At 46.1% G+C, this 138,729-nt stretch overlaps 7 protein-coding genes, 1 non-coding gene and 2 pseudogenes across 33 annotated transcripts; 3 read left to right on the top strand and 7 right to left on the bottom strand.

The window, feature by feature from the left end:
• Positions 1-4,462: 4,462 nt before the first annotated feature.
• Positions 4,463-6,680, top strand: LOC101968551 (YTH domain-containing family protein 3 pseudogene; annotated as a pseudogene).
• A 1,112-nt stretch (positions 6,681-7,792) lies between these two features.
• Positions 7,793-7,893, bottom strand: LOC120884569 (U6 spliceosomal RNA; annotated as a pseudogene).
• A 48,090-nt stretch (positions 7,894-55,983) lies between these two features.
• Chrd (chordin) lies at positions 55,984-65,449 on the bottom strand. Of its 3 annotated transcripts, none has more exons than XM_078043800.1 (23): positions 64,966-65,447; positions 64,635-64,738; positions 64,012-64,141; positions 63,774-63,902; positions 63,585-63,684; positions 63,350-63,437; positions 62,844-62,985; positions 62,597-62,737; positions 62,433-62,515; positions 62,051-62,198; positions 61,796-61,902; positions 61,549-61,668; positions 60,569-60,725; positions 60,010-60,230; positions 59,352-59,465; positions 58,771-59,049; positions 58,590-58,683; positions 58,426-58,482; positions 58,057-58,160; positions 57,510-57,612; positions 57,031-57,185; positions 56,810-56,909; positions 55,984-56,443 (listed from the first exon to the last, which is right to left on the bottom strand). In XM_078043800.1, the coding sequence occupies exons 1-23, from the start codon at positions 65,111-65,113 to the stop codon at positions 56,388-56,390; spliced, it is 2,880 nt and encodes a 959-aa protein (XP_077899926.1). In that variant the 5' UTR covers positions 65,114-65,447; the 3' UTR covers positions 55,984-56,387. The 3 variants fall into 3 exon arrangements, 2 of the variants coding, with proteins under 2 accessions (XP_077899926.1, XP_077899927.1); XM_078043801.1 differs by having other exon boundaries at positions 55,984-56,440; XR_013436688.1 differs by lacking the exons at positions 55,984-56,443; positions 56,810-56,909; positions 58,057-58,160 and having other exon boundaries at positions 57,047-57,185; positions 64,966-65,449.
• On the top strand, positions 63,653-73,008 carry Thpo (thrombopoietin). 7 transcript variants are annotated; one of them, XM_078043806.1, is made up of 7 exons: positions 65,599-67,241; positions 68,570-68,734; positions 68,970-69,097; positions 69,375-69,461; positions 71,358-71,525; positions 71,758-71,838; positions 71,955-72,401. In XM_078043806.1, the coding sequence occupies exons 2-7, from the start codon at positions 68,722-68,724 to the stop codon at positions 72,264-72,266; spliced, it is 789 nt and encodes a 262-aa protein (XP_077899932.1). In that variant the 5' UTR covers positions 65,599-67,241; positions 68,570-68,721; the 3' UTR covers positions 72,267-72,401. The 7 variants fall into 7 exon arrangements, with proteins under 7 accessions (XP_040126118.1, XP_077899931.1, XP_077899932.1 ...); XM_040270184.2 differs by lacking the exon at positions 65,599-67,241 and adding an exon at positions 63,653-63,913 and having other exon boundaries at positions 71,758-73,008; XM_078043805.1 differs by lacking the exon at positions 65,599-67,241 and adding an exon at positions 64,448-64,898 and having other exon boundaries at positions 71,758-73,008.
• Positions 73,009-76,906: 3,898 nt separating this feature from the next.
• Positions 76,907-87,362, bottom strand: Polr2h (RNA polymerase II, I and III subunit H). 2 transcript variants are annotated; one of them, XM_021730338.3, is made up of 8 exons: positions 87,223-87,362; positions 86,487-86,541; positions 85,705-85,844; positions 83,234-83,341; positions 79,933-80,016; positions 79,748-79,841; positions 78,147-78,230; positions 76,907-77,276 (listed from the first exon to the last, which is right to left on the bottom strand). In XM_021730338.3, the coding sequence occupies exons 5-8, from the start codon at positions 79,979-79,981 to the stop codon at positions 77,159-77,161; spliced, it is 345 nt and encodes a 114-aa protein (XP_021586013.1). In that variant the 5' UTR covers positions 79,982-80,016; positions 83,234-83,341; positions 85,705-85,844; positions 86,487-86,541; positions 87,223-87,362; the 3' UTR covers positions 76,907-77,158. The 2 variants fall into 2 exon arrangements, with proteins under 2 accessions (XP_021586013.1, XP_005331091.2); XM_005331034.5 differs by lacking the exons at positions 83,234-83,341; positions 85,705-85,844; positions 86,487-86,541; positions 87,223-87,362 and adding an exon at positions 80,949-81,617.
• Positions 82,858-96,760, top strand: Clcn2 (chloride voltage-gated channel 2). Of its 5 annotated transcripts, XM_005331036.5 has the most exons (24): positions 82,861-83,140; positions 85,405-85,561; positions 85,720-85,851; positions 86,419-86,547; positions 86,634-86,767; positions 86,871-86,948; positions 87,026-87,104; positions 87,236-87,361; positions 87,449-87,533; positions 87,626-87,727; positions 88,489-88,573; positions 88,734-88,889; positions 89,206-89,275; positions 89,522-89,632; positions 89,928-90,141; positions 90,669-90,802; positions 91,042-91,214; positions 91,337-91,451; positions 91,658-91,731; positions 91,964-92,023; positions 92,140-92,178; positions 92,337-92,441; positions 96,210-96,296; positions 96,435-96,760. In XM_005331036.5, exons 1-24 carry the CDS (start codon positions 83,069-83,071, stop codon positions 96,627-96,629), a joined length of 2,712 nt encoding a protein of 903 aa, XP_005331093.1. In that variant the 5' UTR covers positions 82,861-83,068; the 3' UTR covers positions 96,630-96,760. The 5 variants fall into 5 exon arrangements, with proteins under 5 accessions (XP_077899929.1, XP_040126112.1, XP_077899928.1 ...); XM_040270178.2 differs by lacking the exon at positions 85,720-85,851 and having other exon boundaries at positions 82,860-83,140; XM_078043802.1 differs by lacking the exon at positions 87,626-87,727 and having other exon boundaries at positions 82,860-83,140.
• A 143-nt stretch (positions 96,761-96,903) lies between these two features.
• Fam131a (family with sequence similarity 131 member A) lies at positions 96,904-105,371 on the bottom strand. 4 transcript variants are annotated; one of them, XM_078043804.1, is made up of 7 exons: positions 105,179-105,366; positions 103,932-103,992; positions 102,815-102,957; positions 100,537-100,630; positions 100,117-100,299; positions 99,842-99,958; positions 96,904-98,615 (listed from the first exon to the last, which is right to left on the bottom strand). In XM_078043804.1, exons 4-7 carry the CDS (start codon positions 100,604-100,606, stop codon positions 98,140-98,142), a joined length of 846 nt encoding a protein of 281 aa, XP_077899930.1. In that variant the 5' UTR covers positions 100,607-100,630; positions 102,815-102,957; positions 103,932-103,992; positions 105,179-105,366; the 3' UTR covers positions 96,904-98,139. The 4 variants fall into 4 exon arrangements, with proteins under 4 accessions (XP_077899930.1, XP_021586011.1, XP_005331094.1 ...); XM_021730336.3 differs by lacking the exon at positions 103,932-103,992 and having other exon boundaries at positions 105,179-105,371; XM_005331037.5 differs by lacking the exons at positions 103,932-103,992; positions 105,179-105,366 and adding an exon at positions 103,584-103,837.
• A 568-nt stretch (positions 105,372-105,939) lies between these two features.
• Positions 105,940-124,546, bottom strand: Eif4g1 (eukaryotic translation initiation factor 4 gamma 1). Of its 10 annotated transcripts, none has more exons than XM_021730339.3 (34): positions 124,389-124,546; positions 123,539-123,595; positions 123,221-123,314; positions 122,841-122,927; positions 122,342-122,362; positions 121,583-121,759; positions 121,291-121,390; positions 119,933-120,045; positions 119,020-119,112; positions 118,751-118,820; positions 117,645-118,469; positions 117,285-117,373; positions 117,002-117,188; positions 116,780-116,913; positions 116,502-116,660; positions 116,152-116,340; positions 115,775-115,972; positions 115,285-115,431; positions 114,844-115,080; positions 114,578-114,682; positions 114,315-114,474; positions 114,005-114,105; positions 113,074-113,176; positions 112,748-112,850; positions 112,280-112,512; positions 112,017-112,135; positions 111,736-111,908; positions 111,195-111,320; positions 110,957-111,038; positions 109,715-109,813; positions 109,485-109,619; positions 109,273-109,354; positions 108,992-109,132; positions 105,940-106,573 (listed from the first exon to the last, which is right to left on the bottom strand). In XM_021730339.3, exons 3-34 carry the CDS (start codon positions 123,278-123,280, stop codon positions 106,389-106,391), a joined length of 4,833 nt encoding a protein of 1,610 aa, XP_021586014.2. In that variant the 5' UTR covers positions 123,281-123,314; positions 123,539-123,595; positions 124,389-124,546; the 3' UTR covers positions 105,940-106,388. The 10 variants fall into 10 exon arrangements, with proteins under 10 accessions (XP_021586014.2, XP_021586016.2, XP_005331097.2 ...); XM_021730341.3 differs by having other exon boundaries at positions 116,152-116,337; XM_005331040.5 differs by lacking the exon at positions 122,342-122,362.
• On the bottom strand, positions 114,185-114,259 carry LOC120884663 (small nucleolar RNA SNORD66). Its single transcript, XR_005727084.1, has one exon. It is a non-coding gene; the product is annotated as a small nucleolar RNA SNORD66 (small nucleolar RNA).
• Positions 124,547-128,312: 3,766 nt separating the features above from the next.
• Positions 128,313-137,688, bottom strand: Psmd2 (proteasome 26S subunit ubiquitin receptor, non-ATPase 2). The gene is made up of 21 exons (XM_005331053.4): positions 137,490-137,688; positions 136,988-137,044; positions 136,505-136,669; positions 135,179-135,300; positions 134,684-134,908; positions 134,231-134,389; positions 133,934-134,078; positions 133,696-133,756; positions 133,306-133,452; positions 133,028-133,134; positions 132,732-132,859; positions 132,327-132,414; positions 131,036-131,198; positions 130,835-130,936; positions 130,532-130,677; positions 130,187-130,270; positions 129,735-129,903; positions 129,559-129,653; positions 129,284-129,410; positions 128,749-128,867; positions 128,313-128,602 (listed from the first exon to the last, which is right to left on the bottom strand). Exons 1-21 carry the CDS (start codon positions 137,622-137,624, stop codon positions 128,420-128,422), a joined length of 2,727 nt encoding a protein of 908 aa, XP_005331110.1. The 5' UTR covers positions 137,625-137,688; the 3' UTR covers positions 128,313-128,419.
• Between the last annotated feature and the right edge of the window lie 1,041 nt (positions 137,689-138,729).

Here is a 138,729-nt window from a genome sequence, read left to right as displayed (position 1 = left end):
TCTCTGTAGTCTTTACCTTTCCTCTCCTCTTCCCATTTCTGAGCCTCTGGCCACCTCCAATTACTCCTCCCCATTGATTCCTCATTGTATAATTTCCTAAATTCTTTCCTCTATGTACAGACTCTGAATATCTTTATCCCCCATGCTTCAAGTTTTCATTTATTATTCAAATGACTCCAAAATCTATATATCTAGCCCTAAGCTCTCTGCAAGCTTGAGATTCACAGATGGTGGACTATAAATAAGATAAATCCCCAACAAAGGAAAGAAAAAAAGATTTTTTTAAATCTGCAACTCAAAATCATGAAGGGTTTCCTTGGTGGGACAGAAACCATGGAGAATTTTCTAAGGTCAAAATGCTGAAGCAATGAAAATAGGGCTGGACTTAAGGGGAAAAGCAAAGTCCAAACTGTGGATGAGACAGCCCTAAACCCAGAGTAGGGAGGACCTGAGAGCTAGAGGGACCCAGGCAGCCCAAAGGCAGAACCACCAAGAAGAGCTGCCAGGCTGGGCACACTAGCAGCCGGGAAGGTTGAGGCAGGAGGATCACAAGTTCAAAGCCAACCTTAGCAACTTAACAAAGCCCTAAGCAACTGAGAGAGACCTTGTCTCAAAATAAAAAATAAAAAGGCTGAGGATGTGACTCAGTGGTTAAGCATTCCTGGGTTCCACCTCTAGTGCCCAAAACAAACAAACAACAACAACAAAATGCCATGTGTTTGATCTCTATAAACTAATCCCTGCCCACATAAACACAAAAACCCATATACACAGATAAGCCAGTCAGAGGCACTAGGTGTGGCCCTGCAGGTTGCACAGTGGGTGGGGACTTGGGTCAGAGAGACAAGGCAGTGCTCCATGCATACCGGAAACTGGAGCTCCCATGTCCTTAAGTTTAGCTTCTACCATGTCCTGTCCCAAGCTGCCCTCCCTGCCCTGTCCCTGCTCCTTCCCATCCCACCCTATTTCCAAGCAAGCAGCACAAACAGAAACTAGAAAGTCTAATGTAGCCTCTCAGTTACAACCATGAGCAGTCAACATTCAGCAAGCATTTGAGTAAAGCCAACATCATGAAAGAAATAGAACAACAATAAAAGAACTTACGGAGGACAAGTGTAGTCATAGCAAGACTTATGTAAAATCTAAACCCTCGAAGGAATAAGGGAAGGTCTATAATATCCAAGAAACAATAATAGGCTGTTCTAGAAAAAGAATCAATGAGAGATCTCGCACATAAAAAAAAAAAAAAACCACAATTAGCCAGCTGTGATGGTGCATACCTGTAATCCCAGCAGCTCAGGAGGCTGATACAGGAGGATCAAAGCCAGCCTCCCAAAAATCGAGGTGCTAAACAATTCAGTGAGACCCTGTCTCTAAATAAAATACAAAATAAGGCTGAAGATGTGACTCAGTGGTTGAGTGCCTGGTACTTCCCACCAAAAAAACAAAACAAAACCATACAGAAAAAAAAAAAAAAAAGCAGACAAGCTGATAACAAAATAATTACATTTTATAAGAATTACTGAGCTGAGTGAGAAAGGAGTGAAATTATATGTTCAAAAGTACCCAAAGGGGGGAAAAAAAAAACCTGCCAACCAAGAAGACTATACCAGGCAAAATTGCCCTTGAAAAATGAGAGATACTTTCTCAAACAAACAGAAACAGAAAGAGTCCATTACCACAAGACCTGCCTTAGAAGAAATTCTAAGGGAGTTCTTTAAAAATGAAAGAATGCTAAACAGCAACACAATAGAATAAGAAAGTATGAAACTCTTTAGTAAAGAGAAATACATAGACACATAATATTGCTACCATAATGATTTTGGACAAATCACTTTTAAATCTTGCATAAAAATCAAAACACAAAAGCATTAAAAATAATTAGAACAAAAAAATTATGTGAAAAGCTATACAGTATGAATAGATGCAAATTGTGACAATAATAATATAAAGTGCAGTGGAGGAAGCTAATGAACTTTTCTGTGCAGTTGAAGTTGAAGTTTTTATCAACTTAAAATGGACTATTATAACTATTAGATATTTTGTGTGAGCCGAAAGAAACTACAAGAAAAAAAAATAACTAAAAATTTCACAAAAGAAAGTGAATAGTATCAAAGCATATCAATGTAAAAAATCAGCAAAACACAAAGAAAGACTGCAAAAGAGGAAAAGTTAGAAAAACTAGAACCAAAAAACAGAAAAATGGCAATACCAAAATCCATTCCTATTAATAATTTAAACATAAGTATATTAAACTTAAATATATGATATTATATATATAATACACCAATAACTTTAAATATAAATAAATTAAACTTCTCAATCCAAAGACAGACTGGCTGAATGGATTAAAAAATAACTATATTCCATATTCCAGGAACTTGACTTGAATTTAAGGTTACACATAGACTGAAAGTAAACAGATAAAAAAAATATATTCCAGGCAAAAAAACAAAAGGCAGCAAGTGATTACAGTTGTTTTAGACAAAACTGTCACAAAATATTTTAGATTTTTTATTACAATAAAAGGATCATTACACCAGGAACATATAACAATTATAAATACAGATGCACCCAACATGAAAACACCTAAATACATAAAGCAAACACTGATCGAACTAGTGAGAAAAATAGACAACAATATGATGACATTAGAAAACTTCAATACCCCACATCCCAAAATGGATAGAACATTTAGCTATAGATCAATAATGAAAAAGAGACTTAAATAAAAACCACAGGCCAAATGGATCAAACAGGATATAGAACATTCTACACAAAAACAGCAGAGTGAACATTTTTCTCAGATCTTTCTCCAAAATAGGTCATATGTTAGGTCTTAACAAATTTAGGAAGACTGAAATTGTACCAAGTCTCATTTCTGACCACAGTAGAATGGAACTAGAAATCAATAGCAGAAGGAAAACTGGAAAATTCACAAATATGTGGAAATTAAACAACACACTCTTGAACCACCATTGGCTCCAAGAAGAAATCAAAAAAGAAACTAGAAAATAGCTTTAGACAAAAAATAAAAATACAATATACCAAAACTTATGGAAAGCAACACAAGCATTCCTAAAAGGGAAGTTTATACTGAGAATTGCCTACATCTTAAAAATCTCAAATACTTCACCTGACTTTGTACCTCACATAATTAGATACAGAACAATAAACTAAGCCCAAAGTTAGAAGGAGGAGGTAACAAAGATGAAAGTAGAAATAAACAAAATAGAAAATGGAAAAATCAATAAAACTGAGAGTTGACTTTTTGAAAAGATAAAAAAAAAATTAGCAAACCTATAGCTAGACAAACTCAGGAGAAAGATAAGACTCAAACAAATAAAATCAGAAATAAAGAAGAAACATTACAACTGACACCACAGAAGTAAGAGGGATCTTAACAGACTACTATAAACAATTTACATCAACAAACTGATAACTTAGAGGAATGAATAGATTTCTAGAAACTTATTTCCTACCAAGACTTAATCATGAATAAATAACTAGTTTGAACAACCTGTAACTAGTAGGCAGATTGAGTTAGAAATCAAAAACCTTCCACTAGGTTTGGTGGCACAGGCTTATAATCCTAGCTACTTGGGAGGCTGATGCAAGAGGATCACACGTTAAAGATGAGACTAGGCAATTTAGCAAGACCCTGTCTCAAAACAAAATTTTTTAAAATGCCTAAGGATGTAACTCAGAGTGTCTCTGTGTTCAATCCTCAGTACCACAAAAAAAGAAAAAAAAATTTAAAGATAAGGGAAAGAAAAAAATATTCAACAAAGAAAAACCCAGGATCAGATGGCTTCAATGGTGAATTTATTTTTCTTTTTGAGACAAACTGGCTGGCCATAAACTCCTGGGTTCAAGCAATTCTTCTGCCTCAGCCCCCCAAGTGCTAGGGCTACAGGTGTATATCAATAACCATGCCCAGAAAGTGGACTTTTAAGAATCTGGGTTTTATAAGCAATATTTTTATTTAGTGTTAGGGATTGAACCCAGGATCCTTGTACGAGCTAGACCAATGCTATACCACTGAGCTACATCCCTAGCCCTAATTCTAACAAATATTAAAGAATTAATGGCACTTTTCCACAAGCTCTTCCCCCAAAACTGAAGAAGAAACCCTTTCTAACTCATTCTCTGATGTTGGTATTACCCTGATACTGAAGCCAAAGACACTACAAGAAAAAGAAAATTACATTACAATATCCCTTCTGAACATTCATGCATAAATTCTTAACAAAATTACTAAATGAAAATTAATAGTATACTAAAAATATCACACATCATGACCAAGTGGGATGCAAGGATGGTTCAACATGTGAAAATTAAAATTAACATGATACACCATTATCAGAAAAAAGGCGGGGAAAAACAACATACCATCTCAATTGATGCCAAAAAAAATTTGACGAACTTCAATGCTTTTTCATGATAAAAACTCTCAACAGGGATGGGGATGTATGTTATGTTTATAATAGAACACTTTGCCTAGCATGCTTGAGGCCCTAGATTTGATCCTGTCTCCTTCCAAAAAAAAAAAAAAAAAAAAATCCCGGGCTGGGGATATAGCTCAATTGGTAAAGTACTTGACTTGCATTCACAGGACCAGGGTTTGATCCCCAGCACACACTCAAAAAGTTACTTAGCAAATTAGGAAGAGATTTCAACTACCTCAACATAATAAAAATCATATATGAAAAATCCACAGTAAACATCATATTCGATGTTGAAGGATTGAAAGGGTTTTTTTTTCCCCTAAGATCAGTAATAAGGAAAGGATACCTACTTTTACCATTTCTATTCAATATAGTACTAAAATTTCTAGCCAAGAAAATGAAATAAAAAGCATCCAAAAAGGAAAGGAAGAAATAAAGTCATACCTGTTTGCAGACAATACTATCTTACAGAGAGACAAATAATAACTATATGATATGGTAGATACCTTTATTAGCTTGATTTAATGATTCCATAATGTGTATGTGTGTCAAAATATCATATTGTACTCCATATATACATAAAATTATTATTTTTCAGTTAAAAATTTTGGAGTAGAAATCCTAACGATTCCATTTAAAAATGGCTAGAACTACATATAAATTCAATACAGTTTCAGGATTAAAAAAAATCAACATAAAAAAGAGTAAAACACATAGAAATAAACTTAGCTAAGGAATAAAAGACTTGTATACTGAAAACTATAAAACATTGATTAAAGAAATTAAATGATAAAAACAAACAGAAAGATATCCCACATTCATGGATTGAAAGAGGTCATATTGTTAAAAATGTCCAGTTCATCTCAGGGTAATTACAAGTTCAATGCAATTCCTAAAAATACCCCAGTGGCATTTTTTACACAGTTAGAATAACTTCTGAAGTTCATGTGAAACCACAAAAGACCATGAATAACGAAATAAATCAAGAAAGAAGAACAAATCTAGAGGAATCACACCCTGGCTTCAAAATACATTGCAAAGCTACAATGATCAAATTAGTATGGTGCTGGCATAAAGATATATAAAACAGTGAAATAAAACAGTTCCCATAAATTAATCCAACCATACACACTCAACTAATCTTGGTCAAGAGTGCCAAGATTACACAGTGAAGAAGGATAATCTCCTCAACAGATGATTTGGGGAAAACTGAATATCCACATACAAAATAATTAAATTGGGCCCTTATACCATATTCAAAAATCAACTCCAAGTATAATAAAGACTTAAATTCAAGACCTGAGACTGGAACTCTTGGGGGAAAAAGGGGCAAAGGCAGTGTGGGAATTGGGGATTCTACTGTGCCACTGCTTCCTATAAAACACAACATGAATATTGAACCTTGGGATGAAAAGGGGTCAGTGGTAAAGGCTCCACCAACCCCAAATCCAACAGCCTCAGCCATTAATTCAATTGCTAACATTGGTGCAATGCCAGCTGCCTCAGTCACCACAACCACAGCAACAACAAGGACCTCAGCCACAGGCCCAGCCACACCAAATGCAGCGCCAGCCACAGAAGCTGCACAGTCTCTGGGAAGCTCCTTGGAACAGGGGAGCAGGCTCCAGCAAGAACAATGGAATGGGCCATGAAAACTTTGGTTTAGGGGTTGTACCTGACAGCGCTTCACCTTCTAGCATAGAAGCACATCCAGTGCTGGAAAAGCTAAAGGTCTTAAACAACTACAATCCCAAAGACTTTGACTGGACTCTGAAGGATGGACATGTGTTTATCATTGAAAGCTACTCTGGGGATGACATACATCATTCCATCAAGTACTCTATCTGGCCTAGTCCTGAGCATAGTAATAAGCATTTAGATGCAGGTCACCGTTCCCTGAATGGGAAAGGCCCACTCCATCTACTCTTTAGTGTGAATGGTCAGGGATATTTTTGTGCAGTGGCTGAAATGAAGTCCCTTGTGGACTATAATGCATATGCTAGTGTGTGGTCTCAGAATAAACGGAAGGGCAAATTTGAAGTTAACTGGATCTTTGTCAAAGATGTTCCCGATAGTCAATGAAGACCCATTCACTTCAAGAACAATGACAACGAATTAGTAACCAATTCAAGGGACACTTAAGAGGTACCCCTAAGGGTACCCCTAAGCTTAATTGCTACTTTTAAGCATACCCGCTCAATCTTTGATGACTTTTTGCACATTATGAATTAAGATGAGGAGGAAGCCAGGAGCGGTGGCACACACTTGTAATCCCAGCAGCTTGGGAGGCTGAGGCAGGAGGATCATGAGTTCAAAGCCAGCCTCAGCCACAGTGAGGCACTAAGCAACTCAGTGAGACCCTGTCTCTAAATAAAATACAAAATAGGGCTGGGGATGTGGCTCAGTGGTCAAGTGCCCCTGAGTTCAATCCCCAGTACCAAAAAAAGAAAAAAAGAAGGAACCCTGTGCTTCTCCTTTGTTGGAAAAGCAACAAATCTTCTTTTTCCTTTTTTCCTTTTTCTAAAAAAAAAAAAAAAAAAAAAAGGAGGAAGTCATGTGTAGGGAGAGAAACAAGCAAACAATAACTATGAATGTAGAGATGTCCTATTAAAATTACAACACTAATGACATAGACTCTGAAAATGCCTAATAAGTCAAAGCAGACTTTATTAAAGATTTTTTTCCTGCTTAAGGTGACATCTTTAAACACTTTAACACAAAATTGACTCTTCTTGTAATGGTTTTCATTAGCAAACTTATGCTTTCACCAAACACGCTGGAGAACTGTCACTTCATCAAAAACTAACTGTCCTGCAGCTTCTACCAGTGTCTCCAGTCTTTTGTAATTATGCATCCTCGCTAAGGTGCAGAAGACTAAATGAATGAAAGCCTTCATTAACTCTTTGAATTTGTTAAATGCTAACAGTTAACCATCAGAAGTAGTTCAAGACATAAGAGTCGCAGTGCTTCGACTTTTTCTTTGTTGTAGTTTTTAAATTGTCTATTTTTAGCTATTCAACAGATTAAAAGCAAAATTACCATGTCATATTAAGTCCTGGAGTTCAAGCCTAAATGTTTATGTGAAAAAAATATTGTAGTAAACTGTTTAATTTTAGAGTGTTACAGTTATACACAGCATATGGGTTCATTTTGACAAAATCATACATGCATGGAATTGTATTTCAATCACCATGCCCCGCCTTTTTCTCTTCTCTCCTCCCTCTCCCTATTCTCCTTCCTCTACTGATCTTTCTTTCCCTTATTTAGTTATTTTTGATTGGTAATTTCTACATATACATAAAGGTCAAATTCCCTGTAGTATGTATGTATGTATATATATGCATAAAAATAATGAATGCTTCACAAATTTGCATGTCATTCTTACACAGGGATCTGCTAATCTTCTCTGTATCTTTTCAATTTTGTATATGTGCTGGTGAAGCACACACTGTAGTAAATTTTTAATATGGCAAAGCAACTTTACACTCTGTTTTAGCCAAATGAAATATAATCTGAAATAATGCTAAGTGAAGTTAGGCAATCCCAAAAAACCAAATGCCGAATATTCTCTCTGATATAAGGAGGCTGATTCATAGTGGAATAGGGAGCAGGAGCATGGGAGGAATAGATGAACTCTAGATAGGGCAGAGAGGTTGGAGGGGAAGGGAGGGGGCAGAGGTTATTAATGATGTTGGAATGTGATGATCATTATTATCCAAAGTACAGGTATGGGAGAGAGAAGGGTAATTGCATGGAAATGGAAGGAGACCCTCATTGTTATACAAAATTACATACAAGAGGAAGTGAGGAGAAAGGGAAAAAAAACAAAGGGGAGAAATGAATTACAGTAGATGGGGTAGAGAGAGAAGATGGGAGGGGAGGGGAGGGGAGGGGGGATAGTAGAGGATAGGAAAGGCAGCAGAATACAACAGACACTAGGATGGCAATATGTAAAACAGTGGATGTGTAACCGATGTGATTCTGCAATCTGTATACGGGATAAAAATGGGAGTTCATAACCCACTTGAATCAAAATGTGTGAAATATGATATGTCAAGAACTATGTAATGTTTTGAACAACCAACAATAAAAATTTTTAAAAAAATTCTGTTTGTCCTTTGGGTGCAAAATTTTCCTCTTCTTGAGCCTGCTACTTCTACCTCGTAGTCTCCCAGTATGCATTCAATTAGCAGTCAGCTGCAACTTTAGCTCCAACTGACTCCTGCAGGTATCCAGGACTATGGATACATTTCTAAAGGTGAATTTAAATTCACCTACATTAGAGATCTCCATGATATTCTGGTTCTGGATTTTTTAATAATAAATTTCTGTTCTATGCTAATTTGATTTTAAAGCCACATAGAGATTAAGATGTGTTTCTTGAGCATTTTATTAAACTCTTTTCCCTTCTTGGATGGTCTGGGGTTTTGACAAGCATTTTTACTGCTTTTCTATGTTAGTCACTGGCAATTTACTTTTTTTTTTTTCCTAATTTTTGTTTCATGGGTTTACTGAAAGTTGAGAGTTGATCTTTTCATTTATTTGTATGCTTAACCAGATTTGTTTTAGTGTGTAATGTACTGAATAAAGTGTGCCATAATTCGTTTAAAAAAAAAAAAACAAAGTACAGGTATGAAGACACGAATTGATATGAATATACTATATATACAACCAGAGATATGCAAAATTGTGCTTTATATGTGTAATAAGAATTGTAATACATTCTGCTGTCATATATAAATTTAAAAACTTTTTTTTAAAAAAAGAAATATAATCTGAAATTATATTAGAACATTTCCCTTATCTTCAAACTCTTTAGTGTAACAGAGTATTATATGCAGTTTGGTGGATTTCACTAGTTAATACACACTCTTTCCCCTCCTCCCCCCAATTGTATGTATACTGAGAAATTTGCCTTTGAGAAATTATTCTATTTGCTATCACTTAATGAATCTCAAAATTTTGAGTAAATCTACCTCAGTCTAATCAGTTTTCTTAAGACCTTTATAACTACATTTAAAATCCTTAATTCCTATTTCTGGGTGTTTGGGAGCTGATGGCTATCATAAAGTAAAAATTTATTATTCTAGGTATTCACTAGCTAAATAAACACAGTTCTTGTTTAACTAGCACATACTGTTCTTCAAATCTCTTCTGCTTTTGCAGTTTCCTGGCATCCTTAAAATACTTTGAGAATGTGGCCATGATCCATGAATTAAGTCAGTATCTAAGTGAAAGTGATGATATTTTACTGACCAAAGTGGAAATACAGCATATATCTGGGTATTCTTATTTGTTTTTATTTATTGTTTTATTTTTATTTTTATGTGGTGCCTGGGATCAAACCCAATGCCTCACGCATGCTAGGCAAGCACTCTACCACTGAGCTACAACCCAGCCCCAATCTGGGTATTCCTTTTTTTTAAACATTTATTTTTTAGTTGTAGGTGGACACAATTCCTTTATTTTATTTTTATGTGCTGCTGAGGATCAAAACCAGTACCTTATGCATGCTAGACAGGCCACAACTCCAGCCCCAAAGCTATCTTTGTAACATCTTTTTTCTTCATTAATCACATTTCAACATTAATTTTGCATCTTGAAACAAATTTATTTTGTATAATTGAATGTGTCGAGCATCTTCATTAACTGATTTGATGGCCTAATGTTATGAAAATAATGTCATGCCCCATAGATTACTGTTCCAAAAGAAGAAAATTATGTAGAATGATACATTAAAGGTGAAAATAGCAATACAGTAGATTTGAATATCTAGATCATTTATATTACTTCATTTCTGTTTCATGGTGTTTAGAAATGTTTTCATTTACTATGAGCTTTGGTTACTTCAATTTGAAAATCTATTTTTCTTTAAGGCTTTTATTTATATAATTTTTATACAATATTTTCCTTTTTCTGCATTTTTATTGGTGCATTAGAGTTGTACATAATCATGGGATTTGTTGTTTCATATTTGTACATGTTTATAATGTAATAATATGATTTGTCCAGTATCATTCTCCATTATTTCCTCTTTTCCTCTGGCTACAGTGTTTTCTGAAAATATGCAATTACTGTATTTTTTTTCACTTGAATACAATATTTGTAAGTAACTGTAGCTACTTAATAATTCTTGGGTAATTCCAGGATAGTTATATCAATGTTTACTGAAAGAACATCAAAATATTAATGCTATAATATAAAATAAAGACAAGCCAAGTTTTACCTGTTTTACCTTTTTGAGACTAAGGTATGAAATCTTGTAACTAGTCTCTTAAATAATAACAATAAAAATTGGCATTTAGTTATAGTCAACATAGTGGTGTTCTATATCTCTTAAGATTATATGGGTAGGGCATGCCAAAGGTGATTGTTATCACTCTGGAGATTATTAGAGAAAATCATATAAGAACAACATTTTAAGAAGGATTTGAGTGCTCTCCCTGACGTTTTCTTTTTCTTGGTGCCTTATTAGCAACTCTGGATATTTTTATAAAACTAGTTACATCATAAATGGATTCAAACTTATTTAATTTGCATTATGTTTCTATGTGAGAAATGTCATGGAAACACCCTGCATGCAGGCTGGTTGCAATAGATTCAGGCATGTCAAGAGTAGTCTGTAGTCTATGTATGGTGAGGACTACATCCCAGAGTCTTTAGTCTGGATTCCTATTCTTAAATGAAAGGGGTACAATCCTTTGGAGGGGAAAAAAAACTTTCAATTGGAAATTTTGTGGTGTTCTCATTTAAATTTTCCCAAAGCACCAACTTTCTCTTCCATGTTGATCTGTCAGGTCAGTGTATTGCAAGGTATTTTTTTCTCTAAATAAAATTATTATAGGTTGTCTCAAGAGCACAACCAACTGAAGGTTTCTTCATTACCAGAACCAGAAAGGAGAGAACATGGGCTCTATAAGAGGAAATACATACTCAACTTTTGAATAATCATAAAGTAAAGACATTATTTGCCCAGTAAATTTCTCACTTTAATATTTTTCCAAGTTCTAGTTTAAATGGTTCTTATTAAAGTTATATGTGAGGATTTTATTACAAAACGTATTATCATTTGTACACTTAAGAGTAAGAGGTAAGCCAGGAGCAGTGGTGTGGCACAAATCTGTAATCCCAGCAATTTAGGAGGCTGAGACAGGAGGATTGCAAGTTCGAGACCAGCCTTAGCAACTTTGTGAGACCCTAAGCACTGTTCTCAAAATAAAAAATAAAAAGCGATGGAGAGGTGACCCAGTGGAAAACACCCCTGGGTTAAATCTCTAGTACCCCTCCTCCCTCAAAAAAAGAAAAAAGAAACCCAACCTTTTCTTAACTTTTAAATTTTAATTTCTCATTTTAACTTAATTGATGTTTCTAATCAAAAAAGCTATTATTTTTGAATACCACACATGGGGGTTAAGCCAATGTTAAAACAGTTTGCAATTAAAAAAAGAATCAGCTTAATTCATTTAATCATTTAAAATGCATTCTGCATCCTTTAAAATTAAGTTTGAGAATTTAAGAGAATTGTGTTTTCATTACGTTTTGCATATCTTTTGTTATGCCATGTCAATTCCCTTTTTTATGATTAAATGAAGGTTATAATAAAATGATTATTTAGTTTATTTACATTCACTTGTAGCAATTACATGAGAATTTGAATGTTTGGGGATATGAGTTTGTTCATTCCTGTGAATGATGGTACAGTTGAGTGATATTTTCTATTGTGTTACCCAAACTCAACATTTGGACCTCTTTAATCTTTGAGGGTTTCAATAAAAATTGTTTACTTAAAAAAAAATCTAGGAGATATCATCTCATACCTGTCAGGATGGCCATTACCAAATTGAAAGACAAGTGTTGATAAGTATGTAGAAAAATTGAAACCCTGCACACCTGCACACTGTTAGTGGAGAGGAAAATGGTACAGCCACTATGGAACAATATGGAGGTTTCTAAAAAAAAAAAAAAATAGAATTACCATAGGATCAGACAATTCCACTTCAGAGTATTTATCCAAAAGAATTAAAATCAGGATTTCAAAGAGATACTAGCACTCCTATATTTCCTGTAGCAAAAGTCACAATAGCCAAGATGTAGAAACAAGTGAAACATCCATCTACCAGTGAATAAAGAAAAATGTGATCACACACACACACACACACACACACACACACACACACACTCACACACACAGTGAAATACTATTCAGCCTTAAAAAAGAAAGAAAGAAAGAAAATTCTGCCAGGTGCAGTGACATGCCTGTAATCCCTGTGACTTGGGAAGTTGAGGCAGGAGGATCACAAGTTTAAAACCAGCCTCAGCAACTTAGCAAGACCCTGTCTCAAAATAAAAAATACAAAAAAAAAATTTGTTTAAAAAATGGGCTGGGGGGGCTGGGGATGTGGCTCAAGCGGTAGCGCGCTCGCCTGGCATGCGTGTGGCCCGGGTTTGATCCTCAGCACCACATACAAACAAAGATGTTGTGTCCACCGAGCACTAAAAAATAAATATTAAAAATTTTCTCTCTCTCTCTCTCTCTCTCTCTCTCTCTCTCTCTCTCTCTCTCTCTCTCTCTCTCTCTCTCTCTCCTCTCTCACTCTCTCTTAAAAAAAAAAATGGGCTAGGGCCCCTGGGGATGGCTGAAGTGGTAACGCGCCTGCCTGGCATGCGCGAGGCGCTAGGTTCGATCTCAGCACCACATAAAAAATAAAATAAAGATGTTGTGTGCACCAAAAACTAAAAAATGAATATTTAAAATTTCTTTCTCTCTCTCTCTCTCTCTCTCTCTCTCTCTCTCTCTCTCTCTCTCCCCCCCCGCCCCAATAAATAAATAAATAAATAAATAAATAAATAAATAAATAAATAAATAAAATTTAAAAATGGGCTGGTGATAGGACTCAGTGGTTGAGCAGACCTGGGTCAATGCCCAGCACCAAAACTAAAAAATACATAAAAAGAAGTAAATTCTGCAACATGTGACAACATGGATGAAACTTGAGGATATTAACTAAGTGAAATAATCAGTCACAAAAAGTCAAATATTTCACAGTCCACTCACAGTCCAAGGAATCAAAAATAGTCAGATCCATGGAATCAAAGAGTGGCATGGAGGTTGCCAAGGACTAGGAGGAATTACTAATCAGTGGAAAGAAAGCCAGATGAGTAAATTCTAGCGATCTGCTATATAACACTGTATCTATAGTCAACATGGAGTATTATACACTTAAAATTTTGTTGGGGGTAAATCTCATATTAAGTGTTCTAATGACAATCTGTTTTTATTTATTTGTTGGTTTATTTATTTATTTATTTATTTATTTTGCCATGTTGAGATGGAGCCCAGGGCCTCGCGCACGGCAGGCAAGCACTCTACCATACCACTGAGCTACATCCCCAACTCCACATGAAAGTTCTTAATGTTTTTTTGTCAACTTAGCAATCTGATGGGAGAATATATATATTTTTTTAAGAATAGATGAGTATTCCTCAAACCTCCCCAAAAATATGAGTCCTTAGAATTAGAAGGATACCCTAGCTAGGCTTGATGGTTCATGCCTGTATCCCAGAAACTCAGGAGGCTCAGGCAAAAAGAGCCAAATTTTGAGGCCAGCCTCAGCAAATGAGCAAGACCCTGTCTCAAAACAAAAAATAAAAAGGGCTGGGAACATGGCTCAGTGGTTAAGTGCCCTGTGTTCAATCCCAGCTCCTTCCCCGAAAAAAGGATATGCTGAGTGATAAATAGGATGAATATAATAAATGCTCATTTGGACACGTTGTATTGAAATTTCAAAACATAATGGAGAATTTTAGGTGTTTAGGGGACAAGTGTTGCTCGAAGGATGGATTTGTTGTTTGTGCTTGCTTTTGCAGTGAGAAGGGAAGAGAGAGGAAGCTCTATGGGTACTGGGAGAAACTGTCAAGGAAGTGGGGGGTCTTGAGCTGTCATTCACAGCTACTTCAGGATCCTTGAGACTTTCCTGCAAACAGAATTCTGGAGACCTACTAGAGAGCTAGGATGGAAGGATTTGTTGTTGTTGTGATGTTTTACTCTAACACAATAACTAGCAATTCAGAGTTTACAACTCAGTTCTTCCTTAATCTATTTTTTGCTTCAATATCAAAATACCTGAGACTCGGTAATTTATAATGAACAGAAATTTATTTGGCTCGAGGTTCTGAAGGCTTAGCAGTCAGAGATCAAGGCACTGATCTGGCGAGAGCCTTCTTTCTATGTCATAATGTGGTGGAAGGCATCACGTGGTGACAGCATGGAGTGATGGGCAGGGGGCATCAGGAACCCTGTCCTTCCATAATGATCCCACTCCCAAAGTAATGGCATTAATCCATTTTTGAGAGCAGATCCCTCGTGACCTGATGATCTCTTCAAGGTCCACCTCTCAACACTGTTGTATTAGGGACTGAGTTTTGAACACATGACCTTGGGAAATGCATAAGCCAACACAGTCATTCACATAGTAGTATGAACTATCTGAAACTGCTTTATTTTTATTTATATTCATTTATTTTCAGAACTGATTTTTCAACCCAGAGTCTTTCTGGGGAAGTGCACTACCATTGAGCTAAACCCCCTAAACCTCATTTTTCCCCATATTTTCCTTATTGGTACATTATAATAGTACATAATGGTGGGATTCATTGTTACATGCTCCTACATGAATACTCAATAACAATATAATTTGACCAGTATCATTCCCCAGTATTTTCCCTTTCCCATACTCCTCCTTCCCCAGTCCCTCTCCTCTATTCTGCTGATCTCCCTTCAGTTTTCAAAAGATTCCCCACCACCATCACCACCATTATTTTCCTTTTTCCTCTCTAGCTTCCACATATAAGAGAAAACACACAGACATGCTTTCTGGTTTGACTTATTTCTCTTAGCATAATGTTCTCAAGTTCCATTCATTTTACTGAAAATGACAATTTCATTCTTTTTATGACTGGATAAAACATATATATGTATACATATGTGTGTTTGTATATCACTTTTTCTTTATCCATCCATTGATGGCACCATAGTTTGACTATTATGAAGTGTGCTGCTATAAATGTGAGTATGCATGTATCACCGTAATACAGTGACTCTAATTTTTAGGATAAATACCAAGGAGTAGTATAGCTGGGTCATGTGTTGTTTCCATTCCTAGCCTTTTGAGGAACCTCCATACTGATTTCCATAGGGGTTATACTAATTTACAATCCCACCAACAATGTAAAATTGTTCTTTTATCTCCATATCCTCTCCAGCATTTATTTTTGTGAAACTACTATTTTTGTAGCATAAAAAAAAAAATGTTGACCATTTCCTAGAGTTCTACCCAATGGGTAATTTCAGTACATACTCTTAGAGACATGAAATACACATTATTACTATCAATTCATTGTAAAGAGGAACAAGTAGTGGGATAGTGAACCTAAGTCTGTCAATGGGGGCCATACAACTGCAAATGGCAGAAGCCAGTCGGCCTAACTTCATCTCCTGGCTTGATTCTTTGGGAAGCACCACCTCTGTCTGAAACCCAGAAAAACACATCCTCTTTTCCCCAGGAAGACAAGGCCTTTCATGGAGGAAGTTTGATTTCTAGAAAGATTAGGTTCAAGATAATCAGAGGGGACAGGGTGCTGTGGGTGCACACCCATTATTCCAGCAGCTGGGGAGGCTGAGGCAGGAGCATCATGAGATCAAAGCCAGCCTCAGCAATTTAGTGAGGCCCTGAACAACTCAAGTGAGACCCTGTCTCTAAATAAAATATGAAGTAGGGCTGGAGTTGTGGCTCAGTGGTTGAGCACCCCAGAGTTCACTCCCTCGTACCTGCCTCCCCCCCCCAAAAAAAAGATAATCAGAGGGAAGAAATGGCTTTGACTAAGAGAACTTCACCTTGACATTCCGACAGACAACATGCTTAAGGTGTAACAGCTGAGCTGGAGAAAAGTGTGTCAGGATAAGCAGACTACAAAACTGAGATCCTCAGGTGTGTGAGGAAGAGAAAGAGCTACTGTGCGTGTTCCAGCTCTGGGCCCTGTGCTCAGAGCCTTAAGCAACCAGTTGGTACTGTTTTCTGTACACCATCAGTGCACAGAGAGGGGAGCCTCCTCGGCCTGCATGACAATTCCAGCAGGCCTCAAAATTTTCTGCTCAAGCTTAGAATAGTCTGTGATCACTGTTAGTTAAAAATTCAGTTTAACGTCAGAAGTTAGAATGTTAATGCAAAGTATTCATCAAAACTCTAAATTTACTTTTACCTTAAAATCTTTTCTCTTCCCCCAGTTTGAGGTTAATCAGCTAGAAACCTCCAGTGGGGACAATGGAGAGGGGTTGGCATCTTCTCTCTCTTCCTACCCCACCTGCCCCAGCCAGCTACCACGACTGAGACTCTGGCCACTTTGGGGAAGCGAGTTGGGGAAGAGGTAGCAACAGCTATAAGCTGGGTTGGGGCTTTCTAGCTGGGCAGATACTAAATTCTGCCTCTTTTTCATGGAGTTGCTTTCATGCCTCCTCCACAGGTCCCTGACTCAGCTTTCTCCCAGAGTTCTCTGCAACCATGGATGGATCTCAAGTGCAGTGAGATAGTCACCTGAGACTTCGTACAGCCCTGAGCATTCGGCTCCCACCTGTTCCCACTGGAGTTCTTCTGCACAGGAGACTGCTATGGTTTGATATGTCCCCCCAAAACTCATGTGTTGGAAACCTAATCCCCAAATTCATATGTTAATGGTATATGGAGGTAGAAACTTTAGCAGGTGGTTAGGATTAGGTGGAGTCTTGAGGTTAGGCCCCCCACCATGACATTAGTATTTTCATAAGAGGAAGAAAGGACCTGAGCCAGCAACTTGCTTTGCATCTGTGATGTCCTTTACCATGTCATGATAGCAAGAGGGCCCTCACCAGATGCTGAGCAAATATTGGTGCCATGATCTTGGACCTCCCAGTCTCCAGAATATAAGCAAAATAAACTCTGTTCTTTATAAATTACTCAGTTCCGAGTACTTTGCTATAGTAACAGAAACATGGACTAAAAGTCCTTGCAGGCTCTCTCTCTATTGTGGGGCCTACAATTGTCCAAAGGAAACTCTTATGCTTCCCTTATCCTGAAAAATTCTGGGAATGCAGGCTGGTCCCAATAACGTGGCAGAAGTCCTACCACAGCAACTAATAAGCTCTCCTTTTACCTTCCAGTTTTTCCCAAGTGGTACCAGACCCAAGGCACCATCCCCAAGCTGTGGGTCACACATTAGACTCTTGGAGAAATGGGCCCATGGACACTCACCCTCACCAAGTTGGAGGTAAGGGAGCAGGGGCCAGTCCTAACCCCAAGATGAAACTCACAATAACGCTTTCTTCAAGGACATCTTCCTTACAAAATCCTCTCCTCTCCTTTCTACTTTTTCAGAGTCTCAGAATGAGCAATAGGTTTCAAAAGTCTTGGAACAGATTCTTGGCATTTCTTTAGGAAATCATAAGGCAAGTTGGCATCTCGCTTTGGATTTTCATATCCGTGACACATATTGGCACTTGGTGGAAATTTTAGTTTTAAGGTCCTGTTATACTTATTTGCATTGACATTTTCCATCTTCCTGAGCAGAGATTTTTTTTTTTCATTTTAAAGATAGGGAAACTGATCTAAGAGAAATAAGGCCAGTGTCAACCAATCAGAGATGGATCAGGTCTTCAACCAGGTCTGCTTGGCTTCTTCTGGGAGGTGCATGCACACTGGGCCAGACCCCCAAGTGAAGACTCTGGGGACATGTAAGGAAGTATTTCCTTCATTTAGGGACTTCCACAAAAGAATCTGTGCTACTTTAGACCTGATTTAAATCTGTGGCCACATTCTGCCCACATCTTCATAGAACACATTCCTGTGGAGATTGGACCTAGTTTTGGAGAAAGGACTGGGAGAATTGGGGTTGTGAGAGACACTGAAAATTCTACTGACCTGGCAGCAGCCAGAGCTTTTCAGACTTTCAACTTGAAGAGTGAGCCAGGTAGACATACTCACCTGGTCTGTCCTCCAAGCCAGACACGTTAGAACGTGGCTCAGCTCAGCCAAGACCATTGCTACTGGAATACAGGGATTGCTGTGCTAGGACCCCAGCCAGGCCTTTGGCTTGCTGTTTTCTCATGTGTTTGGTCCAACACATGAGGAAAGGTTCAGGCTCAGGGCTGGGCTCCATGGATTCCTATGGCTCCTGGGATTGTGCTCCTTCAAACGACTTTCCAACTTATCCTCAGGCTGACCCAAATGTGTTGAGTCAGAACAAACTCATTTCCATCTCTCCTTCATGCTCTGTCAAGGATTCAATGGCTGGTCTTGTACACCCACCAAATACAAAGGGACTCCTCACACCCCACACCATTTCCCCAGACAACTGAACCACTCACCTGCTGAGCCTTCCCCTCAGGGATGCCAGGAGACCCTGCCCCAAATTCCAGTGAGAGCTATGAGGCCAGAATGTGATTTGGGCCTTTCCTCAGTGAAGAAGAGAAACACACATGCACACTCGAACTCATACACCATCACACATTTCTTGCAACAAAAACACAAACACAGTTTTAAGTATTGTTATGTTTTGGGTTTTGTTTTTACATGCAATTGGCTTGTAATAGGTACATTGTCGTGCGTGCGACTAGGGATTGAGCTAAATTCATACTTAGATCTGAAATATTTTTCCAAGTAAGCAATCTGCAGAGATGCACCTCTGCCCCTACTGCAAAGATCATCTTTCAGCATGTTGTGCAGGATGGCCTGGCTTCCTCCCAACACAGCACCTCAAACCTCTGTACTCCAGATGAGAGGCTCTGCAGGACTCACACAACAAAAGACCACAGGGAGGCTTCTCAGGACAAGGGAGAGGGGTCAAACAGCCCTCATCTATGCACTGGGAACAATTCTAGTTGTCATCCAAATTACAGGGTTTGAACTCCACTGGGTTTGTTTGTTTTGACTCTTATCCTTTCCATCAGAAGGAAGCACTCACCCTGTTATGTATGTAGGCTTGTATATCTATGCTTAGGAGCAGTTCTGGAAGGAAACACAGCAAAATGTTAAGAGTAGTTGTGGCAAGGGCTTGGAATTAAAATATTTCATTTTCTTTATTTCTTTTTTCTTTATTTTTCTTTTTTTGTGGTGCTGGGGATTGAACCCAGGGATATGTGCATGCAAGGCAAGTACTCTACCAACTGAGCTTTCCCCCCCAGCCCGCTCATTTTCTTTTATTGTTACCTGTGCTTTTTATGATAAAGATGCTGTTTCTCTACCTCATCAAAGAATTCAAAGCCATTGGCCTGGACTGCCACAAATTCCTGCTGCCTTCTCCCTTCCCTCTCCTAGCCCACACCATCTTTGTGCCCACATCTGTCCTTGTCTCCCAAATCAGAGACTGAGGCAATCTGTGTTCCTACTGCCTCTTGCTGTGTTCTTACTATAACTAACATGTAAAGCTGAATTTTTTAAAAAGCTCAAAAATGATGATAATCATTATTTCACTTTGCAGTAACTCGATTTCCTCATCTCTAAAATGAGGTCATCATAGAACTTACTTTTAGGATCATTGTAAGGATAAAATGAGTTAACTTTATGTTAAATACTTAACAGTGTACCTGGTCGATAGCAGGCACTCTATGAATGCTTGCTAGTATTAGTATTAGTAGCACTCATTATTAATCCTGGTATTTGTATTAGCACATTTTTCATTTCCTCAAAACCTTGATTCATCAATTATCTCCTCCTCCCACACTTTAGTCTCTTCCCAGATTCCCTCTCTCAGTTTATTAAGTCAACTCTGCACCCCCAGATTTGCTCATAATCTCATGACCTGTCTCTCTACACCGCACAAATCCAGGCATCTGAAAAAGTAGGTTTCAAGACCTCTAGCCCATTGGCTCACAGCTCACTGTTGCTCACGATGCAGAGTAATCGTTTCCCTCTCACCTCTCCAAAGAAACTTCTAGCAAAGACCACAAATGACCTTCTCTTGCCAACTTCAAAGGACACATTTCAGTTTTTATGTTTCTGAACCTTTCTGTTTTATATAACCTAATGACGCCCTTTCTTTCTTTTTTTATTTGTTATTTGTTCTTTAGAGTTATACATGAGAGTGTATTTTGACACACCATACATACATACTTCCCATTCTTGTGGTTTTACTTGGTGTGGAGTCTCACTGGTCGTGCATTCATATATAAACACAGGAAAGTTATGTCTGATCCATTCTACTGTCTTTCCCATTCCCATCCCTCCTCCATTCCCCCCAACTTCCCCCTGTCTAATCCGGTGAACCTCCACACCTCCCTCTCCTCCTGACTCCCTCTCTTTCTTAGAACTTTCTTTCCTTGCCTCTCCTGTTCTTCTCTTACTTCTCTGGACTCTTGTCAGCAGCCTCTTTACCTGGGCTCTTTCCTCTGCTCAATTCCTAAATATTAGTGCTCCTCAAGGGCCTACCTGCAGCTCTAGCCCTGCCCCTTGCCTAAGCTCCAGACCCACATGTCCAGCACAAGCTGTGTGTGTATATCTGGAGACACAGACTAAGATCAGTCTGATTATCCTCCTTGACCCAGGTGGTGACTCCACCATCACTTTCCCCCAAGTAAGAGGCTCAGGAAACAACCTGGACATCTTCCTCTAATCATGCCTTACGTCCAGCTGAGCTAATTTCTCTACCTTTTCTCAAACCCACCTACTTCTTTCCCTGTCAGTGCCAGTCCACGTCAGTGAAGCAGTCAAAGCATTTTCTCAAACTCTCTACCCATCCTCCTCCTTTCCTTCCCCCTTTCGCTTTCTTTTTCTCTTTGAGCTTAGTCAGTCAACAGACACAAGTTGACCCTCTACAGTATGCCAGCCCTAGGAATATCAAGAGGGGGAAAGAAAGATAATGCCCTAAAATCAGGGAGCTCACAATGTTGTCACAGAGGGATAAAACTCCAGCACCGTGCAATATGCTCATACAAGGAATTCAAAAGCCAGTTTCTCTGAACTAACAGTTACATAAGTATGGATTAGTATTATTTTGCTATCATATTTCAAACAAAGAAGTAAAGACACTGTCAAGCAAGCATTCAAATCCCAGCTCTGTGAAATGAATGCTTACATTTATCTCTCTCCTGTATGTTTATACTGTATTTAAAATATATACATATTTATATGCATATATATATCACACATAATGTACACATGCATGTATGTAACTATGTATCTGTTACATGTCTTCAAACTTCATGCAAAATGTACCAAACCTCATGCCATTTTTTTATTTTTATTTTTTAATTTTGTGTTACTCTTATTTTTTAATAACTTTATTTATTTATTTATTTTTATATGGTGCTGAGGATCAAACCCAGGGCCTTGCACATGCGAGGCGAGCGCTCTACCGCTGAGCCATAACCCCAGTCCCACTCCATGCCAGTTTTACAGAGTGATTTTTTTTTTTTTTTGCTCCACATTAGGCTTTTGAAATTTATCCAGATAGCATTTTCACTGCTCTGTAGTATTCTACATAAACACTCTGCAGTATTTATTCATTCACCTGTTGTTGGACACATGGATGATTTCCAGCTTTTCCCCAATATGAGCAATGTTATAATGAATTCTAGAAGTCAGTTGCAGAACATGCAAGACCTGCACATCTGAAGGCTTTTAGACATTGCCAAATTGCCCTTCAACGTGACTGTACTGATTTACACGGCCCCCAAGCAGCCTATGAGAGCTTCTGTTTATTCTTTTTATCTACTCTACATCTAAACACTTGATAGTAGCCCTTTTTAATTGCTGCCAGTCTGAGGGATGTGAGATGGTATCTTAGTTAGAATTTTCACTTCCTGAATTATTAACAGAGTTGCCATTTGGATTTCCTTTTATCTGAATTGACTTACTCTTTATGTATTTTTCTATTGCATTATTTATTGCTTTCCTGTTTTATTTACAGGATCTCTTTACAAATCATAGATACTAACTTTTGTCAGTTCTCTGAGTGGCAAATTTCTTGCCCTAGTCTGAGTCTTCAGTTTTTTTTTTTTTTAACATGTCTTTTTGAATGGAAATTGTCCAATTAAAGCAGGTAAAATGTTACTCATTCCCTTTATGATTTATTTTTGCATCCTTTTTAAGAAATCATTATCTGTCCAAATATCATAAAGATTTGTCTAATTTCTTCTAAAAGTTTCAAAGATTGATTCTTAGGTTATTTATTTTGGGGTATGGAAGTAGGAACCTAATTTTATGTTTTTCTATGTGGATAACCAATTTTCCAAGCATCACTTATTTTTAAAAGTAATTTTTTTCTCCCACTGATTTGAAATCCCAGCTGTTTGTATATCTTTTCCATATGTGCGTGGGTCTCTTCCTGGGCTCTCTGTTCTGCATCACCACCCCACTCTCTAATTACTATTCCTTTATAATACCACTAAGTCTTGTTATTTTGTAGATTAAGTCTTCCTTCCACCCTACTGCCTTGTGTTCTTTTCCAAAATTATCCAGCTCTTCATCTTCCATGTGAATTTTAAGATTAGCTCATCAAGTTCCTCCCCCATCCCCCCTTAAAAAAACTTCCCTGGAATTTTGATTTCAATTTAATTAAATTTATGTATTATATGGGAAAATTGACATATTTAGGATATCAGCTTTTCTGATCCACAAACACATATGCCTCTTCATTTATTTTCAGTTCTTTTCATTCTTTCCACAATGCTTTGTAATTTCATCCATTAAAAATTCAGATCTTCTGTTAGACATGGGACCAGACATGGTGGTGCACGCCTATAATACCAGCTGCTAGGGAGGCTGCAGCAGTAGGATGACGAGTTCAAAGCCAGACTCAACAAAAGCGAGGTGCTAAGCAACTCATGGAGACTCTGCCTCTAAATAAAATACAAAATAGGGCTGGGGATGTGTTCAGTCAAGGGCCCCTGAGTTCAACAACCCCTGGTACCAACATCCCCCCCAAAAAAAGATGAATCACTGAGTAACTCATATTTTGTCATATCATTATGAATGGGATATTTGTTTCTTCTATTTTGTTTTCTAATTGTTCATCATTGATGAGAAGAAAGAGTAGGGATTTTTCTGTTGACCTCGTGTCCAGCTATATTGCTGAATTCATTGAATATATCTAGTATTTCATTTATAAATTCTTTGGAATTGTATAGAAAATGATAGTCTGCAGAAAATAACACTTGAATCTCTTCCTTTCCAATACTTATGCCTCTTTTTCCCTCTTATATTACTGCATAGGTTGGTTTCTCCAAAGTGGAAAAGAAATTAAGAGAACAGGTAGCCTTGTCTTATTCCTGAGTTTAAAAGAAAGCTTCTAGGGGCTGCGGTTGTGGCTCAGCAGTAGAGTGCTCACCTAGCATGTGCAAGGCCCTGGGTTTGATCCTCAGCACCACATAAAAATAAATAAATAAAATTAAGTTATTGTGTCCAACTACAACTACAAATATATTTCTTTTTTTTTAAAAAAAAGAATGCTTCTAAAATTGTGTCATCCGAATATGTTTGTTTGTGATTATTGGTGAATAAACTTTATCATGTTCAAATTTTTCCCTCTATTCAAAATTTGACAAATTTTACCATGAATGAATGGTAAAATTTTGTCAAATGTATTTTCTGCAGCTATTTATTTATTTATGTATTTATTGTACTGGGTAATGAACCCAGTAGTTCTGTACCACTGAAACATAACCCCAGCCCTTTATATTTCTCCTCCTCCTCCTCCTCCTCCTCCTCCTCCTCCTCCTCCTCCTCCTCCTCCTCCTCCTCCTCCTCTTCTTCTTCTTCTTCTTCTTCTTCTTCTTCTTTCTTGTACTAGCAATTGAATCCAGGGACACTTAACCACTGGGCCATATCCCTGGTCCTTTTTTATATTTTATTTAGAAACAGGATCCCACTGAGTTGCTAAGGCTGGCTTTGAACTCACAATCCTCCTGCCTCAGCCTTCCTAGCCTCTGGGATTACAGGCATGCACCTCCACAACCAGCCTGTTTATTTATTTATATATATATATAATTTCTTCATATAATTTTGGACAGAGTCTCCCTAATTTGCTGAGGCTAGCCTCAAAATTATGATTCTTCTGCCTCAGCCTCCCAAATTGCTGGGGATGGAACCCAGGGCCTTGAGCATGCTAGACATGCACCCTACCACTGAGCTAAATCCTCAGATCTCTCCTTTAATTTTGTTAATATGATAAGTTACATTAGTACATTTTCCTAAGTTCAATATTTTTACATTCTGGGATAAACTCTAATCACAGACTACTTAATTCAATTTGCTAGTATTCTGTATCTAACTTCATAAGTGAGTGCAGCAGTTCTCTATTGTTGCATAATTATCCCAAAGTAGTGGATTAGAACAATAATAAATATTTATCATCTCTCCTTTTCTGGGGGTCAGGAATATGAGAGCAACTTAGCTGCCTGGTTCTGTCTTGAGGTGTCTCATGAGGTTGCAGCCAAGTTGTTAGCCACTGTTGTAGTCACTTGAAGACCCGATTATGGCTGGAGGATCCAATTCTGAAATAACACACTCATATGACTGACAAATTGGTGCTAGCTGTTGGCAAAAGGCAGTTTCTCACCCTGTGGACCTCCATAGGGGTGTTGGAATGTGTTCATGACATGACATGGCAGCTGGCTTCCTGCAGAGCAAGAAATCCAAAAGTGTAAGACAGAAGTGGCAATGTCTTTTATCAACTAGCCTCCAAAGGCATACACTCTCACTTCTGCCATATCCTAATGAACACTGAATCCAGCCATGAATCAAGGGTCTGACATTTAGGAGGTAAGGCTCATTGGGATGCCACTACAAAAGTGAGATTGATTTATAGTTTTCTTTTCTTGAATGAACCTAGTATGATTAATATCAGGATCATATAAACCTCAAAAATAAATTTCCCTGCTTCTCAATTCTCTGAAAGAGTTCCTTGAAATTTCAGTAAAAATCTTCCTCTAAAACCTGTTTTTTAATGACAAAATCATAGAATTTGCAGGGAAATGGATGGCATTAGAGCAGATTATGCTAAGTGAAGGTAGCCAATCCCTAAAAAACAAATGCCAAATGTCTTCTTTGATATAAGGAGAGTAACTAAGAACAGAGTAGGGACGAAGAGCATGAGAAGAAGATTAACATTAAACAGGGATGAGAGGTGGGAGGGAAAGGGAGAGAGAAGGGAAATAGCATGGAAATGGAAGGAGACCCTCAGAGTTATACAAAATTACATACAAGAGGAAGTGAGGGGAAAGGGAAAAATAATACAAGAGGGAGAAATGAATTACAGTAGAGGGGGTAGAGAGAGAAGAGGGGAGGGGAGGGGAGGGGAGGGGGGATAGTAGAGGAAGGAAAGGCAGCTGAATACAACAGACACTAGTATGGCAATATGTAAATCAATGGAAGTGTAACTGATGTGATTCTGCAATCTGTATACGGGGTAAAAATGGGAGTTCATAACCCACTTGAATCAAAGTGTGAAAGATGATATATCAAGAACTATGTAATGTTTTGAACAACCAACAATAAAAAAAATTTTTTAAAAATAAAACCTGGTTTTTTTTTTGAAGGAGGTGATGTTTGACTGATTACACAATTATTATTAGTTAATGTAAATTTTCTATGTCTTCTTGGTCAAGTTTGATGATTTATATCTTCTAGAAAAGTATGCATTTCCTATGTTTTTAATTTCATTAATATGAAGTTGTCTATCATTCTTCATTATTTTTAAATTTTTCTACTACATTACGAGTTATTCCTATTTTTTATTTCTAATATTGCTTCTCAGTAACTTTTTCCCTTTTTTTCCTAGATGAGTTTCATTCATCACATGTTTTGTTAAGTGTTTCTTTTCTTTTCTTTTTTTAATGAATCATCTCTTAATTTTCTTTCTTTTGTTTTCTATTTCATTACCTTTCATATTTTACAAATATCTTCCCTCTACTTAGGTTTACTTTAGTCTCTTGTATTGAATAAATAATTAATTTTAACTTTTTCTTGTTTAAAATTAGAATTGCTTTGTTTTATTGTACAGGTTTTAGTATGGTAGTTTTGTTGTTATTTATTTTTAAACATTTGGTGATTTCCATTGATATCTTTTTTTATTTAGGAGCAACTCCAAACAGGTCTGTATGTGTAGAGGATTTAATGTAATATTTATTAAAAACTTCTAATTTGCTTGTTTTGTGTTAGAGGATATCATTTACATGATATTGACTAACATCCTCTTTTACCTGTTCTATGGTTAATATTTATAATTAATCATTCGATGCATACTTTAAAATAAATATATGTTTGGGGCTGGGGCTATAGCTCAGCCTCAGAGTGCTTTGCCTAGCATGTCTGAGGCACTGGGTTCAATACTTAGCACCACATAAAATAAAACAAATAAAATAAAGGCATTCTGTCCATCTACGACTACAAATTTTTTTTTAATTAATAAATGTGTTTGGAATATAGTGAGCATATTAAACTAAGCTTTATAATACTGTGGTAAAATAGATATATAAAATATAAAACAGATATATATCTGTTGTATTTTGTTTTGTTTTAGTACTGGGGATTGAACTCAAAGGTGCTTAACCATTGAGCCACATCCCCAGCCCTATTTTAAATTTTATGTAGAGACAGGGTCTTGCTGAGTTGCTTAGGGCCTTGCTAAATTGCTGAGGCTGACTTTGAACCTGTGATCTTCCTGCCTCAGCCTCCCAAACCTCTGAGATTAAACGAGTGTGCCATGGTGCCCAGCAATATACTGATTATATTTTTACCTACTAAATATGTTGGTGTCAAAAATGTATTAAAATCACCTGGTATAAAATTTCTTTATTTTCCTTTGTAATTCTGCCAGTTTTGTTTGGTAGAAGCAGAGAGGTTCATGATTATCATATCTGCTTAGTGAACTGCTCTTTTTATCACTATTTAAGATCTTTTATTCCTTCACTATTAATATTCTTTGTCCTGATTTTGTATGATATTAACATTGTCATATGAACTTGCTTTTGAATACTATTTGCACCTTACATTTTTGTCCACCAGACCATCCTCAGCCTTTGTGTTTGGTTTTGTTCTAAGCGTGTGTCTTATAAGCAGCATATGAATTGGCTCGTGTCCTATTATCCATTTTGGTCATCTCTGCATTTAACTGGTCAATTTGATCTACTCATATAAATAATATTTACTTATTTTTTACTTATTAGTAACATTTTATTTTGTTTTTGTTTCATAACCTTTTTCCTTCTTTCTTTTTGCAAAATATTTGCTGTTTTCTAGGAGAACTTAAACTTTTTTCTAAATTGTATTATTTTTCCCCTGTTGGTTTGGAAGCTAAATATTGTATTTTGATTCTTCACCTTGTCCTTAATTCTTAACTCTTGAATATAATTGTAGTTTAATCTAAAAAATGTAAAGTTCATCCATTTCTCCTTTTTTTCTTACATAACAAGGTCATTACTCTTCACTTAAACAATCCTTAATCTTTTGTCATCTAACATATTGCTGCCCTACAGAAATAAAACATGATCCACATAGGTGATTTATATTTTCTGGTAGTCACAATTTAAGAAGTAGGAAAAAAAGTGAAGTTAATGTTAATAATATATTTTTAACTCAAAATAGCTAAAATTTTATCATTTTGACACATATTCAATATTTTAAAATACAAATAAGATATTTTACACTCTAACTCATATTAAGTCTCAGAAATCCATTGTGTATCACAATGAAGTATCAAATACATCTCATCTTCAACTAACCACATTTTGATTGCTCAATGACCATCTGTGGCTAGTAGCTATTAAACAGTGATGATCTAGAGTTTTAGTTTCACTTATTATTTAGAAAAAAAATAGTTGTAGATTTCATTACCCCAACTCCCTCCCAAATCTCCACTTTAGAACTGTCTGAAATGATTTAAGCAAGACACTTCAAAAGAATGGGAGACAAAAGGACACCCACAAATTCTGGAAACTGAAAAGCAGATGGAATGAAAAATAAGTGACTCCATATACCAGAAAAAACTCACCCCTAAGCCAACCATCCAGGAAATGCAGGAGCAAACTAATAAAGGGTGCACAGTCCTGAGAAGTCACGGGAACTGAGGGTACCAGAATAGCAATGTGGGTGGGATTAACACAGGATGACTGAGTTGAATCTGAATGAGAAGGACTATCCCCACTTGGAAGACTGAAACCTGGGGAAAAGACCTACATATTGACATTTGTGGATCCCTAGGAAAAGAGGGTAGCCAGAGGAGCTTACAGAGAAATTCACCTAGGACAAAGCCCAGCCTCGTACTTGAGGCAACTCCTCAGGGCTTTGTCCTGAACACCAACAAGCAAGGATGTCTCAATCTGCTCAGGCAGCTGTAACAAAGACCATAAACTACAGAATTTATTCCTCACAGTTCTGAAAGCTGAAAAGTCCAAGATCAAGACAGATTCAACATCTGGTGAGAGTCCACTTTCTGGCTCATAGACAACATCTCGCTGTGTCCTCACATGGTGAAAAAATAAGGGCTCTCTCGGGCCTTTTTTTTTTTTTTTTTGTACCATGGATTGAAATCAATGGCACTCAACCAACGAGTCACATCCCCAGCTCTTTTTGTATGTCATTTAAAGACAGGGTCTCACTGAGTTGCTTAGGGCCTTACTAAGTTGCTGAGGCTGGCTTTGAACTCTAAATCCTCCTGCCTCAGCCTCCTGAGCCTCTGGGATTACAGGCATGTGCCACAGCACCCGGCCTTTGGGCCTCTTCTATAAAAGCACTAATCTCACATATGAGGTGCAACTCCCATGACTCCATAAGGACCCCACCTCCTAATACCATCCCCTTGGGTTTGAGGATTTCAACATATAAATTTTAGGGAGAGGGAAATATTTAGACTATAGCAAAGGATTACCAGACATCTGAGCATTCCATGTGAAAGAGACAAAACGAACAAAACAGAAAAGGAGTTCTGAGGAAATTAAGACAATTGGGAAAATAAAGAAGTAACTATTTTTTAAAATCTATAATTAATATTCTTAGACACATAAGCAGAGATAGGTGGATAATAAAATGTAGGAGAATAAATTTAAAAAAAAAAAAAACTTAGAAGAAAGCCTGGAAATAAAGTCAAGGAATCTCCCTAGAGATGGAAAGAGAGGTTGAAAACAGGAAAGAAAAGATAAGACTTTTAGATGATTGATCCAGAAAGTCTAATACCCAAAGAAAAGGAAATTTAACAAGAGGAAATGGCAGGGGGAAAGTACCAAAGAAATAATTCAAGAAAACTTCTTAGAAGAAAGAACATGACTTTCTAGTTAAAAGGATCTCCGCATTCCCAGGACAATGAATTTCAAAAAACCTCTACAAAGGCATAATATAATTCACAACAACAGGGATAAAAAAAAAAGAGCTCAGGGATGGGTCTGTGGCTCAGCGGCAGAGTGCTTGCCTGGCATGTGTGAGGCACTGGGTTCAATCCTCAGCACCACATGTAAATAAATAAAAAATAAAGGTACATCAACAACTAAAAAAATATTAAAAAAAAAAAAAGAAAAAGAAAGTGAATGCTCAAAAGTTTTCCAGGAGGAAAAAAAAATAAAGAAAGAAATTCCATATTTGGAATCTGGAATCAAAATAGCTGTGGGCCTCTAAATAGTAACACCAGAAGATAAAAGATAACAAAAGGACAGTATCCTCAAATTCTGAGAGAAAATTCCTTCCAACCCAGATACAGCCAAAGCATAACGCAAGTATAATAGTACCTTAGACATTTTCAAAGATGAATGGTTTCCAAAAAATATACCTAGAATACACTTGTGTTAAAAAGAAGACAGATGACTAAAGGCACATCTTTGACATAATGCCTATGTAGAAAATGTTATTTTAATGCGATTTTACACGATAAAACCTTCCAGTTTGGAAGGGCTTGTGTATTTGTTTCCCCAACAAAGCGAGGAAGGACCAAAAAAGGTCTTATGCACCCTGCTCAGGAAACCGCTGGAGAATATACTGCATGAAACAAAGGAATAAGCAAAGAGGAAGACACAGGACACAAAAGGTCAGCAAGGGGATCCCCAGGTGACACAGAATGCCCTCCCAGAAAGACAGCTGTACAGAAGGTCTAGGGAGCAGCAAGCTCCTAGGAGATAGAAAGTCCCCAAGAAAAAGATGAAATTAATAGAATACCTGATAAGTTCAGACATACTTAGAGGAGACAAATTACTCACAGGAAGAGAAATCCAAACAAACAAAATAGTAAACCATTACTATCAGGAGGGAGTAGGGTGGGAGGACAAGAAAGTAAATGTCATCATGGTGAATACTGATAGAAGCACTGAATAGCAAAATAGTCAGGCTATAATTACCTTGAAGGTGAGAAGCATTTAGGAGGGAGGAAAATAATATTATCTACCACAAAAGGAAGTTAATATGTAATACTTAAAACTAAAAAGAGAAACAAGACAGATAGAAATATAAAGGCCCATTATAAAAGCAATAACAAAAAATAGCAGCTAAAAGGAAAAGTGTTGAAAATATTTGCCTTTGGGTATTGGGCACTGGAGTGAGGTAAAATGGCTATATTATCTCTGATGCAACAAATCACTCCACAAACTTATCAGCTTAACATAACAACTTCTTATCTCACAGTCTCTGTGAGTCAGGAATTTGGGAGCAGTTTTAGCTGGAGGTTCTGACTCAGAACCTTCCTGGGTTACTGTCAAGATCCTGGTAATCTACTGAAGTCTTTTTTTTTTTTTTTTAGACATACACGACAGAGTATATTTTGACATATTATACATACATAGAGTTTATCATACTCTAATTAGGATGAATTCTTAACTGAAACTAGAGAATCCACCTTCCAAAGAGGTTTACTACCAAGCCTGGCAATTTGTGCTAGCTAATGGCACCAAGAGGCCTCTCAATTCCTTGCCACATGGATCCCTCTTTAGGGCAGCCTGAGTACCCTCACCACAAGGCCATTGTCTTCTTCTAGAGTGAGTGACCCCAGAGAAAACCTGGCAGAAACTGCAATGCCTTTTATCCCTTAACCTCAGATGCCACATACCATTATCTTCTGCAACATTGTACTGGTTATGCAGATCAGCTCTATTTGTTATGAGAGGGTATCACACAGGGGCATGAGTTCTAGGAGTTGAAGGTCATTGGCAGGGGTGGGTGGGTGGGCACAGCAAGCTGGCTACCACATTAACCTTGTAGAACTATTTGACTTTTTAAGATATGAGTATGTATACCTTTAGTAAAACCAAGGATTTTAGGGCTGGGTGTATAGCTCAATGGCAGAGCATTAGCTTAGCATGTAAGAGGTCCTGGATTTGATTTCCCACCATGACAAAAAATAAGAGAGAATTTTAAAAAGAGTTTTGTCACATATACATAATGGAGTTTTATTCAGCCATAAAGAAAAATGAAATTATATCATTTGCAGAAAAATGAATGAAACTTGAGAACATATGTTAAGTGAAATAAATTAAACTCAGAAAGAAAAGAGTTGTATGTTTTCTCTCCTGTGTAGAAATTGAAGGAAAAGAAAGGTGGGGCGGGGGGGATCTCATGAAAATCAAAGGGGGATCAGTACAGTAAAAGAAGGGGGGAGACAGAAGGGAAGTCCTGGGAAATTATATTGACTATATTGTGTGCTTGTACAAATATATAACAATGAATCCCATCATTATTTGCAACTATAATGCACCAAAAAGAATATGAAGAAAAAAAGAGTTTTTGGTAATAGTTAATGCTTATTTAGATTAACAACATTTTACCAATTTCTATTCTTAACATTGTTTTTTGTATGATTTTTTTGTGTGTTCATTTCTCTTCTTGATATTCTATAATAATCTATAATAATTCTTTCAATGAGAGTCTCTATAGCATATTTTGTATGAGATGCTCTTTTTATCTTATATTTTGACTAAGTTACCTGGGTATAAAAGTGTAGTAGGCACTTTGAAGATACTATTCCATCATCCCTAGCCTCACTCTTTATTGAAGCCAGAAACTACTTTTAAAGTAATCTGTGGGGTTTTTAGTTCTATTATAAAGTGTTTGGCGTTCTGCAATTTCCTCAAGGAAATTTCTCAGCTACCTCCATTCATTTCCTTCCTCAAAAACTCCTACTGGACATACATTGTCCTTACTACAATCTGTCACTCATGTCTCTTAACTGATGTTATGTATTTGAATTTCTGTCTCTGTATATCATATTATAGTTAAGTTATACTTTCTAACAGTTATATTTTCTTCAGTAAGTTATATTTTCTAACTCACTAATTCTTTGTTTCTGGCCTACAATATATTCTATCTACTCTATTGTTATTTTTATTATTATTTTTAGTAACCAAACTTTTGTTTCTAAGAGTTCTACATGATTGTTTTCATATCTATTTGTTCTCCTTTCATTTCTATCTGCTTTCATTCAGTTTTTATTAATTTCCAATGAATATTAAGTCTTCATTTGCCTTTTTGAGCACCTTAAACATGATTTTTATTCTTATGAGACTTTCATAAAATTAATTTAATCTGAAGTGAATTTGTATTCCAAATGTTAATTTTTTTACCTTTTTTTTTTTACCACAATGTATTTTTCATTTATTTTGATTTACAACTTCACAACGAATTGAGGACTTTTTTAAAAAAAAAAAACTTATTTTTACATTTGTTTTTTACTCTGTCCAAATGTCCTGAGCCCAGGCCCAATAGAGAATCAGGTCTGTCACAGCATTTCAGGGCTCCCTAAAGATATCATTGATTCAGGCACGTAGCCAGAAGGTGGCCTGGCTCAGCTTATAGTCAAGAAAGCATCTTCATCTTCCTGCATCTCCAGCCCCAGGCTGTCTGTGGACAGGTGGCTTCCTCCCCCTACCATCCCACCACCACAACCACCTCCTTTCCTAAGCAGAAGCAGCCTTACCCGACCCTGGCTTCAAGGGTTCTGGTTCTTGTCCCCTGTCTTGCCTGGAGCTAATTAGCTGCAGTTACCAAGAGCTATGCTGCTGACAGCTACTGCTGTTCTAGATTCAAAGCCAGCAGGCCTGAGCCCCACTCACCACTTTACATTTCTGGGCTGCTTCTAGTATGCAGGAATGTCCCTTTTGGTCTGGGCCCAGCTATGTTCTTTTGTTTATCATTTTTTGTATTTTGTTTAGTTTGCTGTGTGTTTGGAACAGAGAGGGGAGCCACAGCATGATCTCACTATGCCAGCTGACTGGAAGTCAAGGACTGAATTGGATGGCTGTTCTACCAGTAGGGAAGTCTCAGGCTTCTTTTACTATTTGTAAAAGAGGAGAGATCATTTTATAAAACTTCAGTGGGCTTTAGCACAAGAATACTAGGTGAGGGCAGGTGGCTCCTGATACAACATGCTTTCTCTGGAGATAATGGAGGTAGTGTGTGTGTGTGTGTGTGTGTGTGTGTGTGTGTGTGTGAGTGTGAGAGAGAGAGAGAGAGAGAGAGAGAGAGAGAGAGAGAAACACACACACACACACACACACACACACACACACACACAGAGTAAATTCCTCCTTGAAAGGAGAGGTCACAGGATGCAGCAGAGCTGACCCTGAGGATAACAGCAGGAGTGGCCCAGGGACTGTGCTTGCCCTTGAAGGGGACTGGGAAGGTGCTCCTCCTCTGCAAACAGTTCCCAGGGGAGCACCTCCCCCTGGTGGTTACAAGAGGAAGCTGCAGTGTCCTCTGTCCAGGAAATGACCAACAAGGAGTTAAGGTTTTGCTTGATCCTGCCTCTCTTGCTGTGCCAGAAGAGTCTATACGACTAGGGCCTGTTATTCAAAGGCAGAAGATATTCCTGCCCGGCCCTTCTAAGCTGAAGAACGTTGACTGTAGAGCTCTTTGGTCCAGTGAGTTTTCTGAGCTCCTTGTAAGTAGGACCTTCAGGCAGCCTTTGCCATTTCCACAGGTCCCACATCCACTGGAGTATGCGTGTGTGTCCAAACTCCACTTGAGGTCACAAGAGGACTGTGGGAAGGAAGTCTGGGGTACAGAACTCAGGTTTGGAGCTGATAGATCTGCGACTGAATCCACTCTCTGTCACTTATTACCAGTGTATCTCTGGGCAAGTTGTTTAAAATCTCTGTGCCCCTGGTCTTCATCTTTAAAACAAGGATAATAACTGCACATACCTTAATGGGTTCCTATGAAATTAGAACCAGATAGAGCCAGATACACAGATAAGTCCTCTACATTGCCTGTTTGAATTATTTGGGGCTGTTTAAAAATGTGTGTGTGGGGCTGGGGATGTGGCTCAAGCGGTAGCGCGCTCGCCTGGCATGCGTGCGGCCCGGGTTCGATCCTCAGCACCACATACAAACAACGATGTGTCCGCGGGGAACTAAGGAAAAATAAATAAATGTTAAAATTCTCTCTCTCTCTCTCTCTCTGTCCCCCCCCCCTCTCACTCTCTTTAAAAAAAAAAATGTGTGTGTGTGTGTGTGGTTGGACACAATATCTTTATTTATTTATTTTTATGTGGTACTGAGGATCGAACCCAGGGCCCCCAACGTGCTAGATGAGCGCTCTCCTGCTGAGCCACAACCCCAGCCCTGTTTGGGGCTCTTATGACCCCTTCTTAGCCCCTCTTAGAACCTGCAGGCTTCTACCAGCCACCCCTTGGTGATGGGCAGCAGAGATGGGAGGATTTTTTGAGGAAGAGCCAGGCCCAGATGAAGTGTATATTGCAAGAGCACCACATGGGAGCCAAAGTCCTCAGGCTTTAAAGTCCCTGAGAATCACAAACTCACAAACATACCCTCTGACTGCTGGCGCCTGGGCTTCTCTGTTTAACTCATTCCCACCCATGCCCCTTATTCTAGAGAACACAGACAAATTTCTGGAGTCTATACTAGAGGCACAACCCAAGCAAGGCTTAACTGTACTTTCAGCTGGCCTGTCAGTCATACTAAAGTTATTAGACACCTGCTCTGTGTTTCTCCTTGGGGAGAAAGGACACATCTCTGCTCTCATGGCAATCCCAGAACAGTGGGGAGACTGACTGCAGACCCTCATGGCATGACTCCATGAGTCTGTGCAGACTTCAGAGGAGCATAGATCAGGGTCAGCCAGGGATAGTCAGGCCCCCCTTTCCAGGAGAGGGGCTGCTGGCTGGGCCCCTGAACCTTCATCAGTTCATTCAATATGCTTTTCTTCTTCACCCACCACTTTCTCTCCAGCTTCTGCTCTCTGCACTAGGGACTCCCTGACAAGAAAGGGAAGCCATCCCTGCCGTCCAGGTCTTGGTGGGCACTCACGGTGAGACTGAGGTGCTCTCCTGTTGAACATAAACAACTTCACAGGACATCAATCTCAGACAAGACCCCTCTGTGGCTGCGCTGGGTCTAGACAAAAACACGCTTAAACCCTCTGTGTCCTTTGTGACACCCTCTTACTAAGACGCCCACAGTGCCTCAGGCTGCACGTTCCCCTTCATTGCAACAAGCAATAAACCCAGTGTGCTCTGCTACAGGTGGGTTCCTGATGGTCTCTGGGTGGAGGATATGGATGATGGCCTAGAAGTGGGAGTCTGAATAAAATGAGAAGCAAGTCATGTAGACATGTGAGGGAAGAACATTCCAGGCAGACAGGACAGGGGTGCAAAGGCTCCAGAGAAGGAATTTTGACTGGCATGTTTGAAAAACAATAAGCAGGCCAACCTAGATGCAGCAGAAGAGGCGGAGCTGATATTCCGGACAGAAGGGACACACTGTGAAAACCTCATGGAAAAGAGGCCATTGCTGGAAAGTCTAAGTAGTGCTGTATGGTTGAAATAGAAATCCAATATGAGTTGTCCCGGGAAGCAGAAAGTATATACAGCAAGCACGCAAGAATAAGAACCTCTGCCTTTCCTCGGAGGTTGTGAGCAAACTCACCATGGGTCCTCGTGCTCTGTTGGAGCCACCTCTGAGGGCATTCTTCTTTGCTATGGTAACAGAGGAAGAAGATCAATACATCCTCTTTTGGAGTAAGGTCTCCTGGAAGGAATTCTACTTGCCCATGACAATTCTTTCATTTATCATTAAGGAAGAAGAGAGAACAGATGCCAAGCCCTCTGCCTTTTGGATGATTCTGTCAGCCCACTCTATGGATGTACATGTCTCTAATCCATCTAGGGAAAAGCCCATCCCTGTGGTTTAGGTCTAGGAGGATAACCCAGGATGAGGACAAGCATTTGTGTGGTCCAAGGTGATTCAGAGAGAGTGAATAAATTCATCACCAGCTGCAATTCATGCCCTGGAAAGAATACAGAAAAAGAGTCTGCCTTTTAGTTGCTGGCAACATAAACTGAAAATTCCCTGCAGCAGCTCAAGCTGTAGACTGCAGGTGTGAACAACACACACACACACACACACACACATACACACACACACACACACACAGCCCCCCTCCCCATCATCACTGAGCCTCAGTTCCAATCTCAGTCCTTTCAGGGCTCCTGAGACCAAGCAATTCAAGTTTCCCAGTAAGAAAGGGCTAAAAGCAATACAGGCTATAGCTAAGAATTATTTTCAAATTGGCATTTAATAGAGAACAAAAGCAAACTTTTGACTCTTTCTATCTCTAGATGTCCTGAAATTTCTGGCCCATTAAAATTAATAAAATCAAGTAGTCTTGTCCGTGAGGGTAGTAAGCCTTGATTTGGGGCAGAACCTAAAAATGTCACACACTAGACTTCTATCTTGCACCCTGCTGACAGTAGGAGTCACAGGAATATTTTGCACAGGATGGGGACATGGAGAGGTTTAAATGCTAGAAAGATCACTCTGGTAGCTAACAATGGTGGATTAGAGACAGGCATCCATCCCTGTTCCTTCTGAACTCTTTTTTTTTTTTTTAAGATACAAAATTCTACAAGGTAAAAGGACAGAGGTGGCAGCAATAACAACAATTTGGACGCGGGAAGGCAGCTAGACAAATGGCAACCAGAGTATCAGAACCAAGAAAGCCCGATCCCAAACCGAAGAAGGAGTGAGGAACAAATTCTATTTATACCCCAGAACAGACAAATGGTTCAGGAATGCTGGCACCAGGCACCTTGGAAAGGGGGCAGGAAGAGCCTGGTAAAGACGGAGACAAAAACAAGAAGATTAAAGATTGATTTCCCCACCCTGTCCACTCGCTGTCTCATTCTGCCAGAGACTAGGGATGTTTTTCTTCTTCTAAAAGGGTAAAGTTAAGGGTCTCTGAACTAGCACACCAGGCCAATTAAGGGCACACTCGGAAAATGAGATCAAACGGAGTTTTGAACACAAAGACATGCCCCGTCCCCAGCCTCATCACCTGTCTTTTCTGCAACACTGGCAGTCAGATTAGGCTGGTTTTTGACACCCATCCAGGACACCAGAAGAGCCATCTGAAGGACTGTGACCAGCCCAAGGAGAAAGTCTTACAGATTCTGAAGTCTACACTTCCCATCAAGCAGCCTGGCCTAGATCAACCAGCGACAAAGCTTGAAACAAAGCACTCTCCTCCAATACATGCACATGTGATGTGCATACATGGTATGCACACACACTGAAAAGCTATCACCCCTAAGAAGCAGAAAAGCAGGGAAGATGGCGAGGAAAGTGGGCATAAGGTATTGTTTAGAGCCAAAAGTCTTCTTTAGTTATTTGACTCTTTAATCTAGATGCACATAAAGCCATCATAAAAATAAATGCTGAGCCAGGCGTGATGATGCACACCTGTAATCCCAGTGGCTCAGGAGGCTGAAGTAGGAGGACTGTGAGTTCAAAGCCAGCCTCAGCAACTTAGTGAAGCATTTAGCAATTCAGCAAGACCCTGTCTCTAAATTAAATATTTTAAAAGGCTGTAGATGTGGCTCAGTGGTTAAGCACCCTTGGGTTCAATCCTCAGTACCTGGGGTGGGGTGGGGGAGGGGAATCCAAATTAGAGAAAACTAGAGGAGCAAGGTAGAGGGACAAAGAGAGAGCAGAGAAAGAGTGGGGAAGAAACTATTGCAATGTCCAGGAGAGAAATGAGATGCCCGCTGAGGCAGGGGCAGTGGGATGAAGAGGAAAGTTGGACTAGCTCTGTGATGGTTAACTGTGTGTGTCAAGCTCACTGGGCTAAGGGATGCCCAAATGGCTGATAAAACATTATTTCTAAGATCCACTTTCACCAATGTAAGTGGACGTCATCTAATCCCTTGAGAGCTCAAATAGATCAAAAAGGTGGAAAAAAGGCAAATTCTCTCTCTTGAGCTAGGTTAACTCTGGGCCTCAGACATTGGAAATCCTGGTTCTCAGGCCTTTGGACTTAGATTTAGTTACACTATTGGCTTTCCTGGGTTTCCAGCTTGCACATAGCAGAAGGTAGGACTTCTTGGTCTCCATAATCATGTGAGACAATTCCCATAATAAGCCAACTTCCACAAAACCAAACAATACATATGTATGTGTGCATGTATATATGTATGTGTCTCTGGAGATAGATCATACAAGCTGGCTGAAATGGTGACTAACTGGGGGGACAAAGGCGAGGAGTAGGAAAAGCCCAGGACATGCCCTTGTTTATGGATTAGGTGTCTAGTATGCCTTTCCCTATCAATTCTTCATCCACCTAATTGGTGACTTTTTCTTCCCCAACTATAGGTCTCTTCTTCCATCACACATGCCTTGTCCCCCAGGAGTCCTGGTGCAGAGGCCCAGGTAGCTGCAAACAGGGTGCAGAGCCTTGGGTCCCAAGTGACCATTCTCTCTACATGACAGATGAGGCTTCTTACAAAGGTGAGGGGTAGGAGCTTGTGAGGGGCTGGATCTCAAACACTACCCAAGGCAAGATCACCCCCTTGGTATTCAGGCCCTGGGTCAATATATGTTGTGGAGCCCCTGTCAATATAAACAATGTGATTTTTACAATATATATCAAAAAGTTATGGATCCACATGAACTACACTGATGATTAAAGAGATACTTACATATTTGTTTATTGCCTAGTCAGTGTAACTGAATATGTATGTATTCCATGATGTACAGGCACCATCTCTCCTGTTCAGCCCAGGACCCATCTCTTCATGTTATTATGGTCAATTGGTTATTCTTACCTAACTTCTTAAGTCTCCAATAGCAAGTCACACAATGGCTCTTCGAAACCCGTTTATATTGAAACAATATAGACCTCTTGCCCCTGCAATTCTCTGATACTATTTATTTCATGCTGGTTCTACCATTATTCATGACACTGCATCATCCATAGCACAGTCATGAGTACTGGTTTCCAGGAACTTTCTCTGAGGTTGTGACAGTCCTTTCTTGATAATGATCACAAACGCAACCCAGAGTAAGAAAACAATATGAGTCATTATTTGGTTTCAGATTATGTTAAGTTTATCACTGAGAATGTTACAGCATAAACATAGAAGAGCACATTACTCTAGAACTCTTTAGGACATAGTCACTGAACCACCAGAATGTGATCTCTTTCGCTGTTGACCGTACCCCAGCTTTGTACACAATATCAGCAGAAATATCCAGAGACACATACATAGATACATGCACACATACATATGTATTGTCTGGTTTTGTGGAAGTTGGCTTATTATGGGAATTGTCTCACATGATTATGGGGACCAAATATATTGGCCAGGGGGCCCAGGGACAGTAAGACGAACAGACTCATTTATACTCCAGGCAAGTGAGGACATTCATGGTGAACATCCTTTGGTGTTGTGGAGCTGGTGCTAAGAGGCCTGAGAGGAAATAGCTGGATCATCTTCAGAGGACTGCCTGACACATGGTATGGAGACTACAGAGAGGTTTGGCAGACTGCCCCAGCACCACTGACAGGAAGGGAAGGCCTCAGAGTACACTTGCTTCCACCCGCACTGGTCTTAGAAGCTGTAGTCGTAAGGCAACATGGTGTTGGAGTACCAATGGGTGAGAACCAACATGTGGCCATTCACACAGCCAAGCCTAAGAGTCAGTGGTGAACCATCTATAGCTCAAGCCTTGAACTTTCCCTTTGCTTGACTAACCACAGTAACACAAACTCATGTGATCCCACATAATAAATACCATGTTCAACAGTGGGAGCAATCCACTCCCCAGGCCACCCTCCTAGAGGGGGTGCCCATGCACAGACTCCAGGACCACACCATAGGTCTGACTTCCAGAGCTCTTCCTGGAAGCTGGTTTACCCCACACCTGGAGCAGAGGGTCAGAGAACATGACAAAGCAGCATAGTAGGGACTTGGTTTCATGTCAGTCCTGATCCTGACTCAGAGGTGTGTTTGGAGGGTAGCTCTGGCTGGTATTTATCACTAAAGAAATTTTTGAGAAATGGGCTTCTGGAGACCATGACCCCCACTCACCCAGTCTAGGCTAGTACTGCCAGCCCAACCCATCCCTGACAGCTAATGAAGGTTTAGACCATTCAAAGGAAGACCCTGCAAAGCACTGGGCTCTCTGGGGCCTGGTCCGGGGCAGAGACCTGCTTACAGATATCTAAAGGTGGTACTAGCTCATGGACACAGTTTACCTCCCATCCATCCTCTCTACCCTGAGCTTTAGGGTCCTCTGTGCAGATATGCATGACATTCAAGACCCTCCCCAGCCTGCCCAGTTCTGCCTGTCCAGCCTTATCTTTCCACCCCAAATTTCTTCATCAACCTTATTGAATCCACACTCTCCTCTACTTCCTACCCTAGAGCCCTGGGTCCTTCCCTCCACTTGCAATGTCTAATACTTAGCGAGGCTCCACAAATCAGCTCAGAAGCCACTTCCTCAATGAGGTCTGCCCTTATTTTCCCAGTTAGAAGTGTGCCTCCCTCCCTGGCCTCCACTTGTCCCACATGTCCTCATACTCAGCTTGGTGCCACTAGGATTCTATGCACAGTATATTTTACTAGATAATAAGAACCTAAAATGCAAGGTCTATATTGGGTAGGGCCTTGACTAGTGTGAAGTGAGGGGGTGAGGGGTGAGGGGAAATCCAGGAACAGCAGAAAAGCACAGAGGAGACAGGAAGCAGGGTCCCAGAGTGAAAGACAGGTCCCGGTGTCTTCAGAGTAAGAGAAAAACCAAGGTATTAGTGGGATTTACACTACTGCTGTCCACACAAAAATACATTGTAAGCCCTAGGAAATAGCCCTAGAGTATATCCCCAGGGTGCCTGTCTGCTGATTCACAGCAGTTCTCATTCTCTCTGGATCTCTCTCTCTCTCCCTCTCCCTCTCCCTCTCCCTCTCCCTCTCCCTCTCCCTCTCCCTCTCCCTCTCCTCTCCCTCTCCCTCGTCCTCTCCCTCTCTCCCCTCCCTGTCCCACCTACATGCCCATAGTACCCCCTCCCCAGAGGTCCAGAGGTCTCTAGCAGTCACCATCTCTGCTGTGTGACTCCACTCTCTGACCAAATCCCACCTCCAGGGATTTGGATTCAAACACAGCCAGGAACTGAGTGTCTACCAACTGTCAGGCTGTGGGCCCATATTCTGCACTTGGAAAAGCAGCAAAGACCTGCATCCAAAAGAGGGAATTCTAGCAGATGAGACAAAAAGAAGTGATATTGGTCAGGGCTTATTCAGAAACAAGTGATGGAAACTCAGATTAAAGCAGTTTGAGCCAAAAGAGACCATTTGGACTCACCAACTGCTAAGAGTGGTACTGCCTCACACCCAGCTGTCCTTGGGCCACACAGCTTTTTCCCTCTCTCCACTTCTTGATTCTACTTGGATTTAGTTCTTTCCCCATAATAAGTATAAAGACCTTTAGAAGCGCCAGGCTTCATCTCCTCCAGCTTAATATTAACCCCAAGGAAATGAAAACGGCCCTTAAGTCCATGGATCTGTCACAGAAAAGTCTCTGGCTGAAACTGCCTAGACCACACTCCCACCTTGAGTTAATAAGTGGGTCAAAGAATGCTGAATGTTGGGCTGGGGTTGTAGCTCAGAGGTACAGCACTTACGTAGCATGTGTGAGGCACTGGGTTCGATTCTCAGCAATACATATAAATGAATAAATAAAATAAAGGTCCATCAATAACTAAAAAATACTTTAAAATTTTTTTTAAAATGTTGTATGTTATATGTCTGGTAGTGGTGGGAACAGAAACTGTGTGATTGACAGTCCCCAGTGCCACATGGACAGAGAAAGAAGTCCCCAGGTACTAGAAGAAGCAGGTGGAGCTGGGAAAGCATGACAGGCAGTCCACAGGAACTCTGCCTCAGTTCTGTTGAGAATAGAGACAGCAAGGCCAGCTCCAGACAGTTTCCTCCCTCCTGGCTCCAGACTCCTGTTCAACAAATCCCTCTGTGCTCCAAATAAGTTTTCCTTTTTGGCTAATCTTACTGAGGATGGGTTATTTGTGACCAAAAGAGTAAGACAACCACAATCATGCATACCTATAACAGCACAGTTACAACAAGACCGTAATAGCGGTTATTTCTGGTTGTTAAGATTTAGGTGATTTTAGTTACCTTTGTTATATGCTTTTAAATCTTTCTCCCAGATTATATTTATTTGACTTTTATTACACACATACTAAATATTTGATAGAGCAAAAATTGTGAAGAAAAACTAGTTTTTTGGCAAGAATCCAGCACTCAGAGATCATGATTATTAACATTTTGACTTCCTACCTCACACACACATACATTCATACACAGTGTGGTCTTTGGAATGGAGTGACACCACCTTGTAGGACCCTTACACCAAATACAACATTTTGTTATAAAATGTTTGGAAACATTAAAAGATATATTTTTTATTCATGAGGAAGAAAAACAAAAAGTTTGAACCCTAATCCCCCTAATCCTATTTGAGATTCACAGGGACAGACAGTAACAACTCGTTATCCAGTGGGTGTGGTGATAAAGATCTGAGAGGTTCAGTGGAGGCTCATACCACAGGCCCCATCTGGAGCCCCAGAAAGAAATCACAGTGAGTGAGGAAGTGGGCCTAACTCAGCACCATGGTGTAAAGGTCAGAGCCAACAGAGAGATCAAGGTGTCCTTGATCAAGGTGAGGGTGCTCCTGAAAACTCCAAATTCATCTCCTTCCCAGAATGCAAAGCTCTGAAGTGAAAGGGGCAGGAGGGGAAGGAGGAGCAGGATAGTGGGAGATACCTACCTGTCTACACAACTTTAGAAAATTACTTTACTGCTATGCTTCTTGTTTTCCTCATCTGCAAAATAGGAAAGGGATGTCAATGCTAACCATCCCTTGTGGCTGTTTTGAGGACCATGGGTTATGCTACGCTCTTGTCCCAGTGCTGGGTTCACGACAAATATTGAATAAATAGTCATGATGGTGATGATGAAGGAGAAAGAGGCATGCCCCATCCTGAAGGCTGCAGGGTAGAAAGAACCACTGTTAAGAACTCAAGGGGCTGGGGTTGTCGCTCAGTGATAGGGTGCTTGCCAAATATGTATGAGGCCCTGAGTTCTATCCCCAGCACTACTCAAAACTAAGTAAACAAAATAAATGTATTGTGTCCATCTACAACTAAAAATATGTTAAAAAGAAGAACAACAACAACTACAACAACTACTCAAGTGACTCTGTTATGGAACACTTACATACACTTCTCCCAAAATAGGATCGTGAGCTCCAAAAATCAGGGAATAGGTGACAAGGAGCTCTAGGTATGGACAAAAGAGGGAGCATTGTCTCATGACCTAGGGCCTAAGGATGAGGACAGGACATTATTTCTACATAAACAGGCAGCACCAAGTGTCTGGCTGACAGATGCTTGACCACAGGAAATAACCAAAGACTGATGATCAGAGACCACCTACAAACAGCAGGGAGAGCGGCCTATGGAAGAGAGTTGAGGATCTCTAAATTAGGGGTGAGAACCCCCTTTCCTATCTCCATCCTCATCCTTGGCCCCAGGACACCAAGAGAAACACAATAAGGGAAAGGCTTTGGCTTATCTTTGGCAGTTGGTAGTAAGGAACCCAGCACACTCCAAGGACCAACAAGTAACCTTGACCTAATTGCATAGTGAGTAGGGGGTAGGGGTCTTCTGGGAAAGATTCCTGAGATTCTGATATCACTGCAGAATTATCTTTCTTTTCCGGGCACAGATAACCGATTACTACCATAGCAAGGTCTGTCAAGGTCATTGCCCCCTTCCCAGGCTGGCTGCTCTGAGCGCTGCAGGTCACATCTCCTGACCATTCCCATAAGACCCACTTTTCTCCTCTTCTCTCACCTGCATCAGAATCCCCCAGGGAAATTCTTAAAACTGTTGGTGCCAAGACCCCATCCCAAGCAATTATGATTTAGGAGCAGGGTATAAGTGTCTTGTCAATCTCCAAACCAGAACTGTTCCTTGGCATAATCTGCGCCTTGCAGAATCTCCCAAAGGCCTACCATGAAATAGCTATGACTTTTAGAGAACACCTTGCACAGGATGAGGCCTCATGGATCTTTCCTCAAGGGGGCCTGAATTCTGGGTCTGTGGACCTTGGATGGGCTGGACCCTCCCTTAAAGCTGCAATGTTCCCTCAAGTCCAGTCCTGTGAGTCAGACCTGCATCCCCTCCATTACTCAGCCTTACTAACAATGTCTTTGCACACCTCCCTAAGCCTGTTTCCTCTTCTATAAAGTAAGGAATCATAGTATCTACTCCAGGACATTGTGGATGAAATTAAGAATGCACGTCACAGCCATGTATGTATGTATAACATGCAAAATACATTCTACTGTCATGTGTAACTACAAAGAACAAATTAAAAATTTTTTAAAAAGAAATTATTTTAAAAAATGCATGCCACAGAAAAAAGAGGCTTTAGCCCATGTACCTAAGTGTTTCATTCTCAGAAACTTATTCTCATAAATTTATGTTTATATTTAGAAGTACATTCGGTGTCTCCAATATGTACCAACAGTTTTAAGAATTTCCCTGGAGGATTCTGATGATGCTGGTGAGGGAAGAGGACAAAAGCAGGTCTTAGGGGTGTGGTCAGGAGATGTGAAATACAGAGCACCTCTATGGCATATTCCTGTCAAAAACATGAACTAGAATCCAATCAAGACTTTGTTTAACTTTCAGATTACAGAAAATATGGGGAATGAAGGGACAAATTAAATGGCACTACAAGCAATGACTATGAATCATTCTCTAGAGACAAATAATCCAGATTCCCCAATAGATTATTGGCATGAAATAAAGAGAAAGAGGAACTATAACAGAATGAAACAATTTCAGAAACAAGAACAAAAGATGCAGTTTGACAGTCAAAGTCACTTAGAGAGGAATTCCAAAGCTAAGCGTAGAAACACAGTTTCCAACAATTTTCCTTCTAGAGATTCACCCAAAGAATCAAAAGCAGGGACTCAAACACTTGCACACCAATGTTCAGTGCAGCATTATTCATAATATCCAAAAAGTGAAAACCACCCAAGTGGCCATCAATAGATGAATGGAAGAAATGTGGCCATCAATAGATAGAATGGAATACTATTTAGCCTTATAAAGTAATGAAATTCAGATGCACATGCTACTACATGGATAAAACTTGAAAATATTATGCTAAGTTAAATAAGCTCAAAATAAAAGAGAAATATTATGGGACTGGGATTGTGGCTCAGTGGTAGAGTGCTTGCCTAGCATGTGGGAGACCCGGCATTAGATACTCAGCACCATGTAAAAAAATAAAATAAGATAAAATAAATAAGCAAATAAAATAAGTTATTTTTTTCAAAATTTAAAAAAATAATTTAAAAAGACAAACATTATATGATTCTATTTATATAAGGTGACTAGAGTATAGAAGAAGTAAATTTATAGAGACAGCAAGTAGAATAGATGTTATCAGGGATTTAGGATTGGGTGGGATGAGGTGTTATCCTTTGTTTTTTTTTTTTAATATCTGAGGATCCAACCCAGGACCTAGAGCATGCTAGGCAAGTGTTCTACCCTGAGCCACATCCCCACCCAGGAAGTTAATGTTTGATAATAGTTTCTGTTTGGGATGATGAAAACGTTCTGAAATTGGTGGTTGTGATGAATACAATATTGTGAATATGCTTAATGCCACTGAATTATATACCTAAATATGGTTAAAAAGGTATATTTTAAATTTTTATTTATTTGTTTATTTGTTTGTTTTTAATATTGGGGAATGAATCCAGAGGGGCTTAACCACTGTGTCACATCCCCAGCCTTTTTTATTTATTTATTTATTTATTTATTTATTTGCCTTGAGACAGTGTCTCACTAAGTTGCTGAGACTAGCTTTGAACTTGTAATCCTCCTGCCTCAGCCTCCTAAATTGCTAGGATTATAGGCATGCACCACCAAGCCCATTTCAATTTTATGGATGTATATATTTAATTTTCTGCATATATATTTTATCACAAAAAAGGAGTCCCATTTTTTTATTCATCTCTTGTACGATATTAAGGAACATCCTTCAACACAGTCCACAGAAATGTTAGAATCTCTTTGCTCTCGTATCGACTTCTCTCTCAGCCCACATAGACTTCTGCACACAGCTCCAAGCCCCCCCCCAACCTCTAGCACTAGAGCCCCCACCCTGCACCTGCCTCTGTTGTCATTTGGTCATGTAGATTCACTTAGCCTGACTCCCAGAAAGAAAATGCTTCCTCTCTGAAGTTCGAAAGGAGGCTGAGGATTAGACTGGCTACAGAGGATTCTCTTTGGCAGGCTGCCAAAGGTAGAAAGGTTGCGGTCACACCCCCGGTGGTAATTCTTATCCCATCACATAATGGAAGCCTGAGTCTTCATTCCCTCCACCCCAGAATGACCTCACCCTTTCATGGGCATGTAGAATACTTCACACCTCCATAACGATCCTCACACCCATTACCAGACCCAATTACAGTGATGTTATTGAGTGCCAACTGTATGCCATGCACATTATAGACATTTCTCCAGTCCATATAGCAATCATGCAGGCAACCATCATCATCACCATTTTGTAGAACACTGAGGTTCAGATATGGCAAAAGACTAGCCCCAAATCACAAAGCCAACAAATTTTGGTCCTTGGATTCAAACCACTCCACTCAACTGCTGCCAGTTCAAGACTTGCCATTTTTCTGGGAAGTATTCACAAGGAAGTAAACTGAGGTGATACATGGTGGTCATGGGACCAAAAGGGTCACTATTAAAGCAAGATTTTCTTTTTCTTCAGGAGGCTCCCCTACCTGAAAATGCCTCCCTTCTCATCACAACCCAGGGACGTGCAACCACTGACCTACATCCCCAGCCCTTTTTATTTATTTATTTTTTTAAATTTTGAGACAGGGTCTTGCTAAATTGCCAAGGCTGGCCTTGAATTTGTGATCCTCCTGCCTCAGCCTCCTGAGTCGCTGGGATTCCAAAGAGACCCAGTGCTCTTGGCCTCAGCTGTGTCTTCTTGGCAACCGACATGAAGACACACATTGCAAAATATTAAGGTAACCACAGCTATGTGGGGAGAGAATGCGTCCAGCTTCAGGGCAGCCCCTCCTCCCCAAGAGTGGCATCTCACACTCCCTCTGGCTGCAGCCACCTCCTGGAAAACCAACACTTGCCGGCTGCCTGATGGCTCCCCGCTGCTCCCGACTGTGGGTTTTGGTTTTTTTTTTTTTTTGAGGTGTCCAAACTCATTTCTCCATCTGAGGTGCTGTCGCCAAGACTTTGCTCTGCCATCAAGCCGGTGCCAAGAGTGGTCTACCCACCAGGATGTCGCAGCTGCCTGCCTCTGGCTTCATCCAGACCAGCAAAGACAGCAGCAGCGTTGTCTCTTCTTGTAGTGGTTTTGGGGGTTGCTGTTGGTTGGTTGGTTTCGGGGGTTGGGGATGGAACCCAGGGCCTTGTGCATGCCAGGCAGGCATTCAACTCCAACAACTCCTGGCAAAAGCCTATGATATTCTGATAATAAGGCAGAGCAAGGAAAAGAAAGCTGTAAACGCTAAACAATAACCAAAAAGCACACAGAAAGAAAACATTTCCCCCAAAAAAAATTCTCCACAAATAGTTTTTCTTGGTTTGTTTTGTTTCATTTTATTATTCATTCGATTTTTTTAATTGAATTTTCTACTGTGAGCAAACTTTTTTTTAAATTTTGAGACTAATTCACTAAAAATATCATCTAAAATTTTAAAATAAATCTTGGTATATTAATGTAAGGAGGTAGGGATGGGGGAGAAGCACAGGATAAATCAAAGGTAAATGAGGTTGGATCATTCTGGGTTAGAGTTTTAATTTTATTAGAGTTTTAAAATATTCTTCATTTTATATGGGTCTGTTTTTCAGAACTTTTATAATGAGGAATCATTACATTTATGATCAGATAAAAATAAAACACTATTTCTTTTGTACCTGTTAGGAAGTCCCCTTGCCTATCTCTGGAATAAGGGGGAAAGGGAGCTACTCCTGAAGGTTTTCCTGATGCCACTGTCAGTGGTACCTCGTTTGGAACCGATGAGAAAAAAGTTCCTTAGTAATGACATCAGCCTTGCTTTAAAAAAAAAAAAAAAAAAAAGTCTCCAAAACTCATGAAAAACACAGTTGATGTGAATCATATGTCTGAGTGGCAGAGTTCCCACTAAGTTGGGCAAGTGCACAGATGTGCAGGACAGAAATTCCTCTCCACACAGTGACTATTCCCCTTGGAACTGTTGAAGGTAAATAGGCTGGCTCTTGTCCCTTCCTGGAAGCATAGCTGTGAAGTCCCCATTCCCCTACCTCTTCTCGCTCCTCAGTCATTTATTCCTTTCTCTAACCCTCCCCCTTGTCAAAAAGTAACAGGATCTGACAATAATCACTTGCACTTGTTGACTGACAGATTGTACTTTAGCAGATGACCCAGTATCTAACCAGTCATTAGCATTTTAAGACTCCCATCTTCCTGTTTCACAAGGGGAAAAAAAAAAAAAAAAAAAAACTCCCCTAGATTCCCCGGGCATCAGCCAGCAGGTGCAGTAATGCTTTTGCCAAAAGGACAGGGGGGTGGGTCCTGACAGTTAATCTGACTTAGATTTCCGGGGACCTGGGGCGGGAGGGGCTTAGGAGGAGGGGTGCTGGGCCTCTCCTCAGGGGGGCTCCCAGAGAACCAATGGGCTGGGCTGGTTCCAGCTGCAGAGTTGCTGGGGGAAAATGAAGCATCTTTTGTCCTTCCACATCTGGGGTCTGCCCTTCCATGATGTCTACCAGGTATTTCCCCTCACCCTCTTTCCTTTGCTCCCTTTTTTTTCCCCACATGAACCCCTTTCCTCAGGAAAGGAACTTTCCAGGAACTTCTAATATAGTGCTTCCTTCTGTAGGTAACCTTCAGTGAAATTTTCAAACTGCAGCCTATCTTGTCTGTCAACCAGCATAACTCTTTATGCTTCTTGTGACATTTTGGCCTCTAATTTTTTTGTTTTGTTTTGATTTTTCTTGCAGTACTGGGGATGGAACCCAGGGGCATTCTACCATTGAACCACACCTCAAGCCTTTTTAGTTTCTTGATTTTGAGATAAGTTCTCACTAATTTGCTTAGGCCCTCCCTAAATTGCTGAAGCCAGCCTCAAATTTGGGATCCTCCTGCCTCAGCCTCCTGAGTCACTGGGATTACACATGGGTGCCACTACACCCAGCTTGGCCTCTAACATTTCTGACCACAAAATATGTGCTTAAGTTACAATTCTTCCTTAGTAGAGATTGTGTGATAAGTCCCTTTCCTAGTTCTGTATAAATCCTCCTCCCTTCTTTCTCCTTCTCCTAACTTCCAAAAGTCTAGGTGAGTTGTATCTTATGAGCAAACTCATACAAGCAGATTGACACATTAATGTATGTGACCTAACTGTACCTGGTAATAGCTATTTCTTTAACTCTTCCTCTGTTCATATTTCATCTTTATATAGTATATAATTTAAAAGTTAGATGAGGCACAATTCCTTTGAGATTTGCATACGATTGAGTCAAGACTTCCTGCTCAATTATGAATACCCCAAGGGGCCGATTTTCTCAGCGTTCTCTCTGACTCTGAGCTCTGATATCTACTAATCTATTGATTTCACATGAATCTCATAATTATGGCAGGTGTCTTCCCTTCATCTCTCCTGACAAGGAACTTAGCCACATTTGTGATTTAAAATAAAATCATTGCCTATTCCCATGGTTCATTCCCTCTCCTTCAAGCCTTTATTTAAATCTCACCTCACTGGAGTTTCTCATCCAGCTCCCTTTACCCTGAAGAACCCAGTTCCCCTTCTCCAGCTGTGTCTTCCAAAGCACCATCTTCTTTACATTTTATGTATTTATTTCTATAACTTATTTATTTATTATATTTATTGCTGTCATTTGGATGTGAATAATCCCTCAAAGGCCCATAGGTTGAAGATTTGGTCCCCAGTCTGTGGCTCTATTGGGAGGTGCTGGAATCTTCAGAAGTTGGGGCCTAGTGACAGAAAGTTAGGTCATCAGAGGTGTATGCCCTTGAAGGGGATATTGGGACCCCAATCCCTCTGCTTTTCTCTCTTTGCTTCCCAGTCACCATGAGGTGAACAGTCCTCCCCCACTGTGGACTCCCAGCGCCACATATTGTGCTATCACAGGCCCAAAGCAACAGGGCCATTGACCTCGTACGAAAACCTCTGACATTGTCAGCCCAAAGAAACCTTTCATCCTTTTAACTTGATTACCTTGGGTCCTTTTTTACAGTTACAGAAAGCTAAGACATTTATTGACAGTCTTCTCCCACTAAATCATAAATCCCACATGGACAGAACTTTTTGTCCATTTGATTCACTGCTGACTCCCCAGCACCTAGGACAGTGCCTGACCCAAAGAAGATACTCAATACATCTTAGTCGAGTGAATAAACTTACGTGAAATCTTGATGATATGGCAAATTTTGCTGAAAGTTTGAGTGAGGAACTGTCTACAGCCCTGCTATTCATACGGATCCCTGGTCCAGCAGCAGCAGCAGCAGCAGCAGCAGCAGCAGCAGCAGCAGCAGTAGCAGCAGCAGCAGCAGCCACCTCTGGGAACTTGACAGCAATGTAGAATCTCAGGCCCACCCCAGAACTTCGAAATGAGCATTTGCATTTTAACAAATTCCCAGATGATTCAAGTGCACAATAAAGTTTGCAAAGCTGGAAGCTCCAGGTTTATATCACAGATATGTGTAAAACTTTGACACCCCAGTTCTCAAAGGCTTTCCTTGTATGCAAAAAAAAAAAAAAAAAAATAGCAGTAATGGGTCTCTCCAAGGGATGGACCTAGATGTCTGGGATGGCATGGGAGGAAGAGACTATGCCCTACATATTATTTTGTGCTTTTGTTATGCAATTATTACCTGTTAATAATTTACAAGATAAACAGTGCCTAGTAAAATCCCTTCAGCCACTTTTCCATGGAATGTGTCTCCCTGGCCGCCTTTCTCTGCAGCCTCCTGTCTCGCTGCTTCTTAGCCCCTACCCCAACTCTCCCCTCACATAAAGAATGTCTCTACTACTGCAATACAAAAAGCAGAAGAAAAACAACAGATGTTTTGTGTTGTAAAGAACTAGTTCTTTACTTTTTTAATAGTCTTATTAGACAGAATGTCCCGGTCTTCCTCACTTTCCCTCAAAGCCAGAGCTTCTCAGGACCCAGATTTCCATGTTCAAAGCCCCAGGGTCACCAGGTATGTGGGCAGCAGCAGCAGCAGGCTGCATATGTCATCTCCAGGGTGTTGTTGCCATGCCTGTGGAAAGTCACAGCCATGGCCACCTGCTCCAGTTTCATGTGCTTCTTTGCCAGCCACGTCAGATTCATGAGGTCCACCAGCTGGCTAGGCTGAAAGAACATGTACTTGGCAGGTTGTCTTCCCCAAACCTAGGCAGCAGTCTTTCTGCCCCTGAATGGAGAAAGACCAGTGCACTGCTCATCAAGCTGTTCTCCTTCAACTGGCACCTGCTACCTCCACGGGTACCATGCCAGTCCCACCACACACGAGACAGCGAGTCTCTGTCCCAGAGACCAGCGACCTCAGCAGGATGCAGGAGGTTCCAAAAGAGAAGAAACCTCACAAAAAGACTGTGGCTCTGCCATGAGCCAGACCCACAAAGGAAAAAAGACAAGAAGAAACTGGGAATGACACCTCCCAAAGAGTAGGGCCCCTGGCTGCCAGGAGACATTTCCTCTGGAGGACCTCTGTTGCTGCGTGCAGATAGAACAAACTCCAAGCCCACTCTACACCCATCGGTGGAGGAGCCGGGCCCCCACTGGTGGCCTCTAGTCAGTTTGCTGAAAATCAAATCACTGAATGTCAATTTGCCAGATTCTCTGAGCTGTTGGGGATTTTTTTTTTCTCTCTTTTTGTGTCTCCCTAGACATTTTCCATGCCAAAGGACAGATACCCACACGTGTGTTCCACTGCTGTCCCTGTTTGTACGTGTACTCCAGCTCCAGCGGCTGCCACAAGAATATCCCAAATTGGGACATCACAGCCACTTCACTGTGAGGACTGCAGGGGCAAGACCCAGAATGGGAGTGGATCTGGGCAACTAAATGTCTTAACTAACTACACCTCAGAAAACGACTCAGTGGGTTGTTTTTTTTTTTTTTTAATCTGTTACCAGGAGTCGGAGTACCAAGTGAATTATTCTTTCTTCATCTATTTTCATATTACCACAATTATTCACAAAATTTACTTTTATGAGGAGCAAAAACAATTCTGACAGCTCTCTTTGTACATGAAACCAGTGTCAAAGCCAAACACTGGGGCTGGGGCTGGAGCTCAGTGGCAGAGCACTTTGCCTAGTGAGGCACTGGGTTGGGATCCTTCGCACCATGTAAGAGAAAACAAAGTAAGGGCATTCTGTCTACCGACAACGTTTAAGGCTGGGAATGTGGCTCAGTGGTTAAGCATCCTTGGGTTCAATCCCCAGTACCAAGATAATAATAATATAATTTAAATATTTTTTTTTAAGCCAAACAATGGTACAAGAGGCGGTTTCATTCTCAGAGGACTAAAATCACTCCAGAATGCCCAAGAAGCCCTCTTTTTTTGTCATCTGTAACAAAGGTATGACCCTGACCACATACATAGACACTGCATATATCATCTCCATGCATTTCATACATAGATGTCTTCTTCACACATCTCTAACTACCTTAAAATGTGACAAGCTAAAATATGTCTCTCCCAGAATGCTCAGTGAAATCATTCCTTGCCCCAATTCTGTGAAAACTCTCCTGTCACTTGTGTTATGTCAGAGTGTCACTTTTGCTTTTTCTATTTTCCATTATTCTTATAAAAGACAAAGGGGTGAAATGCAAAAAAAAAAAAATACTGTCGTTCTGAAAAAAATTTTTTAAAGCAACCCACTGGTCTTTAGAATGCAATCTTTGCTAGTAGTTGAACATCTCTCATGAAAATGGGGGCCCTGGATCCCCAGTCCCAGTAGATGCCCGGTTACCCCCTCATTTCTCCTTCTTCCTGGAGGCATTTTTAGAAGTCTATGATCACAGTGTGAAAACTACCTTTCATAAGTCACTGTCATAAATTATTCAAACACACAGACACTGCTCTGGTGACTTGGCCAAAAGTGAGCTGATGTCTGCCAGCAGCCCCAAGAGGCTATAGCTCCAAGCTAATGACTGTCCATCACCTGACAGCTCAAACCTGGATTTTGCATATAAAATAATGAATAAAGGGTGTCACTGGGAATTCATAAAAGGTGGTTCCACCAGTAGAACATGTCAAAGTAGAAGACTAAACATGAAAAATTTCTTTTTTGAGAAATAGATGTATCAGAACTATCCCATTCGTCCAGTCACTCAGAGCATCTATGTATGACCTCTGCCTTTCTGCTGGAGAAGGCCAGTCAAACCCTCTACAATGTAGAAGACCTCATTGTCCCCAGCATTAGATACCAAATTTTAAACCCTACCAGTTACTAATTTGAGACCCTAAAATGTTCTAACCAGGAAAACTGACCCTCCTTAGGTTGTTTTAGAGTATGGTTTGGTTTCTTTAGAAAGGACTCTCTCATTATGTGCAGTTAGTTGTCTAAAGAGAAATGAATGGGGCGCCCCTCTTGAGGTATCTGCACACCAGGACTCCAAGGGGCCTGACATCAAGTCCATCAAAAAATGCAAAGGATTGGAATTCCTGGGTCACTACACAACCTCCTTGGGGCTTGAGCAGGGCCTGGGACTAGCCAGCTTTGTTGGAGTGCAGGGTAGGATGGGAAAGTTATTTCAAAGATTTGTCTGAAGAGGATTCTACTCTGCCTGATCCATCAGCTGTTCATTCATTCACTCAGCTGACATCTAGAGGCCTGCTCTAAATCCCTGCTAAGTGCCTGCAATTCAGGATCCATAGGATGAGATTCTGCCTCATGGAGCCCACTGATCCACCCTGTGGATGACCCAACTCAGCGATGCCTTCAAGAAAGACAATACTGTCAGCATCCATTTTCAGACCAAATCCTCCACCATACCATGGTTGGTGCTGTGCTTAGTTCTCTGCATTTAACCCCATGCTGAATCCTGCTGCTCTTTCACCCCTACCTGGCCCTCATAATCCTCCTACCATGACAGGTCAAGGCCCAAGTTCAGTTATCTCTGTCCTTATCATCCCTTCATCCTCAGCTTAGCTCCTCCACAAACATCATGCCAGATATAATGGAAGCCCGATGCCACTCTCCTCCCCACATTTCTCCCTTACCCAGAGCAACTCCAAAAACTCCCACTATAGCTAGAGTATGTGCCAGACACTGAGCTATACAAGCACTTGTTCTGATGGTATCCTGTGGGGAGGTATCTGCTTTACAGAAAGGAAAAGGGTTTGTGGACGTGAAATAATTCATCTAGTTAACAGCAGAACTGGAACTTGAAGTTTTGATGAGCTAAGACAATAACTGCTTATTCACATACAACATGTCTGACACTAAATAAAAGGCTATCATCTCCCTCTGGCTCTGCTCTACCAGATCGTAAAATCCCAGATTTAACCCTATAGGAAACAGATCTGCAGGTACATACATTTTAGATTTTTGTGCTGTTATCCTTATGTCCCTAGAGCCTGTGGAGCCTGTAGGAATAAGGGGTAAAGGGAGAAAGGTGGAAAGGGACAGGGGTGTTTTGTGCTGCACATCAACATCACTTGATCTCAAAATAAACTCAGCCAAAAACCAGACTGGAGAGGATCCCAATCTACTCAGATCTGGACTTGCCCCAGAATGGGTTCAGAACACAGTTCATTTTCAGGAAAGAAAAACATAAAAGTGTGTTTCTTGCTTTAGACAAGGAGAGTAAAGGTGAGTAACATTTTTCTCTCTTTGGAGCAACATCAAAATGGAGTCAGCAAAAATGCCAGCCATGGGTGACTAAACTTCAGTCTAAATCTTGCTTCAGGTTGCCTGGGCTCTGGAGGTTCCAGTGTATCTCAAGGATCATCTCAAGTCCCTCTGCAGAATCCAGGTATGACAGCCAACCACTGCACCATCCTGTTCCCTCTCCAGTACTCCTCCAGTTCCAGAGGGTCAGAAGAAAGGCCTTGGAGCCAGAGATCCTACTTGCCTCCTACTCTCAGATTCTTCTCCACTGGGGCCCACTCAGGTCCCTGGCTACAAAGAATCCACCGCAAGCCCAAAGACTGAAAAAAAAAATGTTTTAATAAATACAAAAATCTCCAATAATGACTCTGCTCAGCTCAGGGGCAGCAGGAGTGGAGTGGGGGGGACCCTTAGTGCTGAGTGAGGATAAATTAAAAATCCCAACAAGCCAGTGACATTATATACAGAAGGAAGGGGGTAGGCTTCTAGGCCAGAGGCCAGACAGTAACAAGGCAGGAGTTGGGGTGGATATGGCCTTGGTCTGCCCAGCTGCCTCTCCCCCTTGTGAAGCTGTGGTTCCCAGAGGTAGTGGGGGAAGGAGAAGAGGCAGAACCAAGGAACCAAAGGCACTGGGCTTCCCCATAGGAGAATGCAGGGTCCTCAGCACCACCCCTTCCCCCAGCTCAGGCCCCATCCTCTTGGTCATATGGCCTTGGGGCTGCTCCCTAGGAGCCTTCAGCTTCTTTCTCAAGCTCTGGAACAGTCCTGGTCTCCGGGGCTGCTGCAGACAGAAGTGGGTAGATGTTGGAGGAGGAGAGTGGGAACACAGTGACATGGAGAAAGTCATAGAGGGGCCAAGCAGAGTATCTCTGCTCTGGGCCTAGAAACGCCAGAATTTTCCAAGCAAGTCCATGCATACCAACTGTTTGCCCAAAGTGTAGTTGCCTAATTCCTCTGATCTTCAGAAATCTCATTTAAATAGAAATTGTAATAAATAACAGCCCACACCCCAAGACCACTCTATGAAGGTAGGCTAGGAAGGCACCTGTGATGCAGACTCTGTGGCTCTGGCATCACAGGGGCTCTCTTCCCTCCCTGGGCTCCCTGCAGCCAGCCCATAGCTGCTGCCCTGGCCACCCTCACTTACGCCGCTGGGGTGTGCAGTGGGAGCAGCATCGACTCTCCTTCCCTGAACTGCAGGATAATGACAGTGAACAGTCATCGCGCTCACAGTGGGGCACCCCTGCCTGGTGTAGAACAGAGCAGTTGCTGAGGGTCACCAGGGCCCACCTCCAGGAGTCTGCCCTCCCTGGAAAGCTATCCCCCCACCAGGCCCCCATTACCCACTTTACACAGGCTCCCACTTACCCCACACCTGCAGGTGATACAGCTCATTTCCCCAAAGGGGGGCACAGATGGGTGCCAGCTCTGGCTCTCTGGAAACCACTGTCCCGCAAAACGGCAGCCCCGGGGCCCATCGGCCTGCATGGGATCCCCCAGCTGGGGGTGGGCCCCTGGCCCCACTGTTGGCAGAAAGAGGCAAGGCTCAACCCTTGAGAGCCAACGAGATTTTATTCCTCTTTGAATTCCCAACACCTAGCAGTTTCTGGCACTTAGTAGTTGATGGATAGATGGACAGACGGGGCAAGAACTGAAGCCCATCACACCCCAGTAGCACATGCACATTCTTCCCACTGCATTTAGATCTCTGCTCCATGCCAGACACAGTCAGTCAGTGCTGAAGTAGCTGAGAAGCCCCTTCCCCTCACCTTCATCATGCCCCTCCTCACCCAGGTCAAGGCCTGCCCCAGTCCTAAAAGTGAGGCCTCAGTGCCCAAATCCCTCACCTGGACACTGTTTGCAGCAGTCAGTGGGGTTGGCGCGGATGGGCTGGGCACATGCCAGCCGGGGACACTGCACCTTCTCACAGTGAACCTCTCCAGTGCCCCCCTGTAGAGATCCATTGAGTGAAGGGTCAGGAAGAAGGGAGGACACATAAATCTCCCTCTCCTTTTACCACTTCAAATAAAACATGTGTGTGGCCTTTTATTCAGAGGCCTGGGCTTGCTTTATACTCCTAGACTCAGATCCTCATCATTGCGCCCTGCAAAGTAGGTACCACATTTGCTTACAGGAGAGAAAAGGGCAAAGCTCAGGGAGGTTCAGAAAATGCCCAGGTTCACATGGAGCCAGTCAGGGAGCAGAGGCAGAATTCACACCCAGGTCAGCCATTTCCCTTCTGCTACAGGAAGCTGGAAACCAGCTTTCAAAGCCCAAGGGATTTTTCTCATGGTGTTTTCATCCTTGAACCTTCCTCACCAAGGATGGCAGCCCCCTCCCCATCTCTGCAGACCCCGCTGGGTTATGGCACCAGAGAAGATTGGGCAGCCATACCTTGCAGGTGCAGACAGCACACTTAATTAAGCCAAAGGGGGGCACGACGGGGTGCCACCGGGTACCCGCTGCCCGCCAGCTCCGGTCACCATCAAAATAGCAGCCTGGTGGGGGACAGTGCCCAGCTGTCATTAGTACTGAGCTCATCAGCTGGGCCCACAACCAAGGCTTGAGCTTCAGGGCAGCCCCACACTAGCTAACCCAAGGGCCTACTGGGTGACTGGTAACACTAATGAGGTCTGTCGGGTGTCACTTGGAATCTGTACCCTTCACCCCCACACACGTAGATTCTCTCTCTCCTTTCCCCCTCCTGGTCCAACCCAAGGCTCCTCTGGATGCTCCAACCCTGCAGGCACTCTTCCAGCTCACCCTCTCCCGGGTCCCGGCTCCTTGGCAGCCCTGGCAGGTCTCTAACATCTTGTTTCTCTGTGGAGCCAAAGAAATGGTGAGACAGAGGATGACCATCCCTCCCTAAAGGAAGCAACCCCGAGGGCGGCCCCTGCACTACCTCTGCTCCCCTGCAGGGAACTCACCGGGGCACACGGGGCAGCACTGGTCAGGTGCCTGCACCGGGTGTGGACAGCTGGGGGGTGGACATACCACCGGATCACAGATCACCGTTCGTCTCTGCAGAGAGAAGGGGAGCGTTGACAGGGTGCTGGACTCCTAGTCCCAGACCCCGGGCTCCAACTGCGCCCTTTCAGGGCCTCCTACCTGGCAGGTGCAGAGTGAGCAGAGAGGATCGTAGTTGGGCGCCCAGCGAGCCCCGTGCGGGCGCTGTTGCCCCTCGAAGAAGCACGTGTTGGGGTCTCGGGGCCGCCCAGGGCCTCCAGGTTTGACCGGCGCTGGGGCTTCTGGGCCGGGGACCGCCTGCACAGGCAGCGCTGGCAGCGCCGCAGCCGCTGCAACCGAAACGCCAGAAGCCCCCGCCCCCTCGGCCCCGGCAGCAGCCAGGCGCAGGCCGCCCACCTCACATTGGTTACGGACGTGCACCTGGGAGGAAGAGGCCAACTGAGACAGCATCTAGGCCCCCGCTCCAGTCTCCACCTTCGCAGGTCCGCCCCTCAGCACCAGGGCGCCCAGGAGGAGGCTATTAGCCTCAGCAATCATCCCAGCTGCAGGGACAGGACAGTGCTCTGCCACCCTCCTTCTGGGGCTTTGTGTGGCTTCATCCTCTCCACCAGCCACACTTTGATACTATCCCCTTCACCCCACCCACTGGGGGCTCAGAGAAAGCACAGGAACACAGGGCCAGCCCCATTACACCATCCCCAATGCCCACAATGCCCACCAACCTGCCCTCGCAGCTCCCCTCTGGGGCTACCCTTAGTGGTGATCAACAGGGAGGCGGTGCCCTGTGCCAGGTGCCGCAGCAGCTCGGGCTCCAGGTCCTTCACCACACCCTGGGCCTACAGGGATACAGAATGAGGGATGGGTTCAAGGCACGTTAGGGCTGAGCCTACTACTGCCCCTCAATTTGCAGATGAAGAAACTGAGACCCAGGGAGACGGCAATGGTGCAGAACTTGGAAACCAGGTCTCTCTGACTCCAAGTGCACAGCAGCCCAAACTACTTCAGTGGCTTGGCCATCCCACTACTCCTCTGGAGTCCCAGAATATTACATACTACACAAGGGATGTCCTTAGAAAGGAGAATGCATAATAAAAGGCTGAGTCAGATTCACATCAAGACCTGCCTAACTCCTAAGCCCATACCCCTCTGTAATACCAGGCTGCCTGCTTTCTGCTTTCCCAACCACAGGTCCACACATCCCTTCAAGCTAAAAAGCAAGATTTCCCAGGCTGGGGATATGGCTCAGTTGGTAGAGTGTTTGCCTCACATGCACAAGACCCTGGGTTTGATCTTCAGCAATACACACACACATACACACACACACACACACATACACAAAGGCAAGATTTCCCAAGCTGTCTCCCACCATCATGTCCTCACCTCTGAGCCGTAGAATCCCTTCAGCAGCCGCCGGGGCCCTGGAATTCCAGGAGGCCCAAGGAGGTGGGCAGTGACAGTGCCCTGTTCTGAGCCACCAAGCCCAGCCAGCAGCACTTCATAGTGCAGGTGACAGTGTGTATCCAGGGAAAACCAGGCATGCCCAGCTGCCTGGCTCTGCACAGGAGGTAGTACCAGGGCTCCCGCCAGGGGCACAGGCAATGCTGGGTCCAGAGACAGAGTAGATGAGAAGGTGGCCTAGAGCAACCCCTTACTCCCAGCATTCCTATCTCCCCCAACATAGACTCTGCAAGCTGAAAGGCACCATCAATGGGTCCAGGCCTGGGAGCAGCAAGTTTTAGACTCCTACACCATGGCAACAGGGAGAGAGTCTGCCAGTAGGACCCCCCATCCCCTTACATTCCCACCTTCTCCAGATGTCAATCTGAATCTCAGGCAGAGAAAGACACTCCCTAGGCTCTGGCCCTCTGGCACCATCCCTCATGTGCGTTAGTCACAAGTCTAAGGATACAGAAAGGCAAGCAAACCCTGGAACACTCACTATCATGGCGGGCACTGTGCCCACTGTAAGGCAGGGTGGCCACATGCCCCCGCAGCTCTCCATCTGGGAAGTCCTTGGTGCCCACATTCAGGAACAGCTCATTCTGTAGCAGCATATGAGTGCCTCGGGCACCCAGCCCAGGGCAGACACCCACAGCCTGGGGGGCAAGAAAGGATGAGCCCCCTCAGCTTTCACACAAGCCCAGAGGCTGAGGCCCTTCCATGTTTTGTGCCCCAACTACAATAAGATGTATTTCTACACACCAGTAACACTGGATAAGAACTTTGCAAGCCCAGTTTCAAGTCTCTCCTCTGTTACTTCTTAACTATGTGTAACAACCTTGAAGAGTTACTTAACATTTCCAAGCCTTCAATTCCTCATCTACAAATGGGTACTGTAAAAGTAAAATATATATATAAATAAGATAACCAGTGCAGGAGCCAGTAGAAAGGTCCAATAGTAGCAACCATATTATCATAGTTATTATACAGTGTATTGCACAGTACTTCTTAACTACCTCAATTTGATTTGACTGTGAGCTTGCTGAAGACAAGGATCACATCTGATTTTCTTTCCTTTTTTTTTTAGTACCAAGTTAAGCACCCCTGAGGTGCTTAACTACTGAGCCACATCCCCAGCCCTTTTTAATTTTTATTTTGAGACAGGTTCTCGCTAAGTTGCTTAGGCCTCATTAAGTTGCTTAAGGCCTTGCTAAGTTTCTGAGGCTGGCCTTCAACTAGATAGAGATCCTCCTGTCCCCTGAGTCACTGGGATTACAGGTGTGCACCACCAACCCCAGCCCCCACACCTTATATTCTTTGTACTCTAGACCCTAGCCTGGGGATCACTAAAAATATGTCAAATGAATCAATTAATCAATGAGAGAGTCTGTGAGTAAGTGAAGGATACTGTATATCCCTGCACATCCACCAGGCATTCCACTGGTGACCCTGGCACTACGGCTCTGCCTGGTGCCTCACCATGTGTCCTCCCAGCTGGAATCCAGCCATGTGGCACAAGACAGTGCGCTGATTCCTCCGCTGAGGCTTGGTCTCCAGTGTCATGGCCACCATCTCACTTCCTGTACCTACCACTTGCACCTGGTGGGGGAAGGCAAATTGAATAGGCAGCAAAGGCCTGAGGCTTGAACCATTACAGGTCAAGAATCCCTTCAGCAAAGGAGGATGGTGACAGCCCTTACCACCTCCTGCAGTCCCTGACTCTTACCTGGTAGATCAGGGAGCCATTTCCTAGCAGTGTGAGGCTGGCTGAGCCGGCAGCACCTGTCTGGACTGGGATTAGGGCATCAGCCCCACAAAGGACACTCTGCAGAACTGTAGAGGGGCAGGACAGGCTTGCTACATGGCCACTCATAGCTTGAGTCCCCTGGAGTCTCCCCCATCCACCCTGGCCTCTTCCCTGGCACTTGTTTGTGCCTCTTGGATGAGTGTACCTCAGGTGCCAGGCCCCACCCTGCCTCACCATCGCAGCTCTGCCTGGCAGCAATGTGTCCACTGATGCGCATTTCTGGCCCACCTGCCCTCTCCAGGGCCATCTGCAGTTCCCCCAACACCAGCCAGTCCATCTCCTGGGCTGTCAGATTGGGCAGCACCTCAGCAAAACCTGGCTCCTGGGAACAGACCAGGGTATGATGGGTACTAGCAAGAGGCCAGGACAGGTGGCAACAAGAATCAGAGCCTCGGGCTGGGGATGTGACTCAAGCGGTAGCGCGCTCGCCTGGCATGCATGCGGCCCGGGTTCGATCCTCAGCACCACATACAAACAAAAATGTTGTGTCTGCTGAAAGCTAAAGAAAATAAATATTAAAAAAAAAAAAAAAGAATCAGAACCTCCCCTCCCTCACCTGGGCTGAGGCATTGGCCTGGAGCTCCCGCAGTAGCTGACCCTGATGTAGAATCTGGAGCCTTAAGGGAACCTGGGTTGCTCCTGTAATGGGCATACATGTGGACATTTCTAAGAGATAGGTACCCTCTCTGCCCTCTCTCACACTTTCCCCACCACACTTACCCACACTCTTGGGTTCCAGCAGGCCCCGGAAGAGCAGCAAGAAATGCAAGGAGTCCTCTGTATCACTGAGGGTGAGCAGGGTGATACCCCCCACACCCTGCTGTTGTAAGCCTTCTAGAGTCAGGATGGCACTGAAGGTCTCTGAAGGAGGGAGGATGGTGACAGCCCATCAGAAAATCCCCTTCTCAGCCCACCCTGAGAATATAAAGAGTTTTCTTCATATTCAGCAGCTGCATATTCCCCTTACCTGCAGCTAGGGCCCGGTGCCGAATGAGAGGCCCCCAGACCTCCCCTGAAGGGTGAGTAGGTGTCACAAGGGCCACATGCAGCTGTTCTGCCCTAAGGAGCCGCAAAGACAACCTAGGCACTGCCCGCCACACCCCACAGACCTGTAACAGAGAGACAAGAAGGGCCCACACTCAGACAGTATGCCGGACAGGCCAGCTAAGAGGCCCAGGCCTGATGAGGAAGGAATATGGAAGGGAGCCCCCAGGCCCTCCTAGGAAGCTTAAGAAGGTGCCCAGGAGCCAGATGCTTGGGTTCAAATCCTGGCTCCACCACTTACTAGCTGTGTGACCTTGAACAAATCACATTCTGCTACTGAGCCTCAGTTCCCTCATCTGTAAAATGGGCATCATAATGTCAGTGCCTTCCTCCCACTGGGTTGTTCTGAGGACCAAAGGAGGCAATGCAGAGCATGCTCTCAGCACAGTGCCCAGACTGGATAAGCGCTCATAAATGGCATCATCTCACCAGGCCATCTTGGGTGGGGGATGCAGGGTGTTCAAAGAGGATGCTGCCGGTGGAATCTGAGAAGCGGACCCTGCTGGGACGATCCAGCCTGGAAATGAAAAGTCCAGTAAGGCTGGACGGGGAGCCTGAGCCAAAAGCAGCACCCCCACACACACCCTTACCCAGCTTTCTCAGTTCTTCTTCCCCTCTGCAGTTCCCCCAGCTGACCCGCTCCTCCCTTCTTCCCCTTTCTCACCTCCGGTAGGAGATGGAGAAGCGTAGGCTGGAGCGTAGCAGTGAGACTCGGGCACGTGCCACTGCCTGCGACCTCGGCCCAGTCAGCAGCGCCACGAAGTCTGCCAAGGGAGGAAGACGTTATGAGCACTGTCAACCATCGCTGACGGCCGCCCCCAGGACTACCTCTAACACACCCATCCCCTCTTACCCGTGTGGCCGTCTGCGCGTGCCCTTTCCTCAGCACCCGGCTCCCCGCGATCACTGTAACTGCGATGCTCCGGATCCCTGGGATATTCGAAGGACAGGCCCGGCCGCTGCTGTTCCGAATTGCTGCGCTCTGTGCCAGGGGTAAGAGACACAGGCTACAGCAGGCCACCCCAATCCAATTAGCCCAGGACCTAGTATTGCACCCCGTTGCCCTCCCCTTACCGCAGAGCTGCTCATACCTTGGGGGCAGGTCTGGCAACAGTGTCCTGGTAGCTGGTGCGGCTGCCCACAGGCCAGCGTTGGGCACTCAGGTTTGATGTTTTTGCAGCTGACCCTGCCAGGGCCCCTCCCACGGCGACCCCACTGTGGCTGATCTCAGAGAACAGGGAAAAATCAAGTGAGTGCAAGATGTCAGACCGTTAGACTCCAGGGCAAAGAGGGAGAGTCTAGGGACCAGTGCAAGGTCCACAGGCAGAGTCCGAAAGCTCTGGCATTTACAGGTGGAAAGACCCTAGACAAGTCGCTTAACTTCTTTGGGCCTTAGGGTCCCCCTCTGGAAAATGGGGATAATAGTGTTATCTATCTAGCAAAGTTATAATGGTAGGAGAGAGAGAGAGAGAGAGAGAGAGAGAGAGAGAGAGAGAGAGAGAGAGAGAGAGAGAGAGAGACACACGGAAGGCACAGAGTGAGCGATCAATAGTAGTGAACACCTGAGACTTAAAGGGGGCGATCCCAGCTTCCTTCGCCAGAAAACTCATCCCAAGTATCTGTGGACCAGTCTCTTCCTCCTGAGCAACTAGAGTGCACTCCGACGTCTCAGAACCCCAGAGGTCCCCGAGAGGCGGCCGTAGGGTTCACTCACCGCCTCACAGGCGCACAGAACGCAGCGCATCACCCCAAAGGGCTCCCCCAGGTCCGGGTGCCACGTCTCGTCCAAGGCATAGACCTTCCCGCCGAAGGAACAGCCTGCGGGGACGGGCTTGGCTAGCGGCCGCTGTCCCGCTCGTGCAGTATGCCCGCCTTGGGGGCTGCCCGCCCAGCCCTGGGTCCCCTGGCACAACGCGCCTGGAGGCTCCAGCCCGCCCGCTGCGCGGAGCCACCTGCGCCCGGGATCCCCTCCCGAACGGTGCGAACTTGCCCAAAGCCGGACTCACCGCCCGCGCCTCCCCCCCCAACCTCCGGCGCCCACCTACCTGCCGCTCCCCGAACGGGCAGCGGCTCTTTCTCAGAACGAATGGGCAGCGCGGGAGGCTCCGGGCCGGCGCCGCGGGCCGGCCGGGAGCCGAGCAACAGCAGCCCGAGGAGCAGCAGAGGGGCCGGCGGGGCCGGGAGGCTCGGCATGACGCGAACGGGACAGCTGGGGAGGCGGGCGGGAGGAGGGAGCAGGACGGGAGGAGGGAAGAGGGCCGGGTCGGGGGCGGTCCGGCGGGAGGGGGCCGGGGCCAGGGCCGGGGCAGTGCAGCAAGGGGCTCGTCGGGCTGCCGCAGAGTCGGCGCCGGGCCGGGTGGGGCGGGAGGAGCGGCCGGGAGGAGCGCGGGCGGGCGGGCGCTGACCCGGGCCGTACTCGGCTCTAGTGCCCCGGGCGCCGGCTCCGGCCCGTTTTATGCCCGGCGCCCGACGCCCCGGCCGGGGGCCTCCTCCTCAGCAAACGGGGCGGCGGCGGCGGCTCGGCGAGGGGCCGGGCTGAGCCCGGGGGGTCCGGCCCAGCGGCAGCGGCCCGGATCGCGAGTGGGGGAGGGGAGGGAGGGGCTGGGACCGGGCAGGGGAGGGAGGGAGGGGCTGGAGGGAAAGGGGGAGCGAGGGGGTAGGGGGAGGGGAGGGACCAGGGGGCGCGAAGAGGGGAGGAGAGGCGGGCCTGGAGCCCCCAGCTGCCGGCGGCCACAGAATGACTGGACCGGGAGATGGGTGTCCAGCCCAGGACCAGATTCTCAGGGCCAGGGAGGGGCCAAGGCTGGGCCTGAGGCCTGGACGGGTCACTGGGCAAGGACCTTCCAGCTTGAAGGATGAAGACTTGCCTTTAAGGATGACAACTGATCTCTTCTTGACTCTAGGCCCTACTTCCCCCTCTGAGGTCTGTCCTCATTCTAGAGATTCCCAGGACAGAGACTTATGCAGTAACTGGCAGTGTTACCCTTGGGGTAGAGTGTCATTGTTTCCCACTCTAACCTGTCCTCAAGCCCATTCAACCATCACCCTCTTGCTTTCTCAACCTATTCCTTCACCCAAGGGACTCTCTTCTTCTCCAGCCCACCCCCAATCTCCTTTGTCTTGGTTTTCTGGTCTTGTCTCCCTGTTCCCTCCCACCCCCACATCCCTACCATCCTCCCAGCTATCCCAGCACCCTCCTTCCTAATCTTGGGAGGCATCTCGTCTGTCTGAACTGGAGAATTCCGGGATCTAGGCCATACTCCTAGCAGACAGCCCCATCCTTGGGAAGAGGAACAAGAGAGAGCCTGAGGAAGAACTAGGGGTAGAAGGTGGGAACAAGGTCAAGCCAAGAGGCCCCTGAGGAAAGAGACTGTAGGGAGACTGGAACTGAGGAGAAAGCAAAGTAGTTAGAGCCAGGGCCAAAGGAAAGAGGGGGGTGGCAGCAGGGAGGTATTTGCGGGGGAGGCTCAGCAGCTGTCTTTCTTAAGACAGGGACACATGGGCCTGGTTATTTTTCTTGTCACATGTGGAGTGGTAAGAGATGGAAGAGGGCAAAAGACAGGGCAAGCTCAGGGCATGGACACAGAGGTAAGTGGGTTTAGTTGTCCAAGCCCTTGGGCCCCAGCAGAAGAACACCTGGACCCAGGCTTAACCCAGCACACACCCCTCACCCTCCAGTCCCTTCAAACTGTCCACACCCTTTCTCCATACCATGACCCCTAATAAGATCTTTCTTCAATATAGGCAATGCCCAGATTCCATTTGGGAAAGGGGAATTACAAGATGAGACTCCCTAGGGAGTTGTAGGAGAAACCTGGATTTTGACAGCTGGTATGGTGTTCAGAGAGAAGAAATTTGAATAGCTAAGAACTGAAAACCTCATCAATCTGAAGCAAGACTTCCATGCCTTTTCCCTCAGGACAAACATGTCCTGCCAGCTATCTCCTGGACAGAACCTCTATTCCTTTCCCATCTCTCTCCCAGCCAGCTCCCAGGTTTCTATCTTCTAGGAAAAGATGGATCCCCCTATGCAAATCCTCCCTGTGGTGTGTGGGGGTGGAGGAGCTGGGCTCCATTAGTGGACCATGGTCCAGGCAGGGGCTCCAGGTCCAGCTTGGATAGGAGGAGAAGGCGTCACTTCCGGGGACTTCGCCAGTGTCTGGTGGCTCTCTGCTCTCTGATTGGGCAAAAGTGGCCCGGTCAAGCCTGTGACCCCACTGCAGTGGAGGGGCTGTGCCCCAACGCCACATGTCTTTCTACTCATCTGCTCCCCAGAGTGCTGCCTGCTGTGCACCTGGGTCCTTAAGCCCTTCTCTACCGGGTGAGTGGCAAACAGGGTTTGGGGTTAAGTGAGGGTATGAAAGACAGGAAAAGAAGAGTTGGGCTCTAAGCTGGGGGAGGGGCAAGCAAACTGGAACCTACACGCACTGACCTTTGTCGAGAAGAGTGGAGCCTTCCCAGAATGGGAGGAGCAGGACAGGGCAGGGGTAGGGGGTGGGGTGCTGGTTTCTGAAGGACTGATCACAGACTTAGTGGAATAGAGCACAGGCCTCCCAAGATCAAGGAAAGGAGACACAGGCCCAGGGAGAAAATAAGAAAGGAGGTACATGTAGGGTTAGAAAACACAGCACTAAAATAGACGCGGTCCAAACCCCAGTCTTACCGGCTCATTTTTTGTTAGCTTAAAGTTCTGAATCCTGGGACTGGGGAAGCTGGGTCAGGCAAGCCAGGGCACAAGGAGAAAATAAAGGGAGGAGGGCTCATGCATGTTGACAGACCTACAGGAAATCCCAATATTGAATCAGGTGCAGGCCTCTTTGCACAACTTGTGAAGGGAGGAGGAAACCATGTGGGGGGTCTTGTGAAGGAATCAGAAGGGGTCTGCAGAGGGGGCAGGGAAGCAGGTGTAGCCATAAGTCAGATAACTTGGCCAGTCAGTGTCTAAAGTAAGGTAAGCCATGTAAGGTGGGCATCACCTCACTAAGCTGTTGCTCATTCCTGGGCCACTTGCCTCAGGAAGGAAATCCCAGGACTATTAGTTCATCTCTTTAACTTGGATAATAGGATATATCAGAATTTGGAATGCAAAGAAAAACTCCAGGAGACTATATGGGTAGGGTAAATAGAGATAGAATGAGAGGTCAATGACTATGGTACCCCCTTTTAATCCATGTCCTCCTGTGGTCCCAGTTATATTTCTGCCCAACACGGAAGCCACACTGCAACACATCGTGCATATTTTCAACTTCCTGATCCTTGCTCTGGATCCTGTTTTCCATTCTTCAGGCTCCCTTCTCTAACCCGATCCCAGATTTCTTCCAACCTAACAACTAAGGTTACTCAGAATTTGAGGCCAATAAAGGTGTGTGTGTGTTTGTGTGTGTGTGTGTGTGTGTGTGTGTGTATGCACACAAGAGTGCATATCATGTTCTGCTGCCCTCAGCGTGTATGTGGGTGGAAGGACCAAACCAGTACCAGAGTCACTGAGGACCCCTGACAAGGTCAGGAGACACCATATGCTGTGATCACAAGAAAACTTGGGAGCCATCAGAACTTTAGTAGCTCAAGCTCTCCCAGCATCTGTTCCCCCTGCCAGGCAGTCTTTTTCTTGAAACTTGATAAAATATTCACCACTTTTGTAACTTTCAGGATAGTTTCCAGACTGTCTTCCTCGGCCCACCTGTGCCCCACCCCACTCTGCCCAGAAGTGCAAAGAGCCCAAGCCGCCTCCATGGCCCCAGGAAGGATTCAGGGGAGAGGCCCCATACAGGGAGCCACTCCAGCCAGACACCCTAGCCAGAATGGAGCTGACTGGTAAGATCACACTTGAGGGGCTAGGCCCAGGCTGGAGCATGGCAGGGAGAGAGAATAAATAGGCTTGCTGCAGGGGTGGGGAATTAGGGAACCCAGTCTCCCAGGAATAAGGTATGTCCAAGTAGAAGATTCCCTGGATTTCAGGTCTGGGTCCTAAATGGGATTTCCTGGACCATCACCCAACAATGATTTCTTCCTTATCCACCCCGTTCAACCTCACTTCTCCTCATCTAAGAATTGTTCCTTGTGGTCATGCTTCTCCTTACTGCAAGACTAACTCTGTCCAGCCCGGCTCCTCCTGCCTGTGACCCCCGACTCCTAAATAAACTGCTTCGTGACTCCCACGTCCTTCACAGCAGACTGGTGAGAATTCCCAAGCACTAGCTTCTCTATCCACTTAACTGGTAAGATACCCTCAACCCCATAACTTCCTCTCACTCCCGGACCAATAACTATTCTTCCAACATTGCCTTTGACCTACTGATCACCACTCCCTGTCAAGAATTGTGATTTGCACTAGAGCCTTTTTAGAAGCTCTGGACTGAACATAGTGCTCATGGAAGGCTAGCCCAGTCACTGGGCCACCATACCCTCTCTATTTCATCTCTCTTCTCCCCCACACATTTTTTTTTTTCAACAGAGCCAGTGCCCAGACATCAATCCTTTGTCCACCCCTGTCCTGCTACCTGCTGTGGATTTTAGCTTGGGAGAATGGAAAACCCAGACGGTAAGAAAGTCATTCCTGGGATGTCTGGGCTGGGGGCATGGCTCAGTAGTAGAGTACTTGCCCAGCATATGTGACCCTGGCTTTGATAACCAGCAAAACACACACACACACACATACACACACACACACACACACACACATACACACACACACACACACACACACACACACACACACACACACACACACGGAACTCCATCCTTTACTTTGGCTCCCCAAATTCCTGTCATTATCAGCTCATTATCAGCTCCCTACTGCTTTCCTTGGATCCTTCATTCTTCTTTTTTTTTTTTTTTTGTGGTGCTGGGGATTGAACCCAGGACCTTGTGCATGCGAGGCAAGCACCCTACCAACTGAGCTATATCCTCAGCCCGTCCTTCATAATTCTTAAGGTCACTAAAAATAATCTCATCTTCAGCTTGGCCACCCTAACCCAATATACATTCATCTATGTGTATCCTGTGGACAAGATGATGGATTTCAGGCCCAATATGTCAAATAGATTCAAAGTTAAACATCATGAAAAGCTGGAGAGAGGGGCTGGGGATATAGCTCAGTTGGTAGAGTGTTTGCCTCGAATGCACAAGGCACTGGTTTCAATCCCCAGCACCATACATACACACACAAAAAAGCTGGATAGAAGTCTATCATGATCATGCCTTTAAGACTGTTCAACCTTCTTAAATTGGCACAGAGAAGTAAGATTAATCTGTATCCACAGATGACACGATGCTGGGAAGCACCACTAACTGAAGTCAGAATCAAGATTCCAATCACTAAAAACTTACATCATAAACAAGATGAAATTTAATAGACACGTGTGTAATTCTACGTGTAAAATGAATAAAGTCCTATTCCAGCTTAAGACCCTGAAGCCCTGCTTCCCTCATTTAAGCTTGTGTTAAAAAAAAAAAAAAAACTTAGCAAGAAATGGCACTATTAAAGCAACTATTTATTTGTTTGTTTATTTATTTATTTCCTTTTCACAGAGCTAGGCATTGAACCCAGGGCCTTGTGCATGAGTTACAACCCCAAATCAGAAGCAATTGGTTTTAAAGCTAGCAATTCTAGACTGCTTTAGATGTTTAGTAATAATATTATGGAAATATTCTTAGAACTCTATTTTGAGTGGATTGCACTTAAAAGCACTGGTCTGAGTACTGAACATCCCCTTCAGGACACATGCTAATTTATTAAAAGGGACCATATTAAACTGTTCAGAAAGAAAAACCTGCATAGTGAGAGCCTAGAAAAAAAATGTTATGTGAGACATGGTTAAAAAAACATGTCTGATTAGCTTGAAGAAAAGTAGTAGTCTTATGGTAAAGCAAGAAATGTTTCCACTTATGACTCAGGAAACCTACTTGGGATGCAGGACTCATTGGCAGGTCAACTCTTCTACCCCCAAGATCTCTATAGAGTCCCCCTCCTTTCCTCAGGTCTGCTCGGATCACTGGGTCAGAGGAGAAGGACAGTTGGTCCCTATGGATCACCTATAGTTCAAGCTCTGCCATTTATTAAGTCCCTTCCCTTCCATTATTTTGGAGCCTCAATTCTTCATTTAGTTTAAAAATGCTATGGTCCTAATATTTTGCAGCAAAAAGAGTAGACTTACGGCACTAGTTTTCAAGAGCTAAAAGTTATAACAGTGCAGAACTTTCTGACTGAAAGTTGGTGTAAGACCAGGCAGGGTTGGCGGACAGTGGAGTTACTGAAGCAGAGGCCGATGACCAATTGTTGGGAGACTGTGAAAGAATTCCTGTGCTGGGTGGGACCCTGGTCCTGTCCAATTCTCAGCTCCTATGATTCATTCTGCTGGCTACTCCTACAGGCTCCCCACCCGCTATTAGCATGCCCTTTGAAGCAGTCCGCTTCTTTCTTCCATCTCTTTCCCAGGAGCAGACCAAGGCAGAGGACATTCTGGGAGCAGTGACCCTTCTACTGGAGGGAGTGATAGCAGCACGGGGACAGTTGGGTCCCACCTGCCTCTCAGCTCTCCTGGGACAGCTTTCTGGACAGGTCCGACTCCTCCTTGGTGCCCTGCAGGGCCTCCTTGGAACCCAGGTAAATCCCAAGCTGAGGAATCCAAAGAAATTGTCCTCTGACTCAGTCTCCCTAAACGACCTGGGGGAAGAAAGGGGATTCAAGGGATCTGGAGGGTAGAACTGGTCTGCCAAGGAGGGTTCCTTCCTAATTATAATGCCTGGGTGCAGACACCCTATCTGTCCTACACAGTCAAGGGAGACCTGATATCTTAGGCCTGGTCTCTGACTTCAGGCCCATCCTCTGCCCTCAGCTTCCTCCACAGGGCAGGACCACAGCTCACAAGGATCCCAATGCCATCTTCCTGAGCTTCCAACAACTGCTCCGAGGAAAGGTGCGTTTTCTTCTGGTTGTAGGAGGACCTGCCCTCTGTGTCAGGCGGTCCCTGCCCACCACAGCTGTCCCAAGCAGTACTTCTCTATTCCTCACACTGAACAAGCTCCCAAACAGGACTTCTGGATTGTTGGAGGCGAACTTCAGTGTCTCAGCCAGAACTACTGGCTCTGGACTTCTGAGCAAGCTGCGGGGATTCAGAGCCAAGATTCCTGCTCTGCTGAATCAAACCACCAGGTCCCCAGACCAAATCACTGGATACCTGAACAGGACACACAGACCTTTGAATGGAACTCATGGACTCTTTCCTGGAGCCTCACCAGGGACCCTAGAAGCCCCAGACATTCCATTAGGAACTTTGGGCACAGGCTTCCTGTCACACAACCTCCAGACTGGATCTTCTCCTTCCCCAACCCATCCTCCTACTGATCAGTACACACTCTTCTCCCCTTTACCCACCTTGCCCACCCCCATGGTCCAGTTCCACCCCCTGCTTCCTGACCCTTCTGCCAACCCTACTAACCCCCTTCCAACCAGAGCCCATCCTAACTCTCCAAATCTGTCTCAGGAAGGGTAAGGAATGCTGACACTGACAATATTTGCAGTGTCTCTCATGTGCAGTTCCCTTCTCTGGAGAGGCTCTGGAAGACAACTGCAGCTATACCAGACATCCTGTTTCCACCTGAAAGCCAATACTCTGGTAAAGGTGAATACACAGGAAAGAAAAAGGGACTGTTTTTTTTCACTGTACATTATAAAACTTCAAAAGTTATTTTTTAAGCTATCAACAATATTCACCAGAGCAGCTAGTTATCTTTGGTCTATTTTCTGCATAAATTTGAAAATCACTAATTCTCTATATGCTTTTTATTCATATAATAATTCTGCAAAGGCCTGTTCTGGCCTCACCTTTGAACAGAGATAGAAACTATCTTTGTGTCAGAAAACAGAAAGGGTAGTTTCCTTCGCTTCAAGTTTAAGGCCCTCCAGTGCCCCGTTCCCTTTACTGTCATTCTCTGTGGGACTGTTTGGTTCTCTATTGTTAAGAGATTCTTACTTTTGATAAATGAGTAACAGGTGTCTCTCAGAAACACTGTCCCTATAAAATTGACAAAACTAAGGCTGTAAAAGAATAAATGAGAGAACCCAAAAGCTAACTAAAAAGCAAAGGAAAGATGTTCTTCACAGGGGGTACCCCCACACATACACAACCCCACCTCCCAAGAAAGCTAACACTCACCCCCGCCCCAGGTAAGGCTATGTAGACAGTTCAGTAAAGACAAGACCTGAATGTGACAGCTGAGCAAATAGCTAGCCCTTCTGCAGCTTAGCAGGAGGCTTTGCCAGGCCTGGGCTCTTGCCTCCCTCCTGTGGAGGTCAGGGGGAAGTGCAGGAAGTGGCATGAGCTCCTTAAGCTGGAAGAGCAGGACAAACAAGAACAAGTTGAAGGCTCCCTTCTCAAACCCTACAAGTGCATCTAAAGAGCAGCCCAATGTGATTACCATAAACCCAACTATGGGATCCCTAAAAAGAAGGTGGGGTTGCAGGGCACAGGTAGCACACACCTGTAATCAAATTACTCAGGAGGCCAAAGCAGGAGGATCACAGTTCAAAGTCAGCCTCAACAATTTAGCAAGAACCTGTCCCTGCTTCCCCCAACACCCCAAAAAAGGGCAGGGGATGTGGCTCAGTGGTAGAATGCCCCTGGTTCAATCTCCTGTACCACAGGGAAAGGTGGGGGGTGGGTAGACTTCAGAGGCTTTGCAAATAAGTCTTGCTGTCTTGGTGCTCAGGAAGGGGAGGTTTACCTTGTATACAAAGATCAACTTACTACATTCTGAGGTTCCTGTAGGAAAACTAGTAGGAACTTTTCCCTCTCTCCCACCTCAAAGAAAAGGAAAGTCTACCAGGAACTCAGGATTCCAAACACTGCCACAGATACCTGAGAATCCCCAAAGGCATTCCAAAACACTAGGGTGAAAGTCAGGAATTATATATATGTTCCTTTTTCTTTCTTTTCTTTTTTTCCCTTTAAAGACAGCGTTTGATTAAATTGCTGAGGCTGACCTTGAACTTGAGATCCTCCTCCCTCAACCTCATGAGTCCCTGGGATTATAGGCATGCAGTACCACACTCATCTTATATTCCCTTTTTTAATGCTCATACAATTCAGTAAAATGTATATTACCACCTACATTTTAAGGATGAGGAAACTAAAGCTCAGAGAAGCCAGGTAAATTACCAATGGTCACAGAGACTGTTGGCAGGAATAGAAACAGCCCTAGTCTGATTGACTCTAAATCCCAGAGTCTCCTCAGTGTGGTGCGCTGTCCAATATAATCATTCAGTAGTTCTATTTACTGGGAAAGATTTCCAAGTCCTTATGAAGTAAATACATCAACTATTAATGAGGTACTTTACCACTGAGCTACATCCCCAGTCCTTTTCTTTTTGAGACAGGGTCTCAATAAGTTGCTGAGGCTGGCTTTGAATTCGTGATATCCTGCCTCAGCTTCCTAAGTCACTGAGAATTATATCCTAGCTGCATCCTCAGCTCTTATTAAAAAATCTAAGTGGAAAACCTAAGCTCTTGCGGGGGTGACCAATTTAGATCTCCAAGTATCTTTCTTTCCTGGGCAGAAGAGTTAACATGGAGAAGGAATTAACAAATGTACAAAGCTGGGATGCTGCTTAGTAGTAACGTGTTTGCCTAGCATGGTCAAGGCCCTGGGTTCCATCTCCAGCACAGCAAAAAACAAAAAGTACACACAGCTCAAATATATTGTCCAAATCTCAGGTGCCATCATTTCTGCATGAGAAAGAATTAGTTCAACCATACTACAAATTTCAGGGTACAGTTAATGAAATGGTTAGTGGAAATTATAATTTATTTAAATATCAAAACAAAGCATGTTAAATTTAATGATCAAAAATATATATAATGATCAAATGAAACTTTATGGCATATGAAAAAGCCAGAACCCAGAATAAGATATGCCAAAGGGACCAAAGAATTATGGATTCTCAGCCCACTCATAGGAGAGATAAGGATGGCAAAAACGTAAATATAGCCAGAGAGTTCCAGGCATCTAATATTCGTATTTGACTTACTCTAGTGCAGGCAAAAAAGAAAGCTCATAATTTTCTCCAGTATGAATGAATTTGCACCTATTAAGAATCTACCCTAGCCAGGCACAGTGGTATACACTGTAATCCCAGCAGCTGGGAAGGCTGAGGCAGGCGGATAGCAAGTTCAAAGCCAGCCTCAGCAACTTAGTGAGGCCCTAAGCAACTTAACATAGATGCTGTCTCAAAATAAAATGTAAAAAAAAGGCTATTTATGTGGCTCAGTGGTTAAGCACACCCAGGTTCAATCTCCAGTATAAAAAATAAAAATAAAAAAATAAAAAGATAAATCTATCCTAGATTGTCCAGCATGTGTGACATCCTGGATTTGATCTCAGTACCATAAAAAGTAACTAATCTAACGTGGAGCAGCAGGTTTAGCACTTCATACATGCTTGGCATATTATGAAGCCCCTGAAGTCAACCCCCAGAACCAAAAGAAAAGACTTACAAATCACTCCTTCTGGCTGATTCCATCCCTTCTTCTCTCTCTCTCTCTCACTCTCTCTCTCACACACACACACACACACACACACACACACACACACACTTTAAAACCATAATGCTCTTATCCCCGTTTTACTTTACACTAGTTCTCTTTCTTTTGCTACCCCAGGACAGTTTATATCCTGATTCCCAGTAGTTAGGTTCTCTCTCTCTATCCTAAATCCATCCTTCTCCAACCCTTCAAGAGAATCTGACCCCATGGAAAGGTTCTAAGATTCCATAAAAATACTCCCCAACCCCTAAGGCATCTGCTACTTCCTTCCCCAAACCACCAATGGTAAAATAACAACAAAAAACCTTCTCTCCTCACTGCTGAGGTCATTCACTTCAACCCATTCCCCTAAATACTATTTCTAATGCCTCATGTAGAGACCTGAAAATGATGGGAAAGCAAGCACCCCAGGCATACCAGCAGGGGACCAGCTCCTATGGCAAAACCAAGATATCAAAAGACAATTGCTTAATACCCAATCTTTCTTAATTATTATCCTGAATTTCCAAGGGGAAAAGAGTCCCATATGCTTTCTCAGGTCCTCTAATGCCTGGTTGTAGAGCCAGTTCACAGGCTGGAGCCCTTGTCATCGCCACCATTTCCTTAACTTTTTTCTTCTTCCACTTATAAGTTAGTGAGTGCAGTCAGGCTGCTGTGTTGTCCTGGACACTGAACTGCCAACCTCTTGGTATTACTGTCCTGTCCACTGCACTGGTCTGTGTAGCAGCTCCCTGTTCAGTGTCACTCATAAGAACCATTACCACTTACCCTCCCTCCTGGGTCACCACTGGAACATGGAGCAGAGAACCAAGTCCACCTGCTTCTATAGCCAAGTCCTCTCTTCCTCCTCTCATTAGTCACACCCCAAGTCCATGTCAAAAAGTCTCCACCCAAAGCTTCCATTAAAAAAAGAACTTTTCCAGGCTATGCAAGTAACTCATTCAAATTAATGTGAACTGACTTCCTGGAGTCTGAGTGTTGGAAGGACATGAGCATGGCACCTTGCCAATTCAAAATTCTATGCCAAATGGGTGGTATCTTCTGGGCATGGGATATTACTCTCAGGAATCAAAGCACAACCTTCTCTCCAGATAGAAAATCACACTAGAGGATATATGCTACAATAGTCAGTCAGCCAGGAGATGGAGATGACCCTAAACCCAAAAACCAAAAGGCTGAGATTGGGACAGCCCTAGGTTGATACATGGTCATTTGGCTGTGGGACAGAAATATACTACAGACAAATTGGAAAAAACAATTTTAAAGAAAATGGAAATGGGGCTGGGGTTGTGGCCCAACAGTTGAGCACTTGCCTGACATGTGTGAAGCACTGGGTTCAATCCTCAGCACCACATAAAAATAAATGAACAAAATAAAGGTATTTGTTCATCTACAACTAAAAGAAAAACAATTTTTTAAAATGAAAATGTGTTAAAGAAGGGGGGGGAGTCTGAAAAAGTAAAGTTTAATTAAAAAGTCATATATACACAAAATAACTTCTGATTCACTTCAAGCTTTCCCATTGGGTCTTTCACAGGCAAGCCAGTTTCCCACTGAGTTCAGACTAGCTAAAGATGCACCAACAGTGGGCAGAAAACCAGTTCCTCCTTAACAGGTGAACAACAGCAACTTCTACTCAGGTTTGAACAATGTCCACAACCTGAGTGACCAAGAGCAGGCTGGCATCCTTCGAGGTTCAGAAGGCCAATTTCTTCATCAGCAGATAAACTCTGGAATCCACCTCAAATCCATGCAGGTTGTTGGCGTCACCCTGCAGCCTCATGAGCAGGCCCCCGTAGGACACATAGGCAGAGCTGAAATAGAAGGATCCCCATCCCATGAGTCTGAGCTCCATCCCAGCATAAAAAAAAAAAAAAAAAAGAAAGTGTTCTGTCATTAAGGAACCAAAAATTCATTCAAAGAAAAATGCACAGATACATGCAAAGCACTGTTGTTTATACTAGCAAAGGAGGAAAACACCAACATGCACAAAATTAGGGGAATGGCAAAATGAATTAAGATGAATCCAGAATGTTATACAGCCATTGAAAGTGTTTAGGAAAAGCTTTACACTAACACAGGGAATCATGGTGTACATATGTTAAACAAAAAGAGAAAAAAACAATAGAATAAACAACATGATCTCAAAGAAAAAAATAGACTTAAAAAAAAAAAAAAGACCATTCAAAAATGTTTATGTAAAAGGTTCCTCCTGGGTATAAAATTATAGGTAACTTTTCCCCCTTTACATTACTTCTCTGCTTCAAATAGCTTACAAAGAACACATATTGTTTTAATACAATTTTAAAGAAAAAAATAAGCAGGGAAACCAAAGAACCAGGGATTGGGTTACAAAGTAGCAAAGCACACACGCACAAATAAACAACAACAAAAAAGCCTAGCAGTTTAATCCTTAACGCTGCATGTTGTTCCTGGGGAAGCCACTCTTCTTGGCACTTCACACAGCAGGATTAAGTTTTGGAACCACTGGGCCTTGAGATCCTGACAAAGGGCAAAGTGGGCAGCCAATACTTCAGACTGGAAACTGTACCAGGAACAGCTACTACTTAAGTTCTAAGTTTGAGGCATTTGAGGAGAGGGGCCCAACACAGGAAGCAAGAGCATGGCCCAACTTCTTAGCCAGGGAGGAAGGAAAAGGATTCTCACCAGACTGCGGAACTTACAGGCGTGTTGCTGCTTCAGTAGACGTTTCATCCCCCTCAATCCTGTACACCTTCCCATACATTACATACTCAAACTGGTCAGCCCTGCAGAACAATAGTGACAAAGTTATTCTTCATAATAATTACAAACACTCCTTTTCAGCTGGGCACAGTGGCACACACCTGCAATCCCATGGCTCGGGAGGCTGAGGTAGGAGGATCTCAAGACAGCCACAACAACTTAGTGAGGCCCTAAGCAATTTAGCGAGAACCTGTCAAGACCCTGTCTCAAAATAAAACATAAAAAGGGGCTAGGGATGTGGCTCAGTGGTTAACATCCCTGAATTCAATCCTAGGTACCAAAAAAAAAAAAAAAAATCCTTTTAAAATGGTAATTAATAGCCAGGTATAATGGCTACACCTGTAGTCCTAGCTAACTGGGAGGCGGAGACAGGAGGATCACTTGAACCTCAGCAGCATGAGGCCAGCCTGGAGAACATAGTGAGACACCATCACAAAAACATTAAAAATAAGAATAAAATGGTAACTGGTAATTAAGTGCCAGCATTATAACAAGGGCCACCTTAGAAATATGATGTCATTTAGTCCTTCCCCACCATAATCCTTTGAGCCAAGTAAGACATCTCTATTTTACTGATGAGGAAACTAAGAATAAAAGAGATTAGGGTATTCAACAAATAAGTACTAAAGCTAAGAACTAAACTCAGTGGTGCTCCAATGCCTCTCTATCACACCAAACTCCTCCCACATAGCCTAGGTCATTCAATGGTAATTTCCTCCACCTTCAAAAAGCTACACCTCACAAGCATGATATCCATGGTATCATTGCTCTCAGTAAACACCTGGTTGTTTGAATTTTTTTTTTTTTTTGGTACTAGGTATTGAACCCAAGGGCGCTTAGCCACTGAGCCACATCCCCAAGCTTTTTTGCTTTTTTATTTTAAGACAGGGTCCCACTAAGTTACTTAGGGGCTCTCTAAGTTGCTGAGACTGGCTTTGAACATGTGATTCTCCTCCATCTGCCTCTCGAGCAGCTGAGATTATTGGCGTGAGCCACCACACCCAGATAGTTGTTTGAATTCTTTTTTTTCTTTTTTTAATATTTGGTTTTTAATTGTAGTTGAACACAATACCTTTATTTTTATTTATTTATTTTTATGTGGTGCTGAAGATGAAACCCAGGGCCTCCCACGTGCTAGGCAAATGCTCTTCACTGAGCCACAACTCCATCCCTGGTTGTTTGAATTCTTAAGTGCAGCAATTTCCTTAAGGTTACTCAGATTCTGATGACAATCATTTATTCCAGGGTCTAAATAAAGGTCTTTCTAAATCAGACACAATAGCACATACCTGTAATCCCAGCTACTCAGGGGAGCTGAGACGGAAGGTTTGCAAGTTTGAAACCAGCCTGGGCAACTCATCAAGATCCTGTCTCAAAATAAACTAAAAAAGGCTAGTGATGGAGCTCAGTGATAGAGTACTTGCCTACCAGGTATGAGGCCAAGGTCCAGTTCAACCCCCACTTGCAGAGATGGTCCTATACCACTTAGTCCTCAGGGCATATTTCAATATTTAAAGTGCTCCCTTCTCTACTCCCTCACCTGGAAGGCCTGTCATCTGTGGGGTTGTATTCACCATCATCCAGGGTACCATCTTCATACAAGGTACTAGCTATAACCAATCGGAACTTGTCACCTAGAAATAAAAATGCAATATCTGAGGATGAAGAATAGATGAAATTAAGAAGGGAAAAAAACTCTTGCTATTGTGTGTGTTCAATACTTACCCAAGTCTACAGGGTAAATTTGAATGTTTACATCTAAAATGAGGTCCATCTTGAAAGATTCACTCTCACAATGCAGTCGAGATACTGGGGAAAAATAAAGTAAGTGACAGGCATACTTTATCAAGCCCAGGGCAGAACATACAGATCCCAGTTTGGTGGTTAATTGCAAAAGAATTTTAATGTAACCTGGTATACATCCATTAACCTCTCCACTGCATTCAAGGAAGTGCAGGTTCAATCAGAACCTGTGCAAGAAGAAAAAGGGCAAAAACTATGGCAATAGAACAGAAACCCCAGAAAGAATCAAAGATCCTCTGGCAGCAAGTATCTAGGCTCTAGGCCCCCTGAATGATTGAGAACATGACTCTGGGCAAGTTATTACTTATCCAAAGATTTTCTCTTTCTGTGCTATACATTATGCTGAGAGGATTAACAGGATGTATAAGAACTTGATAAATATCTCAGTCTGTAGGCAAATAAAGTATCACCAAAGAGAAAAAATTGTCGATGGATTGCAGAATAAGGAGTTGTATGCCAAGCAATTAGCTCTAACTCAGAGAGGACTTCACAAACAGCTAAAGATTCTGGGGATAATATAAGAATACAAGTCAAATAACTCACTCTGTGGTCTTGGGTGGGTTACTTAACCTGTCAGAACAAAATGCAAAAAACACCTCCTACTTCATGGGGGCTTTTGCGAATGAACAAGCCAAAGTGTGTGAGAGGGGAGCACAGTATAATCTCTAACACAGAGAGTAGGTCGCGATTATAAAGATGCCCAGGAGTTTGTCAGCATCATGGCTGAAAGCCACCCAGGCAGCAGGCACTGCATGGGTGAAGCCAGGGAAAGCTCAGAGTCTCAAGTTTCTCATTCATAAAATGTTTCCTGAGGGACGTCGCTTCATCAGAATTTGTCGCTAGAGGCTGGCCACGTGAGCAGGATGGAGAAGGGGCCCAGGGGCGTGGAAATGAGACAGGCCTCTTCTTTTGTACCGCTCCTGCGTACCTTAACTTACCTCGGTCAAACTTTTTACCCTCCGGGTCAATGTCTTTCACATCGAAAATATCCTCAAACAGGATGCCCGCCATCGTGAGGGGGGCCAAGAGACCAGAGAAGTGCTGACCACACAGCCACGACTGGGGGTTCGCGCACCCCCTCGCGTGGAGAAAAGGAGACAGGAAAAGTGTTCAGGCTAAAGAGCTCCACCGGGGCAAAATGACGCATGCGCACCGACTTGCAGTAAAGCAGCCACTTCCGCCGAGTCCCTCTCGGGGCTTCTACACTTCCGCCCGGAAAGATTGCTGTGGAGAGGCTTGGACGTTGAGGGCGTGACTCTAAATTCAGGTGACACGCCCAGGGCGGAGACACAATAGGTCCCACCTCCGCGGAGGTGGCGCAGGTTCTCGTGCTCCGCTACAGCTCTACTGCGCCCTCTTCAGAGTCCGGGATCGAAGACTGGAATGCGTGGGGGCCTAACCCAGGCAAGGACCTTGATCCTTAGCCCAGAGAAGCCCGGCCCTAACCCTGCCCTGCTGGTCCGCAAGCCCGCCCGGGCACAGTCCGCACCGGGGGGCGGGTGGATCAGAACCCCGCCCCCAGAAAGCTGGCCCGGCAGGGCATAGTGCCCAGCCCCTCCAGCTGGCACTAAGGCCCCCGGGGCTGGCCCGGGCCGGCTCGGCCCAGCTGGACGTCACCCGACCGGGTCCGTTCGGTTTGGGAATTTGCCTTGATGTCACTATGGAGAAAAGAAAAGTCTGCACTGTCCCCTCCCCTGGTGCTGCACCCTCCCCATCACTGCCCTCTTCCCCTGGGTCCTGCTCTCCTCCCACCACCTCCCCTTCGGTCTGACATTAATCCCCTCACACTGCGCTCCCCAAAAGCATTGCCCCTTCAATTTTGGTACTGCCTTTCCCCCACCACTGCCCTCTCCTGCACACCTTGGATTGCCCCCCTATTGTAGAGAAGAGGTCTTCTCTCAAACTGCCTCTTCTTCCTGGTAGCTCCTCTCTCATACTGCCTCCTCACTGGGCACCAACCCTTCCCCTAGAGCACTGCCGCTGTCCCCCAAATGTCCCTCATCCTGGGACTGCGCCCTCCTACAAACTGTTTCTGGGGCCCGCGCTCTCCCGTGGCTCTAGCTCTAACAATGTCTATCCATCCTGTGCTCACTCCACCCTGTTCTATCCTTCCAAGGACCCCGATAGAGAATGCGGAGCCCCAGCAGGCCGTTCCCCCAACACGGCGAGACGTCAGCAGCTACTCGGGTTTCTGGTTGGGCCCTGCCAGGGAGAAGCGACCTCTGCTCCCCCACACCCGCCTCCCAGGAGTGGCCTCCCCAGCACCTACAACTCCCTTCCCTCAGGCCTCACCTCTTCCCGTACCCTCTCCACCTCCACCCCGGCACACCCTGCAGGCCTGGCAGCTCCAGGTGCACCTCCTTGAGGGAGCCCCGAGGAAAGAAAGAAGAAAGGGAGGGAATGAGGAAGGCGGCCTAGAATTCCCCTCTGACTCGCTCCCAGTTGCTTTTCACCCTGGATCGGGCAGAGGGGACTACCCGGACTCTCCTGAACCACCTGTTCCTCTCTAGGAGCAGAGAAGGGGCTGCTCCTAACGGATCGAGTCTCAGGAGCCCAATTTAGACGGTTTTGGAGCTCCAAGCCCCAAGCCCTACTGAACCCCAACGTCTCCAAGTCCTCCTGCCCCGCCCAGAGAGCTGTGGACCGGGCCCAGCCCCTCCACGTGCCGGCGGACCCGCCCTCGCCCCAGCCGTGGGCGCCCCAGTCAGTCCCCAGCCTCCAAGGGAGGGGGCGCGTGCTCTCACGCAAAGCGCCCCCTGCCGCCTCTTTCGAGCCTGAGAGGCGGCTCCATCGCAGACCCCAGGCGGGATGGGCCGGCCCCTCCGGATGGGCCGGCGGGCGGAGCGGCGCAGAGGGCACCGCCCTCGGCCCGCCCGCCGAGGAGGGGACGCGAGCGGGAGGCTGCGCCTGCGGCGCCCGCCCGGGACCCGCCACACTCTGCACTCGGCCGCTCGGGCTGCGGGGTCCGGACGGGTGCCTGCTCGGGCTTTGCGGGCTGAGAGCAGAGAACAGGCCGGAGCCCGAGCGGCAGAGGGAAGCCAGAGGGCAGTACACGGAGATGGCGGCCTCGGCGGCCGTGGCGGCCGAGGAGGGGATGGAGCCGAGAGCGCTGCAGTACGAGCAGACCCTGGTAAGTGAAGCCGAGCTGAGCTCGAAGGGTTGCACTTCGGCACAGCTGTTACAGATCACCCTAGGAAGCGCAAGGGTTGGGGGCCTACCCTACCTCCGTCTCAGTCCTCTGAGCTGGGGAAACTGAGGCTGAGGAGTCCGAGAGGCTGCAGCACCAAAAGGTTGGAAAGCTGCTTGCTGGCTTCTGGCTGAGCCTGGGGGCCTGCAGAGGACAATGACACCAAGTGTTTATCTGCGGTGTGCTTCCCTTTACCCCCACTCCAACACACTCGTTTTCTTTGCCCCTTTCCTCGCCGTTTGAGCCCAAGTCTCAGCGCGCTAATACCCCTCCCCAGTACCATCCACACCCTTGAACTTTATCCACACCCCTTCTGTCTCCACCATCCACGACACTCCCTGTGTCCCTACAATGTACATGAATGAAATTCTGCTAAGCATAGAATCTAGAGTGTGTAGACAGGTGATCAGACTCAAACCTCTGCCTTTGTGGGCTCAAAACCAGCATTGGCAGGAATCTCTCAGTCGATCCTGGCTAGGGGAAATGGCCTGCCACCCTGGAGGATAGGAGCTTTAGGAAGGATGGGTGAAGCAGATATGGGTGTGGGAATTGGGACCTCTGTTCATACTGTCCCTAGGTATGCAGCCCCCACCCAACCCTGGGTGTTCCTTGACCTCATTTTCTAATGAGGAGGGGTCCTGGGTTCCCAGCTGATTCAACCTTTACTTAGTATTTGAGAAGCCATTTGACCCTTTTTATATCACTTGTGGAAGACCTAAGCCCTAAGTAAAGGAATGGCCCATGGCTCCTTTTTATCAGCTTGGGCTGGAATTTGCCCAGGAGGGTGGCAGGGAGGTAACCTCTCCAGGTGAAGAGGGCCTGGGCTGTAACTGAGTCTGGGAGGTGCCCAATTACAAAAGAGAGAGAGGGAAAGGGAGACTGGATGAAACAGGATGACCAGGGGAGGTGGTAGGTATGGGAGCAGAGCAAAGGGAGCAGAACAAGCCCTTGGGACAGGGTGAGAGATATCTGTAGTCTGCAGAGGCCAAAGAGGGGGCACTGATCATGGAGCCAGGCACCTGACCTCCCAAATGGTGTCTCTGCTGCACCAGCCACATCTCCATCTCCTTCCCTTGTGTCTCTATCTCAGGAATGAGCTCTCAGGGTCAAGCTCTCTCCCGGCACTCTCTGCTCCAGCCTCTCCCCCTTGTCCTTCCTACCCTTTTGTCTGTCTCTCACCTCCCCCCTCCTACACTGTATCTCTATATTCTACCCTCTTTTCCTCCTCCCTGCTTCTTTCCCCCCTCATCTCTCCTGTGTTTTCTCTGGCCTCTCTCTAGTTCTCCTCTCTGAGCTTCTCCCTTTTCTCACTATCTCTCACTCTCTGTGTCTCTATCTGTCCCTCCCTCTCCCCCCTCCAACCCCAGCCCCAACAGGAGCCCTTTGTGTCCTGAAGCTCTGCGGGTGGCAGCCGGAATCTACTCCTCCCCACCCCCCAACACACGCCCAGCTTGGCAGGTCTAGCCATAGCTCGGCTACTCTCCCGTCCCATCACCCAGCATCCACAGTCACAGCTTTGCCATCCGCAGCCTCTGCTGTCCCCGACCTGCTACTGGACTCTGGGCAGCTCTAGAGTGGGGCTGAGGCCACCAAGCACTCTCCACCCTCCTGGAGAAGCTTTCCATTCCCAGCTGGGCGGGTTGGCTAGTCAGGGGGGTGGGGTGGAGAATGGGGACAAGGGGATTAGGGTGGGTGGGAGGGGTGCAGCTGATTTGGTAACAGGCCAGAGGCCCAGCAGGAACGTGATAAGGATTGGGGCCGCGCCTGCTTCTAGGCCCTACTCAGCTGCCCTCAGCTCCGCCAGGCTCTTATTGTTGCCCATATGCCCTTGACCATCCCTTATTCTCTGACCTTCCTCCCACTTTCAGACTGTGCCTTAGGCTTTTCCATCTTTTCCCTCTTCTGGAGCCTTCCCTCCCACTCCTCTTCAGTGCTCCCACCTCTGGCCTGTGAGAAGAGGACCAATTATTCTGCCACCCCCAGATCTGTGTCCCTGTACCTTAGCTGTCCCTGTCACTGTAGCCAGGGCAGCCCCCACACTCAGCAATGTACATTGTTCCCACACACCAAGCCAGAGTGGGAACTGTGGGTTCAAGGGGGGTATACAATATGGAGGCTGGGATAAGGGGAGTCAAGGCCCCAGGCACCCTCCCTGTATCCCCACTGAGCCCATGCACACTAATGCCCCATCTTCCCCATTGCTCCAGATGTATGGCCGGTATACTCAGGAACTCGGGGCCTTTGCCAAAGAGGAAGCTGCTCGGATTCGCCTGGGAGGCCCTGAGCCCTGGAAGGGGCCCCCGTCCCCTCGGGCTCCCCCAGAGCTCTTGGAATATGGACAGAGCCGATGTGCCAGATGCCGCAGTGAGACCTGGGTTGGGGCAGGGGACCTGGAGGGGTTGTGATGTGCTGAGGGGGAAGAAGCCATTGGAGCTACCAGTGGAGGAAGGGGAGAAGCAGTAACCAGGATAGGAGTACTTTGGTGCCAGACTCCCTGCTGATCTTACCTTCCCTGCTCCCAGTCTGTTCAGTACGCTGCCACAAGTTCCTAGTATCCAGGGTTGGTGAAGACTGGATCTTCCTGGTCCTCCTGGGGCTCCTCATGGCACTGGTCAGCTGGGCCATGGATTATGCCATTGCTGTTTGTCTACAGGGTGAGAGCAAAGGCTGGCAGTGGGAGGACTGGGGAAAACCAACCTACTTCCAATGTGCAAAAGTTGTTGAGGCTTCTTGGCCACTGATCACTTTCTCCATACTTTCTAACTGCCTTCCGGCACAAATACTGCCACTCCCATAGGTCATAACTTCACGGTGGTTTTTTGTTGTTGTTTTGATTTGGTTTGGTTTGGTATAGGGGATTGAACCCAGGGCACTTAACCACTGAGCCACTTCTCCAGCCCTTTTTTTAAATACTTTATTTAGAGACAGGGTCTCATTAAGTTGCTGAGGCTGACTTTGAACTTGCAACTCTCCTGCCTCAGCCTTCTAAGCCACTGGGATTATAGGTGTGCACCACCACACCCGGCAAACTTCTTGCCTCTTTCCAACTGACCCTTTTACCTATAGTGGGCTTTGTCCTAGTATATGCCCTAGGACCCCTTTCCTTCCATCTGTGCCCAGGCTCTGTGCAGTATTCCCTGGGAAAACATCATATTAGTGTGTCCCAGTGGCCAGGAGCAGGTGTGTGCATTGGGGTCCAGCAGCATGTCCTCTTTCCACAGCCCAGCAGTGGATGTCTCGGGGCTTAAACACCAGCATCTTACTCCAGTACCTGGCCTGGGTTACCTACCCTGTTGTTCTCATCACTTTCTCAGCCGGATTCACACAGATCCTGGCCCCTCAGGCTGTTGGTATGATAGGAGAGAGGAGAGGGCAGAGGTCAGGCCTCCTGAAGTGTGAACATCAAGTGACTTTTATGGGCATGAATCCCCTCCAGGGTCTGGCATCCCCGAGATGAAGACCATCTTGCGGGGAGTGGTGCTGAAAGAATACCTCACTCTCAAGACCTTTGTGGCTAAGGTCATTGGGCTGACCTGTGCCTTGGGCAGTGGAATGCCCCTTGGCAAAGAGGTAATTGCAGGTTGGGGAATGGAGTCCTTCCCAGTGGAGGAAGAGACCAGGCCAAGATCAGGGCAGGGCCCCTCCCCACTCATCACAGGCCCTCACCCTGCAGGGCCCTTTTGTGCATATTGCGAGCATGTGTGCTGCCCTTCTCAGCAAGTTCCTTTCTCTCTTTGGGGGTATCTATGAGGTAAGGGGATCCCTGGGGAAAAGGGGGTGGGTAGGTGCTGAGCCCAGGCTAATGCCCCCTTGCACCACTCTTGCCAGAATGAATCTCGGAACACGGAGATGCTGGCTGCAGCCTGTGCTGTGGGTGTGGGCTGCTGCTTTGCAGCACCTATTGGAGGTAGGTAGGACTCTTCCATGAGCACAGCAACCCAACCCTGCCTTGGCCTCTCCTCCTCTGCCCCTCTCCTCTGGGTCTGAGTCCTTAGACCACACCCAGCCCCAAGTAATGCTCTCGCCTTCCCCTGGCAGGTGTCCTGTTCAGTATCGAGGTCACCTCCACCTTCTTCGCTGTGCGAAACTACTGGCGGGGCTTTTTTGCTGCAACCTTCAGTGCCTTCATCTTCCGGGTCTTGGCAGTCTGGAACCGTGATGAAGGTGAGCGGCACCTGGGGGATGAGGGAGCCCAAGATGATTTAGGTGGGGATCCCTGAAGCTAGACCTGCCTCCCTGCTACTCCTTCAGAGACCATTACTGCTCTCTTCAAAACCCGGTTCCGGCTCGACTTTCCCTTTGACCTGCAGGAGTTGCCAGCCTTTGCTGTCATTGGGTAAGGAACTGAGGGGTGGGAGGTGGGGGCGGACAGGAGGGAGGCTTCCACAAGAAGACCCTCTTCAATACTAGTGCTTCTTCCCTCTCCAGCATTGCTAGTGGCTTTGGGGGAGCCCTCTTTGTCTACCTGAACCGGAAGATTGTCCAGGTGATGCGGAAGCAAAAAACCATCAATCGCTTCCTCATGAGGAAGTGAGTTGACCATAGACTTCTCCAGGAAGCTTTGGGTTGTATGAGGGCCGGATGGGGCAGGGGGACAGTGAGGAATGAGAGAGTGGCCTAGGCACTGCACTGAGAAATGAACCAATGGTGTTTCCAGGCTGACTAAACATTCTGACGTTTATATGAATTACTGGAAAGTTGAATTTTAGTAGTGACAAAGGATATTTGGGATCCAAGACTGAAGCTTTCTTTCGTCCTGTGGCCTGGCCTAGATGGCAATGTTCCCTGGAGAGTGTTTGTTTGCCTTGGTTTACCCCCTTTGACCCGGGGGAATGGATGAGATTTTTTATCTCTGGAACACAGCTCTCAGTTGTGACCCTGATGATTAGGAGTGGAGAGGCCTGAGAAGTGACTTTTGTTGAAATTATGTCCTTAAGGGAGAGGGCAGCCAACTGAACCTGCTCCCTACAGCACCTTTGGTCCACTTCATGAGTGACCCCAGCTTCCTCTACACTAACCTTCACCCTAAGTCACCACAGAGACAGAAACAGAAATGTCTGTATACCTTCACACAATGTGCCCTTCAGTTGGGCCTTCTGCGGGTGGAGGGCAGAGTCACCGCTCAGAGGTGTCCAAAAAAGCATTAGGGATGGATTTTCTGCTGCTGCTACTCATAAGAGCCAAGACTCTGCTCTGACCTCAGCCCTGAGGTATGTGAGGGCACTCAGCTCATTGCCGTCCATAGGAGGTCACACTCCCCATGCCTGATGCTGTGAAACCTATATCTCTAGACGCCTGCTCTTCCCGGCTCTGGTGACCCTGCTCATCTCCACTCTGACCTTCCCACCTGGCTTTGGGCAGTTCATGGCTGGACAGGTAACCCCAGGCAAAACTGACACGTGCACTCCTCCCTCAGACACATTACTTCTAAAGTAACAGCCCAGCATGACTCTGGGATCCCTGTTCTTGTGGGTTCCTTTGGCTCTTTCCCAGCAGCTTGTCTGTTCCCTAGCCTGAGGCACCCTGTTTACCTTAGCTTTCACAGAAGGAGACATTGGTCACCTTGTTTGACAACCGGACATGGGTCCGCCAGGGCCTAGTAGAAGAGCTAGAGCCATCCAGCACCTCACAGGCCTGGAGCCCACCCCGTGCCAACGTCTTCCTCACCCTGGTCATCTTCATTCTGATGAAGGTGGGGCTTCCTACATATATATCGCTAATGTTACATAGGCTTACCGGGTGCCGCATAGCAACCCTATAAGAAAAGTGCTCTTGTCCCTGTTTTAAAGACACGGAGTTGAAACACAAAGAGGTTAAGTAATTGGCCCACAGTCACACAGTTATTCGATGTGTAAGGATTTGAACCCAAGCTATCTGGTTCCAGACTCCTTTCCCTTCCTTTCACCTCCTGGGATTCTGGGATACCTGGGGAGATTATTCCCGCTGATAAGCAAGACAGGCTTCGCTGGGGGGCACCTCTGCTTGTTTGAACCGCCTCTTGTCTGCAGTTCTGGATGTCTGCACTGGCCACAACCATCCCTGTGCCTTGTGGGGCCTTCATGCCTGTCTTTGTCATCGGTGAGTTTGCAACTGCCTGTCCTCCAGCCCTGCACCCTCCCTATACTCTGGCAATCCCTGGCCATCCCCTCTCTGCCCAAGAGTGGGTTTTAGTCCAGCCCCTTGCCCAGACCCCTAACCCTGCAGGGCTGCCCCCTGCACTGAATGACCCACCGGCCCCTCCCCCACCCTCTGACCCTTTCTCTTCCTAGTGCCCCTGCCCTCCCCCTCCACTACCTTTTTCTCTTCCCACCCCCCTCCCTGAAGGAGCAGCATTTGGACGTCTGGTGGGTGAAAGCATGGCTGCCTGGTTCCCAGATGGGATTCACACAGACAGCAGTACCTACCGGATTGTGCCTGGGGGCTATGCAGTGGTTGGTGAGTGCTCTAGGTCTCTTGCTTTGCAGTGCTGGAGATCAAACCCAGGGTCTTGCATGCTAGGCAAACACGCCCCCAGCAGTGTAACCCCTGACCCTCACTGTCTGCGTCTGCCTTGGAAGACCACTGCCCCAGCCACAGAGTCTGAGTCTCTGGTGCCCCCTGCTGGCAGATGCAGAGGTCCAGTCCTAAGGACTATTTGGGACAGCCCTGAGGGACCACCATAGGCCCTGCCCAGGGAAGGGAGGGTCTTCTGGGGCCTGGGCATCCTGAGACTAAGAATGGCTCTCCCCAGGGGCGGCTGCACTGGCAGGAGCAGTGACACACACAGTATCCACAGCCGTGATTGTATTCGAGCTCACGGGCCAGATCGCCCATATCCTGCCTGTCATGATTGCCGTCATCCTAGCCAATGCTGTTGCCCAGAGCCTACAGCCCTCACTCTATGACAGCATCATCAGGATCAAGAAACTGCCCTACCTGCCTGAGCTGGGCTGGGGCCGCCACCAGTATGGAGGACAGGGTGCAAAGGGTGTGGGTGAGGGGCAGAAGGCTTCCTAGGAGCCCTCTCACCCACCTCCAGCAAGGCCTTAAGCTGGGGGACTGGCCACCTTGCTCTTTCCCTCCCTTCAGGCTGCCTTCTCCCTGGGGTTCCCTGTAGGTGGCCCCAACTGACCAAAAAGAAGGGTGAGGCCAGGCACAGTGGCACACATCTATAATCCCAGTGACTCAGGAGGCTGAGAGAGGAAAATCACAAGTTCAAGACCAGCCTCAGCAGCTTAGCAAGGCTTTAAGCAACTTAGTGACCCCTGTCTCAAAAAGTAAAAGGGGCTGGGGATGTAGCTCAGTGGTAGAGTGCCCCTGGGTTAAATCCCCAGTACAGAAAATAGTGGTGGGTAGGTACACTTCTGGACACTTGAGCCTTTGTCCCTTGTCCTCTGGGGCTCTGGGGCCTTCCCTGTGACACTGGGGTGGTAGTGCTCTGGGCTATTCTCCTTATGCTGATGACAAACTAAATACCCCACTCTGCCCCTAGGCAGTACCGGGTGCGAGTGGAGGACATCATGGTGCGGGATGTTCCCCACGTGGCCCTCAGCTGCACCTTCCGGGATCTGCGGTTGGCACTGCACAGGACCAAGGGTCGCATGTTGGCCCTAGTGGAGTCCCCTGGTGAGGCTAGGAGGGTTCCCAGGTGCTGTGAGCACCTCCCAGGGTTGTAGCTCAGGAAGGGGCAGGGGGCTCAGAACTAGTCTCCTTGGTTCCAAAAGGAATGGATTAGCACTTGCCAGGCAGGGGTTTCCCTGTGGTGTGCAGCCTATATCCAAGGCCCCACTCTGGGTGTGAGAAAAGGTCCAAGGGGTGGGAGGGTCACCCCCCAGCAACTGAGTTTTCCCACTTGCTCTATCCAGAGTCCATGATCCTGCTGGGGTCCATTGAGCGCTCACAGGTGGGGGCCCTACTGGCAGCTCAACTGAGCCCCACCCGCCGGCGACAGTACATGCAGGAGCATAGAAAGGCCCAGACATCTCCACCCTCTGATCAGGAGAGTCCTCCTAGCCCAGGGACATCTGTCCGCTTCCAGGTGAGGGGAAAAGCCCCACAGCCACACACACTTCCAAAGTATTGTTGTATAGATGGATGGGGAAGGTGATTTAGAGGGTGGTCTGCAGCCACAGCCTCTCCAGCCCTTTCCTGCCTGTGCAGGTGAACACAGACAACTCAGGCTTCCCTGCCTCCCGTGGGGAGACTCACAAGCCCCTGAAGCCTGCTTTAAAGAGGGGACCCAGCAATGCCACCAACCTCAGGGAGAGTCCTACAGGTGAGCTCATCTCTCCTCCATCCCATACACAGCCTGAGCCAGGCCACTGAGATCCATAGGATTCCTGCTCACCCTATCATCTAAAAGAGACCCCCCAGATGGGCCAGGGGTAGAAATGAGAGACCTCTCTCTTGGTTTCTCCACCTCTTCTGGTCCTCTTCCCCCAAGATGACATTTCCCCTGGGGCCTTGTGTTTGGGAACACAGGCAATGTGGAGTCAGCAGGCATTGCCCTCAGGAGCCTTTTCTGTGGCAGTCCACCTCCTGAGGCAGCTTCAGAGGTGAGTGGTTGGAGCCGCCCCTCCTGGTTTACTTTATCCCCAGTTCCCTCTAAGGCTGAGACCCCCCCTCCATTAACCAGTCAGTGCCTGCCCCATTCTACCTGCCCTCTGCCCTCCCAGCTGTCAGCTCTGGTCCTGCAGGGTGCCCTTCCCACTGAGCTCTACCACACCCTTCACCTCCCCTCTCCCTATAACCTTAACACTTTTCCTCTCTGGTTTGGCTCTGACAAAGTTGGAGAAGCCAGAATCCTGTGACAAGCGCAAGCTGAAGCGGGTCCGAATCTCCCTGGCGGTATGTTCAGCCTCTCTTCCTGCAGCTCAGGAGCACTGGGCAGGGAGGTTTGAAAGTCTTGGCTGGGTAAACCTCCCAGAGCTGGAGTTCCACTCACCTCCCTCCCTCCTTTCTAGAGTGACTCGGATCTGGAAGGCGAGATGAGCCCTGAGGAGGTAAGGCGCCACTGGACTCTGGACCCTGTTTCTTCCTGGGTGTGTTCGGTCTTTCCAATGGGAAAGACCATGGGGTAGAATTAAGGGCAAGTCAACCTTTAGGAAGGTGAGAGCAGCTTTTGACACCTTCTCTCTAACCTTCAGTCTCTTCCTCTCAGATTCTGGAGTGGGAAGAACAACAACTAGATGAACCTGTCAACTTCAGTGACTGCAAAATTGATCCTGCCCCCTTCCAACTGGTGGAGCGCACCTCTTTGCACAAGGTAGGGCCAGTGGCCTGGTGTGGAACAGGATAGGGATCTGGGTCTGCCCGCACCACCACCCGCCCCACACACATCAACAAGTTTAGAGTCAGGCCAGTGGGAAAGGAAGGAGGCCAGAGAGTAGACGCTGTTGAGATGTTTTTCAGATGTTACTGTGGGCAATGGAAGGCTGGAAGCCAAGGCCCCTTAGCCTTGCCCTGCTCCATAGTGGAGCCAGGCATCATTTTTCCTCTGCTTAGCCTCACCCCCAGGAACATTGGAGCAAAGCAGCAAAAAAAACAGAGCTTGAGCTGGTTGTAAGCCAAAAGGCCAGGCCAGGGTCAGAGCTAGGCAGGAGGCTGCCAGAGCCCAACAAGGCTGATACACCCACACTAAAAAGATCGGGTGAGAAACAGGCAGGATAAGAAAATCTAATAAACAAGCTAACAAATAGCCAAGTAGGGGTGGAGAGACTGCAGAAAAGAAATAAACAAAGATGAGAAACACTCAGTGGGGGGTTTGGAATGTCAGACCCCAGAAAGTCTGGTTTAATATGGGCCAAAGAAAAACTGGTAGAGACCCAGGAAAATAGCTCAGCAGAAAGTCAACACCGCTGCAGAAATGGGGAGATTCAGTACAGATAGGTGAGTAGGGGGTGAGGCAGACACCTGAGGAAGGTGGGGGCCTTCTGGGGAGTATGGCTTCAGGGCTCCCAAGAGGTAGCTGGTGCCAATGGGCACCTACAGGCTTCCAAGTGAAGGCAGGGAGTGCAGGCACACCCCACAAAAGCTAAATCTTTGACAGACTTAATGTACAAACCTCTGTTGGAAGATGTGGGTTGAGGGGACAGGCTTCAGGTAAAACTCCCAAGGCCCAATGCTTGGGTGGGTGGCTGGCTTAGGCACAAGAGTCAGCGTTGCATGCTGCAAGCAGAGGTGGAGGCAGGAAGGACAGGGGACAAAAGAGAAACAAAAAAGCAAACAGCAATAAAGGAACTTGCCAGCATTTAGATAAAGACCTCAGATTAAAGTGAATGGGGAATTGCAATACAGTTGCAAAAAAAAAAAAAAGGAGATAGGCCTGAAGATAATATATTAGGCTTTTATTTAAAGCCTTTGTCCCTAAGACTGCTAAAGCTTTTCCACAATGATTAATCATCTTAATCTTCAGACATCCACAATGATGATATTTTTGAGTGTTGCTATATGCTAGACATTGTGCTAAGGTCGTCACATGTGTAATCTAATCCTCACAACCACACTATAAGATAGATATTGTGATATTCCAGTTTTTATAGAACAAATTGAGATTCTGGGAGGTAAGCAAGTTTTTCAAGGTCACACAGTTAGGAGTGGAACTAGAACCTGGAATACAAGATGGTGTGACTCAAAAAGCCTGTGGCTGGGCTGGGGTTGTGGCCCAGCAGTAGTGAACTTGCCTAGCATGTGTGAGGCACTGGGTTTGATTCTCAGCACTGTATTAAATAGATGAATAAAATAAGGTCCATCAATGACAACTGAAAAAATATTTTCAAAAATAAAAATAAAAGGCCTATCATCTAAGCCATTCTAGTACATAGGAAAACTGAGGCCCATGACGAGGAGCTCATTGCCAGAGTCAGTTTAGCAGAGTCAGGCCAGAACTCAGAGCTCTTGGTCCTGCTCCCAGGATTCTTTCAGAAGACCACATTGTCTCTTCCTGTCAGTTCACTATTCTCAAGCCCAAGAAAGTGGACCCTCCAATGGGCTCCCTGATGTCTAATTAAATTAAAAGGGACAAAGCAGATGTTTGTTACAAACGTAAAAATCAGAGGAAGAAAAGCCTTTAAAAGGAACCAATCAACAAAAATACAAAGAACTAGATGATAAGGACATAAAAGATTAGAATTCAAAATGTCTCTGCAGGCCCGAGGAATCAGTAAGTAGTAGCCCAGTCAAGTTGAGAAGGAAACATTCCAAGAGGAGAGAGAATACTTTGGAGACTGTTCAAGAACCTGTGTTGTTGATCATGTGCCATCCAGGTACCTCATTCACTCAGGGGTCACCTACAGAGAAACAGCGGGAGTTGTGAGAGCCAGATCAGTGCTCACTGCCACGTGTGAGTTAGCTGTGCAACTGTGGCAAATTTCTTAGCTTCTCTGCGCTTCACTTCACTTATCTATAAAGTGGGGGACCTGCCTCATTTGGCTTTCTGAAGATTAAAGGAGGTAAGACCCTGGAAGCACTTAAAACAATGCTTCACACAGAGAATTTAAAATGTGTTAGGAATTACTACTGCTACTTATACTGAAGAATGAACAGTGGGAGATTCTTAAAGATGGTACAATGAGAGAAGGTCTGAAGTGTGGAAGAAATGAATATTTTCAGAAAAGAGCCAAGTGATTATGTGAGTCTGGAGGCTGAAATGCACCATGGAATCGGCCAGTAAGACAAGCTGGGGATGGCTTGGGAAGGATCTCATGGACCATTCTAGGAAGCTAGGCACTGAGCAAGTCTAAGAAAACAGGGCAGCAGAGCCAAGCCAGAGAGAAAACCCATTCTACAATTGTGGCCCGAGTCCTGGTGAAGATAGTGAGGCTAATAGCTGGGGAGAATAGCGAGGATGTTTAGGAAATAGATTGGTGAGGCTTGGTCATTGCCACAGACAAGTGATTTACAAACCTAAAAAGCACATTGTCTGCCAGAGCCCACTCTGATTAGGAAAATCCAAGGGAACTATTTAATAGGCTTCTTGGGAGAAGATGAGAGGGATTATTTGACCATAAGACGACAAGGCTAAGGGATTATTTAAACAAGAAACCCTATAATAAAGATGTTTCCCACTGGAGTCATACAAGGAAATTAAGGCTGACTTGTAGCATGTAGGATTCAAGTTAGATATAAGGAAGGACTTGCTAACAACATGACAATTTTGTAGGTACTTAAGGGACACAGAAGAGCTTTTTCCAAAACTGAACTTCTTGCCTCTTTTTATAAATACTGTCATGCCTTAGATGGAAAAAGGAAAGTTCTAGAAATCCCTTTCTATAGAATTTCAGGGTATAAGAAAACAATTAAAAGGTGTTAAGACAATTTAAGTGAGTTCTAAGTAATTGGTACTCAAGAAGCAGGGTTATTACTGCCCATCTTGAATCAACCATTAAGCCAAGAGGCTTACAATTAAACTCAGAACAGTGAGATAATTGATAGGCCAAAATTCCAGGAACTGCTGAGTCAGGAGAGCTGTTTTCAAGACATTTGGCCCAAGAAAATCCACTTACAGCACAAGGGGGACTGAATGACAATTTCTGAATTCTTTTTTATGGTCCTAGGGATTGAACCCAGAGGCACTCAGCCTCTGAGCCACATCCCCATCCCCTTTTCGTATTTTATTTAGAGATAGGGTCTTGCTGGGTTGCTTAAGGCCTAAGTTGCTGAGGCTGGCTTTGAACTCACGATCCTCTTGCCTCACTCTCCCAAGATGCTGGGATTACAGTCGAGTGCCACCACACTCAGCCCAATTTCTGAATTATTGGGGATCACATTTGAAAACTTGGGAGAAGGCCCAAAGCAAAACAAACATAGGGACATGAGGGTGACCCCATCAATTACAATGATATAAGGGATTTCAGCCATTGTTTCTGAAGCCTACAGGCACAGAAACATTCTATTTTCCTTCCAGTAGACCTGTCCCCTTCCTCCTATTACCTGGGATACCCCCCACAGACCCTGTCCTGGGTCCCTTTGGCCTGTGATTTCAGAACTGCCCCTTTCAACATCAAATCCAATGTGTTTTCTCTCCACCCTGCAGACTCACACCATCTTCTCACTACTGGGAGTGGACCATGCTTATGTTACCAGTATTGGCAGACTCATTGGAATTGTTACCCTAAAGGAGGTGAGATAGTAGTAACCAACAAAGCCACATCCCCTTCCAATGACATGGAAGCTTATGTTTACTTCCCTAGAGGAGTGCTGGGGAGGGGCCTGAGCAGAAAGCTCCAAGTCCAGACAGCTGACAACTCTCATTTTCCAGCTTCGGAAGGCCATCGAGGGCTCTGTCACAGCACAGGGTGTGAAAGTCCGACCACCCCTTGCCAGCTTCCGAGACAGTGCCACCAGCAGCAGTGACACAGAGACCACTGAGGTGCATGCACTCTGGGGGCCCCGCTCCCGCCACGGCCTTCCCCGGGAAGGCAGCCCTTCTGACAGCGACGACAAGTGCCAGTGAACCCTTCAGTGGGTGGCCCAGGATGGTAGTAGCCATATCCCTTCTGCCTTGGGAAAGCAGGAGGCAGCTGGAGCTCCAGTCCCCTATCCAGACCTGGGATGCTAGCTTCTCCCAGTCTATCCTACCTAGCACCCACCTGCAGGAAGATTTCCAAGTGCAGGAAGATTGGCACCACCCTGGCAGGATGGGTCACTTGACCCCTGCTCCCCTTTGAAGGGAAAAAAGGTAGAACTAAGATGGGTTTATACTGGAACCTCCAATGACCAGATGTATATAGAGATTTACAAAGATTTTTATATTAATTTAATAAAACAAATTCTTAAATAGAACAAAATAAACACCTAATGAGCCACTTATATATAGAATGTTTGTGCCCATTGGCTCTTGTTCTTACCTTGGGTCCTCTTACCTGCCAAAGCCTATAAGGCTCTTAATTCTGCAGTCACCTACCCTCCCCACAGCCTTAAAAGTCTGGACTCCAGTGTCCTTGGAATACAGGATCTGCCAAAGATCTCCATGCAGGGTCATCAACACCCTGGCTGGGGCAGGGTCCCTGGTACTGTAACTGTGGCCTTTCACTCAGCCAAGAAAGGCACTACCCTTTCCTCCCCTAGGAGAGGCACTCCCTCATGACCATCACTCATTGGCACAATTCCGAGCTGGCTGCGCAGGCATCAGCTGACAATTTCCTGGCACTCCTGTGGCCCCCTTGTGGCCCTCTCTGGAAGAACGTCGAAGTCACAGCTCTAGCAACCAGAGCAACCCTTTCTTCCAGCTCTACCCTCAAGAGAACTCCAAGTGCCCACACATCCTTGGAAGTCTGGGAAAGGGCCCAGGCCTCACGGGGAGGGGGGGGCAGGAAAAGGGTACATGCTTCCATCATTTCCAGTGCCTCCCAGAGAAGATCCGACTGAAAAAACAGACCAGAAACCCTCTGTCTTTAGGGAAAAAGAAGAAGATTTAGAGACAATGGAGAGGTGAAGCACAGCACGTGCCCCGCTGGGCAAGGGGTCCTTAGGGGTTGGCTCAATCCACAGGAGCCAGCCCCCCAGGTGGAGGTGATTCTATCAAGCACTGCACATGGACTCGGAGGTGAGGAGAGAAGCAGAGAGAGGCATGGGGAGGGCAGAGGAGGTGGCCAGACGCCCTCCCAGTCCATCCCACAGCCCAGAACAACCTCCTCAGGGGTTCACATCATCTGAGGAGAAAATGTGGCATTTTGGATTTGAGAACATGAACATCACTGTCTGCCACAGCTGTAGCCATGCCCCAGGGGCCCCGGGCAACCCCCGGCAAACCCCAGGAGTGGGGGCAGGACATGCGCCCCCAGCCCGGCCCCTGGCTCCTCTCCAAACACTTTCATGCAAAACACACAACGGACAAGTGAGGACTCCCAGTAGCCCTCTAGGCTGAGGAGCTTGCTGAGAGCCTTGAACCCAACACTTGGGCATGGAGGCTCTGCCCCCAGCAGCAGCCAGGGGACACATGCCACCACCAGGCATGATTTGGGTCACTGTTCCTCTGGCTCTGCCTCATCCTCATCTAAGGACACCACCCCAGAAGAGGCCACGTCAGAGGCTTGTCGCTGCCGTTCCCAGCTGCCCACTGGTGGTGGGCAAAGCGGCTGGCAGTCCTTGCAAGGGTCTGGCTCCTCCTCGGCAGGGGAAAGGCAGGACTCCGTGAGGGGCGAGTTGTAGAGCGAGTCCTGGGCCTCCAACGGGCCCAGGCTGTGGAAGGCACTTTCCCGGCTGGGGGGCAGTTTGGCGAGGAGCAGCTCATCACCCAGCAGCTGGGAGGTCAGGCGGGCTGGGGAGCCCAGCAACCCATCCTCCAGGCTGCACAGACTAGAGCACAGGGTGTCTGGGGACACGGTCTGCGAGCAGTCGCTCTCGGGCTCCACAGAGCCCTGGCGCACAGGCCGGGAGAATCGTCGGCCGGTGAAGAGGTCCTGGAAGTGGGGCCCCAGAGGCAACTGCCCGGCCATGTCTGCGAGGGGGAAAGAAAAGAAGACAGGTCTGCTGGCCCCATTTCAGTTGCCCAATCTGGAAGCCACATTCTCCTGCCCCACTCCATCTTTGCTATGGGGTTGGGGCTGGGGGTAGACACAATCTTTCAATGCCTTAAAGTTCCCTTCATGGTGAATTAGGGATTCTAATAACATCTACCTTGTCGGGTTGTTGAGAGAACAAAAGTCAGGCATATAGGAAGCAAATAATAAATGTACAGCCACCACATGCAGGTTGTTCACTGCACAAGGCAGTGGGTGTAGGCTGAATTGAGCAATATGCCCTGGCCTGAGTCTGTGCCCACCAGAGAAAGGGGTGCCTTTTTAAAATTTGCTCAAAGATTCCACATGGGGTAGTAGCAGCTTCAGATAAATGTTATTATCTCAGGGGTCAAAGAAGGCCTGGAATACAATCAAAGGAAAATGCTTGTGGATTGGGGTTCCATCTTGGCCTGGGCATCCAAATCAGTCCCCCTTTTACTGTAGCAACAATCACTGGGTCTGCTTGGATATAGAGGGTGCCATGGAGAATTATTACCTAGCTGGAGGGATGGGGGCTGGGAGGGTGATCTTCAAAGGCTTAGGGGTTGGGGGCTTGAGCCCAGAAGCTGTAGAGAAAGTCAGCCATGAACTCCAGGGAAACAAGATGAAAGGAGAGCTAAGCACAGCTGTGCAGCCCTGCAGGGTCCCCTCCACAGGCACTGGCCCTGAGAAAGACCCACAAGCTGGAATGCAAGGATGCTGAGCCAGAGCCAGCACAGCCCTGTGGGAGTCCAGCCCCAGCATGCCTTCCTGTTTGCCTGGGGCCAGTGCCCTGTGAGGTGCTGCACTGTGGCTCATCTGTCCTGCCACAGCCAGCCAGAAGGCTGCCTGAGAGGAAAAGGCCAGGGCACCACAGACCCTCCTGGAGACACGTCGGCATTTGAGTTGTCCAAAGGTCTCTGGGCTTTTTTTTTTTTAAGGACAGTGAGGCCCAACTGCACACGAGGGCAGAGAAGGCTCAGCACCTCTAGGAAAGGAACCACTCTATTTCCAACTACTGATATCCCAATGCATGAGTATGGCTAGCCCTCCTGCCCCTGGGGTGTCAAGGCCTGCCTGAACAGTCTGTCCCTCTCCCCTCCCCTTCCAAAGGCTCCGAGGGAACCACAAGGCCTATCAGGCAAGTCCACCCCAGCACACAGCATCAGCATAGAATGCCCCTCACCTGTGTCAGTTCCTCCAGCAAAGTCCTCGTCATAGGAGTCATCAGTGGAGTCGTCACCATCCACTGAAGACCATGCCCGGAGCTTGGCTTCTGCGATAGCAAACTGCTCTGCCACTCCTATCAGGAGGATACAGAATCCATTAACAGAAACTCAGCTAAGACCAGGGCTCAATTTGCAGATGGGAGAGCAGAGATGGGTATGAAAAGACTTCAACCCCCCTGCCAGACCCAAGATCAGAAGCAGCAGTATAGGACTGACTCCTTATGCCACCCACCTGCTGCAAAGCGAGCCTCTTGTTCACCCTCACTGAGGTCTGAATAGGAGGAAAAGGCAGATTCCAGGGCAGCAGGTGAGTCACTTGGCTTACTCCAGCCCTTCCACTCAATGAGGTGAGCCACCCGGCCCTGGGCCATGGCTGTAGGCTTGGTCACGTGATCCTTCACCACCTGGGAAATGCCTGGGGGTGGGAGAAAAAGAGAGAAGCCTCTTAAGGAGCATGGTTCAAGAAACACCTGGAAGGGAAGTGGAAGGTAGTGGTAGTAAGGATCCAAGTGCATGTGGGTAGGAGGAAGGGCTGAGATTCTTTAGGAAAAGGAGGATCCCAGACAAGGCCCAAAGGAAAGAATTCCAAAAGACGTGTGAAAGGGAGGAGAAAGGACAAAATTGGCAGAGGCTATGGGAGGTGGGTGCATACCATGCAGGGAGGATCTGGCCAGCGCAGCAATCTCCTGGATGGTTAGGGCTCTCCGGGACTTGGGCAGCATCGCGATTGTGTCTCCAACATTCACCTTGAGGGGCACCATCAGAAGGTCAGTACCCTCTGACAGCACTGATCTTCACCCCAATATATCCATATCCCACCCAAGGTATCAGGGTGACACGGGAGCTGGGAAGAATGCCAAAGCAGCACATATGGCCCAGTGTTGCTGGGAAACTTAAAACTAGGACCAGTGAACTGCTCTCCCAGGAAGCAATGTAACATCAGGCAGGCACAAGGGAACAGAAGTATAGCTAACCTCCACCTTCCCAGCTACCAGAGGGGAAACAGGCAGGTCAGGAAGTGAAGAGCCCTGAAGTGGGGGCTCCAGGGAGAGGAAAGATGAGGAAGGCAGAAGGTTATAATATCAGGGACTTCCTTAATTTCCTCTCCCCTTTGCTCCTTCCTCCTCTCTTTTCAGATCTACATTCTAGCTATTCCTAGACCATCTACCGGAGCCACAAACTCAGCATGACCAAACTGAACCAACACCTTCTCTCCACATTTGGCTCTACTTCCTGTTTCCCTTATTTTGTATCACCCCACCATTTTCTCATTCAGCCTGATGTCAAACCTCAACATTAGTCTCGGCTCTTCCTTAAACTCTTTGCCTGCCCACATCTGTTAAGACCTCGTGATTCTACCTCCAAACTGCCTTTACTACCACTCTCGTCCTTTCTGCTCCCACTGCCCTTCCTCAAGCCCTCAAAGATCCCTGCTCAGATTAGCACAAGCTGGGGTTCCCCAACCTCCTCATACTCTTATCTTCTCAGCCCAGGATGTTATGTGTGAGTATTCTCTTTCCCTCCCTCTCTTCCTATGGCTGGCTGGCTCCTTTGAACATCCTTCCAGTGTTGGCTGAAATATCACCCCCTCAGAAGAACCCTCCTGGCCAGCCTGCCAGTCTGTCCTCCCTATGTAGTCTCCAAGAAATCACTATCAATCACAATATGTAATTATGGTCTTATTTCGTGTGTTTCCTTTTCTTGTTGGTCTCTCTCAATGGTCTATACCTCCTTAAAGAATTCTGTCTGTTGTGGTCATGATGCACCCCAGCATTTTAGTATAGTGCCTAATAAAGTGTAATCTCTCTCTCAAAATACATTGGCTGAATAACGAGAGACATGGTATTAAATGTAAGCAAATAATTTTCCTGGAGTGCAGCTGGTTACAGCATATCTCTATTAAATTTTACAAAAGTTAAAATATTTTCAGTGACATCAGTGTAGGCTTCATACCCAGGCTCTGAAGGACCCCTCTGTGAGGCCCCTGCCTCCTTTCAGACCTCCTTGGAATTCACCACTGGTTCCCTCTGTCCAATACAACCCCACTATGCCTTCCCTGTCAGTAAACAGCCTGCAGGCCTGCAGGAAAAGGAACCCAGCTTTCTTCTGGGCCAGAAAGGCCTTTCTTGACTGACAGAATGCTTCCTACCATGTAAAGTCCACTTCCTAGTGGTGCTTTCAGCCCAGACTGACTTTTCTTTGACACCCTTCCCCCAGCGTTGCCCTTGTATGGCTCCTCAGGGAGCCCTGAATGGCAAGGCCTGATTCTGACCCATCTGAGTTCCTACCTCCACTCTGCACCTGGCTCAGTGCTCCTTAGCAAACCCAACAAATGTTTTCCTCAATGAATGGAGGCACACCCCCGCTTCCCAGCGTTGCCTCGCTCTCCTCTACTATATTCCCACCCTGCACCAAAGCAGCCTCCACTTGCCCCTCAAGCCCACCCTCTGCCCCTCCCCTTCAGTACCTGGCTGTCAGGGCCCCCAGGGTGGCGCTGGTAGCCTTCAGGCAGGCCTAAGGGGAGGAGCACTTACGGGGTGTTTCCAGGCTCGCTCTGCCTCCCTCCTCTCGCTCCCCCTAGGCGCCGCCGCCATCCATGCCCAGCGCTCCGCGCAGCTGCGGCCCAGGCCCAGAGAAAAGGTGTATGTCTCCCTGGCAACCCATCACCATGCAACAGGGTCTCCCGGGATACGGCCCGGGATGCGCTGACGTCAGCGCCGAAGGCGCGAGCAAGCCCGCCCGCTGGCACAGAACCGAGCCGAGCAGACCCGCGCGGGGGCGGCCTTGCTGCCCGTCGGCCGGATGGCGCCTCCGCTTGCAGGAAAAGGGGGCCCCGAAGCAGGCTGGCGAGGCGGGGGTGGGGGAACACAGATCCCCTGGATGTAAATGCAGTCCCTCCCGCCCAACACACCGACACCAGGGCCAAGCACCTCCGGCAAGTCCTGGCTGTCCACCGAGGAAGGACGAGAGGACCGGCTCCAGCCTCGGAGGGTCCGAGCAGATCCCAAGGAGGACAGAGAAATGCCACGAGGAAGTTCAATCCACTCGACAGCCCACGCGGGGTCCGAGGACACTGAGGAGATGGGGAAAGACTATTCAGCTGGGCCCCCACTTCTGCCAAGATCACGGTTTTCATCCAGTCTTGCCATATCATTTCTTGGCATCCCCTCCCCCACTAACCAGAACATCAACCACCACCTGGGTCTCCTCAACTCCGAAAACCCCTATCCCACTGCTCGGTCTCCAGGGTTCCTTTGTGGCAGCCCACTGGCCACCCTCCTCCTCTACAAATATTTTGCCATCAAAACTCAGCGGTGAAACCCAAACATGGATAATTTCTAAATCTTCTTCCAGTTTCTCAAGCCTAACCATTCCTCTTGGAAAGCACACTGAATTCTCCCACCATCACTGTCCCCCTCCCCACCACTACCCAGACCCTTTGCAGGCTAGCTGCGCTTCTTTCTCTCCTCCGCTGCCTTCGTTCTTTCCCCTCACCGGCTTTATCTGGTCAGGAGCTCTTTACATGATTTTTTCCCCCCTGATTTCTGCCCCATCCTAAAGCCTTTTCCTAATTCTCTGTTCTTGCTTCAGCCTGGTTCCCAACATCTAAGCCAGAGTAATTTTCCTCTTGCCATCTGAGCACCTAACTCCTCAGCTTCTTATCACCTCCCAGATCACATCAAGGGTCTCCAGTCTCACCTCTGCGACTTGTCTGACAAGTCCATCGTCCTCCAGGCCCTTCACGCTGCCACAGAAACATTTTGCCCAGCACAGAAATCATAGGCATGCTGGCTGTGTTGATGCGGAGAACCAAAAGCCCAGAACTGCTCCAGGCTCAGCTCCCAGTTCTATTCCTGTTTTGGCTCCGGATGCTGAGCCAGTCCCCTCCCCACTTGGAACTTGTGCCTAGTCACATAAGGAGAACACTCCTGCCTCATGGCTTTGAGGAGGTGGGTGTGCCAGGGGCCTAGCCAAGCTCTCTGGGGCTTGGGGAACTAAGGCCCATCCCCTAGACAGTGCCAACAGGCCATGTACATCACAACTGACCTTTAGCTGGAGCAGCCGTCTCTGTCCCTGAGCCTCAGCCAGCTGGTGGTCCCCAGAAATGCTACCAACCAGAAGGAAGACAGGTTACAGGCCATCCCTGGCCCCCAGCTGGTACCCAATCAGGGTTCTCAAGGCCAGTCCTGAGGTCAGCCAAACTCTCCCCTGACTACAGGAGGGGATGATTTCCTGAACTCCAAGCAGGCCAGAGGGATCAGAGCAGCCTGCTGCTTCTCAGCTTCAAAAGCCATGAGGTTTATTTAGGACTACAAATCCCAGAATCCCTCCAGGAAAGTACAAATCTCAGCCAGAGTTTAGCTCTGAAGAATCTCAAGCACCAACCATACCAAGGCCTGTGTGACTGACCACCTGCCCTAAAAGCCCAGAACCCATTCCAAATCCAGCCCTCAACATCACAAGTCCCTGCCTGGCCTTAGCTTTGGTGAATTCCATGACACTGAAGTAAAGTAACCTGGCAGACCTTAGATGCATAGGACTAAGGCCAGGCCCCTGAATGCATAGCCATCCATGGAAACTAAGGCCCAAGCAGGGGTCAACAGTTGTGAGAAGGAAGCCTTGATGGCCTCCCTCTGAGCTCCCCTTCCTCCACAGTGTAAGAGTGACTTGTTTTTGTTTTTAGTGGCAGTGCAGAAATGAAATTAAAAGTTGTAAGAGGTGAGAGGTGATCAGGTGCTCACAGGTGCCCTACATGGGGCCTTAGACCCCTTGATCAATCAGCTGACTCTGAAGGGTGAGCAAGTGTTAGGCCAAAACTCTGTGATGAGGTGCTTGGCCCGCGTTTGCAGGCTGCCTCCTTAAGAGAATAACGACCTAAGCTGGGAAAGGCAGGGCCACTCCCAAGACAGAGAGGAGAGGTGTAGGCATAGGGGAGTGTGTGGGCACGCAAGGCCAGTCGCCAGGGGCGGTAGAGGCGGGGACCTCAGCTGCCCCAGTCCATCCCAAAGCTGTGTGCCTCTGGCCACCCTCAGGAGTGGGGGGAATACAGGACGGCGGCGAGACCATGGTCTGCCTAGCAAAGCCAAGAAGCAGGCAGGCCACCAGAGTGAACCGGACTCTGGCTAGCCCCCTCCTCGCTCATTCCATTTTCCTCCTCTGGCCTGGCCCGCCTCCCCGGTGCAGGCTCCTCCTTCTGCCGCCAGCCCCCTCCTCAAGGCCCACACCCACCCGCGGCCCGCGCATCGGGCGGCCGCAGCCCGACTCCCCAACAGTGCCCGGTCTCCGCCTCTTACCCTGACCCGCCGGGCTCCGGGAGCCGATACAGCCCATGGCCGGGCACCCAAGCACGCTAGCCCGTGCTCGGGGCCCGGGCCATTGCCTCGCAGAGGGTACGGCCGCGGCCACCACCAGGGAGGGGACAGCCCGTGAGGGGAGGGGGTGGGAGCCGCGCGTCCGTCGCCGCTCCCGGGAGAGGGAACCGGGCCGGTGACGTAAACACAGGGGCGTGGCCGCCCGCGTCTCCACCTAGAGCGGGCGGGGCAAGGCTGACGTCACAGCCGCGCTGAGGGAGCTTAGGGCCGAGTTCGGAAACCGCTGGTCCTGTCTTAGCCAGCCTCTGCCAAGCCACCTTGAAGGCAGGGGAGGTGCTCTCTTGTCAGTGCTGCCACACTACTCGAGGGCAGAAAATCTTGCTGAACCCAGTCCCCTCAGTAAGAGAAGACATCCTTAAATCAGAAGGCCTTCTCTGCCATCTGATGAAACCCAGAGACTTCTTGACATACAGGGGAATGGATCACATTCAGGTAAGAGCAATAGTCCGGCAACTATCTTCTATTAAGTACTCCACAGGTACCAGACTTCCCTCTCCTCTCATAACCAAGAGTGAACTCCTCACATCCCCTCCGGAAGGCAGTGGCTTCTCAAATCTCCAAAACCATGGGTCAGGAGAGGTGCCAGGTTACAGGAACAATGCTACAGTGCCAGCTCTGGAAAGAAAGATGCCCACCTATCCATATCCCTTCTCCAAAGGGAGCAGGCCACAAAGCAGAGGCAGTGAACTTAATTGAATTCATGTTTAATAATTACAGGCACCGTGCCCCCCCCTTCCCCCTGCCCAGGCAGCAGCAGGGGTGGTGCAGGGGCTGGGGCATATGCCCCCAGCAGCGAGGACGGCAGTCCCAAGAGTGATTTTCAGAAAATAAAAAAGGACCCCAGGGGCAGGCGGTGGTGCCCTCCCCCCAAGACACACCAAATTTCAAGACTTTATATATAATATATCTCTGTGCCCCAGGGGGAAAGGGACACCTGGCAGCATCCTGGAGGGGGGCCCCAGGCAGCCCCAAGCCATCCTGCCTCTTCAGCCACTTTATTAGCTCAGACACATCGCACTACAGGCACCCACTGCCACCACCGCCGCCGCTGCTGCCGCCCCCCTGCAGTCCAGGCGGCTGGCCGGGCCATCCGCGTGTCCATGGGGCTCCAAGTCCCCAGCCCCACCCGCCCTCAGTTGTGGTCAGACTCCTCCTCCTCGGCCTCACGAAGCCAATTGAAGAAAGCTGTGACAGATTTAAGGGCCACTCCCTTGCCCTGCTGCTCAGCGGGATCCTTGCTGCTCTCCCAGCTGTAGAAGGCGTCTTCCTTCACCACATCTTCATCATACAGGGCATCAAAGAACATCCGAAGCAGGTCTGCAAGCCATCAGGACAGAAGTTAGAAGTGACTGGCCACAGCCATGCTACCCTGTCCCTAGGGATTCCTCTCTGTCCCTAGGGATTTCTATGTTAAACAAGGCCCTGACCTACCACCCTGACATTTGTGTCTTGAGCCTTCCAGAGTGACTAGGCCTGACAGGATGCTAATCTCATGATCTAAGAGACAGAAGTGAGTCAGCCATCGAAAAAAGCTTTACAAACTTGCCCAGCCTCACCTCGGCAGCTTCAAACGTCTCTACTTGTGATATATTTAATGTGGAAAACTACATGCAGAATTGGTACTCCTGGATTTAGGGACTCACAAGTCTACCACAAATGTTAAGGGTATAACCTGGGACATCCACCAGTCCCCACCAAAGATCTTGACCTTCGATCCCCATTTCCTCTTCCTTCCCATACATCTCCTGAACCCTCTCCAACCTTTACACTTTTGAGGGGTACTATCTCCTTTGCCAGAAGACCCTTTCTCTTTGTCACTTTCCTAGTAAATCTCTACAAGATTCAAGTACCCCCCCCCCAATGCTTTAACCCCTTCTCCAGCACTGGCTACTTCAGGGCTTCCTTAAGCACTTTCCACATGACATTGCCTATCTTTCCAAACCAAAGGACACTCCTAAAAAACAGGACAGAGTAAGTGAAGTATAGGATCTCAAGTCTCAACTTGAGAAAATCTTAAGAAATCCACAAACTTCTCCCACCCCTGTGCTTCAAATCCCATGCACACTCCCTCCCAGAGGACCCCATTTAATCAAAATTATTCACTCTGCCCTCTATATTCAAAAGCCCAAATTTCTCCCAGGTACACAAAGGGCCCCCTTAGAACCACTAATTCATAGCTCAATGTAAGATTCTATCTATACTTGCTGTCTCCCTTTCCCATCTCAGTCATTATTTCAGTCCTTTCCAACCCAGAGCCTAATTCCTGCGCCACCAAATACTGTTTTTGCCAGGGTGACAACATGTTTTTACATTTCAGAAATCCTTTCAAGTCTGCTCTTACTGCACTCTCTGAAACATGGTAGCATTGTCTTCTACTTCCCTATCCAAAACTATCTTTGTCCACAGGTCATTGTCCTCCTTTAGTGCCAGCCCGTTGTCATCCCCAGTGTTTCATCCCAACCCCATTGGGCAATCCTACATCTTCTTGTGACTTACACAGGTACTTAGTACCCTATGCTAGGCACATCACAGATGTGCTTCCTAACCTGGCTACATTCTCCCCAGATGGATCCAAATTCCCATCTACCTACCTACCATTTCTGAGCCCTGACCCCGGAACACCATGAACTCAACTTGACCCAATGTTTCTCACCCCAGTGGCAGATGGCATCATATTATCACCTCCCCTACTCAAACTACTGTGAGAGCCACTTGTGACTTCCAATCAGTTATGTCCCCCACCCCAGGCCTATGACTAAAAGCTGTCAACTCCATTTCCTAAGTATCTCTTGAATCTGCTCACCCTTTTCCCCACTATCCACTATCACCAGGAAGATGGAACAATGAATGTCAATCTCCTACACTCTCATCCCAATCCAAACCATTATTTCCCAGTATAGCCAATGATCTACTAAAAAATAAAAATTCTTTTCTCCCTTGTTTCAGGCCCTTTGGGCCTTACCTGGCCCTTAGGTAAAATCCCAAAGACCTTGCCATTCACACAGCCCTGCAGGACCCAGTCCCTGTCCATCTCTCCAGCCCCTCCTGCCTCATACCAATTGGTCACTGTGCTCTCCTGCACTGGCCTTCCCTTCAGCAGCTCATCTGTCTCATGTCACATTCCTTCTACTTGAGAATCTATATACACAGTGCCTTTGGTTACGAGGGTCCTCCATCTGTCTCTTAGCTAATTCCCACTTACCATTCCTCAGACCCCTCTTTTCAATAACTTATACTTGTTACTGACTCCACGCCACCACGGGAACTATGCTAAACTTCCTATGATTACCCCCAATGCCCTGACATATGTCAATTCGCAGAATGCACAATCTCAGATGTTAACCTAAGCCTCAGTCTCCTTATGTGGAAAATGGGGATAATACCATCTACCCTAAACAACAGTTGTGATGATGAAAAGAAGGCAAAGTTAAGCAAAGCATTTCAGACTTGTGCCAGGCAGAGTGGGACAAAAGATGCTATCATTTATCATCTCTGCACTATTGGCATCTAACAGATAGCTAGGCATAAAGCAAGTAATCAATTAACCTTCAAGGCTGAGACTAAACCAAATTTGTAGGCAAGGAAAAACTATGCAGGGCAAAGTAATCAAACCATCAGGGCATTTTGCTCTCCACTTAATTACCCACCTTTCTTGGTTTGAGTCCCTTCCACAACCACCCCCTGCTATGTGGCAATCCCTCCACCCCACCTCTGTCCCTGCAGCCTGGCTCTTACTGGCGGGCTGCTCTAAGGTCACTACAAGGGCTTGGAGGGCATAGAGCGCTTGCAGCTCCTTCTGCTCATCACATAGATATTTCTGTAGCAGTCTTGCTCGTGCTTTCAGCACTGCAACATCCACTCGGAGAGGAGTCTCAACTATAGGGAAGAAGAAGGGATAAGTGGAACAATGCAGCCTTAGAGTGGTTCAGCCCCAGGAGGCCAGACTGAAATCCTTTTCCCTCCCTTTTGTCCGTGAGGCCCACCCTTTTCCCTGCCATCTCCCTGGCTTCTCTTACAGATAATTGCAGAATAGCAGACAGTTTTCATAAGGGCTCGAACTAATGTGTTGGATGCTATCTGTTGCTCACTCAGGTTGGCCTGTGCAGGAAAAACAAATGGTCCATAAGTTCTGACTTGTTGCCCCTCAGCCTCCATGCTTGCCATCCTCCACCCCACCACAAGAAATGCCTTTCTTCTATCCCTCCCCCAATATCCCGGAGAAACATACGTCTATCCAGTCAAACACCCGCTGGTTACTGCAACCCTCCTTTAGCAGCTTCTCCAGCTGCCTGCTCAGCTCCTCGAAGGGGAGTGCCCTCTGGCCAGGGCTTTCTGACTCCTCTCCTAGGGTATACTCCACCTTCTGCAACCAAATATGCCCAGTCAAGAGATCAGATGAGGGAAGAAGATGACTAGCTAGATTCAAATGCTAAAATTAATGTTTTAACAGCCCCAAACCTGTTCAGCGACAAATGCACCAACGTCCTGGCCTTCGGGTAGAAACTCTTTCCAGCTGAGTCCAGCCTCTCGCCAAAGCATCCCTACCTTTTTGGGACCCTGGAAAACATAAGAACAACTAAGCAACCTTGTATCTCTCCAAAGATCCAACAGCTCCAAAACAGACATCCAACAAATATTCACTGAAAACCCACTAGGTATCTTCTAGGAGCTAAGGATGCCACAAAGGCAACACTTAGGCAGAGCCCTTCCATGCCTTCAGTCTAGTGCAGAGTACAGCTGCCAGTCAAATATGCAAGTTACATTAAAAATAAAAGAAAAAACAATCTCACGCATTACTACAGTGTTATGATGCTAGGGTGGGGGAAATGATTTAAGCCCCAAGGAAAAAACATCAACCAGCTTTTGCAGGATTCTCATTACTAAATCTTAAAAATCCAAATGCCTCACTCGAGTGTCTTCCATTCTTACCTACATTTCTCTTTTTTTGATACAGCTTGTCATTATCCCAAGTAACAAATGTGTGCTTATAGAAAGATAACTTGTAACACAGTATGCCTACTTGTTTCCTAAATTCAGAAAATGTTAGAAGTCCTCACAAAATAAACAATCAGTCCTTTTCAATCTAGTCTCACTCCTCCAGTTTCCAGGTAGCTGAACTCCTCTGCAATTGCGTATCCCAGCTTCTCACTACCACAACTTGCCTTTCTCCATCTTTTCGCCTTTATATTCGTCAGTCACCAATTAACTTTCAAAAGCAGCTTCAGCGCCTTTCAAAGAAAACCTTCTGTCGTGAACACTGGCAAATACTTAGCAACCTCACAATACTTAAGATACTCCTTTTTCAACTACTGTTTCACTCTCCACCATACACTGTGGCTTTTAATAAGCTGTCATTTCTTACCTTTTCTCTACCAACTAGTGTTTCATAACTGCATTTCACTCATTGTATCCCCAGTGTTCACTAGGTTGTAAATATTCAAAGGAATGCTTGTTGAATGAATGAATGAATCAACAACAGTGTAGAATCTTACACTGCTATTTTCTTTGGCGTTCTCCATAACTCATGATAGAAACTATATGAAGGAGAATGCCCACCTCAACATTTCCTCTCAGATACCAACATGGTCTTGCCATCACCAAAACTCTAGCCCAAGAAAGGACCATGTGGATTCACAGCCACAGGGAGTAGCAAAAACCATACAGAAATCATGCATACCACCCAGTAAGAGGCCCACTCACCATGCTTTTGCATAGAAGGCCCAGGATCTCCAGCAACAGGGAAGTAGCTTTGCCTAAAGGTCTCAGAGGCTTTGTAATCTCCCTATAAAAAGAGAAAACCCCAGTGATGACAGCTTCTATGGCCTTCTCACCACCACTCCATCCCTTTCCAAATATAGCCATCCAACCTATCACAGCTCCCTCCCTTCAGTCTTTCCTACAGTCTCTACCTTCCCTGAATTCCAAGGGGGGAACTTACCTGAACAGCTCTCCCATAGGTATCCCACCATCCTGCAGAATGGGCGTTACCAATTCTGCCAGGTAAAGCCACACATGGGGGATGTCAATTTCCATGTCCTCAGCCAATTCCAGGATTTCATACAGCCTGCAAAGGGAATTCAGTCAGGCCATCTTGGATAAGATAGCCCAGACCCCCACTCTGCTTCTGGGTTAACATGAGTTAAGTATCAACTTATGGTACTCTCCAGGAACATTTTCTAAGAGAGTTTATCTCAAGCTAAGGTCACCTTCTTGTCCTTGGATGCCTCACCATCCTCAAAGTAATGTTGACCAAGATAGTTGAACCTACATTGTTTTGAGACAAGGTCTTACTATGTTGCCCAGACTGGCCTCGAACTTGCATCTCCTGCCTCAAACTCCAGAGGAGCTGGGATTATAGGCATGTACCACCATGCCCAAATGGGCCTACACCCTTAAACACAAAGTTCCAGGGGTCCCAACAAAGGGAAAAGAATTTATGGGTATATGAAATATGAGAGGCCCACAGAAGTTGGTCATACCCTTGGTAGTACTGGGCAGTAGAAAGGTGCCCAGCGCAGAGCAGCTGGTGCAGCAGCCGCCCCATATGCTCACGAGCAATGGTGCTGCGCTCCAGTGTGGACTCAATGCCATGCCGCACAAAGATGAACAGCAGAGAGGGTGAGGCCAGCTCCTGCACACACTGCACTGCCTCCTAAGGGGCACAGGGAGAAAGCAGTCAAGCCTGGTCCAAACCCTGCACCCCCATATGCTCCCACCCTACCCACCTGGCAACAGCTCAAGCCCACCCCCCACTGCTGACCTTCATGTCATTGAGATGGAGATATTCCTCGATGATGGCCTTAGATTTCTTTTCCAGCTCCTCCTCAGAAAGTGAGGCCTTCGGGGGACTCACCGGGGGTAGGGTGGCTTCCCGCTTCACTGAGGGGTGGGGGGAGAACACAGATCCCAGATTCTTTAGTTCTAGTCTTCTTAGCAAACAGGGCCTGGACCTCCTGAGAGATAGGGACCAGCTAGTCCTACACTAGCCAACACCCTTTCTTCTCCATTCTCCCAGCCCCTCACCAGCATCTCGCCCACGGTCCCGATCCTCTGTGAGGCTAGCTGCCTTGCGTAGTCCCTCAGGCTGGGAGGGCCGCTCTCTACTCCGCTCTTCCACTTCTTTGCTGAAACTTCTCTTAGTGGCAGGTGTCCGTGCTCGATCAAGTCGGTCCCCACGTTCACCTCCTCGTTCACTCCGCTCTAGTCTATCTCCCCGGTCCCCAGTTTTCTCACCTCGTTCCCGGCTCAAGCTACTCCTGGAAGAAAGAGAGGCACATTGTCTCTTACCTGTACTGCCAGGAACACACTCATGTAATTATCCAACATGCTGAGCAACTGCTGGGCCTCTTTGATGGCATCAGGAATGTGCCTTAAACTTAACCAAGGGCTTTTGGAGCATTACAGGTGAGAAACTCCCAGGTTGGGGAAAACAAGAAAAACCCACTCATAGTATTCTCAATGTCAAGAACAAAGACCTCTAGAAAATCTCACCTCTGCACCACACGTCTATTATCTGTGCTCTCTGTGGGTACTGCTTGTTGAAGGGCTGAGAAGCGATTCAATGTACTAGTAGCTGGGCGAGCAGCTTCTGAAGCTGGGGAGGCAAAAAACCTGGATTAAAATCTCCACTTTCTTGCATTTTCTCTCCAACTTGCCAGTTTAGAACACTCAAGTCCAGGCTGAGAAAGCAATTAAACATCTAGCACCACCTATTTGCCTCCTGCATACCTAACCACTCATATAGGTATAGGTAAGGCTCTGCCATCAAGAGAGCTTAGATTAATAACCACTCAGCTCCTTATAGTGGGCTTCCATACCTGCATCTGAGGGCTTGGCTCCTGAGCCCCCACTGCTGCCCTTGCCCCAGCTCAGTCGCCCTCCAGGTGCAAAGAGCTGGTTGTTGGAATCAATGGAGCCAGGCTGCAGAAGAAAAGGGAGCAGAGAATCTTGGGTCTGACCTGGCCAAAGTTCTTGGCCAGTACTACCACACACAGCCACACCAGTAGTGAATACCCCAGATCAGGGGTCAGGCAAACTTTCTGTAAAAGGCCAGAAAGCAAAAAATTTACTTATATTATTTCGCTTTGTAAGTCAGAGTCTCTATTGCAACTACTCAATTCTGCCACTATAGCATGAAAGCAGTCCTGGATGACATTTAAAAGGAATGAATGCGGCTATATTCCAGCAAAACTTGTGTGTGTGTATATATACACATTATACATGCATCAGGAAATGGAGATTGAACCCAGGGACACTCTACCTGAGCTACATCTCCAGCCCATTTTTTTCATTTTTTTTTTCCTTTTAAGATGGGGTCTTGCTAAACTGCAGAGGTTGGCCTTGATCTTGAGATCCTCCTGCCTCAACCTCCCAAGCAGTTGAAATTACAGGAGTGCACCACCATTCCCAGCACAATTAAACTATAGACACTGAAATTAAAATTTTATGTAATTCCTGTCATGAAATACTATTTATTTTTTTATTTTTCTCAACAATTTAAAAACATAAAAACTATTCTTGTCTCATTGGATATACAGAAGCAGGTAATGGACCAGATTTGGCATGTGTTAACAGTTTACCCAGACCAATGTGAATAAATCCCTAGGAGTTAGTAGTTCTGTCTTTAACAATCTAAATAGTGAGTCTAAAAACTCAGCAACTACCTCTCCCATCATACAAAGATCCAAACCTGAGTTTGATGCTTGCTGATCACTCTTTACCCTCCACCCCACGAGCACATACCCATACCTTTGTGATCTTGGTGAGTCGTGAAGTGTCAATGGGGCGGCTGCCTTTGCTGATAGGAACTGTGTTCCAGCCACCATCATCCACAAGTGGAAGGCCACGGCCTGGGACAAAAAGGGGGACATACTGGAATAATGAATAAATCTTAGTAGCCCCTTCCCCTTGGGCCACCTTAAGCCTCCCTTCCTCAGATCCTCAGTTCCATCATGGGGTCTCAGTGGCCCAGACACGTGGCACTAACAAGAGTCATCAGCGGAAAGAATAACCCCTCAGTCCCTTCCTGCCCATTCCTTCGTCCTAGCCTCCAACTCACTAATGGGTGGGCCTGGAGGGCCACCCCGACGCTTGTCGCTGCCCTTGGCCATGAGCTGCTGCACTTTGATGTGTTCCCGATGCTCTTCCATCTCAGCTTCCTTGTGGATCTGGTCAATTGTCTTAGGACCCTGATCCCCTCGGCGTGGCACCCAGTTACTCTGTGAAGAGGAAGCCAGTTGTAATTTTATTAGGAAGGGCCAGATGGTAGTATTAAGAACTGGGAGTAGCAGACTGGTGGTAGCAAGGAGGGAACACTCATACCTGTCGCAGATCTAGCACATCCTGTAGCATGAAGCGGATGCGAGATGATGTCTTCTTTTCTTTAATGATTTTTTCCATCTGGTTGAAATATTGATCCATTCGGGGCTAGGAAGAAGCAAAGAGATCAGGTCAGGAACTTGTAATAAATACCTCCCCTTCCAATGCTATGGCTCAGCAGCACAGACCCACCAGACTAACAAGAATGTCATCAGTGGACTGGGCCACACATGCTTCAGCCTTCCACTTTCACACTGAAGTGCCCCTACCTTGGCTTTTGCAAAGTCCAGGTCTTTGCCAATGGTGGTAAGCAAACGACAGAGGCATTCCAGGGACTCTTCATCATGGTTCTTGAGTAGTTTGACCACACAATCATGCATTATAGCCTCCGTTAACATCTTCAGCTTGAACAACTCCCCAATAAACTTTATGTTCCCTAAAGAGCGCCGCCGGGCTATGTCCCGAGCCTCTTCCAACTCTTCCTTCAGGCGTCCCCGTTCCTCTGCCTGCCAGTCATAGCACAGGAATCCATTTCAAAAAGACCAGACATTTGGCTAAAACTCTTCTCTACCACATGTATATCCAATAAAGGCAGAGATCCACCTACCAAGGATGTCAACAACCCCCCTTCCTTATCCCCACCCAAATTCTACAACCTACTAGCACCTGGAGGGTAGTAATTAATTTAATTTAAAAGTAGGTTTTCTCACCGTAGCAGCTTCATCCATCTCTTTTTGTTTTTTTTCAAACACTTCATCATCATCTTTGTCTTTCTCAAATTCTTTCTGACATCGATTTAACAGCAGTTTTCGGAAGTTCACAGTTACCGTTGGCTTTTCTGTAGTGGGCACTTTCAGCTGTTATGTCAAAGAGAATGTCACACTCAGACCTGTCCAGGGCAAGGAAGGTCAAGAGTCGTCTTCTTCTTAATGTATTTTTTTGGTTGTAATTGGATACAATACTTTTATTTATTTTTACATAGTGCTGAGGATCAAACCCGTGAGCACTGTACCACTTAGACAAAACCCCAGCCCCAAGACCAAGAGTCTTTAATCACCTGACCCGGAAGACCTCTGACCCTGACTCTGCCCCTTCCTGGCTGCCATCAACAGCACAGACAAGAGGGGAACCCAGAAGCTAGACTCTAGAAGCCTTGATAAGAAGTTAGATGATGAGATTTAGAAAACAGTGGAAACTAACCGCCATGAGGCAACGGCACATGTTGGCATAGGCCACAGAGAAATTGGGCTCTGAAATGGCCTTCTCAAAGATAAGGTCAATGACCCCTTTGAGGCGTTCCTCCGTGTCAATGGCCAGCTGTGTCACCTGCTTCATAAGCTGTTGGAACATCTGGGGTGTCAGCTTATTCAGGATGGAGCGTACCCTGCGGAACAGGTCCTGTAGGGAAGAAGGGACAGAGAAGTCACAGATATAGTGAGGTTCTGAGACAAAGGCTGCTAGGAAGGACATGAGAGAATGGGGGGAACAGAGTTAGGTACTATTAGTCAGTATGAGAGCAAAGTGGGTTCAGATCTCTGAAAGCAGGAATAGAGACCAACATCAGGACTTGCCAGTACCTGGGTTTTGCTGCCATCAGCATCCTCTTCACCGCGATCCTTATCAGCCGCTGTCCGCTTGCTGCTAGGTTTCCAGGCCTTCTCTGCTTTGTTCAGTTTTATATCTTCAGTCATCAACACGGTGGCAATGATTTTGCGTGGTTCCTTTCGGGGACCCTGCTGAGAACGCCTGGGCCCCAGACCAGCCTGCTAAGCAAGGGATTAGGACAAGTGAAGATACAAAGTCCAGAAGCACAACACATGACCCCGATACCACACATCTCCAGGGCAGACTTCTCCCCATCCCAAGACAAAACACACCTGAGACCCTGACACCTTGCCCATCTGCCTCTTTAGCTAGCCCCACTCACCGGCCCTCGGGGCAGCTCCCCACCTGGCCCACCCCTTGGGGGCCCACGATTGCTAAGGGCTGGTCGGCCAAAGTTGGCAAAGGATGGAGTGAAGTCTGGACCACAATTTATGCCAGGTAGCCTGGAGGGATCCAGTGACCGCAGTGGTGTTTTATTGGCCTGCAAAGAAGACAAAGAAGGTCTCAAAAGCAGCCGGAGATTACTGACTATTCTTTCTGAGCCTCAGGCTCCTCTTCAGTCCATCTCAAACTTACCCTCCTCCCCATCAAACCACCAACCTTGTCAAGCACCACATCAGTAATATGGGGCAATCCCTCCGGCTTCTGCATACTGGCAAAGATGAATTGAAAGCCAAGCAGGAACTCACGGTCATAGCGCTTTTTCTCCTCAAGATTCAGAGGCTTCCACTGATCTGCAACAGAAAATGCATCAGTCATATTTCTGTCTCCAATGGCCCTGACAAGAACAATCAGTCATTCTCAACACTTCCTTCAGTATACCTGATCTGTATTCATATTTCTGTTCCCCAGGTTGGATGTTCTCAGCATTGTGGATTTTGTCCTCCTTTGAGTCCCAAGTCTCATCTGTTTCCTCAGGTCGTGGGGGCACACTGCTACCCTCAGACTCTGGACCTGGATTATTGCCTACGGGAGGCTGATTCTCCACCTCTGGTACTGCTGGGTTTACCTGTAACCATACAACACCCAGTTTGGGTTGCAAAATAACCACTGTTTCATACCCAAACTCTATCCTCTCCCTTCCCCTATTAGCTGTTTTCCTTACCTCCTTGAAGGCATCCAGAAGGTCTCCCACAGCCTCCTTCTTATTGAGCTCCTTAATTTTCCGTCTCCTCTTTGGCACGGATACTGCCACTTTAAAAAAAAAAAAAAAAAAGTGGGAATAACTTAAAGAGTACCCCAAACCCATGGAAAAAATACAAAGTAATCACAGTACAATCCTTTCTCTTCCCAACCCACCCACTCTAGGCTCACAAGTTTTAAAAGTTCTTATTCTAGCTTTTAGGTTGGTTCAGTCACAGGGCTTCCATAACCCAGAGGATCTGCCCAAATGGGAGGTCATCAATGAAGAGAAGAGCTCCACCCTGCAGCTTGCCCCACCTCCACCATCCAGCCAACACCTTACCTTGAGTGGCTGCTGGCGCCTCCAAATTCTGGGACAAGTGGGCTGGGACAGGGGCACTCTCTGGAGGGAGGAGTTCCTCTCCTCCCTTCTCATTCTCAGCTTCTCCTACTTCTTCTTCTTCTTCTTCCTCCATTTCCTCCTCCTGAGCAGAGGAAATAGCTGGAGGAGCCGAAGCTGGAGAAACTGAAGCAGCAGAGAGGATGGTGGGGGAAGCCACTAATACGGTAACCTCCTTTGCCTGCTCTTCTGGCTCACTAACTGGGCTTAAGTCCACAGCTGGTGGCGAGGGGGCTCCATTGAGCAGTTCCTCAGGTTGGGCAGTTGGAGCAACAAGCACAGGAGATTCGGAAGGGCAAGCCGGAAGAGTGGGAGGAACAAGCTCTGGACTTGATTCCACCTCTGGTTCCAGATCCTCAGATGGGACCATGCCATTAGGCTCATGAATTTCCAACTTGTGAGATGCCACGGGAGTGGGAACCTGGAGAGGACTGGAAGCGAACTCAGATTCTGGAACTGGTTTGCTAAGTGTCACTTCTACTTCCAGTATAGGTTCAGCAAGAGGAGTGGGTTCTGGAGAGAGGCAGTATGGCTCCCCAGTTTCACGGGAGATAGGAGTAGATTCTTCTACAGACATTTGTATCATCCCCGTTGTCATAGTGTCCCCAGAAATAGAAAGGACTCCGAGATTAGGCTCAGACCCCGGTTCCAAGATTGGGGGAGGTGATGGGGTCGGAGAAGGTGATGAAGGCTGGGATTCTGAAGGGCTGTGCTCTGGGCCAGGCAGACCTGACCGGCCCCCAATGATTGCTCCCTGCGACCGGTCATCTGCACCACAGGAAGGAAGAATGAGTATCTGAAGCCAAGTCCTTCACTGTTATTACTTCTCCTCCTACCCAGAACACTCCTAATTGAACATTTCCATCTCACCCTTCAAACTTCACATTGAAATTATTTCCCCTTCTCATCTAAAATACCACCCAGCGTTGAATCTACTACCTGAAACCTCATTCTTCTGTAGTACCCAGTTCAAGTCAATCCACCTTCTTGGAATTTCCAATTGCTACACTCTATTTCCCATAAAAGCTCCTTCCCACTGGCTTTCTTACCTGGCCGGACAATGACAGCAACCTGGGGCGTCTCCCCATTAGCTTGAGGCTCCTGACCACCTCCCGCCGTCTGCAGGACACAAAGGGTTACCAAGTTTGCACTGAACAATCCCACAACCTTTCTTTACTAGGCCATTTCTACTTTAACGCTGCCTAGAAATTCAGGAAAGCAGGGAAACAAAACCCTTCAGGAAATACACAAGGTACTTAGGAGCTCAAGATAGAAAAGTCATTCCAGTCAAGGTATCATTCAAAAAAGGAGGCAGTACCTGGGGAGGGGTGGGTGTGGAGGCAGTGCGGGCCCCTGACATGATCTCCTCAGTGATATCCTTCCCTCCTTGGTTTGGATCCCGAATTCGAATCTGGGGAAAAGAAAGCTATGGAATGAGCGGGAAGCAAGGAGGAGCCCACCTCTCCACCCCGCCCCACTCCTAAGACTCTGGGCCAACCCCCCACCCCCTACTGGGCAGTAGGTGGGTGGGTGCCAGAAACCCCATGAGTTCTACTGTCAACCCATCCAGCTGCTCTTGCAGTCCCTGCCCTAGCCCCCACCCCTAAGAGACCCTTGACCTCACAGAGCAGCCCTGTACATCACAATGCCCCTCCCTCCCTCACTTCTGCCCTGGCCAGCAGTCCCCAAGTCAGTGGCTGCATACCCTGGGGCCCAGGACCCCCATCTAGCACCCAGCTGGCTCACTTGTGGCTAGTCAGCCTGATCTCTGGGGGCAGGGCCCAGATCCAGTGGGTGGAGCCAGGGTGACTCAGCGGCTTCCCCAGCCCTGGCACCCTATTCTGGGCACCACGCCCAGGGCTTGAGGACTAAGCAGAGGCGGAGGCCTCCAGAGCTTCCAGGACTAGGGGGTGGGGGGGTGGGGCCACGGAAAACAAACCATTTCCAAGACAAGCCATCAGAAACCCAAAACCAAGCATAGTTCTTATGAACCCCCTACCAGAGCCCAAGTCTCATGGGGATTTCCCTGCTAGCCACTTCAGTCTTCCCATGAGTTAAGTCTAAACTAAGGTACCTTAGTACCTTACAAAGAACCTGAACATTCTGTGACCCCCCCCACTCTCTCTGCATACCATCAGTTGAAGACTTTTTTTAAGTTCTTGCTCCCACAGGCACAATGTCCCAGCGGTGCTAGAGTTCTCCCTGTTTCAGAGCCCCCTGCAGCTACTCACCGTTTTACGCTCCCTCTTTGGAGCAATCTGGGGTGGCTGGTTCATCAAAACTGGGGCGGGGGCCACGCCAGCAGGAAACTGCTGCACACCTTGGGCTGGGTAGTAGGCGCCAGCTTGGGGGAGGGGGACAGAAAGAAAGAATGGTGGCGGCGTCAAGGCCCAACTATATACTAACGCCTGCTTGAAGACTTCCCACCTCCAGAACCTCTCATCACCCAAACCAGCCCCTTGCCCTGCCCCGCCCTCCTCCCCCAGGGAATTAGGTGTCTGTCAAAGCTGGGGAACCAGTCTGAACCGCGTTTACAAGAATTCCTGATACTGACAGCACGCACGCAGGCACACACACCCCTTGTAGGCAGACACTCCTTTCCCACCACACACCAGCTACCTGAAAGTCTCTATTCTATTCCACAAGGGACTCCATGTAAGCACTTTAGCCCCAGCAATACGCACACATGTACTGTGAAGCCGAAAAAGAATCAGCTCTTTGGCTGAGAATGAGAAATAAGAGATTTGCTAACTCTGTGTTCAACTTAACCTAAGTCCAGTTCTAGCATCCTGCCCCTTTGCAGGGGGAAAGGAAACAAACACACAAAAAACAGTATGAACTGGGTTCGGGATAAAGACAAGTTAATTCCTCAAAGCAACGGACTCCAAAATGAGATGTATCTGTAATCTCATCCATAATTTCCACCTTTTTTTTTCAAGGACTGCCACAGTGTTACTTAAATTAGCCATACGTATACACAAACACAACTATACATGCATTAAAGATACATACTCAAAATTTTTCCTGGTAGAAAAAAATTTTAGAAACCACTGGCATAAAGAACAGACTAATCCTTTCCTAGAACATAAATAAAACACATCTACAAAAACCTCCCCCAAATCATGCTATATGCCAACCCCTAACCACAGAAGGAGTATCACAAGGAAAGTCCATTAACAGATTCTGGAGCTGGAACCAAACCCTACATTTTTTTTTTGAATTTCTTTTTATAGTTGTAGATGGACAGAATGCCTTTCTTTCTTTTTCTTTTTTTTTCTTTTTAATGTCGTGCTGAGGATAGAACCCAGTGTCTCACACATGCTAGGGAAGCGCTCTGCTGCTGAGCTACAGCCCCAGCCCCCAAATCCTACATTTCTTGACATGGAGACTTCAATTCTGTTGGCAGAGGATCAAATCTCCCCTCACCCACCAACACCAGTTAAATATTGAGCACCAATCCCTACCACCTATTAGCCCTATTATATTTAGACCAAAAGCCATGCCTAGGAAGGATCTTATGCTTTAGAAAGTAATAAATCAATTTGGATGCTTTCTAGGACATTCTCACCTGACTCCTTCCCCCGCTTACCGTAAGTCCCAAACTCAGTGGGGCTTGCACCGGGATAGAAGCCTGGAGCTCCTGGCTGCACAGGGTACTGCTGTGTCGGGACAACATATGTGGAACGCCCCTAGTGGGGGATGGGGAGGAAGAGGGAAGAGGAATTGAGGGGAGCTTACCAACACCATATCAGACTATAATGACAAAGTAAAACAAGCAGTTCCACCCCAAGAGAAGAGATGGGACTAGAGGGTCAGGGTGGGAGAAGTAAGGATTGGGGTACAAGGTCTGTGGCTTACTGACACCAAACTTCCAGCCTCACCTGTCCAGGGATGTAGTAGGCCCCCTGGGAGGCTGAGTAGGAGATCTGGGAAGGGATCATCATTACTTGGGATCCAGCGGGGTAGACATGGGCAGCTGGGCCAGGGCGGGCGGGGGCTGCACTCTGCACTCGGGTGGCTGCACTGCTTGGGGGCTGGGCCCGGCTAGGATAGAAGTGCTGTCAGGAGGGAAGAAAGCAGATAGCATCAGGAAGGGGAGGAACTTGAACAGCAAAATTAGCACTCTACAATGTCTCTGTACTCTGGAGAGAAGTACTGTGGGCTTCAGAGCATGGAGACCAATCCTTCCAAAACCCACTTGATCATCTAAGGGTTAAGTGGCCTCTTGTACTCACTCATACCCTCCAAATTCAGATGAACACCTTGCATCCATGTGTATATTTAATTACTCACTGCCATGCATACTCATGTCACCTCCACCAGACTACCCCACTGCAGAGAATTCCTAACAAACAGATGCATCATGCCTAAAGTAAGGCCCTTTCAGGCAACACACTCCCCAGCATGCACTGTTCCACCTAAGGCACTGAGCAGCTAACTGCTAACATGCAAGTCTCCCAGTTTCCAGATACTCATTCTTCAATATTTAGCCCCTACATGCATAACTCAGCTCAAACTCAAGACCTAAACAGCAAATAAGTCCCCACCCTAAAGACCCCCCAATTTGTGTCTAGCCCCTGACTAGATAGAGGGCAGGGTTGAGATCAGGAGACAGTCCAGGATTAGGAAAGGGGTATTACCTGCAGAGACCTGAATCCTCCCTGAGAGCACATGGGGATAGGAAAGAAGAGAATTATCCCCAAGGTGATGGGGGCAAAATGAAGGAGGTAGGAAAGAAAACTACTTAGTGAGGAAGAACTTGGGGAAGAGATAAAGGCAAAAACTAGCTGGAATGTTTTTCTCAACACAGTCCAAAGAAAAATAGGAAAGGAGAATAGAGCAATAGCAACCTCCCAGGAAAAGGAAATAGGAAAGCAAGAGTTGGCAGCAGGGCCCATAGCACTGTCCCCAATCTCACGCATAAGGACCCCAATAATGCCACCCTCACCAACTACATACTTCCTCAAGGGACCAGTCACCAAAATCAATAGCACAAAGTGCAGAGCCAAATGAAAGAACACAAAGCAACTGTCAGGAAGTTGGGGCCAGGTACACAGCTTCCAGTTTCCATCCTAGGCCCAAATTTGCAGCTTTCCAGTTTCCACCCAGGCCCCCTACTCCCCTCCCAAAGCCCCTCACCTGGCGGGGCTGAGAAGGCGTGTTCATTTGTGTTGCTTGTGGCGTACTGAACACCACCGGTGCTGTCTGCCCCGGGGGAAACGCTGGCTGAAGGGGGGAGACCAGAGTTCAGCAAGAGGGGAAGCCCGGTTGGGGCTGAAACCCAAGCTGGTGAAATAAGGGGAGCAGATCTGCGGCAAGAGCCTCAGCAGTCTACATACCCCCTCCCTGTGACAGCCCCCAGGGACAGCCATGGGCCCTGTCTCAGTTTGGCAGCAGACAGCTGCACTTTGCCCTGACACTGATGGTGCTGGGAAAATCCAGAGGTTGAAACCTGCTCCTGTCGGACTGCCTGGTCTCCCCCACCCCCATCCCAGTCCTGCTAATTCCTCCCTAATTACCTGAGGGAGTCCAGGGGATGGGGTGGGTGGGGGGCCTGTGGGCTGTGGAGCTTTGTTCATTTCATTTGGTGCCACATCAGGGTCCCCCCAGCACCTGTTAGGAAAGAGTGGAGCTTGGAAAAGGGAAGAGACCCAAGCATAAAGCAAACTGAGTGGGGTAAGGGTTGAAGCAAGGGCTGGGTTCAACACGGAGCCCAGGAGGTGCCAAGGGAGTGAAGGAGCAGAAAAGATTCAGCCTGTGTCCCCACCAACATGTTGTCAAACACGCATCACATCCACCCCACACCCGGGCCCTGCTGAAACAGCCCCCACACTCACCCCCTCGGTAAAGAATAAGTCCACGGTGCGGCCTACAGGTTCTGGGCATCCGAGGGCCTGGGGTTGGGAGGTGAGGGGTATCAACCTGGCTCCGCGGGGCCCAAGACCAACCAGACCGGAAATTCCAGGTCTCGCTGGCACCAGGCTCCCGGATCACAAACGGAGCAGGCTGCTTCGGCCGTGGTGTCCCCACCCCCCACCACCCGGGGACACACAAGGTATCCCTGCCGCGGGGGCACCCGCGCGGAGCCAGAGGCGAAGCCTGCCGCCGCCCAGGAGTGTAGGCCAGGAAGGGCGGGAGTCAGGCCCTAAAAGGCCAGGCGGGCGGCGGCCACAGAGAAGCCGGTTTCAGGCAAGTGAGGGTCGGCCTGGAAGGGCGGGCGGGGCTGGGGGCTCCTCCCTGCCCGCCGCCGCCGCCTCCCTCCCCTACGCCCTCCTTGCGCAGCGCCGGCCAGTGCCAAAGAACAACGTGTCACTTCCCGGCGGCCCGGCCGCGAAGGGGGGAGGGGGCGACAGGCCAGGAGCTGCCGTGCTTGTGCCCGCAGGCTGCCGGGCCTCCTCGGGTCGGGTGGAGATGGCATATCACTTCCAGCGAGCCGGGCGCCCTCCCAGCCCGCAAGGCCCGCACGGTTCGGCCCCGCGCTCCCCCACCCCCACTCGCAGCCAGGCCGGGCCAGGCCGGGCACACGTGGGCCGGGGATCGGGCCCCGGTAGGCCGGGGCCCGGGTCTGGGCCTTGGGGCCAGGGCGCCGGGGCGGCGGCGCAGGGTGGCCGGTCCCGGCCCGGATGGCGGCGGATGCGGGGGGAGGGGGTGGGGGGGCCGGGTCGAGCCCGGACATGGCGGCTTTACCTTCAGTCTCCTTCAGTCCGCGCGGCCGAGCCCCACGCAGCCGCACAGACGTAGTCCACAACCATTTCCGGCTCCCCGCACAGATCCCGCTCGGCGGCCACCGCTTCTCCGCAGGCGCAGCCGGCGCCCCCACGTGACCGGCGCCGAGGGCGGAGCCGCGCCGGGCGCCCAGCGCCGGGGAGCACATGGGATTTGCCCCGCCCCGTCACGTGACAGCTACTACCCGCCCCCGTGTCCCCTTCCGAACTCTGGAACTCCCAGACCGACCCCTTTCTCTGGCTGTTTGGCGGTTCTTTAGTTCATTCATACTTTGCGCAAGTATTTATTCAGTGCATACTAAGTGCTAGGCGAGGTGTCAACCCGGAGTTGAGAATACTAAAATTAAACTTGGTGCTGGGTAAGTAAATTATGGTACAATGCTTATTATACAGCCTTTTAAAATGGTGTACATTAGATCATTGAAAGGCTTCACAAAAGAAATTAAATGTTACCCTAAAAGAATTGAAACATTCTAACTAAAGAAGTAACTTGAGTAGCCTCGTTGTTTACAAAAATCAGACACTCCTACGGAGGGGCAGAAGTCAGTCATGAAAAATTCAGAACAAGGACAGAAGCAGCAACTGCGAGACCTTTGCCAGACAGCCAAATATTGGAGATCAGAAGGGACAGTCCTAGCTAGAGTGGAAAACGGTACTGGGAATCAGCTTTCTTGGGTTTTAATTCAAGCTCCATTACTTATTACCTAGCTGCATGCCTATTGCCTACTTACTATCTGTTGTAAAATGGAAAGATTTGAAACTAATCTGGCTCATGTCCTAAGCTTTTTAACCACTGTGTTTTTTCTCACAATGGTAACATCCACTCTTGGATTGTGAGGATTAAAGGAGTTGTAATTTCATGTGAAAGTGCTTAAAACAGCGCTTTGGTAGGTAGTTAGCAAAGGGTATCCTTACCACCGTTTTCAGCACCAATGGTGAACTGGTCACTTAATATAAGTGAGCTGTGTGATCTACAAAAAAAATAGTCTACTATTCTTTCCACTGTATATGAAGGGCACCTAGACCTTACACTAATGCCCACTTTTTTTCTCTACTTTTTCTCCCTACTTTTTTTGCTAAGCAAACTATTAAATAAAAACCAATTACTGTGTACCCAGTAAATGACATGTGTGGCATGACACCACACGTCCCTCAATCCATTGCTAAATCAGAAACCACTTTCTTGAACTTGTCAGAACGAGGTACTAAGGCAACTTTACCTAATCACCCCTACAGGCATCTCAGATTGCAAATGGCCAGATAAGAATTTCTCAAGGGTCCCTACATGAAAATCCCCCTCCCCCGCTTCAATGTTTTTGCTGTTTCTTGCAATGAATAGTGCCCTATATGAATCATACTACATTCCTTCCCATTCAATGTATTGTATCTAATCAGACCCCAGGTCCTGTGAACCAAAATCAAATCCTGTCAATTTTATTTTTTTTTTAAACTTTCTTCTCAGGGCTGGGGTTGTGGCTCAGTGGTAGAGTGTTTGCCTACCATGTGTGAGTTAGTGGGTTCGATCCTCAGCACCACATAAAAATATAGTTATTATGTCCAACTACAACTAAAAAATCTTGGGGCTGGGGATGTGGCTCAAGCAGTAGTGCACTTGCCTGGCATGTGTGGGGTGCTGGGTTTGATCCTCAGCATCATATAGAAATAAAATAAACATGTTGTGTCCACCGAAACTAAAAAATAATATAAAAAAAAAATCTTTAAAAAAAAAAAAACAAACTTTCTTCTCCCCTTTTCCATCTCCCACTTTTCCTGCTCTATTTTAGGCATTCATTCATTCCTTTGTCTGATCTCCACAGCTCCAGAGTGAGCTTCTTCACCCAGAGTAGATCATGTCATTTGCCTGCTCTTATTCAGTGGTCTCCATTAAAAGATACTCTTGAATTCTTTTAACAAAACTCTTTCAAACCTGGCTTGATCCAGATCTCAGAAGAATCTCCTTCCATACTTCCCCCACCCGCCAGACCTTATCTATATACTTAGTCAAACCAAATTATCCATGATTTCTGAAAATAGCTTTTCCTCCCTCCTTGCAATTTCTACTCCCTAAGCCATATCTAACCGTTTTTATTCCTCTTACAAATTCACCTTTCTCCAAATCTATTTTCTCAAGTAACTTTCCCCTGACTAAACCAGGCACTTGGGCCCTATTTTAATGATCTCAGGGAAACTTGTTAACATTTCAGTAGAGTATTGATCATAAGACATCACAATTGTTTTCATGTTTTTTTCCCCCATTATAATAAGTTTTTTGAAGGTAGGCTTTTTTCCCCCACTAGCTTTGCATTCCCACAAACATCTAATGTCCAATGCAGAGTAAAGCCCTACAGATATGTTACTGAATAAATGACTGAATGTGAAAGTTTAAGAGCCAAAACAGGAGTCACATTAAAGAGGGACAACAGGCCTGATGATGCCCAATGTTTCAACTTCTTCTTAGTACTGGGGATTGAACCCAACAGTGCTTTTACCATTAAGCTATATCCTGGTGGGGTTTTTGTTGTTGTTGTTTAAATTTTGAGATAGCGTCTCACTAAGTTGCTGAGGCTGGCCTCAAACTCACAATCCTCCTGCCTCAGCCTCCTGAGTCACTGGGATTACAGGCGTGCACCACTGTGCCCAGAACTTCAACCATTTACAGGCTTCCAAGCAAGACATGGAGACATTCAATCAAAGTTGTTGCTGCTTCTCCGGGTAAGGCCTTAAGTTAAAATGAGTCTCCAATAAAGACAGATTAATATAGTAAAAAAGTGCATGGGCTTTAGAATCAAATGGACTTAAGATTCAACAGTCCTGGTCTCTATCACTTATATGACTTATTAAACTTCTCCAAACTTCCCTTCTCAATAAAACATGGAGATATAACTACCTAAAAATTGTTATGAAGTCTCAGAAGCATGAAGAACAGTTATTCTTTTAATATTTATTAAAAAAAAAAACCCTATTTAGTACTAGCTACTGTTTGAAGATTAAATTTACAGTATTGGATAAAATGTTAGCTATGATTATCTTTCAGGACATGATCCCCTCCATACACCCTGCATCTCCAGAGGTTCAAGCCCTAAGCAGGGGTATAGCAATATTGTACCAGCCCCACTAGAAAGCAGCATGGCAGATCAATGATGATTATGTTCCAAAAAGGAGGCCACTCCTCTTTCCCATGTCTACACTAAGAGGAAGGTCAGGGTCAGGCTTTTTATCTAATTTATACAAGGACAGCCAAAAAGTAGATGTTAATATGATCAAATCCTATCGAGAGTGAAAGAGGGTAGGTCACAGAGATAAAGATGTCCCTCTCAGCAGCACAAGTAATTAAAAAGAACTGTTCATTCTTGGGCATCCTTAGGCCAAGTTATGATGGGCTTGGGTGTGTGATAGGGTGGGATCAACAAGTTCCTTAGAAATTCTTAAAACTTTGTGTAAAAGTTAGGTAAGTGGCACACGCCTGTAATCTCAGCAACTTGGAAGGCCAAGACAAAAGGATCACAAGTTCAAGGCCAACCTCAGCAATTTAGCAGGGCCCAAAGCAAAAAAACAGTAAGGGCTAGGGATATAGCTCAGTGATAAACCACCAAGGGTTATATCTCCAATATAAAAAAAAAAAAGTTAATGTAAAAAACTTTTACATGTGTAATTCTTATAAAGAAGACTCATTATATTTATCAGCTTTTCAAGGGTTCTAAGAAAATAAAAACAGAAGATGATCAAGAAGGTGTGGGGAAAAAGAGGAGCTTAGTCCCTTTGATTCAGGACAGCCTCCCTACTACTCTAGGCTCAGGGTTGCTCCAAACAATGCTCTCTCATATCAATTTCACACTCTAGTCTAACCCTGGGCCATGATACCCTAGAAAATAGACAGAGAGAGACCTTGGGGATAAAGGTCTTTATTGAACAAATTATCTCACTCAGTAACAAAAGAATAGGAGGTAACAATTCCCCCAACGGTCTGGAGCAGTGTCCACCTCTGGTGGCCACTTAGAGGTCATAGTTGGGGTTCTTCCGAAGGATAACAAAACCTTCCAGAATGGGGGTAACAGGAAGAAACTCCTCAGTGGCCAATTCTGCCCGTTCCCCATGTGCCAACAACACTGGGGTTGTGTGTGTCTGGAACCCTGTGATGGTCTTAGGCTTGCCAGCCTGGCCCACCACATCCACTGCCTGTGGGATGAGAAAACTAAAATGAAGGGATTGCCAATGGGAGAGAAGCAACACCCCAATCCCCACACCAGTTTCAGAGAAGCAAGATTATATGTGCATTCTCCAAGTCCTAGAGTTCAGACTGAGCCCTCCCCTCAACCCCTCACCTGGCCCACACGAACAGACACCGGCAATGGCCGCAGCTCCTCATCGAAGGTAACCAGCATTCGGGGCTGCATAGCAGCCACCAGCCCATACAATACATAGTGTGATTTACCTAGAATGACTGAGGGAAGCACACAGGAAAAACTGTTATAGACAACAAAGTAAACTTGACCTGAACCTTAGTATCCTACTCCAGCCTTGACCCTTTAAGCCATCTTCAGCTGAACCCACACTGTCCTCATATACCTTACTACTAACCCAAGATACCCTTCCTCCCTTTATCCACAGCCTCAGACTTGAGAATCACTTTTCCTAGTCATTTAGCAACAGACACTGGGCTAATCATCCTTAAACCTTTTTAGGCCAGATCAAAAGTATGGGAGAGAAAAGGTTTTATGAGAGCCATTACAGGACCAAAGAACCTAGAATACTACAGAGTTAACATAGGGTCTTGATCCTAAATTGCCAAGGTGGCCCTGGAAGAGGTAGAAACAGAGTGTCACATGCCACAATACGATATTTCTGACAGGAACTCACTGTTGCGAACGTCCAGGAAAGAGACAAGCACAGTGAGCAGACCAGCCACTGCCACTTGACTCATAAGCTGCCGGTCACTGTGATAAGGGCAAAGGGTAAGCGTGCCCTTCCCTAAATGTGTCAGGCCCTACAAAAAAAAAAAAAGAGCAGTAGAGGAGACATCACCTAACCTGGTCAAGTTCTCACATCTTCCCTCCCAGTCCATACTCCACCACAGATACTTCCTTTGGCACTCTTCAAGGAGAACAGTTCTATTTTTTTTGTTTGTTTTTTACCTGTGCCAAGCGCACCATGAAGAGATTGTTGGGATCCTTAGCATGATATTGGGCTAACTGGCGCAGCATCGCAGCCAGCCGGGCATTATTGGTACCTGGAAATGTTAACGACAGAGGCTAAAGAATATCGAATCTTTTCCCAATCTGCTTACCATCATTTTCTGCCTTGTACTCACCACTGCCCACCATGCCCATGGCAAAGATGGAATTGTAGGAAACTTCTGGATCAGCATCATGAGAGAATTTGCTTAGAGTATCCAGAATGTTGAGTCGTGGATTCGAAACAGAGATTAGGGCCAGTGCTAAAGGTACAGCTCGCCGGAGTGTAGGCTCCCCATATCTCAGCTGGTGTTAAAGAAAACAATGACAGAAATGAGGGAAATTCAATTATAGGAATGGGCTGATGGGTAAAAAGAAGACTTCACTTCTGTAGAAAGGGCACCACAAAAAGACCACTTCTCTACCTAGAAAATCCCTCAAGAGTCTCCTCTAGTCATCATAATTAGTAATATTCTAGGGGTGGAGGGTATAGCTGAGTAGTAGAGCAACTGCCCTGCTTGCATAAGACCCGGGGGGTTCAATCCCAGCACCACACACACACAAAAAAAACTTCTCTGTCTTTACTCACCAAATGGCCAAAGGTTCGTAGTGCCATCTCTGCACCAATCTCCTCTCCCATAGCAATAAGGGCAATACCCAGAACAGCTACTCCCTATAATTGAAGAGACAGCAGAATCCACTAAGCTCCAGGAAAGAAAGAAAAAATAATAATAATCCTTGACTTCCTTGACTCAAGACCCATCTGAGAAAAAAAGTCAAAACACCCTTGCCCCTCATGGACAGAACCCAGTCTCTTGCTATTTCAAAACATGGTAATACCCAAACACACTCTAAAACAAAGCCAAAGCTGTTCTCCTACATGCTCATCTTTTCTCAAAGACTCCCTCTGAGAGTGCCCAGCTACCCTCCTAACCTGATGTGCTCCCATGTCAGCAGGGGCTTCCTTCTTGTCCTTGTCTTTCTTTTCCTTCTTGTCTTTGTCTTCCTCTTTTTCCTTGGAGTCAAAGTGTTCACTACAAATGTGAAGCAGCTGCTGTACCTTCAGCACATTCCCAGAGCCTGTGGTAGGGTGAGAAGAGAGAAATGAGAAGGCATCAAGGAAAAACTTACTTTGTAAATGGCAGAAGCCTAACAAAACTAAAACATATCAGAATGAACAACAAAGGAGAAACAATATGGGGGAGGGACCATAAGACAGGGTATCAAAGATACTGACCTGCATAGGCACATACATCTACCAGTGTGTTGGCAAAACTGCGGAATGGTTCTGACACAACCTCCAAAGCAGCAAGGATCGCCTCAATGGCCTCACCCTTCCCTACAGGACAAAAGCAAGGGGTCAGAGAACACTTGCTTCACTCCAGCTTAGTCTGACATATTTACTGTCAGCCCTCTGACCAAACAGATGTCTCCTCACCCAGGTGATTGAGGCCCAGGCCAAGAGGAAGCCAACGGGCATAAGTATCCTTGAGCTCAGTTTCCGACTTCTCCATGATGGTCTGAAGAATAGTGGAAGTGACATCTCCATTGCAGGATCCCACTGCTATCATTCCACAAGCTAAAGCTGTCACTCCTGCCACCTAGAAATAAGAAAGCCAATATTACACATAATAAGCTTTTAAAATACTTATCTGTCTTGATTCAAGATATCTGACTCCCACAGTCCATTGTAAGACATCCTCCCTAACCAGACCAAATAATAACTGGTGTCTGATAGGTCAAAAAAACAAGAGCTGCAACTCTTCACTGAGTACTTACTACATACTTGCCGCTGTACCAACTGCTTTGCAGCTTTTTGGGTTTTTTTTTTAACATTTAATACTCACAATGACTCCATAAACAGGTCGTTATTCCCTCTTTCACTGATGAAAAAAATGAGGTCTAAAGAGATTAACTTATGAATCCACGATCATACTGCTTCTAAGCAGAGATGGCACAATTTGAACTCATGTCTTTTTAACTCTAAAACCTCTACTTTTAGCCACCATACTGTATTTACACATCACTAAAACAACTGTACTGATAAGAAAATTTAAGGTTGGCCAATGACTAAAACACTGAAGAAAATCACTGCTGCAGTTAAGATCTAGAAGGTCCCTCAAAGGCCCATGTATTAAAGGCTTGGTCCCCAAGGTGGCGCTCTTGGCAAGTGGTAGAAACTAATAGCAGAATCTAAAGGGAGGTCTTTAGGTCACTGAAGAGTGCTGTGAAAGGGACTGTGGGACCCTGGGCTCTTCTTTCCTTCTGTCTGTGCCTCATGACTTGTGGTGAGGTGAACAGTTCTGCTCAGCTACATGCTCCTACCATGATATGCTACTTCACCAAAAGCAATGGGTCTGCTCAATCACGGACTGCAACTCCAAAACTATGAGCCAAGTTTTTCCATTTATAAATTGACTATCTCAGATATCTTGTTATAACAGAAAGCTGACTGATACAATCATCACCCTAAACTGCATTAAGCTACTCCATCCTCCAGCCTTAAGGATCCCCAAGGGCTACAACTCAATACCAAAATGTTAACTCTTTAGCTTCAGCTGGGCTTGAAATCCCAGTTCTAAGGGATTTCACTGAGGTTGATCACCCCCACAATATGTGCAAGCTCATATATGAACACACACATATATACCTCTTTTTCAGTAGTTATCATAGACGGTAATCAGAGTACCTTTCCTAGCTACTATAAAAGACCAACAGCCTCTACTCACCTCCATGCTGGACTTGGAATCTCCCATCACAGGAAGCAGCAATGTTAGAACATCTTCACGATTTGAGCCAGCATAGGCCAAGCCTAGCCTGCAAAGCCAGGGAGAGGCAGTCCCCAACAACAAGACAATAAAGAACCAGAGAGGACTGGTCATTTGTTCACCATGTCAACAAACATCCACAGTGGGCTAGGGATATAGCTCAGTGGAAGAGTGCCGACTTAGTGTGAGGCCCTGGGTTAGATCCCCATCCCCAGAACCACCACCAGCACCTCCCCCAACAAAAACAAAACAAAACCACCAAGAGCCAAATATTCAGTGACATGGTGGCAATCCTTGGCAATACAAAGGTGAAATAGGCCCAGTTCCTGTCCCCAGTTGAACGCTACCAGAAGTGAAAATTCTCACCCAAATATGGAACCAAGTCTCATGGTGTTGCTGTTGTGGAGAACATAGTCTGAAAGCAATGCCAGGGCAGGGTCACACTCATTCCGGACCCCTGAGTTCACAATTCCACAGGCCAGGAGAGCTCCTGACTGCAAAGCACAAACAGATTCTTTACTCAGGCTACTCTATCTTCTTTACCAAAAAACACGCAACGTAGGCCTCAGTGTAGCACCTGATTTAACTGGGAATAAAAAACTGGAAGACACTAGAACATAATAAGGAGAAGTTCCCAGTGAGCAGGCTATGTCCAGACCAACCTTAATGTAATCCTCAGATGAGTATAGGTACTTGTCAATCTGGGTAAGGCCACCATCCACATCCCACAGCAGAATCATACCAAGGGATGCAGCTGCACTCAACATTCCTGTACCAAGGAAAAATCAAGCAGCCTTAAAAGGATCCTGCCCTTAGGAAACTATTATAAAGGGCTCCCCAAGGAACTATACTGTGAATCCCTTATCAAGTAACATGACTCTAGCAGGACAAAAAGAGTGACCAAAATAACACACATATAAAAGTAGTAACAGTATTATACCATGGTCTTTGTTCTTGTAAAGCCATTTATTGCCATCATCAGTCAGCAGTTTGTCCTGGCCAAAAGCTGCATTCACAAAGCCATTTACAAAAGAAGAGGCCAGGTTCATGCGGGCAGAGTCCACCTGAGAGCCACTGCCCCCAAACCCTGCACAGGAAAGAAAAGAAAGGTTTAGAGTAGGGGGAAAAAAAAAAAAGAACATAGCATAGCAACCTGTCTTTGGTTCTAAGCTGGCCCCTTAGGATCTTCTAACTATGCCCTAGACAGCAACCTAGAAAAAAGATTCATGGAAGTCCAAGCCCTTGATAAGCAGATTGGCCAAGCCATCACTCCCAATACTAGGGGAACCATTAACAATCTTCTAATCCCCATACAGAGAGAGCTACTCACTGTTATTCTCTAGGTGGGTTTTATAGATGTCATCAGGCACCTTGGGCTCCATGATGTCCAGCTAAAGATAAAGAAGCTAAAGAGTCACAACTGCTTCCCCGAGTTGTCCTCTTTGTAATCCCATTGAATGGCAACTCAAACCAGAGAAAGCCAAGTCAGAGGGATAGTCAGGGAGATCAAATGGCAGAGACAGAATTACAACCAAAAAGCCTGAATGAGAAAGGGCAAAGAGTCTCACCTCCCGAGCTAAGGCCAAGAAGTTGCTGTTGAGCTGTACATTGGACATGATCTCTGTCAGGTCTTCATACTCCTCTACATCTTCACTCAGTTCCAGGAATACCCCATGTCGTCCTAACATGAATGCCATTTGCTTCTGTACCACCCTGTGGTAGACAGCCATCATTACTGCTCACTATCATTCCTTAAGGGTACAGGAAAGCCCCTTATCCCTAACCAGAACTATAAGTCCCAGCTCCTTGTGCAATGTCCCTTGCATAAGCTTATGTCTTCCTGTGCCAATTTCTTTTCTACATACACATCCTTGCAGGAGGTAAAGATGTCTTCTACCAGCTCCATGTCATTGAGCATCAGTGCCAATCTGAGGGCTTCAGGGAAACGGCTAAATTTTCGGAACACACCCAAGGCACAACGCAGTAGGGCAGAGTTCTCAGGCTCTGGCACATAATTCACGCAACTACAAAGTTTAAAAATAATAAAATTCAGAAAGTCTCAGACATTCATTTATCCCATTTATTTCACTTACCCCAAAATAAAGACCAAATGCCTACTATACACCAAGCACTATGCTAGATGCTGGAGACTACTGAAGAGACACCAAATCTGTGTTCTCAAGAAATTCATGAACATTAACTAACTACAGCCTAATGCGACCCTTGAGGTATATGGTTTAGGAAAAAAAACGGGCACAACCAAGAAAGAAATGCTAGGAAGGGCACACTTGCCACCCATCTCTACCATGCTCTCTTACCTGGTGAGATAGAGGCAGACCTTTGCATATGCATTCTCATCGATGTCCTTCTCCAGCATATCCACCTGCTCAATTTCCATGAGCAGGTCACAGGCCTCATGCTCTGCATTGTGGGCCATGTTGTACGGAACAATCTCCTTCACCAGGGTAAGCAGTGGTTCCCGCTGTACTTTCTCTGCATCATCCAGCTCCTGCCACTCCTTAGCCACTTCTCCTGCCAAATGCCTATGTATAGGCATAGAACATTGAGGGAGCACAGTTTTAAGGAAAACAGTTCTCTGTAGGTCAAGGAATTTAGTGCCCAGGAAATTCAATGTGCACACAGTCTAAATTCATATCTTAAGACAGAACTTAGAATTATGCCTGAGTTCCATTCAGATTCCCAAGAGGTCTTGTTGTTGTTGTTTTGCGGTGCTGAGAATTGAACCTAGGGCCCTGTGCATGCAAGGCAAGCACTCTACCAACTGAGCTATTTCCCCAGCTCCAGGGTCTTACCTGACATACTCATGACCCCATGATGCCAGTTCCTCCTGGGAGCCCACCAGCCGATACTTGAGGCATTCACGCTCCCCACTCATGGTCATGGCCAAAACAGAGATGATGTCAGCAGCAAAACGCTATAAAGAAACCACAAATTTGAAGTCAAATTCAACAGTCAAAGGTAAAGGCAGTGTAATATTATGGAATCAAGATTACTGCTACTGTCCTCAAAATTAACCATTAACTACATCCTAGTTTCTGTACTAAAAAAAATTTTTTTTTTTTTTAAAGAGAGAGTAAGAGAGGAGAGAGAGAGAATTTTAATGTTTATTTTTTAGTTATCGGCGGATACAACATCTTTGTTTGTATGTGGTGCTGAGGATCGAACCCGGGCTGCACGCATGTCGGTTAAGCGCCCTACCGCTTGAGCCACATCCCCAGCCCTGTACTAAAAATTTGTACCTTATCTAAGCTAACCCTCATAATCTAAGGCTGGTGTTGCTATCTCCCTCTTAAACCAACAGAGCTGAAGGGTAATAAGCGAGAGAGAAAAAACAAAGAAAAAAACTCTAAATTTTATTTATTATATATTTAAAGATATGGGATTTAGCTGAGCATGGTGGTGCACATCTGTAATCTGGATTTCAGGTTTGAGGTCAGTCTCAGCAACTTAGTGAGACCCTGTCTCAAAATAAAAAATAAAAAGGGGTGGGGATGTAGCTCAGAGAGAGTGTTCCTACTACACTGCAAAGAGGCAGGGAAGGCAGAGGTAGGCATCTTGTTATGTTGCCCAGGTTGGCCCTGAATTCTTAGACTCAACAGATTCTCCTGCCTCAGCCTCCTTAGAAACTGGGACTATAGGCATGCTACCACACTCAGTTTAAATTTTACTTTAATTGTAGGAATAAGCTATTAAAAGGTTTTATGCAAAAACTCACAATCTAGAAAAACAAAATCACTATAGCTACTATATGAAAAATTACTTAAGTGGTCACAGGCAAAAGCAAAAAGATCAGTCAGGATGCTGACTGAAGAAGGTGAGAAATGAAGATTTCTAGGTTAGGGTATACCAAGAGACAGAACTGGGGGTATATTTTAGAGAAAAATGCATGCACATGGGACAAAAAAAAAAAAAACAGTTAAATGTAAATTAGAAATAGATTATGCTAAAAAAAATCCCAAGGTCCAACATAAATGACAGATACATTTTCTGAGGAGTTGATCCTACTTTTAGTTCTTTTGCAAGGTATTTTCACTGCAATGGATTTCAACTCAATTAGGTCTTATGTCTGCCAGGTTTCCAATGAATTAGCCTTCCACCAGCTTCTCAATTAGTTTTACCTTATTCTCCCCAGGGGCCATATTCTCATAGATTTCCTTCAGTTTGCCATAGTGTGGTCGCAGAAATTTAAGAGGCTTGGGCACTGAAGTCATGGAAGTTGTAGAAGAACGAATCTGCCTTCTCAGTTCCTCCAGGGCTGGCCGATACAGGGATGTGTCCTTCTCCTGATCACGGAGATGTAAGGACTGAGACAAAAGGAGTCGCGACTCCTCCAAGTCAACAAAGAGACATTTCACCAAAATTTCCCCCAAGGAGTAACTATGTTTTATTTATCTTTGATTCCCTAACAACCCACCAGGCACAAAACCAAAATGACCCAATTAAAATATTCTTTGTAATTCTCCTCCTTCACATCATTATCATTACACTGACCCTAAAATACAGTTCATTTCACACAGGAGTTGTTGCCTCAAAGTGGAATAAAACAAACAAATTGGGGAAAATACAGGTATTTACCCGCTCACGTTAACATCATGACTCACCCCCAGTCGTTCCACGAGCATCTCCAGCTCATCCTGAAGTTGTTTGTCCTCCTCAGACTGGAGAGTTGAGGGAAGAAGCTCATCAAGAGAAGGAATCTCAATCACATCCTCCTCCCATCCACCTTGGGACAGGTGCAGAGTGCACCTGCCTCCTTAGGAGGGGCCAGATTGGCAAGGAAGGAGAATGAGAATGGGGAGCCCTGTTGGGAAGGCAGTTTCTGGGCCAGGTTCTGCTTGAATGCCTTTCTAGGAAAAACGAATGACAATGACCCGTCCGAGCCCACCTCATGAAACGTTGGTGAGGATTGGTGGGGTCGGCGTAAGTGACAGCGCGGGATGGAGAATGGGGGACAGAGAGGCAAGGTGCTGGGAACCCGGGGGGTCTCCCCATCCGCCCTCTCCTGGGCAATGGTGGGGCCGTTGGAAGTCGGGCCCGAGGCCTGCGGGGCCGCCGTGACTCAGCCCACGGCCTCCTCTGCCGGCTCCCGGTGCCGTGCCTCACCAGCTCCTGCTCTTTGTCTTTGTCCCCGGCATCCCGCCGCTCTTTGCCGCTGGACTTTTCGTCCGCGCCGCCGGGGGCCGTCGCAGGGGGCTGCTGGGGCTGCACCGGCGCCTTGTCTCTACCACCTTCCTCCATCTCCACCGCCACTGCCGGCCCGCTGCGCGCGCACGGTCTTACACCGCCCCTTTTCCCAGACGGCCTCGCGCGCTTCGTCCCCGGCGCTCCTCCTCCTTCAGACCGGAAACGTCCGAGCGAGTCCGGGCGCGCGTCCCCCTCTGTCACCGCCTGGAAGCCCGGCCCCCCGGTCCCTGCCCTCGGAGGCCGGAAGGGATCTACCATTCCCAGCCTCCTCCGCGCCACAGGCACCGCCCCCGAGCCGTGTGGGCTTTGGGTGAGCTCCGGCTGGTAGGAGGGGAGGAGGCTTCGAGCCGAGACGTTTTCCTCGACCGTGGATTTCCTAACTGTGAATAGAGCCCACAGAGACACCCCGTGGGATGGTGCGACAAACACACAAGACTCTTGAGATCCGGGGCGCTTCATTGTAGTCTGTGTGGTATCTGTGTGATCTAACCCCTCACCATTGAGAAATAGTTAATTAACTTCAACATCCCCCTACCACCACCCTCGTGAGATGTGCTATTACCCGAAATCTTTAATGGAGCCAAAGGGAATCGATAAATTAAGTCGTATGTTCAGTGCGAAGTTCTGGAGCTAAAAGCAGAACAAGACCAAACTCTACCTTCAGCCTGTCTTTTGGTCTTCCTTGCCCTGTTAAGGACTTAGGAGGGGTTGTGACTGATGTATTTCATGTCAGGGCTTTTTGTTTGTTTGTTTCTTCTCCCCTCCCACCCCTATGCTGAGGATTTGAACCTGAGTCTTTTAGTCTGCCAAGCCCTTAACTCTTTTAGGCAAACACCAGTTTCTCCTTGGGCATGGTGTGTGTGTGTGTGTAGAAGATGAGAGAGAAGGATGTAACATCCACCATTTGGCCTGAAGTCTTATTTTAGGGGTTCATACCAGGAAAGAATTCATAAAGTGTTTGTTTAAAAAAAAAAAAATCTAGCCATGTGTGGTGTCTCATGCCTGTAATCCCAAAGACTCTGGAGTCTGAAGTAGGAGGATGGCAAATTCAAGGCCAGCCTTCGAAATTTAGCAATGCCCTAAGCAACTTAGCAAGATCCTAAGCAACCTAGCAAGGCCTTGAACAACTTAGGGAAACCCTGTATTAAAATAAAAAATA

This window comes from Ictidomys tridecemlineatus, chromosome 3 (genome assembly GCF_052094955.1).
Source record: "Ictidomys tridecemlineatus isolate mIctTri1 chromosome 3, mIctTri1.hap1, whole genome shotgun sequence".
In the NCBI taxonomy this organism is placed as follows: Eukaryota; Metazoa; Chordata; class Mammalia; order Rodentia; family Sciuridae; genus Ictidomys; species Ictidomys tridecemlineatus.
Note: the sequence above shows the minus strand (reverse complement) of the source record. Positions and strands in the feature narration are given on the sequence as shown.

Excerpts from the sequence above, each read along its gene's own strand:
- Chrd (XM_078043800.1), bottom strand. The coding sequence starts at position 65,113 with ATGCCGAGCCTCCCGGCCCCGCCGGCCCCTCTGCTGCTCCTCGGGCTG. Across the intron at positions 63,903-64,011 it reads TTGCCAGACCTGCCCCCAAG|AGCGCAGCAATTCGGAACAG; the intron begins GTATGAGCAGCT and ends CCCCTGGCACAG. Across the intron at positions 60,231-60,568 it reads GCACAGTGCCCGCCATGATA|CATTGCCTGTGCCCCTGGCG; the intron begins GTGAGTGTTCCA and ends CTCTGGACCCAG.
- Thpo (XM_040270184.2), top strand. Across the intron at positions 69,098-69,374 it reads ACGTCCTTCACAGCAGACTG|AGCCAGTGCCCAGACATCAA; the intron begins GTGAGAATTCCC and ends TTTTTTCAACAG. Across the intron at positions 71,526-71,757 it reads AGGGCCTCCTTGGAACCCAG|CTTCCTCCACAGGGCAGGAC; the intron begins GTAAATCCCAAG and ends CTCTGCCCTCAG.
- Polr2h (XM_005331034.5), bottom strand. The coding sequence starts at position 81,021 with ATGGCGGGCATCCTGTTTGAGGATATTTTCGATGTGAAAGACATTGAC. Across the intron at positions 79,842-79,932 it reads AATTTACCCTGTAGACTTGG|GTGACAAGTTCCGATTGGTT; the intron begins GTAAGTATTGAA and ends TTTTATTTCTAG. Across the intron at positions 77,277-78,146 it reads ACTGAAGCAGCAACACGCCT|CTCTGCCTATGTGTCCTACG; the intron begins GTAAGTTCCGCA and ends CTTCTATTTCAG.
- Clcn2 (XM_005331036.5), top strand. The coding sequence starts at position 83,069 with ATGGCGGCCTCGGCGGCCGTGGCGGCCGAGGAGGGGATGGAGCCGAGA. Across the intron at positions 85,562-85,719 it reads CCGATGTGCCAGATGCCGCA|TCTGTTCAGTACGCTGCCAC; the intron begins GTGAGACCTGGG and ends CCCTGCTCCCAG. Across the intron at positions 90,142-90,668 it reads CTGGGCTGGGGCCGCCACCA|GCAGTACCGGGTGCGAGTGG; the intron begins GTATGGAGGACA and ends CTCTGCCCCTAG.
- Fam131a (XM_005331037.5), bottom strand. The coding sequence starts at position 103,671 with ATGCCTATGATTTCTGTGCTGGGCAAAATGTTTCTGTGGCAGCGTGAA. Across the intron at positions 100,631-102,814 it reads ACAGCCAGGACTTGCCGGAG|GTGAATGTTGGAGACACAAT; the intron begins GTGCTTGGCCCT and ends GTGCCCCTCAAG. Across the intron at positions 100,300-100,536 it reads GGCCAGATCCTCCCTGCATG|GCATTTCCCAGGTGGTGAAG; the intron begins GTATGCACCCAC and ends TCCCACCCCCAG.
- Eif4g1 (XM_021730339.3), bottom strand. The coding sequence starts at position 123,280 with ATGAACAAAGCTCCACAGCCCACAGGCCCCCCACCCACCCCATCCCCT. Across the intron at positions 119,113-119,932 it reads CAAAGAGGGAGCGTAAAACG|ATTCGAATTCGGGATCCAAA; the intron begins GTGAGTAGCTGC and ends TCTTTTCCCCAG. Across the intron at positions 109,133-109,272 it reads CTGCTATTCTGCAATTATCT|TTGAGACTCCTCTCCGAGTG; the intron begins GTAAGAGAAGCC and ends TCTTCCCTATAG.
- Psmd2 (XM_005331053.4), bottom strand. The coding sequence starts at position 137,624 with ATGGAGGAAGGTGGTAGAGACAAGGCGCCGGTGCAGCCCCAGCAGCCC. Across the intron at positions 136,670-136,987 it reads TGCTCGTGGAACGACTGGGG|GAGAAGGACACATCCCTGTA; the intron begins GTGAGTCATGAT and ends CTCCGTGATCAG. Across the intron at positions 135,301-136,504 it reads TGGCCCCTGGGGAGAATAAG|CGTTTTGCTGCTGACATCAT; the intron begins GTAAAACTAATT and ends GTTTCTTTATAG.